This window comes from Talpa occidentalis, unplaced genomic scaffold (assembly GCF_014898055.3).
Source record: "Talpa occidentalis isolate TD23 unplaced genomic scaffold, MPIMG_talOcc4v2.1, whole genome shotgun sequence".
In the NCBI taxonomy this organism is placed as follows: domain Eukaryota; kingdom Metazoa; phylum Chordata; class Mammalia; order Eulipotyphla; family Talpidae; genus Talpa; species Talpa occidentalis.
The window spans coordinates 84,916,693-85,060,871 of NW_026555331.1; the positions used below are offsets into that span (position 1 = coordinate 84,916,693).

Genomic DNA, 144,179 nt, shown 5'->3' on the forward strand with positions numbered 1-144,179 from the left:
AGTCAGTCTCCTTTAAGTGCAGTAATTAAAAATGGTCATTATATATATTTAATATATATGTTCTTTCTATTTAGGTGCTGAATGCTCAGTCTGGGAAGTATTGAGATTTCTCACATCCCAGTGCCTTTCAGGCAGCTGCTATTAGTAGGCAATTACTTGATGGTTTCTATTAATCAGTCTGGTCAGGTTTAACTTGAAGTCACTCGCTCTTATGCTTTGTCTCATAACAGTCAGCATTTGGTATCAATTGCTGAAATGTCTTTTTTCCTCTGGCTGCAATTGAAATTAATTTGGTTTTCTTCCTGCTGTGCTTACCCTTGTGGAACATTATTTCTTCTTAGTTCTTGACATATCGGTTGCTTGATGCATAACTTGTGCTCAAACTCTCCTTGAGCTGAGCAGCCAACTAACTCATCCTGCCAAGGCTAATATTCATGCACGTTGGGCCTGTATCCTGTATCCTGGGGTACCCAGACTATGGTCCTCCCCTATCATGCTGGACATAGAGTAGGTTAGTAGGTGCCTCATAATTTCTAACTTCAAAGGGAATTTTATTCCTGAAGCATTAGCCCAAAATGAATGGATGTCCCCTTAAATGGCCCTTGACTCAAATAACTAGCCAAGTAAATGGACAGCCTTAATAGTAGGCCCTTCACTACCAATGACTTATGACTTATGACAAGAAGTGCTCACATGTGGAACCACAACTTGCTAAGGCTGGGGTGAATTTCAGAGGCTTTTGTGTGATGGGTTTGGTGTAATGCTAATAAACACAAAAACTTCTTTATAAACATATTCTATGTGGACCCCTGAGGCTATAATGCTGATGAGCTTATTTTATTTTTTTTTAATGAAAAATAAGATGAACTGGCTAGTACCCAATTAGAGAGATTCGGTCAGATCAGTAGAAGCTTTCAAGCCTGGACACAATAGAAGAGGTTTTAAGGGACTCAAGCAACAGAAGCTACAAAGAGAGAAACGCTGAACTTGCTTTTATTATCAGCAGCAGCTTTGTTTGTGCTTTCTCAAGGCTCAGAGCTGTGCGGCTATAAGACTGAACTCATTTCCCAACAAACTACTTTTGTTTCTCACTTGTAGTGTCTATGAATGAACTCTGTGAACTCCAGGCATCTTATTCCCTGTGAGTGCCAAGGGTATGACGGCATAATCAGCAGCTGTGGACAACCTCCAGCCCTCCCTCAGATGTCTCTTTCTATTGCAGAAATGATTCTGATCCAGGAGCCTCATCCTTCGGGTGTTAAGAAAGAGGATGAGCCTGGAGAAGAGTGGCCTTTTAAGTGTTGTTCTTGTCTATGCACTGCAGCTGGGAGATCGCCCTCTGTGCATCTTTTAAGATCAGTTTCTGTGTGATGGACTTGAAGGCAGATAATGAAGCAAAGAATCAGAATAAAAGTTCTGAGAATAATGAAACTCCATCTGCAGAGCCACCTTGAGTACAGATATATAAAGCTTCAGAAAGAAAGCTGTTCCATCTTAATGCAGTGAAGATTAGGAGTGTAATTAGTATTAGGATTGCATCTCTAATCTAGCTATATTGAGACCTAGCAGCAGAGTTCTAATAACATGTATCCTTTTCTTATCCTCCCTTGACTTTGCTTTTCCTGCTGACATCTCTGTCATTGATACATCCCATTTTGTGCACATTTACATGTTTTTCTCTGGGCTTTTATTAAAAATTAGAGAGACATGTGGTCTCAAAGCAGAAGCATCTATTGCATCAACTCAGTAACCTACAGATACATTTACTGAGCACTAAGGCAAACCCTACATCTTGCACTAGGATTCAATAGTGAACCAAGCAGACACAGACTTAGCCCAAAATAAGAAGATGAATAAAGAATCTCAAACTGCGATCAGCCCCCCCAGAAAAAGTACAAAATGTAAGATGGTCTTGTAGCTGGGTAGCTGATGAAGGCTAATAAGTTGGAGAAGTATGCTTTAGAGTGAGAACTGAAGGATGAATAAGTTAAAGCAAGAGGCGGATACAGGAACAGCAAAGTCTAACCAAGTTAGTTGGGCCTATTAGTGCAACTGAAAGCAGAAGAGTGTGGCCAGAGAATAGAGAGTTTGGGGGGAATGGGAGAGATGGGGGCACTGGCCAGGAGGAGGAGGAAGTGGGGGACACTGACCACATCAAGTAGGACCACAGATGTGCCTTTATCTTCAAATCAATGAGCTACCACTGAAAGGTTTATAAGAACAGAGATGTAACCAGATTAGTTTGAAAAAGATTGTGACTGCAGTGTACAGAATCTATTAAAGCGGGAAGTATGGTGTGGTTTTAAAGTAAGACTACAAATTCTTTGGTAATCCTTGCTTCAGGAGATGCGGCTTAATCCTTTTCCCCTTGAGAGTGGGATGGGCTTAGTGACTTACTCCTAATGAATAGGACATGATGGAAGTGACAGCGTATAACTCCTAAAACTACGTCAAAAAAGCAAATGTGACCTCCAACACACTTTCTCTAATCATTTGCTCTGGAGGAATCCAGCTAAAGTGTTGTGAAGAACTAAGTCCTAGCAAGAAACTGAGACCTCCTGCATCCAGTTTCATTCAAGCCTTCAGTTGATTATAGCCCCTGCCAACATGCTGATAATTCAAAGCCAGAAGAAGCCAGCTTAATGGTTCCCAACCCCCCTGGCTCTCCAACTGTACCAAATATGCCATTTTAAGCAGCTAAAACGTGGGATGATTTGTTATGCAATAACAGATAGCTAATATAGGAGACAATAGTGCTATAAATAGAAGGAATTTCCTATAGTTATCCAGGCAGACGGTGGCAGGTAGTTACTGCTCAAGGTCAACTTCACTTCCTCTTCATAGGAATGTGCATAGGAATGGGTAGTAAAGCATGACCATTGGAAATGCTGTAGCTTTTTTTTTTTTTAAGATTATTTATTTATACAAGAACTGGGGTACAGGTCAGAGGTACAGGAGGGTGAGAGAATTCACCAGAGAGAGTGGGGAGAAGAACTGGAAGACTGCCCGAAATACACTGCTGAGGGGAGCAGCCGGCAGACAGGAGAGGTCTGCCGGGCCATGTGGGTATCTCCCTGTCTGGCCAGGATCGAACCCATGCTGCAGAGGCTGTGGACAGCTTCACAGTTCTGCGCTCAACCCCCTGTGCCATCAGGGAGGCCCTGTAGCTTTGGTTTTGGTCCAGACTTTGCTCCTCAGTCATAGGCGATCTTGCAAAGCCTTTCTATGTCCATTTTTTTATTCATGTGATAGACTGAGTATATAATTTGCTCTTAACTTACATGGAGATAATACATATATAGTTCATAAAAACATTCTAATTGCTCAAGAATATTACTTGCCAGTTTTTATTATTTCATAGGTAGTAATCTCTCTCCCCCTATATTGTTCTTTGCTATGAAACTAACCCTATTAAACGCTGTTGTATTACTCTCATCCAGTTGCATTTGTAGATTTCCATTACTTTCAAAATAAACTTTTAGTGCTTTGACTCTGTATTGATTTGACTTATAACTTGAAGGGCCATCTTGTTATTTATGTGAATCTTTCCTCTGTGTAAAATCTTTGTCCCTTCACTAGTTTCATTTTTTGTGGTTTGTGATACTTGATTGAGTTCTTTCATTTCTCTTATCCTCAGTTTTCCCATCTGTGTAGTGTGCAAAATACATACCTGCCCCTCTTCACTTTTGAGGGGAGCATAATGGCAGTTGTTGCATTGTGACCTCATTTGTGAGCTCATTCTACTCACAAGGAGCCCTAGAAAGCTCCTGCACGCACAGACATAAAATAAGCTCCTGCATGCACATACACTTCCTGCATGCTCATACATAAAATAAAACAGCTACCAAAGGGCATCTTTCTGGGGCTTCCCTGGTGGCGCAAGGGGTTAGGACGCAACCTATGGACCTATCCGCAGCCTCTGCAGCACGAATTTGATCCCAGCTGGCCATGGAGGTACCCACATGGCTCAGCAGACCTCTCCTGCCTCTCCCTCTGCTTCCCTCAGCAGTGTATTTCAATCAATCTGCCTGTTCTGCTCCCCATTCTGTCTCTGGTGACACCTCTCACTACCTACACCTCTGGCCTATACCCTGGTTCTTGTATATATAAATAAATAAATCTTAAAAAAAAAAAAAAACGCAAAAAAAACAAAGGGCATGTTTCTGGACATTTCACCAATCATGAGGAGACTAACTTTAGTCTCAAGTCTCTGCAAGCATTAACTCACTTTTTGGATCAAGTACCATCAGTCTCACCTCTTGTTTCTTAATACAAGTTTGAGATGTGATTAATCACTGCTTATGCATGCTCAGTCATGTTTTATTGCCTAATTAACCTCAGACAATCTCTTGCCATTCACAGAACAATCTAAAACAGCTGCAACTCTACATTTACACACAGAGAGGAACAGGAAGATTCTTTCACAGGCTGAGGCAATAGCACCTCTGCTGATGGTTGCGGAGATGACCTCAAGTTTCCAGTCTGGACATCACTGGCCAAAGGAGCTTGAGAAATGGGTATGTTTAAATACATCCTAGATTTGACATTTTAAATAGTTCATCCTTGTGCTAACTTCTGATTTGTATAGTCCTTCTAGATTGGCTCAAAAATTATGTGGGCATGATTTTCCATTGTCTGTATTTCCTACTTATAATAACTGGAATAATGTACTTGGGAGAATTCCCTTCAAGGACCAGAAACAGTGCCTAAAAACATTACTTATGGATCTTTTCTTACCCTCTAAAAGTGTATCTTATAGGAAAGAGAGGTTGACAACTGAAAGCCAGGACTAGAGAGGCTCTTTCATTTGCCAGGGACCCAACCCAAAGTATTTTAAACTTTTGATTTTTTCTTGTTTATCACCAAATCATTTTAGTTAAGCTAAAGTATGGGCAGTCACTTTGCAATATGGTGTATGAGGAAGATTTCTGTGGCAATCTTTGCAGCTTTTTTTTTTTAATTCAAGTTCCCAGTAGAGGAACTCTAAGTTTCTCAGCATAATTTTACATATGAAACATAATTACCAATAGCAAGTGAGTAGTTTCATTGCTCTGCATTATCTGTAGCCTTCACACATCTATCCAAATATGAGTGTCACAAGTTCTTTATATAAAAATTCTGTGTTGCCGTTGATATTTCAAAGCCCCTTGAACAGAAATCTTATTATTGACCAATATAATTGAGATACAACCTGAATTCCAACGTTCAGGTTGAAATAGATAAACAAAAAAGTAAATAAATCTTAAGTATATATATCTCATTGAATTTTAATAAAATGAACACACCAATTTCTCACTTTTATTTTTAATTGACTATTTCTTTGTCAGTCATAATTTTATTTTTCCCTTAAAAGGGCAGGTAAACAATTTGAAAATTACTAGTTGTGTTACTGTATATTGATTTTCTTCTTAGTCAGATTTTAAATTAAACTGTTTATACATTGAGATCCCTTACTATTAACATAATACTATTAACACATTATAAACTGATCATGATTAATTACACTGATGTTAATTTATATTTTGTGTATATGGATATGTGTGTGTGTGTGCATGTGCAAATGGGGCTGATTTAGATATGCATGCTTAAAAATGGCCACTAGGTCATTGCTCTTAGTACTTGGCATAATATCTAAAAAATGAAATCTACTCAAAATATATGTATGTGTAAATATATGCACATATAATATATATGATTAAATTTTAAATGTGAAAAGTTACAGCTGGAAGGGACCTCAGAGACTTCTTTTGCACATGAAGAAACCAAGCCCCTATATTTTGCTGAGTGGCCCAGGGTCACACAGATTAGGGTCACACATTGATTCACCTACCTAGTTATATTACCTTCCAACACATTCAACCCAAATGCCCTATTATGATTGTTCTCTCTGCACCAAACAGTGAGAACTAGAACTCTTGCTGGCTAACACAGAGAAATCTCTTCCATTCATGGACTATGTCTCAGGAATTTCTCCTCTTCTAACAACTCAACACTCACCTTACTTACAGGTTCTGGTAGAGGTTGCCTTTAGATATGAGCTTTGGGGGAAGTTTCAGGAAAAATGCTGTCAAAACAAGCTAAAGGACTGTTGTTTTGAATGTATGCTTTAAATAGCCTTGTAAATGTATGCTTTAAATAGCCTTGAAGTTATTTTTTTGTGACACTCACAACAATAATTTGGGATTCAGATTGACAGGAAATTTATTCTCTGTTGCATCAGGGCCGCATTGAATAAATGACAGGAGGCTGTGAAAGACAGGACACTGCTGCTCAAGAGGCAGTGACCTGGTCTTTTTATTGGCGCAATAATCATACATGATTAATCATGCAGTACAGGAGAAAAAGGGTTATGGGAGGTATACAATTTCAAGAATGTATGGGGGCTACAGGGGGAGTGGGGGAGGAGTCTGTTGACCAGACATGATAATACATAATCTTCTTAAGCTATTTTCCAGATCCCTTTGGAATGTCTCAATGTTATCTCAAAGCATTTCCCAGACCATCCCCGTAGACCAACCTATCATATTAATGGCTACCTGGGCATCCCCAGGCCTGCCTCATGATGGTGGCCATTGCCCTTATGGCAGTCAGGTAGAAATGCCTTGCACAACTAGACAGGATTAAATACAGATTAATCAGAACACTCCAGGTCAAAGTATAAACTGGTTGGAATATTCCAACTTAATGGCTATGCCTTCGTTGAGGCACAAAGACCCAGGCACAGTACCCACAGTTCTCTATCTTGCTTATCAGTGAAACATAGAATTTGGATCACAGGTAGTTATTAAGCATGGGACAATCTAATGTAACAGGTGATGATAGAGTATTTGTATCTCCAGTGTAGGTTCTCCAAGGCTAGTATTCCACACGCTATTATACTGAAATAGCTATGATCTTCTCTATTCCATATGACCTTCTGCCTATCAGATACAATGTTTACATAGATACAGGCATGCAAAAGAAACTTCCTGAGAGGTACAGAAAAGTAAGAGATTCTTTCAGATCATGACCCCACTCTCCACCCCCACACACATGCAATTGGGATGATTAAAAGTTAAAGAATATACAGTGGTTGAAGCTTTATGTCTCTTGAAACATCTTTAGTTCAAGGTAACATCACTCTGGTGGACATGCTGCCTGTTAGCATATTTCTGAGCAATTTCTTCATCTATATTCTTCCTTATATGCTAGTACAACTTGCTAAAATGATGTTTACACTTCATAAAAGATATGTTCTACCAGTGATGTTTTTTAAAAAGTGGTTATTCTTTAACTCAAATCTGAATGATTCTCTTGCATTTGTGCCTTTGTTTCAAAATGCCTCAGATTGTTTTTAAAAAATAGAAAAGAGAGAGAAGAGAGAGGTATTCCTTTATAAAATAACGGAGATTAATTCCTCTGTTATTCGGTAGACAGGAAGGTGCATGAATTAGGCAGTGGTAGTATTCAATCCTGGAAATTTTATCTAGTCAGGGATGGGGGAGGCAGTGATTAGAAATGGCTTATATGAATTCTTTATTTTCATTTTCCCCAATGGATATGATTGTCATAAAGAAATTATGGTAAATCTAAGTTAACTTTTGGTAAAATAAACTTACCAATGTCAACTGTGTTGATATAGGGCAACAGACTCTGAATTTTCATAATCTCCATTACATGGATGCTTCTGGAGTAGACCAAGACACATATTAACCTTTATGTAATCATTCCACTGTGATGATAGAAGCCGGTTGTCTGTTCTCAAATAAGATTTTAATTAAATTGATAAATCCTCAGAAAAATCTATGAAATGTTTATAAAGTTACCCTGAGGATTTGCTGTCAGACTTCTAGCAATAAATGGTAATTTAAAAATAACTCAAGTTTTTACCTGTGTTGCTCCAACATCAGTGGTGATGAGTCATTGTCATTGGGCTTACTCTCCCACTTTAAAAAAATATAAAACCTGGAGTAAACAACAACAACAACAACAAAATAACTGTTTTGGTGATAGAACTGGATCCAGAGCAGAGGCACAGTAATCCTTAATGGGGGTGCCCTCAAAGTGAGTCCTATATTCATTGAACTTTTCTCCTGGAGACAATTTTCAGGCCTTGGTGCAGGGAGAGAGAGCCTTCTCAGTGAATGTGCTATAAAAAGTCAAGCACTTTTAAAACATGTTGTATGAATATATATGCCCTTTAACTCATGCAACTCTATAGCAAAATAGCAAAACAACCACAACAACAACAGCAACAAAAAAACAATTTGATTAAAAATGGGCAGAGGAGCTGAATAGATATGTTTCCAAAGAAGACACACTGATAGCCATCAGGTACATGAAAAGGTGGTCAGGGCCTCCCTGGTGGCCTAGGGGTTAAGTCTAGTGTTATCACCCCTATGGCCTGAGTTCAATCCCCAGCCAGGGAAGCTAACCCACATATGGCACAGCAGACCTCTCCTGTTTTTACCCTTCCTCCCCTTAGCAGTGTGTTTCAATAAATTCACCTGTTCTGCTCCCAACTCTGTCTCTGGTGAAGCCTCTCACCCCTCACACTTCTGGCCTATACCCCAGTTCTTATATGCATAAATAAATAAAAAGAAATCTTAAAAAAAGAAAAGGGAGCTTCCTGGTGGTGCAGGGGATTAACGTATGAAGCTATCCGCAGCCACGGCAGCACAAGTTTAATCCCTGGCCAGGGAGCTACCCACATGGCACAGCAGACCTCCCTAACTGCCCGCTGCTCCCCTCAGCAGTATATTTCAATCAATCTGTCCATTCTGTTTCCCAATCTGTCTCTGGTGAATCCTCTAACCAACCCCCCCATACCTCTGGCTGTACCCCAGTTCTTGTATGTATAAATAAATAATTCAAGAAAAGAAAAGGTGTTCAGGATCATCAGGGAAATGCAGATCAAAAGCACAATAAGACCACCTCACACCTGTGAGATGGCTCTTGTCAAGAAAGAACAAGCCCTGACAAGAATCTGGAGAAAAGAGAATCCTTGTGCACTGCTGGTGGGTATGTAAACTAATGTAACCCTTATGAAAAACATTGTGAAGTTCTTCCAAAAGTGAAAAATAGAATTGCCATAAGATACAGCAATCCGCCTTCTGGGTATTTGAAGGGAATGAAAACACTAACTCAGAGATACCTGCACCCCCATATTTATCTCAGGAAAACATACCAAAAATGTTCTTTATTTAAAAGTAATGATTTACTTAGAAATTGAGACCTAGAAAACTGAAACATTTGCTTTCCCTGTTGTGGTATGATACCTTGCCACACATTTAGTAAATTAAATCCTTTCCTCTTCCACTTTCTACCTTTTACTTGAGGAAATTGAGTGTTGATGGGTGAGTAGATGTGTGAGAATAACTGTCATTATCTAATAAAATCCACCTTTCCCTTAATTCCAGTCTCAAGAATTTATTGCATTGAATTTGAATCCGTGAATAACTGGAAGGACAGTATCTGAGTGGAAGAGCAGACAGGCACAACCACAGATAACTGGATAGACTGACCTGCTGAGCTGGATGCTGAGCATGTCTACCAAAGTGAGAATGTTTTGATCATGTATTGACATGGAGTTATTCTTCCAGACGATCTTTAGATTGGGATAGTATGGGTAAGTCCATACTGGTGAAAGGCTTCACCCTTTGGGGACATATACCCCTAATCTCTAGATGTATTCAACCAAAACATGATTTTTTTCCCTGAGTGTCATCTTAAAGTTTTGAGAAAATGATACATTTTACCTTTCATTTTACACAGATATATTGTGACAATGCAAACTACACATGAACTTAAAACACAAGACTTAAGAAAGAGCTTCCTTGGCCCATATGCCTGACATTCCACAGACATCTAAATTTTTTCTTCACTTCCACGGTGGAGGAAATGTTTGAGAATGGAGCAAGTGTATGTGTTGTCATGTCAGTCTGGGTTTCAAGTTCATGTCAGTCTCTAACTGTGTCATTGAAGAAGTTGTCTAAACTCTCTGAGATTTAGTTTCTCATATTTACACAAAGAACACCAATATTTACCTAAAGTATTACCACAAATTAAAGGAGTAGTAAAAATGTCCTTGTCCATTCCTGGTTGGATGTTACCCCTCCCTTCTCTATTCCTATCCCCTAAAATTACATGAAGTCATTTCAATATAAGTCACAAGGAGGAAGAAAGGAGACTATAGATTTTGTCATAGACTTGCATTCAGGTTTGCTTAACAGGAATCAATTCTTCACTATTTCTGTCCTTTGGATGTTATCATAAGGGTTGGGAATGAGTTTATACTGAGAACTTACTTTCTCCCATGGGTGGTTCCTGTCTAGGGAACCAATGCTTCAAAGTTTAACATTGTTTCTGTTTTCTCAGTTCACTGAAGCTATGTAAAAGCAATGGTAAACAGGAAGGCTATCCTGAAAGCTAGCTCAAGTAACTCTGCAAGGAGTGGGGTAAAGGGAAGAAGGCAAGAGGACAAGTATAGTGAGGCCAGAGAATCCCTGGAATGTATGGAGAGAATTTGGTCAAGGATCTGTTGTTATTCTCTGGTCTTAGAGAGTAGAGAAGCCCACAGTAGCTTCAGTGTAGAAGTAAAGTGGACCTGAATGATGGAACAGGGAAGCCATGTCTCTGAAGTGGTAATGGGACAGGTAGTTTATATGTTTGAATTTGTAATTTGAGGACTATTTATGGAGTTTGTTCAGTGATATCCCTGTTTATACTATTTGTGCAAATATTAATCCATCTGTTAATGATCATTTACCTAGTACAAAGTAAACCAAGGACAGAAAAATGAAGGGACAATATTACTGTTTACCCATACGTCATCCACCCAGCAATATGTATAGGTAGCACTCACAATGTCTGAGACATACAGAATACAAAATAAAAAGCCTAGTGCTTGCCCTCAGGAATGTACATTTTACCTAAGACTGTATATATCATTGTTATTCACTTTAAAGAAGAGTACACGAAATTCAATTTTAAGTTTTCATTTTTATTAATATAGAAACATGTCAACTCTATTTTCATCTGATTTTACAAAGGCTCAGGGATACCTCTGGCACTATTTAAAAATTTTTTGAAAAATATATGTGTGTGTGTGTGTGTGTGCGTGTATGTGTAATCATCTTTGGCTTGATTCTCAACATATTCGATTAGAATTTCTTCTGAGGTCCAGGAAGATACTTTTTAGCAGACTACCAGTGTGATCTTATATAATTAAAAATTGAGAACTATAGCAACTCTCTTCCTCAACATTCTCCCTTATCGTAAGATAGATGACACCAAGGACTTTAAAAGCAAAAGCAGAAGAGAACACATCTGCCATGAAATTTCCAAATACATTCTTTTTAAGTGTGTGTTGGTGCATAAACTGATTTGTTTTGACTGATTTTATCAGTGGGGCCAATCCACAAAACAGTCATGTCAATCAAAAAGTCATTTCCTTTTGTTTGTATTTTAACATCCCCAGCCTGGGGCTTGTCACAGACAAAGGTTACCTGATTACATTACTGTAGCAGACAGTTTGGTGACTTCTGTAGGAGCCATGTTGGAGACATCCATCAAAGAACTTTTCAGAGGGCAGGTCAGTGCTTAATGAAAGTGTCAATGGCTTTTACAGCAAAGTTTATCTTGATTCCAGCTAACACTCTTGATAGTAAACATCACCCATTCTCAGAATAAATGGCCTTTATAAATTTCTAACTAGGGAAAGGTAATCAAGACCAAGGGCACTTTTTGGGAGGGATCCCAAAGCTTCTTCTTTAATTTTTGAAAGAAAGGACAAGGCAGTTACAGCAAACTGGGGGTTAGATATAGTCCTTGGAATCAGAGAGACTCAGATCCAGCTCTCCCACTTACTGTGTCATCATAGGCAACTTGTTCAGTGTAGCTAGGCCATCGTTTTCTCATTGTAAAAGAGAAGAACTAACTAACATTTATTGTCCATTTATGTCAGGTCCACTGCTGAGCATTTAACATTTTAACTCTCGTTCAGTCTTCAGTGTATCACTGTTATGGAGACAATGATACTCTCCCTATCTTACAGATGATGTGACTGAGCAAAAGAAAACACCTTCTCGCTAAGATACGATTTTGAATATATAGCACAGAGCCTGATACTTATAAGGGCCAAGCAAAGATTACTGTTACTATGAATTTATTATGTTAGCCTTATTTTTTCTTTTAAAGCCTTCTCTACCAATCATATCAAAACTCATAGACTCTTGGTCTAGACCTTTTGACCAGTCCGTTATTTAAGGTGCATTGTATGAATGCATCCATGCTGCTCACCCTCCCACTATAGAAGCAGAGTACATTGAGCTCTGAGGCTGGCTCCACAGGATAATATTCTTCATTTCCTAGTGTGGGATTCTGACTGATTACACTGTGCAAGACCACAAAGCACACACTACCAAGGAGAGGTTTTATCCAAAATATTGTTAATCAGTCTTTTTGATTACTTCCAGAGGGACACATAGCAGATGCTTTGTCTGGTTTTGATGCACTTTGGATAGTTGATCCACATGTGAGTTCTGTTGGTGGCCCTCCGAAGGCTAAGGGGGGAGGCAGTGCGGCAAAGGGAATGAGCTGTTAGGTACTGGAGAGAGGAGGCAGAGATGGAACTGAATCTCGATCCCTTTCTTTTCTTTTTCCTTTTTTTTTTTTTTCACCTAATGATTTATTTATTTACTTATTGCATAGAAGAACTGGGGTGTAGGCCAGAGGTGCAGGGGGTGAGAGGATTTACTAGAGACAGAGTGGGGAGCAAAAGAGGCAGGTTTACTGAGCTACACTGCTAAGGGGAGCAGTGGGTGAGACAGGAGAGGCCTGCTGTGCCATGTGGGTTACCTCCCTGGCTGCTGGGGATCGAACTCAGGTCATCTTGGCCACCAGGGAAGCCCATGATCCCTTTCATTTCACCGAGGAGTTGTGTGATTTTGGGAAGCTAAGTACTACTACTACTTCAAGTACTTAAGTACTTAAGTACTACTACTACTTCAAGTACTTAAACTAGAAATACCTCATAGGTTTATTTTAAGACAATGAGAGAAATCTCCTACTATTCTGTCTGTCATACAACTAGATCTTGGTAAATAATACTGAAGTATGATAACTGAGTTTATGACTAAGAACACCTACCAATAATATTTTAGATATCCTTACAGGATAAATAGCCTAATAGTACAACTGGCAATCAGTACAAAGAGCGATTACAAAGATATGAACTCCAGTCAGGTTAGTGTATGACTGACTGGCACACAGAAATAATTGACTTCAGTGGCCATAATGATTTAATCTCTTTTTCATTGCGTCAATAAAGGGTAAAGCTTTTGGAAAGTAGAAAGCAGGGACTTTGTCTAAAGAAAATTTCAGTTTTCTTTGAAAGGCTGTAGTCACTGATGCAACCCTGGTACTCACCTTGGTTGAAAGTGCTTTGGAGGGTACCTGCATGGAAAGAAATTTCTTCATAATGGAATATGGTAGAAGTCACAATCCTAAAAGTCATGTTAACATGCTCTCAGCATACCGAAATCTCCTAGGCGGTTGACAGATAATCTCAAAGGCCATCTTGCCTGGCATTCCTGCAGGGGGTGGACTCTAGAACAAAGATTCCCAGTCTCAGGAATGGGGCTGGTCCCCAAGCCTGCCACACAATGGGGGAATTACCAGACCTACATGGACCCTGCTGGTGTATGCAGTGGATTTCTCAGTGGTCATCAGTGCAGACTGACAATCTAAAATGACTCCCTGATATCCTCAGGTTTTGTAGACTTGCCTCTCCACATGATCTAATCAAAGGCCCTTTAACGAATGTGGGAAGAGGCGGCCCAAAGATTGTCCACAACTGGATTCCCTGCCAACGTGGTGAGATGTGGAATGAACACAAGGTGTATACTATTCCTTGTACATCCAAGTGTAGAGCAAGATTCATATTTGTAACCTGTGTCAATCAGACAGACAGTTGAAATAGATCCCTTGTTGAAATCAGAGGGAGATATTGAAGATTAAGGGAAAGCTGGAAGGAAGCGTTCCCTTTTATCTCCATGAAAAGCTCCATTGGGTCTTATTTGACAAAAGGGACCCATGGACTTTTGAAGTCTGAAGCTTAGAAAGCAGAATCCAGTTTGTACAATCTAGGATGTTAGTTTTCAAACTGAAGCCTACATCAGAATCACGTGGAGAGCTTGTTAAAATATAGGTTGCTGGGCTTCACTCCCAGAACTTTCCATGTGATAAGTCTTATGGTGCCAGAGAATGTACTTATCTACCAAGTGCCCAGGTGACGATGAGCCCACTGGTTCAGGAAGTCCATTCTGAAAGCCAAACCTATAGAAAATTACCTAAAAGAAGCTGGGCTTGAGTTTTTATTCAACTTAATTTTTTAGGTGATGTTGCATGAATTTATATTCTTGCTTCATAACAAATGCCCCCTATATCCACCCTCAATATTTTCCATGAAACACAGTTATCAAAGGCGGTTTCCAAATATTTCTATTTTTAATGCCCACTTTTCACATCAAGGTTTGTGATGGCAGAAATTAAAATTATATCACTTTTCTTTCACTTTTTAATGTTTAAAACTTTGTGTTTTTTATATTTTACTGTTAAAGGGAATTCTGAACTTGTTTCTTTTTTACTAGCCATAAATGTTATACATTGAGCTGGAATGTTCTAGGATCTGACCAAGGTAGGAAAGCAGAGATTGGAGTGTGTGTGTGGGTATCTTGTGCAAAGCCATCATTTTATTTTCTTCAACTCCAACCTACCTATGTCTCTTATCTGAATTGTTTTTAAAAAGCTATTTTGTGTGACAAATTGTATCCAATTTTTTCCTTGTACCCTGTAGATATTCTTTCATGGACTGATGAGCAGAGCACAAAATCTGTTATAGAAATTAAATAGTGTGGTGGTTAAAGTGTGAGCTTTGTTGACAGATATGCCTTGGTTCAAATTTTAGCTCTGTCCTCTCATAAATAAGGGTTCACCTCAGGCAAGTCAATTTTTCCTTTCTGAGTTTTGTTTTTTTTCAACAAGGTAAGAGATAATGCCTTTTCTTTGGATGGTTGAGAGGGCTGATTTAGATGACATGAGTAATAACACGCATTCTATTTAGAAGCTATTACTGTTTCTTAAATATGATCCTTTCCTAACCTTTTATGTCCCTCTACAACCCCCTAATTTTAGAGTTTAAAAGATCTGTAGAGAATTAGAGAAAAATTTATTTGCTCCTACTGGATATCATGGGAAGATGCTATTATCAAACCATATGGTTTTTACTCATTTTGGTAAAATAGGGGTGTTTGCTTACTGTTTACTCTTATTTCAGTGTTGTTTGCTTAGATCAACATTGGTTAAAAGAATTCACGCAATTCAAATAAATATCTACAATCAAATTGGTCATGTTGGAATGCTAAGTTCTATCAATACAAGTGAAACCATCTGAATAACTTCTCCGCTGCTAACACAGAATATTCATGGTATGAAAGTATTTGCAGCTTAGATGAGACAAGCATAAACAATGCCTCTACATATATTTGAATACCGTAATATCATTCATACTAATTTTACCAGCTTTTATCATTAACATGTAGTTCATAACATTATACTTCTCAGACTTTAGTTCCATTCATGTGAACCTAAATTAATCTGTTCAGATGGGTTACGACAAACAAAAGAAAACAACGGCTTAATGTAAGACAAAACTAGATGTGTGTGCTGGGAGGGACAAAAGATGAAAGAGCTCAAGGATCCTGATCAACAGGCTGACTTCCCCTGAACAACTGCTTTTCCATTTGTGAATCATTCTGCTCAAGACATAAAGGTCCCCTACCTGATTTGGATCAGGTCAAGTAGTTTTCTATTGTTAGGAGAGGTTAGGGAACCCTGATAGACAGTTCCACCCATGCTGCTCTGCAGCATGACATTCCTGATGGTGGTGATATAGTAGGCACTGTCCCTCCCCCAAATAGCCTGCTTTAACCATATACATAAAAGGAATGAATGCAAAAAGAAGTGTAGCTGACTGGAACAAAAGGACATAAATACATTTGTTTACATTTTTTTTTTTTTTACCACAGATACTATATGTTTATTGTTACATCATTTAGTTTTTTTATGATTTTTTTAATATTCCCCATACAATTGCACCCCCCTTATTTTGACGCCAATCCCACCTCGCCGCCCCTCCCCCCCCCCATGGTGTGTCTCTGGTTTATAGTTGCTTGTTGATTTTGATTTTTTTCTTTCTTATACTATATGTTTATTGTTACATCATTTAGTTTTTTTATGATTTTTTTAATATTCCCCATACAATTGCACCCCCCTTATTTTGACGCCAATCCCACCTCGCCCCCCCCCCATGGTGTGTCTCTGGTTTATAGTTGCTTGTTGATTTTGATTTTTTTCTTTCTTATGTTTACATTTTTATATAGTATGTTCGTTTAACTTGAGAGAAAAGATGACAGTGACTTGAGAGAAAAGATGACATAATGACTTTGGTGTTTCAATAACACCAAAAATATCACTTTAATCTTCAACTTATCCAAATTCAGATACTACCATGCTATGGACATTGAATTATCTAAAAGTTAATATTTAATGTAAATATCCAAGATGGCAAGATAAAACTCATTAAATGGAATAATGTTCATTTGAAAGGTTAATTTATTCATACCCATGCAATGGCTATTTTGGTGTTCACTTTTAATAGCAGCAGCAATAAAAACTTTGGCAATACTGTTAATTTATTGAAGGTTATAGATAGTAAATATTTAATACAGCCCCAAACATTTTAATATTCTTTCCATTAATATTTTACCTGACAGTTTTTCTCTCATATAATCAATTTAATATTTTTAAAGCTTCATATTTTAATTGGTCTTCAATTTGGAGAGAGGGAATAGCAATTTAAGCTTAAGATATGAAATTGTATCTACAAGCTAAAGAAAAAGTTAAAAATATGTAAACCCCTTAGGAAATGGAAAATTACTCTATTCTAAAATGTATGCCATAAATTTTATATTAAATGAACACTGAATCATGAATGTTTCTTCTTTCAAATCTTTAATATTCAACAATTATGTCTCCCCTTAATATCCTTTGGCATTAAATTTAATTGACCCTGGTTGTGTAAATTAGAAACACTTGTATTATTTATGGATTTTATATGAATTAACTTTATCAGGTCTGTAGAGCTTCAGGCTACTTGCTTATTCATCATCTTCATCCAATCCCCATCTTAAAATTTTGAGATTTAAAAAATAGTTTCTATTATCATAAGACATCTATTCAAACTCTATTTTCTAATGTAGACAGCAAACATTTTATGTAAAGCACAAAGGAATAAATATTTAAGAATTTGTAGGTCATATACTATCTCTGTCACCTCCATTTCTTTTAAACAGCTCTTTAAACATGTAAAATCTATTTTGAGTTAAAGGATTGTACAAAAACAGGCTGCAGGCTGCATTTGGCCTATGACCTTGGTTTGATTATTCCTACAATGCATTCTATTTCTTTGATAAAACATTATACATACAAAAAGCTTTAAGATAATATTGTGTAAGTTTAAATAACAATTTTGAAGTGAACTACCATATAATTAAAGTAGAATGTTATAACCAGTGCCTCAAAATCTGTCTGTGTGCCATTTCCACGATTATATGATAAATTTATGCAGGGAAAGTATAGATAATGAAAGCAGATAAAGAAGAGATGATGATTCATGAGCAAGCTAAGGAGTACTGAAAGAACTGGAAGCTATTGTAAGAGAAAGAGTCAGAGGGAGATACATAAAACATGTCAAGAGTTATGGCAGGTTAAAAGCCAGGTGAGTGGTTGGGGGGGTATCTTGTAAGCCTCAACAAGAAAGAAAGAGTGTTAATCAAGAAGACTAGAAGGAAAGGGTCAACCAAGATATTTTTAAAAATTCTGAGATGTGGAGCAAATTGGACACACTGACTTTGGCAGGATATTCTTTATGATCTTGATAATAGATATTATGGAGTAGTGGTAAGGCTGAAAACCAAAATCTTGGTTGGAATGATATGAGGAGGATGTTATGTGCACCATTTAAAGAAGTTTGCAGTGAAAGGAGAAAAGAAACAAAATTATATCTTGAGGGATGTGACTTAAATGAAAGTTTCCCCCTAAAATCAGAATATTAGATGAGTTTATGCATATTTTAAAAACAAAAAGACTCAAAGAAATGCCTTAGTGATATCACCCTAACTTTTATCAGTTATCAAATGTGGAATAACAAATTCCTCCTGTACGTACAGATACGAAAGTAGCATTTATTATACTTAAAGTTTTTATAGGTTCAAAATTTGTATAGGGCACAGTAAGGAGAGAGTTTACATGTCCAATAGGGATGGGTGAACATTTTCTGTAAAGGGTAAAATGGCAAATATTCTAGACTTTGCAAACCCAGTGGTCAATATACAAATACTCCACTCAGCCATTATAGCATGAAAATCATAGACAATACATCAAAGAAAATGAATGTTCCCATAAAGCTGTATTTACAAAAATATGCAGTAGACTAGATTTGGCTGATAGGTCATAGGCCCTAATTACAGACTCCTGGCCTAAAATGTCTGAGGCTTCATCTAGAAGACTTGAAGACCTGGGGAGACTTGACAGCTATGACTGAAATGCTGTGACTCCTCAGGCATCTCTTGCTACTTCATTGTGATCCCTCCATATGATCACTCAAACAAGGCAGCTTCAGGTTAGTCACATTTTTAAAATGGTGGATCAGGGCTTCAAAAGTGAGTGTCCCAAGAAAAAGTGGCCAAATCTCTATGACATTTTGTCACCTAGACTTAGAAGTCATGCACTGTTAACTTCTATCTATTGACAGAGTCATCTTTCTACTGATAGTCTTCTATCTATTGATATAGTCATAAAGGTCCATCCAGGTTCAAGGAGAAGGAAAGGAAATAAAGTTTGCCTTTTCCTGGAAGGAGCGGTAAATAATTTATGGATATATTTTAAAACCACCATACTTAAACAGTATGGTGTTTAAATAAGCAAAAGATCAAGAGACTTTTTTCTTTCAGTAGGAAATGCTGAAGTTACAGAAGGACTTGAGTCACTGCAAAACTTTGGTCTAAAATGAAGATTGTAGTCATACTATCATTTAAAAATTTTCTTTGGAATGGTGCTGAAGAAAAAAATGGTTTGTTCCATAATTCAACTATGATAATGCTTACTTACATTCAGACTATTTCATATTATTGACCTCTTTTTGAATGTATAAATTTAAAATCATTTGATATTTTGTATTCTTAGTTTGCTAAGAATGAAATGAATAGCTGACTCTTAGAAATATAAATAAATTTATCTGGGCATGTATGGCAAGCTGAATGATGGCTCCAGAGAGATCCACATCCTGGAAATTGTGAATGATATTTCATATGGTCAAAGAAACTTTGCAAGGTGATTAAGGAACTTGAGATGGAGAAGTTATCCTGAATTATCCATTTGGGTGCTAAGTATAATCGTTATTATCCTTAAACCAGGGAGGGATAGAAAACTTTGACTACAGAAGAGGAAGTAAGAGATGTGATGATAGAAAACAAAGTTTGGATGAATACAAGGAAAAGGGAACACAAGGATTGCAGGTGCCCCCTAGAAGTTACAAAAGCCAAGGAACTGGATTTTTTCTTCAGGTCTTCCAAAAGGACACTGTTCTGCCTACAGCTTGACTTTAGTTCGGTGAAACTGACTTCAAACTTCCGGTCTCTGGAACTGAAAGAGAAGGTTTTGCTGTTTTAAGTCATCAAGTTAGGGTAATACATCACAGCAGACAGAGGAAATGAATTCCATAATAGTTTGTAGAACATTAGACTGGCACAGTTGCCTGCACATGACATCAATTGTAGCAATTTTGGAGTCTGCCAAATTCTGTGAGACTTAAAATGAAATCACAAGTGGAGAGTCTGCACATAGTACTTGTTCAATAAATATGTCTCTATTCATATGTAAGATACATTAAATAAATGATTTGATGGCAGAGGACAACAAAGTCAGAGTGATGCCAGAATGTAGAGCTGGTGAAAACCACAAGAAAGAAAAGAAACAATGAAGGAGGATTAAAATTGAGAAAGCCCAAGGGAAGTGAGAATGGAATCTTTCTAGTGAGACTGGGGGTCCACTGGAGACAGGATGGAGACGGTGTCTTTCACCTAGCACTTTCTTCTAGCACTTCAGTCAAGCTATCCATCATGGAATAAAAGGAGATGTGGCATTCATTCGTTCATTCATTCATTCCTGCAGTCCCACCATGTCCCAAGCATGGGCTACCTCCAGAGACATGAGTAGTCCCTAGAGGCCAGAGTGTGGCAGGTTGACCCCAATAAATATACATCGAGGGCAGTGTCCTCTTAGGTATCCTCATTAATTCATTTCAATTAATTGAAAGTTGCTTTAAATTCTTTTAAAAATAGGAACATGTTAAATTCCAAATTTCTACCTTCAATGCTATAAAGATAGTTTTACATAGTAGCTAATAAAAAATAAAGATTAAAGGGGAAAGCATTCAAGTTCAGATTACTGAGGTACCTTCCTGATTTTTTTTTTATATTATATTACATCTACTTTATCTCCTACAAACAGCAAAGCAGAATGCTCAAGAGCATGGATTTTGGAGCAGGGTTATCTGGGTTTGATTCCTGGATTTGCCATTAATTAGATTCTTGACTAGCTAAAAATTACCACCTGTGTGCCTCCTTTCCCTCATTGGCAAAATGGAGAAAATAAAAGTATTTAACTCATCAGTCCTCATAAGAATTGAAGGGTTTAATAATTGTAAAGCGCTAAGAGTATCCACCCATAGCAGGGGACCCATGTTTGTTGAATTAGGTGCTAAAAACTTCCTTGAGACCTTGTATTTTCTAGGAAAGCACATTGGCACTCTGTAAATTGCTTAACCTTTTCATAAGAAATATTTTCCTCCTTGATATTTTCCATGCTCACTTTCCAAAAGTCCCCATGACGAATTTCCACTTACCATTCTACAAATGCAGGCAGAGCTCCATCTGTGAAAGTCGAGTTAACCCATATGTTGCAAATAAGCGTCAGTAATGGCAACACTAAGGGTTTCACAATCTGTGAGTGAGCAGAAAACTTGTGAATACAATAGGAAATGAGGTAGTCCTTCTGTCACTTCTAAATCACTTCAAACCCTTCAGACTAAAATAGTGCTAGGGATGTGACTCACAGGTGGTTTTTTTTTTAATTTTATTCTGATGTTTATTATAATGTTTATTATTTGTCTTTTCTAAAAAAAATATTTTTCTACGTCACTGTTCATTTTTAAACAATATTTGCTTCCCCCCAACCCCTCAAGTGTAGTCCCCATAGAATTTCCTTCACCAATGCACCCGTGCACAATCACAGTTTTTGCTTCAGGGTGGAAAGATGAAAAACTTACTGGTTTTGCCAATTTGATAGAGAGGTGTTCAAATCCTGTTTCAATCCTTACTAGGCACATAACAGACAATTAAACTTCCTTAATCTAAAAGGAAAATGTTGTCACTGAGTCCTAAACATCTACCTATCTATCTACATATCTTTATATATTATAATAGTTTAGCAAATCATACTAAGCAGCAAACAGACTGAATATAGTTGGATATGCAAAAACTAGAGCACCCAGGGATCAGAGACACACATCTGTGTTTTTCAAAGGAGAAAGGAGTCTGTTGTGATCTTTCATTTTCCTTTACTAGTACTGCACTTACTACTTTTTCAAGTTTTTGCCTTGACTTTGTTTGCCTTTTTGAAATTGAGAACATTCTCGTATTTTCATTGGCAAATCTGGTACATATGGAAGAGAAAGAATAAAAATATTTTCCATTCTTTCCAGTGAAAAAGAATGTGTAACATGTAAAAGAACAGTGTCTCATCAGACAGCCCTTTCCAGTAACCGGTTCTCAGACACCCATCACAGATTTTATTTCATGATGTCCCCACCATTGACCCCAAAGTAGGAGCCAACTTACAACTAAGATGATAGTCATTCTCTTCATTTCCTGTGTGAACTTCCCTCTCCCCTCAAAAATAATACCACACCCACATCAGTCAGTGTCAGGGTCTTGCGTTTTTTTCTACTCTCAGGGAAAGTAATGCCTAAAAGAGAGATTTTTGTTTTTTATAATTTTGGCAGCCTCTTTCTAAATGAGACAGCTTTTTATTTTATTTTATTTTATTTTATTTTTTAAAAGACTTATTTATACAAGAACCGGGGTACAGGCCAGATGTGGGGGAGGGTGAGAGGATTCGCCAGAGACAGATTAGAGAGCAGAACAGGCAGACTGACTGAAATACACTGCGGAGGGGAGCTGTGGGCGAGATAGGAGCAGTCTGTTCCACCATGTGGGTTGCTCTGCGGCGGGTGGGGATCGAACCAGCACTGCAGAGGCTGTGGACACCTTCACAGTGCTGCACTCAACTGCCTGCGCCACCAGGGAGGCCCTGAGACAGCTTTTAGAAAGATTTTCACTGTATCAGATTAGTTACCTGAAGTCTGTGACGTTAGCCTGGATTTAATGAAGCAGAGAAGAGATCTAGATTAAGATGAATAAGTCAGAAAGAAAAAGAAAAATTACTGGATGGTCTCACTCATAGCAGGAATCTAGAAAACTTAAATAAGGGACCAGGAAAAAGAATAACTATAAGAAAGAAAATATCAAAATCAACAAACAACTATGAACCAGAGACACTCAATGGGGGGTGGGGAAAGGAGGGATTGGGGTCAAAATAAGGGGGTTGAAATTGTATGGGGAATATAAAAATAAAATTTAAATTAAAAAAATAAAAAATAAGATCTCTACAGATAAACACTTCTTAGATTCAAGGAATGAGAGAGTTAGAAGGAATTTTTAGGTTCTTTGTATTTGTCAACTTAAACTTTTTTAATATTCTATGAACTGCAAGCTTTGAAAAAAAGTCCAGCATTGCAACTTAAAAACAGTAAAAACTGTAAGTGAATGTCAACAATAAATAAACATACAGACACACACACACACACACACAAAAGATGATTTACTATGATACATTTTATTTTTTAATCTAGTTTCTACATTAATTGACTTGAGCTGTATGAAAACTTGTAGTCCAAATCAGGGTAGGAGAGGAATTTTTATCCACATTTTACAGGTAAGAAAAAGCACAGAGAGGTTAAATGATTTGCCTATGATCACAGAGGTTGTTATAGCAAAACCTAGAACAAGAACATAGGACTACAAGTCCTGAGCTATTTTTCTTTGTAACACATCCCTTGTAATCAACAAAATCAGAATATATATGGATGTAGGTGCATAGAACAAAATAAATTATTGTTATTTTTGGGGTGAATTCAATTTGACCAGAATATTAAATTTCCTCCAGTCCCATTGTCTCATTTAGTTATATCTACTCTTTGATTTATACTTTCAAAACCATGTTTATGAATTTTGGGCTGTTGATTTGTATTAAGGGAGCTAGATTTGATATCTACTAAAGAGGAAGTCATCCAGGTGAATCTGGGACACCTGTGGAATTCAGCAACAAGACCAAGTATGCACTTCAAATATGCAAAAAATAAGAACTCTAGGGAGATCAAGTGTTTAGTTTCCTCTTGCTTTAACCTGAAAAAAGAGGAATCCCTTCTTTTTTTAAATTCTTTTTTTTTTTTTAAGATTTATTTATTTATACATGCACTGGGTACAGTCAGAAGCGCGGGAGGGTGAGAGAATTCACCAGAGCCAGAGCGGGGAGCAGAGCAGGCAGAAGGACCGAAGTACACTGCTGAGGGGAGCAGCGGGCGGCAGGAGAGGTCTGCGCGCCATGTGGGACCCTCCTCTGGTGGCCAGGGAGCAGCCGGGTATTGAACTGGCGCTGCAGAGGCTGCGGGCAGCTTCAAAACCCAGCACTCAACCGCTGCGCCACCGGGGAGTACCGAGGAATCCCTTTTATTCTGGATCTAATCTGGATCTCTTTTATAAAGTCAGAAAGCCATCCTGCTGACTCTTTGTTAGCTTCTTTACTACAGCTCGCTATGCTCCTATAATTCACACTCTTCTTCTTTATTCCATTCTTTGTCTTGTTCTATTGAGTAAGTGACGTTTTCTTTAGTCTTATACTAGTATCTTGGGACCAAGCCACTTACTAGATAGAAACTGATGAGAGACCCTGTACTTAGAATATGACGTACATTCCTCAAAACTAACATATATGATAAATGGATGTGGTCATTAATCTCTCTTTCCAGGTAAGAAGCTAATGACACTCCAGAATAGTAGCTAAGTAGGAAAGCAAGTTATAAATGTTGGAGAATTCTGAATTTCTGAAGTCATGCCCCTGTATTTTTCCATCTTTTTCTGGGTCTGATACAGGAAAACCGTGTACTTATCAGCATTACAATAACACTTTCTATCCCCTGAAATAAATACTTGGCAGATGAACATTGCTACATTATTTGGAGAGATTTTTGACTAGTGATTGCTTTGTTTTGAAGTCTAGGGTAGTTGACGAGAGGGTTAATGAATGAATGATAATGTGAAATTATCCTGTGATTGTAACTATTTATGATAAACCTCTCAGGGGGTCTCAATTCCCCCATGGAACTTAATCCAGGATTTCCCAGATCTTTTGAGACACCCTGCAAAAATGGTGACTTGGATAAGAGAAGAGCTATATGCAAATCTGCATGTTCTTCTAGTTGTAGCTCTAATCATATTCTGCTAAAGCTGTTTTTTTATTCAAAAAGCTCAATCCCATGATAGGACCCTGCATTTTTTTTTCACTGTTTATATCTCATGTTTAGAAATAGAATTGTAATCTTTTAATAATAAGTCAGAACCTGACTGACAGGAGACACTTTTTAAAGTTCTCATTGGTAGAACCAGAAAGGGATGTTATTTCCTATGCAATGGACAATGAGAGACATTTAGAAAGTAATTGGAGAGTGAAGAGCAGAAGAGTGATGAAGACAATCTCAAAAGAGAGAAGATGGGGCCTCCCCGGTGGCGCAGCGGTTGAGCGCTGGGTTGCGAAGCTGCCCGCGGCCTCTGCGGCGCCGGTTCGATCCCCGGCTGCTCCCCGGCCACCAGAGGAGGGTCCCACATGGCGCGCAGACCTCTCCTGCCGCCCGCTGCTCCCCCCAGCAGTGTCCTTCGGTCCTTCTGCCTGCTCTGCTCCCCGCTCTGACTCTGGTGAATTCTCTCACCCTCCCACGCTTCTGACTGTACCCAGTGCATGTATAAACAAAACAAACAAACAAACCAGCAAACAAATAAATAAAGCATGCCTCTATTAAAAAAAAAAATTATAAAAAAAAAAAAAGAGAGAAGATGGAGCTGTAGGTATAAAGGAAGTTCTGGACAGTGATCAAAAACATCTAACACCAAAGAAAAGGGGTCGAGTGGCTGGGCAGGAAGTAATTTAGACTTAATCTTGTGCCTATAGACTAGTTAGAAAGGACCCCACTTTCCCAATACCAAATTTAATGGATACAAAATTCATTTAAGAAGGGAAGAAATTTAACTTACTAAAGAATGTCCAGCTAAATTGTGCCATTAAGTTATTTGTAACATATTTATTTGAGTATATTTATGTTTGTGTGTGTGTGAATCTACCTATCTATATATATATAGAGAGAGGATATAATAGATAACCATATCAGAGTGTAATAAAAATTGTACTATAAGCCGTGGTTGTAATTTGAATGACTTGCCTGAGAAGGATGTGGAAAAGGATCTCATATCTCTTGATAGCAGCCTCCAGATTAACCTAAAAAGAAATGCAACATATTAAATATCTTGGTCTTCTATAATGGAAGGGATTTAAAGTAAACACAGGTTCACTTATCTGAGTAGAGTATTGTTAACTTATTGTCAGTACCTTCTCCTAAAGATATAAATTGAGGGCCATCAGATATATTTTTTAACAAGTAAATATAAAAGGATAACCACTTACAAATCAAACTTAGTCCTGCCCTTGATAACATTGTGTTTATAGACTGATTTTCCTTGTCAGAGTGAAGCATAACTTACCATGTTTTCTTCCTCATAAGTTGGATTAATTTTTTAAAACAATAGCCAGAAGAATCAAGACAAGTAGCCCAAGAAAATACTCATTACTTTGCTTAATGTCTCATTACTTGGCAATTTTCTTTGCTGTCATTTTTTAGTGGAAAAATACCTGAAATTCATCTACTGAAATTCAACTGAACAGAGTAATTTAAAAAGAATCAATAGGCATGCTAATAATAAGGGAAAAAATTCAAATGCAATACAGCATTTGTTTCTAATTACCACTGCTTCAGTCCCAGTTACAAATTAAGTCTCTTTTATTTCAATTATCAAGTTAATGGTGCTTTAGAGAGAGAAAGAATGTTTTAAAAAGAAACCAAACCTCTGACAAAGCACACCCAATTTTCTCCCCAAAAGAAAACATGAAAGAGGACTAGAGCTATGAGAAAAAACCTGGCACAAATGAAATGTCTGTACATTCAGCCACATTGTCAGAAGATAGCTGGGTAGGTGATACAGATAATGAATTTTTGGTGTTTTTTTTTAAATGCTATCCTTCCTGAGACCTTCTCTTGCTTTCTATCAGACATGTGTCTTCTGATACCCTTTAATGGGGAATAAGTCAACCAGTCTGCCAGGCATATCCAACAAATATTTTTTGAGCACTTACTCTGAGCCAGTCACTTAGGTGATAGGGCTTATGGATTGAGTGATGAATCAGATCCAGTTCCTTTCTCTCATGCAGATTTTTGTTTATTGGTAGAGACAATATATACTATTAGCATAATATATCCAATAACAATGAAAATTATAATGAAAATTAATAAAATTATAATGACAATCATTTAATGTAAAACTTTACCAGAAGTTTTTGAATGGACAGAATATTCTCAAACATAAACACACACATACTACATATATGCGTATGTATATATATATCTCTCTATCTATCTATCTAATTATGGGTGAAATTCTAGGTATTTGTGACGAAGGTAGTGAGATGTCGAATACTCATAGAGATGAACACAACTGTCCGTGAAACTGAATCTGTTAAAATTTTTATTTCTTTAAAGATTTATTTATTTATTTATGCATAGAAGAACTGGGATGTAAGTCAGAGCTGGGGAGGGGTAGAGAGTGGGGGATGAGCGGCTTCACCAGAGAAAGAGTAGGGAGCAGAACAAGAGGATTTACTGAAATATACTGCTGAGGGGAGCAAGGGTTGAGACAGGAGAGGTCTGCTGCGCCATGTGGGTTAGCTCCCTGGCTGGCCATGGTGCACACCCTCATGGTGATAACACTGAAACTTAACCCCTAAGCCAACAAGGAGGTCTGTGTTAAAAAATTTCAACTCTAGATCGAACTATAGAATGCTAAATTTCAAACAGTTGCTTACTATATCTATCTAGCACTCTCATTTTACAACTGAGGAAACTGAGACCTATTGAAAATAAGTCACTTGCTCAGGAAGATATAAATGATCATTGGAGTTTTACTCTCCTAATCCTTAGTACATGTTGGAAAGATACTTTGCTTTTACTCACAATGTAGGAATTTATCTGGTCTTATCTGACTTGACCTCAACAGACTCAGGACCATAACATTTGTTCTCTCTCTTCTGTGCCATTCCTGAAACTTTCCATGTCAGCAGACACCTCTTCTAAGTGAAGTTAATAACCTGTATTTTTTAAATAAGAAAATTAAATGGATCAGAGACACTCAAGATAGAAAGCCATTATGAAAATTCTTAAATAATATCTTGCAGGATATTTGGAAGGGCATCATCAACCTGAAATAAATGCCTCTTGGGCAAGCATTGGAAATTTTTGTCTGATTCATGGATGGTGTATTAGTTTTCTGTGGTTACTATAACAAATTATCACTCTGTAGGTGGCATAAAATAATAAATAATTATTCATGAAGCATAGTGTTTAGTAAACGAGTCATGTAGGCTAAGACTTAGTACTATTGGTCAAGGTTATTAACTGTGAGCCTCTGTGAAATGAGAAAAACAACCACTTCTGACACTAGTTTCTTAAGCAGGATTATTTGGTTCCATCCTTACTGATGAGTCCTGGAACAGTTCACAGCAGAACTAACTATATGTAATAACTGGAGAAAGTAGCTAGTAGGAAGGACTAAGACCAATTTCCTTAATAGTCCCTATAGATGTGTTCCTTAATTTCCTGTAGAGTTTTTCTGCCTAAAAAGCTAGTTCCTTTCCTCCCTAAGAGAGAAACTATATAGTAAATTTACCTTCACTTATGGTTCTTCACCTTATACTATGAAAGTTAATTCCTTGTCAAATATGACTATAAGTTCATTAAATGTGGGAAGATAATAATCCAGGACTTTAGTTAACACTTCTTCAGAGGATGGAAGATAAACAAAGAAATTATTCTTGATATATCTATTGTGTACCTCACACATGATTCTTGGTAGCTTTTCTATACATTTCTTTCCTGTATAAATGATACTTAACCTTTTCTTGAAAGGTAAAAATGTAGTGATATTTCCTTTTCTTTAGCCCAAAGGTAACTATATTTCCCTCAGGTTCTGAGTAATTTAGATTTAATATTTTTCTAAGAGAATTTCAAGAATTACAAGTGTAAGCACTGCTATTTTTACTTTGGTATACAGCAAACCATCAAGCCACAAGAGAAGAAAGGTTGAATGGGATGTGTAATCTCTGCAAAGAAAACTTAGTATATGGCAAAAAGTGTCAAGGAATGAATAGAAATCTCCATTAACTGCATGACCACAAACCTGAGCTGAGTATGTTCCAGTACATTAATATAAAATAACATCTAACTTACTGCAATGTGAAGACAACATCTACTTGAAAACTGGAAAATCCGTTTTAAATATTATTATCCATGTGACTTAGTTATAATGGAGAAATGTTCTTCAGATACATGGTGAGCTTATAAAAGAGTGGACTAGATCAATATTTACATTCATGTTCTAACTTGTCCATATTTTTCTTGGCTCCTTTTCTGAATCAAATGTGACAGCAGTTCTGAATTAGTTTAACTGCTTAGACACCTGCACTTCTATCTGGTCACCCTGGTCTCTTCCAAGGCCAAGTGCTATAATCATTTATTCTCATCAGAACTGACTGCAGTTACTAAGCATTTACATGTTGGGCATCAGCCTCTCTCTCAAAGAACAGCTCCAGGATTGGCACCCTATCTTATACCTACCAAGCCATTAACACTTTCTACCTGAGAGACGAGAAGGAGAAAACTGGATGCTGAGGATGGGGATGATAGCTTTTGCTTCATCCCCCAGAGGGATAAGGAATGTTGTTACTGCTGCAGTGACCACTGCCCTACTGGTCCCAGGGCAGACTGGGTGCGGTTTTCATGGCCCTACTGGTTGTTGGAACACTGACATTCTTCCATATGGTTTGTAAATAACTGCTGCCCAGATCATTGAGTAATGCATGCTACTATCCAGGTGTCAACCCCAGATCCCCTAAATCCTTCCTTCATTTCCAGCTGTGAAAAGGTCAGCTTGGCACAGCAGGAGGTCTCCAGACCTTTCTGGTGCCCTTTCAGATTGTCAGTGGTGATTTGAATACCTCTCCTGGCTGTGTCTTCTTTGGCTTTCAGGCTAATGTAGTGGATATATTGCCTTCCATTTGAAAATGTTTCATTTCCATTAAAAAAATATTGATCAAGAACTTGACCTTGTCCTAGGCATTATTCTAGGTACACATAGTTTATCGTGTGTGCATTTTCTGAATATCAAAGAAGAATTCAGCTCAGCGTACCTTAAACCAAAGAAAACTTTCACAGATATTTATAGATCTACTTTTTTTCTCCTTATTATGATAACTCCCTGTCACCATGACAAACTGCATTCATTAACAGATGAGGTCAGAGGACCACTTTTGTTGTGCACTTAACTTCATGAAATCATACTTTATGTATTGTATATTTTGAAAAGTCCAGGTAGTTTAAAATTTACATATTGTATAGAATGTAACAAGAGAGGCACTATTAAGCCTTCTTCCCTGGGAAAATGTAGAATATAGCAGAGGTATTCCAGAGTTATTTGAAGGAATAAAAACCCAGCCATTGGGTACCCACTAGTCAACTCAGCATTAGTGCCTTCCTTCAGGAAACAAGTTTGATTTTTTGTTCAAACTCAGAAGGCTAGAAATATGGTGATAAACAGATTTAATTAGCTTACTGCCTGTACTCATATTTCCCTATAATTTTCTTAGAATGTTAGATTCCTACAAAATAAATAATCCTTAACACTCTTTCCCACATGGGAGGATACTTTGTGAATTCTCAGATGCCTCACAAATTCCAGTCTTACCATGATGTCTTTGAGGAATAAGATTTGTATATAGTTCACACCCAGTTAGTAAATAATTAAATGAATCTCCAGTAAAATACAAATTAAATGGGTTTTCTATCTACAAAAAACAGGGTTGCAAGTATGACTTAGTAAAATCAGCACATGGGGAAAAAGAGCTTCATCACAGTGAGTGTGTTTGCCAACATTACAGTGAATCATGGATTTTCTTTTTCTTCTAAGACTAGAAACATGCCAGCCCTCAGATAATTTGTGATGAAAGTCCTCAGATAAATTGTGATAAAAATATTTAGGTTGTTATAGAGAGGTGTGTGTGTGTTGCAGGCGGGGTGGAGTGGGGATAAAGGGAAATAGCAAAAGAAAGATCATGTACACGCAAGTCTCCTTCAGATGAACCAGGCTTCCTGAGTGTCTGTGGGAGCACTAATCATGGATGACAAAATATGTGCAATCCATTGCATTTCAGTCAAGAACTTAGCAAACAGCTCAGATTATTCTCATTTCTTTCTGTTTGACCACTCAAGAAGTTTCTTCATGACATCAATAGTTTTCAGTCTTGTTTCAAGTGTTTTTCTTTCTCTTTCAGAAAATACCATTATTTTGCTCTACAGGTTACATGTCCCATGCTGTATATAATTCTCACCTCACAGTAACTGGCAGGTCTGGTTGGGCTGGTGATAAAACCACCAGAAGACACAGGTGACTTTTGGACTCCAGACGTAATACAACAGCTGAGCTCATCCTGGAACTCAAGGTTAGAGCAGGACAAAGAGGGCAGCAAGCTTTTTGTGGTTTTTGCCAACCACATATTCCTTGGCTGAGTTACTGTCAGTGGAAGTCTTCTGATTCAGACATGAAACATCATTTTTCACAGCCTTTCAAAATGGACCATAGTGTAATGTTTTTGCTTTAGAACTAGAGCTTGCCCATTGTATTAGCATTAAGGGACAGATACATCTATTGTTTCAAAGTGTTATTATAGTGGAACCTGGAAAATGGTTGTGGTACAATTGAGTTATGACAGACACTTTCAAAAACCCTGTGCAGTCACCAATGTGACTGCTGTCTTCACAGAGGACTAAAATAATTAAAGAATAATTAAGAATTTTCAAACACAAGCTCATAGTTACATAAAACACATGATCTCTTCTGGTAGAAGAACAAGAGAAAATGTGTATTTTCTTGGATTTTTATGACTGCTGAAAGCCTGACCAGATCTTGATTGGCTCCTATTCACTAAATCACTAAGTATCACAACTGGCAGTATCTTGAGAGCATCTGGTTCAAATAACTTCTATTGCAGATGAGAAAATGGAGGTTCTCATATGTTAAATTTCTTGCCTAGAGTCAGGCAGCTTGTTTGTGACAGTGTCAGCACTAGAAGCCCAAGGTTTTTTCTGTCTTTTTTAATTTTTTAAAAAATTTATTTATTTATGCATACACGAACTGGGGTACAGGCCAGAGGTTCAGGGGTTAAGAGGATTCACCAGAGACAGAGTCGGGAGCAGAACAGGCAGATTGACTGAAATACACTACTGAGGGGAGCAGCGGGCGAGACAAGAGAAGTGTCCTATGCCATGTGGTTAGCCCCCTGGCCAGCGGGGATAGAACTTTTGCTTCAGAGGCTGCAGATAACTTCACAGTGCTGTGCTTACCCCCCTGTGCCACCAGGGAGGCCCTAGAAGCCCAAGTTTTATAATGCCATAACTAGTTTCTTTCCTAGAAGTCCAGATGGCCCTATCACCTGGAATTAGTATCCAGGAGAAGTATGATTAAAGTATCACCCCAAATCTTGATTGATTGATAAGGAACCCTAACTGACTGGTAGGAAATCCAGGATTATGTATTGAGAAGGGTATTGGAGTCATATTCAGGCTTATCAGAAATGGGGGCCTGAGGTCAAATACAATTTCTGTCATGGGAAAATTAAAAAGTGGAAAAGAGGGCAGATGCTAGATGTCCCTCATATAGAGGACACAATTTTCTTATAGCTGTTACAAGATATATTTAAACTATTCTAGGTAGTATCTTATAAGATCTGAATGAGAGGGGGCAGCAAAGAATAAGTGTGGTCTTACCGATGGTGATAAAATACCGTCAAGTCAGTAAACACCTACTATATGCTTCAATTTATGCTAGGAGATATGAGGGTTAAAAATAGAGAAGACTCGGTCTTCCTGGTGGCACAAGGGGGTAAGTCTCAGCACTATGAAGCTATGGGCAGCCACTGCAGCACAAGTTCTATCCTCGACCAGGGAGGTGACCCACATGGCACAGCAGACCTCTCCTGTCTTGCCTGCTGCTCCCCTCAGCAGTGAATTTAAGTAGATCTGCCTGTTCGGCTCCCCACTTTGTCTCTGGTGATTCACCCCCCCACACCTCTGGCCTGCACCCCAGCTCTTGTATGCATAAGTAAATAAATCTTAAAAAAAATAGAGAAGACCACCAATCCTTATTTTCCATTACACCACTGGGGGAAATTCATTTAGCTATCCTCATGTTATCATGGTCAGTTTTTAAAAAATTTTAGAGTTTTATAGAAATGTAACTGCTTTTCATTTTCAAAGTATTTTTGATGAATTTTCTTACTTTATATATATGGGCAAAGAAATGCATGATCACATCCAAAAGGGGCTGGGAGGAGGAGTAGGAACAAAGATGGAAGGAAGCACAAAGGACTATGGTGGTAGACTATGGGTGATTTGGTGATGGGTACCCTGCTGTGGTGATATCTGATGTGGCGAATCCTTATGTTACATGATGAAAAGAATAAATTATTTAAAAAAAAACATTGGAAAAGAAATATATGACAATGTGTGAAGTTTTGTGGAACCAACTATAGATGTTTTAAGGAAAAACCCTTTTCCCACTTTTTTATTTTTATATTTTTTAAATTTTATTTTATGTATTTTTTATACCATTTTTCATTTTTGTACAATGTATGCATTTCATCTTGGTTATAGTCCCCATACAATTCCCACCACCCTTGTTTTGATCCTACTCCCTTCTCCCCGCCCTCCCCCATAGTGTGTCTCTGGTTTATAGTTGCTTGTTGATTTTGATTTTTACTTTATTAAAACTAGTCTTTCTCCTGGTCCCTAATTTAGGTTTTCTAAATTCGTGCTATGAATGAGACCATCCGGTATTTTTCCTTTTCTTTCTGGCTTATTTCGCTAAGCACGATCCCTTCCAGCTCCATCCATGTTGCTGCAAATTGCATGAGTTTATCTTTTTTGATTGTTGAGTAATATTCCATTGTGTATATGTACCACATCTTCTTGATCCAGTCATCTATTTTTGGGCATTTGGGTTGTTTCCATAGCTTAGCTATTGTAAATAGTGCTGCTATAAACATAGGGGTGCAGGTGTTCTTTTGAATTAATGTTTCTGTGTTCTTTGGGTAAATACCTGGGAGTGGAATTGCTGGATCATATGGAACCTCCGTCTTTAGCAGACTGAGGAATCTCCACACAGTGGTTGGACCATTTTGTACTCCCACCAGCAGTGCAAGAGAGTTCCTTTTTCTCCACATCCTCACCAAGAATTATTGTTGCTAGTTTTTTTAATATGTGCCATTCTCACTGCTGTAAGATGGTATCTCATGGTAGTTTTGATTTTCGTTTTCCTGATTACAAGTGATGTTGAACATTTTTTCATATGCCTGTTGGCCATTGCATTTCTTCCCTGGAGAAGTTTCTTTTTAGCTCTTCTGCCCATTGGCTGGGTTATTTACTTTGTTTTTGTTGAGTCTCATCAGCTCTTTGTATATTTTTGTGATCAGTCCTTTATCATTAGTGTTGTGTGCAAAAATTTTCTCCCAATCGGTGGAGTGTCTCTTTGTTTTGGTTACTGTCTCTTGCTATACAGAAGCTCTTTAATTTGATGTAGTCTCAGTTGTGAAAAACTCCTTTGAAGGGGAGAAAAATAAAAGAGGAACTTTGTTTAATTAAAAATGTTCTAAAAATGATGGACATATATAGTACTTTAAAGAATCTATTAATGCTTGCTATTAATCCATCTATTAATGAATGCTACATTCAGATAGTCAAACAGGAGCTTTTTTATCAATAGCAAGTGACCAAATAGGATAGATAAATTTATTGTACACATTTCATTTCACAAAAATTGCTTGGAATTCTCTCCATATATCATGGTTAATTGCTGAACATTCCAAGTTATGAAGTGGCACATTGCCTTTGGAGTCATCAGCATACCTAGATGAGAAGCAGGGTTCAAATCAAGTCTCCTGAGCATTATTTGGGTCATTTCAACTATTTTCTACCAATTGTCTGTCTTTCATCAGTGAACAGAGAAAAATAAAACTCAATTGGTCCTACATTTTATTTATTTTTCATTGGTTGGAAACCTTCCTAACTGCCTAAAAAGCACCAATACTAAAATACATCAAAGAATGCATTTCACCAAGAGCTATTATTTCTGTGACTTCTTAGTGGCCAGAACTCCTCAAAAATGGAATTGCAGTTACTCTGTGTCTTCTTATGTGGTTCCACTGGGTTTGTGTTTCTCAGGTGTTGTCCTTAAACACCTCTGATAAAATCACTTGGAGTACTGTTCATGATAAAAATGCCAAAATTAAATTCACTCACTTAGAACCTATGATTCCTGGTACTTTAACAGATGCCTGGGTGATTCATATGTCCACTGAGATCTCAGAACCATTATCCTAATTTTTCCATGGATCCAAATGATATAGTTTGAGAGATCCCAAAGATACTAACCAGAACTCTTACATTCCCTGATAACATGGTTAATCAATTTGACCAATTTTCTGTGTCTTGTAAGCTTATGTGGCTGGGGGTGGGGGGGTGGCAATGGGGAACACAGATAAAGATACTAGCACTAGGTTTACATCAAATTTCTTTCTTTTTTTTGAAGATTTATTTATTTATTTATTTGTTTGTTTGTTTGTTTATTTATTTATACAAGCACTGGGTACAGTCAGAAGCGTGGGAGGGTGAGAGAATTCACCAGAGCCAGAGCGGGGACAGAACTGGCAGACCGACGAAAAACACTGCTGAGGGGAGCAGGGGGCTTGGCAGGAGAGGTCTGTCGCGCCATGTGGGACCCTGGCCAGTGGGCAGCTTCGCAGCCCAGCGCTCAACACTGCGCCACCAGGGGAGGCCTACATAAAATTTCTTTTAGGAAATCCTACAGATAAGGAGAGGATGGGATGACATATTCAAAATACTTGAAGATAAAAGTTGCCAACTAAGAATACTGTCTCTTGTAAGAATTCCCAGGCAAACAGAAACTGAAGGAGTTTGTCAACACTAGACCTCTCTATAAGAAATGTTGAGAAAAGCGCTCCTATTAATTCAAAGAGAAAAAAATCCACACAAAAAAAAAACTGAATAAGGAAAGAGATAGAACCAGAAAAATAAAGATAAGATAACAGCAGGAAATACTCAGATATCAATAATCACCCTAAATGTAAATGGACTTAACTCACCAATCAAAAGGAAAAGAGGTGTCAATTAGATCAGAAAACAAAATCCAACTTTCTGTTGTCTCCAGGAGACCCACATGCTGCCAGAGATGAACCTAGGTTCCAAGTAAATAGTTGGAAAACAATTTTACAAGCAAATGGAACCCCAAAATGGCAGGGACAACCACATGTATATCAAATAAAATAGACTTCTAGTTAAAAAAATGTGACAAGAGACAGAGATAGACACTTTATAATGATTAAAATTTTCTATGAGCATTTGGTTCTTAGCAGCACAGAGGATGAACTGTAGTGGATATTGTAATTTGAATGCCATAGTCTTCCTTCTAGAATGGACACTTCTTTTTTTTTTTTTAAAGATTTATTTATATGTTTATTTATTTATTTATACAAGCACTGGGTACAGTCAGAAGCACAAGTGGGTGAGAGAATTTACCAGAGCCAGAGCAGGGAGCAGAGCAGGCAGAAGGACCGAAGTACACTGCTGAGGGGAGCAGCGGGCGGCAGGAGAGGTCTGCATACCATGTGGGACCCTCCTCTGGTGGCCGGGGAGCAGCCGGGGATCGAACCGGCACTGCAGAGGCTGTGGGCAGCTTCGCAACCCAGCGCTCAACCGCTGCGCCACCGGGGAGGCCCTAGAATGGACACTTCTTTATCTATATGTCAGGTCTGATATCTAATGTCAGCCTATGTCTGAGCTGCTCACTAGAAATTTCCATTGGCCAATAGTCCTTTCGTTACTCAAGGATATATGCCCCCTCTTTACTCAAGAGCAGCCCTTATCCAGTGACTGGAAAGTTTGGAGGAAAGGCAGTCCAAAGACATGGCTTCCTTCCCTTAATTCAGGACTAGGAAAGGTCATCCTAGTTTCATAGCTGAGGTATTGTTATGCCTGTATCACAGTTCAGTTTTTCCCTTTACTTAATCTTGTCTACTTCACCCTTCAAAGATACTATTCCTGAGAGTTCTCAGTAAACTTGTTCACAGATATCTGTCCCAGGAATTGATTCCCAGGAATGTGACTGAAGAAAGTAACACATACCAATAACTTTCCAAAGTGACATTAAGTTATTTTCACATAAAGTCATTTAAAAACAGAAAGAAACAGGCCTTCCTGGTGGTGTAGCGGGTTGAGTGATGCGCTGTGAAGCTGTCCGCAGCCTCTGCAGTGCCGGTTTAATTCCCGGCTGGCCTGGGAGATTCCCACATGGCACTCAGACCCCTCCTGCCTTGCCCACTGCTCCCCTCAGCAGTGTATTTCAGTCCTTCTGCCTGTTCTGCTCCCTGCTCTGTCTCTGGTGAATTCTCTGAGCCTTCCACACCTCTGGCTTGTACCCCAGTGCTTGTATAAATAAAAATAAATCTTAAAAAAAAAACCTTAAAAAAAAAAAAAAAACAGAGACAAACAGATCCACCATTAGACATACCTTATTGGGATCAGTCTGTCTCATATAGTGGCTCCATAGACAGCATGAGCTGATATAAGGTATAAAGCAACTCTTATCTGTTATCACTGGGTTCTTGTTACAAATACCACTTACTGAGCAATAATCATCACAAAAATGGGTCCCACACGATCCATATAGTATATAGGGCTTTCTCTAGGCCATCCTGAACTGAGGTTCCTCTTAGGTATTTCCAAAAGGTGGATTTAGGAGTTGTTACTGTTTTCATTTTTTTTTTTAAAGATTTATTTATTTATTTATTTATGCATACGAGAACTGGGGTACAGGCCAGAGGTGCAGGGGGTGAGAGGATTCACCAGAGACATATTGGGGAACAGAACAGGCAGACTGACTGAAAGACACTTCTGAGGGGAGCAGCAGGCGAGTCAGGAGCAGTCTGCTGTGCCATGTGGGTAGCTCCCTGGCCGGAGATCGAACTTGTGCTGCAGTGGCTGCTGATAGCTTCATAGGTTGTGTCTTAACCCTTGCGCCACCAGGGAAGCCCACTGTTTTCAATTTTTATGTCCAAAGAAGAGTTAACTCTTGTGCTGGAAGCTCTTGGAAATATGGATATGATTTGCATCTTTCATTGGTCAGTTTATTGGCTCTTAATCAAAAGTATTAAGAATTATTTTGTAGTCTCAAAAAATGGGGTGGGTAAATCTCACTGTGTTCAAATGTTAACAGATACAGTAAACTGTTTTTCAACTTAACTGCAAACAAAGTCACAAATCCTTAAGGCTAATGTAAACTGAATATTGCTGACTCTTTTTTAAAAATACAATATATCCAAATGTTTCTACTTTAAAAATATATCCAAGACAGCTAGTGATATTTCAAGAGGAAAATAGAAAAGATTTTTTTTTTATACCTTTAAGCAAGAGTGAGTTGTTTCAAGCATCAAGTGGTTCAAAATCCTTTTGCATTCAAGAGGTTGAGTTTCCCAGGATTTCTAGTGGGTACTGTATTTGGCATAATAGACTTTCTCTCTTGCTTAATTTCTCCACCTAAAATAGCCACATGTCCTCCAACTAGCCCATGAGACACACCTCAGCGTTGAATGATGGATAATCGTCATTTTCACCAATTCGCTTTAAGGACTACTTTTGTTTCCAAATACTAAAGTGTCGTGAATAGCTCCCTTAGGAAAACAGTGAAAACACAAACAAAGCAGTTTAAATTCCAAAGGTCAAATTCATAATTCTATACTGTACCCAGTGTTCTCCCCATAGGCAACATGGTGTTGCGTACAGCATGAAACACCACATGCGGATTAGTCATAGCCTGTCAGAGCTGCTAGCAAGGGCCTTGGAGATGATCCATTTCTGTCTTTCTTTTACAGATAAGACAAAAGGTGTTAGGGAAGTGATAGCTGAATGGAGAGGAAAAGAGAACAAAGATCCACAAAATTCTTACGTTTGTTCTTAGACAGGTTGTGATCCTTCCACTTACTAAGAGTGTTCTCATAGGCAATGACTTCTCCCCTTTCCTTCTCTTGGGTGCCACATCTCAGCCCTAATCCCTACCCCATCCTGCCTGCCTTCAACCTTGTCGTTTCTCTCTACAAGTTATGTATCTGTGAAAGCTTAAGGAGTTAAGTTAGAACACCTCTCTACAGTGAAGATGATGTTAATTATGGTTCTGTTTGTTGGGTTTTGTTGTTGTTGTTGTCGTTGTTGTTTTTTTTTCATTAGCCTCTTAACTAAAATGGAAGAGAGAAAGGCCCTGCTGATGATGCCTGGGCCCATCATACGTATGGAAGAGGCTGATTGTCTCCTTCTCTTTAGTTCCCTTGTGTGCAGATCCTCACAAACACTACTCCCCTTCTCTTAGGCAGGACTAAAAAGGTCTCATCTTTTGTTTCTTATCCAAATCCAAGCACTGTGATGCTTTGGTTTACCTATGCTAACCTCACCTGTAATATTTTCTGTCCTTTGTAAAGTTTTAACCTATAGCTCCATTTCCTATCACTTCTGTTCTTTTACCTTTTCAACTCTTGTTTTTTTAATGACAGGGGTTATCTTTCTTTTCTTATTTCAGGGAATTTTTATGCAAAAGGCTCTTGTAATCCTGGGCAGAATCCTGGGGTCTGGGGGTGGAAGACTTGGACCTGTTTTAAAATGAGGGGTTTAGAGGTACCCAGAAGACAGATTTCCATGAAAAAGATCAAATCACAAATATTAAATGTTTTAAAACTATGATTTCACTAAAAAAGTAACTTTCTGTTAGGCATTTTGTATGAGTCAAATAGTGAGATGTAATAAATAACCAAATAAATAGATTATGTGCTATCTTTTGATGCCAATCATAATTTCAAATGACTCTGTTCCAAATGCCATAATCTTGAATATTGACATCTGAAAGATAGAAATCCCTGAAGTCTAAAAATCTCCAAAATCACAATCCCCAAAAATAAAAATCCTGAAAATGTAATTTTGGAAAAATAAGAAAATTGTTTAAAAGAAATATACATTTAAGAAAAAGAGAGAGAGATTTATTTGAGAAACATATTTTAAAAAATACTCCATAGATCATTTTTCCAGAAAAATTCGTATCAGGAGAAATTTTTTTTTTAACTTTTTTTTTTTTTTTAATAGAGGCATGTTTTGTTTATTTATTTATTTATTTGTTTGTTTGTTTTGTTTATACATGCACTGGGTACAGTCAGAAGCGCGGGAGGGTGAGAGAATTCACCGGAGCCAGAGCGGGGAGCAGAGCAGGCAGAGGGACCGAAGTACACTGCTGAGGGGAGCAGTGGGCGGCAGGAGAGGTCTGCGCGCCATGTGGGACCCTCCTCTGGTGGCCGGGGAGCAGCCGGGGATCGAACCTGTGCTTAAGAGGCTGCGGGCAGCTTCGCAACCCAGCGCTCAACCGCTGCGCCACCGGGGAGGCCCCATATCAGGAGAAATTTAATCTTTCTCAAGCACAGGTGTACAAAACAGACATCTCTTCATTTACTGAGGGAGTTTTAATATTTTTGCATACACATATTATGCTAGCAAGAGAAAACTAAGAAGAAAATTTAAATTATGAAAAAGTGTATTACAAAGAAATCTTTGAAAAGTTGGTGGATTTTGCAGAAGAAAATGGATTTCAATTAAATACTGAAACCATAATGACAGATTTAGGATTAGTTTGATCAAGGTTCCTAAAAGTGAATTTCAAGATGTTACCAATAAATTTGTTTTCCCTATTAGCCCATTTCATTTGGCAGAAAATCCAGATGAGTGAGTGGATTGGCCAAGTGATACTGCAACAATGAAAGCTTCACTTTAAAAATGCATCATTTGTCTGCATTAGTATTCCTTTCAGTTGATGAAATGCCAGGAGCTTTTAATGAATTAAAGCTGCACTTGCCTGAAGACAGCAGTGAAATTACTGGCTGGTTCAAAAATAATTGCGTGCACATAAGATATAAACACACACACGCAAGATGTTGCTGTTTGATCACCGATATTGTTTCCACCAGATTTGTGGTCTGTGTATGAGTACATGCAGAATGGAATTTTGGCAACCAAAACAAAATGGGAAGCTTAATAGGGAATGTTCATACTGATACATATTGAATCATAGAAGACTTTCCAAAGGAGCAGCTTATATAGAAAATGAAGGTGAACATATTCTCTGAGGAGAGTCTGCCCCAGACAAACAAAAATCCACAGCTATTCTTTGTGAAGCAAAATTTCAAAGTATATTTAAATTTGTGAATATTAGCCAGGTCTTATGGACAACCTTAATGCATTGCTTATTTGTGTGTGTGTGTGTGTGTATGAGTGTAAGTGAAAACATATGGAGTCATTGCATACGGTATGCCTGATCTATTATGACATAAATTGCTACCATTTACTGTTTATTTTTGTAATCAAAATCAATTTTTAGAGATTCAAGGTAGCATTCACAATTATACTACTTTGACAATCTAGAAAGTATACTGTAACAGACATTTAAGTACATACCATTTTTTCCATCAAAATCAGTGCCACATTAAAAATGTTAGTTGTTGATCCTTGATATCAGCCCCTTATCCATCGTATGGTGTGCAAATATTTTCTCCCATTCAGTGGGATATCTCTTTGTTTGATTATTGTCTCTTTTGCTGTACAGAATATTTTTGGTTTAATATAGTCCCAGCTGTTTATCTTTTCCTTCATTTTCTTTGTTTCTGAAGATGAGACCTCAACGAAGCTTCTGAGTTGTATGTCATTGAGTGTTTTACCTATTTTTTCTTCTATATATATTATGGTGTCAGGTCTTACATTCAAGTCGTTTTCTCCATTTTGAGTTGCTCTTTGTATGTGCAGTGAGATAGTGGTCTAGTTTCATTCTTTCGCATTTTGCAGTCCAGTTTTCCCAATACCATTTATTGAAGAGGCTTTCCTTGTTCCAGTGTATATTCTTTTCTCCTTTGTTGTAGATTAGTTGATTCTATATTTTTGGTTTTATTTCTGGGATGGTTCATGGATGATATGGTGGTAGAAAAACATTGGGAACTTATACAATGTAAGAAAATAATAATAAAAAGAGAAGAAAATTAGTTGTACTTTCTTTTAGTTCTACATCTTCTGCTGAAAGTCCTCCTAGGGGTAGACATTTTAGAAAAGAAGTCTGAACCTCCAGGAAATCCACAGACCAGATAATTAGGTGGCGAATCACTGAAAGTAAACTCAAGTAAGTGTGAAGTTTTAAAGTGACACCACAGATTGAGAGCATGTCTACCAATCAGATGACAATATCACAAATTAAGGCATTTAGTTTTGGTTAAGAAAAGGCAAACAGATGTTCTCATTTATTTTATAGATAAGAAACTTGAGGCTCAATGAAACTGAGATTTTTCCCAAATAAAGAGGTTTGCTCATGATAAGATAACATATCAAGAATTCAGATTTTTGGGGGTAAACTTTTGAGTAAGACTTATCTCTAGAGAAGTGTACAAACTTTGTATGAATAACACAGCAGATTTTCATAAACTATGTATTATGTACCTGTACCAAAATTAAGAAATAGATTATTACTAGCACCCTCAATATCTCTTATTCTACTCACAGTTACTATCAATCAAGGTAACCAATATCCTTACTTCTGTCACCTTTGATTACTTTTAAACATTTAAGTAAGTTGATGTTAATGTTCTCTTTTATTTCTGGTTTCTTTTGCTCATCACTATGTTTTTGAGATCCCTCCATTTTGCTTCATGCACCAATAGTTTCTTCATATTTACAGATATATAATATTCCATTATGCAAATACAATGCAATTTAATACATATTTATATGGAAAATATTTGTGTTCTTTTTGGTTTGGGGCTGCTATGAACATCATCTTGTGTATATGTACACAATTTCTATTGAGTATATAACTAGGGATACAAGTGCTAGTTAATAGGATATGTATGAAAAAGGTCAGATCTTCATTCCTACCAATAGTGTATGAAATCTCCTTTTCTCCACACCTGATCATTTCTGGTCTTTTTGATATGGACCGTTCTCACAAGTGTGAACTGGTATCTCATTGTGGTTTTGATTTGCTGTTTCCTGATGATAAGTGATGACAAGCATTTTTTCATGTGCCTGTTGACCAGCTGTATGTCTTCTTTGGAAAAATATCTATTTAGCTCTACTGCCCAATTTTTGATGGGATTTTTTGTTGTTGTAGTTGTTCGGTTGTGTTTTTTGCAGATTTTGGAATTAGCCCTTTTCAGATATATGCAAATATTTTCTCTCATTTGTTTTAATGATAATCTCTTTCACTGTACAGAGGCTTTTTAGTTTGATGGAGTCTCATTTGTTCATTTTTGCTCTTATTTCTCTTGCCATTTTAGTTTGAATCCCCAAAGACATCCCTAGTGGTGGTGTTCAACCTCTATTTTTTCTATGTATTTTTTGGTTTCAGATCTTTCAGACACTAGCATGGAGGTTTCTCAAAACATTAAATATAGATCCTCCTCCTAAGTATCAATCTAAAGAATACAAAAATACTAATTCCAAGGGATTTTTTTTTTTGGTAAGCTTTTGAGTAAGACTTGTCTCTAGAGAAGTGTACAAACTTTGTATAAATAAGGCAGTAGATTTTCATAAAATATGTATTAATGTACCTCTACCAAAATCAAGAAATAGAATATCACTAGCACCCTCAAATCTCTTATGCTATTTACAGTTACTATTAATCAAGGTAACCAATATTCTTACTCTGTCACCTAAATTAATTTAGTACCATTTATAGTTGCAAAGCTACGGAAAAAACCTAAGTGATCAAGGACAGATTAGTGGATTAGATGTGGTACATAGATGCAATGAAACAGTACTCAGTTATATTAAAAAAAAAAGAAGAGAGATGGTACCTTGTCAGTTGTGACAACATAGATAGAACTGGAGGGGATTCTGGTAAGCAAAATATGTCAGATGGAGAAGACAAATATGAGATGATTTCATTCATGTATGGAATGTAAAGAAACAAGGCAAACAAACAAAAACAAACTTAAACAAACCCTTAAAATCTGACTGCAGAACTGAGACTACTAGAAGGGGAGCGGGGCATGAATAAGTGTAGAGGGACCCCAATAGACTGTGGTATAGTGTTATTGGGGTTTGGTGGTAGATTTGTTCATAAAAAGGTTTGTAGATAACATACATTTGCATACTCCTAAAACATACACAGTAATGTAAAGTAATACTACTTCAATAAATACTTTAAAAAATACAACCAGGTCTTTTAACTCTGGCATGAAATTCTATCCTATAAACATCTTCACATAGTTGTACTTTCTATTGATATACACAGCAATGGGATGACAAAACAGGGGGCTGAGGAGGCTAAGATGTACTGAATGTTTTTTGAATGCTGTTGGTATTGAGCAGTGTTGAACTGGAAGTGCCATGGAAAACATCCTTAACAATAACTCTGGAAATCAGTTTCAAATACTTGATTGTTGCTTATTAGGTGTGTCATCTTCAACAAATCTCAGAGCCTGTGTGATGTTCCCTCTGTTCAAATTGCTTGTCTGCATCCTTTTGTCCTGTGTAACTCCAACCCATTTGTCAAGACTCAGCTCAATTCTACCTCCTTAGCCCAGCCTTTTCTGATGACCCCAGTCCAGATTCACCTTTTCTATTACTTATTTGCACTTTTCATTTTGTCAAAAATTAATTTCTTTCAGTCATAGGTGTGATCATTTTGGTAAGTGCTGGTGTATCATCTCCATCATTAGTTGTAAGATCTGTGAACGCTAAAACATGACTTCATACTCACCATATGTTTTTGGGGTTTCCAAGAGAACCTGCAGTTTCTGCAGCTTGCTAGGAGGACTCTATATTTGTACTCACACTTATGATTTGCTAGAGTAATAGGATCCCAAGCACCATCAACAGAGGGGAAAAGGTGTAACAGCAACGCTCAAGGGAAGCAGGCACAAGCCTCCTCGCCCAGTGAATCACATTGATGCACCTCATCTCCGCAGCAGTGAGCTGTCACAACGTGCATGGCATTACCAACCACAGAAACCCATTAGAGACTCGGAGTCCAGGGTTCTTATTGGGTACTGGTAATATAGGCACCCTCTGCTTAGTATATATCTAAACCCCAGATTCCAGAAGGAATGCAAACATTCAGCAGAAACCATATTGTTTTTATCAATTATTAGGCACAGTGATCTATTCTTACAAGTTTAGGGAATTCATAAAACAATTTGTAAGACAAAATTCATATGCCCACATGCCAGAACTCTGATTTCATAGGCAGTTCTCAAAATAAGGCTTTAGTTCAAGAAAATATCAGAAGATATTGGTTAACAAATTGAAATGCTATAAATACTTTTTTTTTTACTTTACTTGCAGGAATTTCAGAACTTTTAGTTGTATAAATTTCTAAGATGGTATAGAGAGCATAAAATGTTTCACAAAATTTTTGAGCACAGGATACTTTTTTTTCCTCACTCATTTTTTTTGCAGAAATAATATTCTGTGAGGAACACAGTGGCATGTGTTATTCTAATTCCAATCCCATCTTTCGGGCCAGGCTGCCAATGTGTGTGTACTCACACCACTGTTTCCAACTAAAATGCATTTTCCTTTCAGTTTCAATACTAAAGTCCTATCCTTTCTTCAAAACCCAGGTAATAAAATGCCTAATCTGACCACAAGAACAGGATTTAGTTCAGGAAAATATCAGAAGATATTGGTTAGCAAGTTGAAACACTATAAATACTTTTTTTGACTTTACTTGCAGGAATTTCAGAAACTTTAGTTGTATAAATTTCTAAGATGGTATACAGAGTATAAAATGTTTCACAAAATTTTTGAGCATGGGATACTTCCCATCTCATCATTCTGCTACAAGGATTAGGACAGAGCAGTCTGAAAAACATTTTTTAGGTTTCATAGAACATATAGAGTTATAGTTGTTTAGCTTATTAATTCTCTTCCTTTAAGCCACTTGTAGTAGTGACCTTAACCCCATAACACACATCAGTGATTCTGAATCACAGATAATGGAAAAATGAAGGGGTTAAGCATATATGTTCACTGATAACAAGACAATACTTGTTCAACCTCCCACCTTATATGACCCAATTTTTGTTTCTTGGCAGAATTTTGCAAAGGTAACTTAGTTTTGCAAAGGTAACTTAATTGAAAGTCATTATCATGTTACTGACCATACAGCTCAAATAGTGTAGAACAGAAGTAATTAACCACTGTTCCAGTTGAAAACCTACATTCAGTTCCTTCTTTATTTTCTTCACAGCTTCTGGGGTTGAGACTACTGAGATGAGGCTATGTCAAAGAGGCCATAAATAAAACCACCACTTTGGATAATTAATATGTAGTGTTATGATTTTTTTTCAGGCAAAGACTATTAGTTTTTGATAAAATGGTATGTATATTCACACAGGAACTCATTTAGAAAAATGGCTTTTATATAAACATTAGAGGAACACCTTATTTTTCTTCCCAGGTTTAATTGAACAATTTTAATACAAAACAAATTAAGTAAAATAGGACTCAGGCTTCTTTGCAAAGCAATAGTTCACTAATTTTAACTAGATATATCCTTAATGAAAAACCATGATTTTTTTCCATAGGTAGAAGAACTGAGACAATGGTTGTTTGTCAAACAATTAGACCATATATTTAGATTCCTCAGCCACTTCCAGAGGTACTGGTAAACTAACTGGTATCAAGTCTCAAACTTTTGCAATGAATGTGAATAATTAATGCCCCACAAACTGACAAATTTTCTTCCAGTTTTAAAGGCTACTACCAAGGCTTACTATTTTTATAATAGGAAATGAAATGATGTTTGGCTGGAGGTTTTTTTTTTTTTTTTTTTGTGAGGGCACTAATTCTAGTGTTGGGGGCTTCACCCTTAAGGCCTCAAGACCTTCCAAAGTCCTCACTTCTTAATAACATCATAATAGGGATTAGGTTTCAACATATGAATTTGTGGTGACACAGATGTTTTATAATAGAAATGATCCCAGTATTTGGTGCATCAGAATTAACTGGTAGCATTTTTCTAAAAATGAAGATTATGAAGCTTCATCCCAGATCAGAATCATTGGGATTAAAGCCTGAATGACTTTTTTAGATTATCACAGATAGGCACGAGCCTATCCTGTTCTTGTAGCTAGAGTAGGCATTTTATTAGCTGGGTTTTGAAGAATGGATAGGACTTTAGTATTGAAACTGGAAGGAAAGTGCATTTTAGTTGGAAACAGTGGTGTGAGTACACACACAGTGGCAGAAAAGCATTGAATTTGTAGAATGGTGAGAAAACCAGTATTGTTAGAGACAAGGTAGGTATAATGTAGCAAGGAGAAAAAAGGCAAGCATATAGGAATGGCCTGTGATTGGTTAACTGTCTGGAAAGCTTCTCCATTCCAGGACTAGGGAGATACGGTAGCTCCCCCAGGTATAGGTGACCTCAGCAAAAACAAAAAACTTTATAAGTTCAAAGATGGGGAAGACTGTATTTGGGGGTAGGGGAGAGAGGAGAGAAGAGAGTTTTCTGTAGATTATGAACTGCTTTGTTTTGAAATATCTATTTACTTATTAATATTCAGCTTTGATCCAATAATTTAGGAACAAACTCTAATGATCTAATTTTGTTCACAGAATTAATAAGTGAGCTTTGTTGATGTGTCTGTATTCTAACATCCTCTGATAAAGCAGTGCTAATCGGCTGCTGTGGTGGGTGAAGATAAGCGTACAAAGACGGTGATGTAGTTTCCCTCCCTTTTTATAATTAACTTTTGAATATGTTGTGCCTTGTAGGACCTGAAATAAAATGGTAGGAGATGAAAGTTTGATCACCAATCTCATTTAATAGTACCAATGGATAGGAGGTCTGGCTATCCTGTTTAGTGTTGTATTTGTTTCTATATAGCTTTAAAATTCTGATCCTATCAGACTCTAACTTTTCATGTTTTTCTTCTCACTTTCAAACTGTTTTAGCTCTTAATGCAGGTATGTGTGCAGATTACTATTATTGAGTGCATGGGTTAAACTCTCAAACACCTGTCCTCTTCAGGAGGTCTGTGCACTGTGAGAACAATCTAGAACTGGGCCACAGGTCCCCACAGCCACCATGTTGGAAGGACCCTGTATTTATTTTCTGAAAAATCTTTCCTTCTCAGCTATTTCTCACCACAGCTCTATGCTGCCGCTGCAGTGCTGCCCACTGCCACCACTGTCATAGCACACAACCCTAAACCAGTCTGCAACTGCTTGTTGTTCAAAAGCCAGCTGGCACACAGCCCCCAAGCCATAGGTAGAAGAATGACCCCGGGTCACATGGCACAACATGGCAACTTACCTTAGGGATCACCTGTCAGTTTCTCTTGCTCTCTGTCAGAAGGGACTTTTATTTCTCCTAGGTCACACCCATGGCCTTTCTACAGGAAATTAGATATTCAGCACAGGAACCTTTAGACACAGACAACCCAGTATATATAAAAAGAGGCAATTCATCCATCCTTAAATAATGAGGGCTTGATCTTGGAAGCTTGACCATGAGTGACTGAACTCTAATCCATTGTAGAGAAATGGATCCAAGATGATGTGAACCATAAATAGTTATATAGGAAATGATTTCAAGTTCAAGTTGTATGGTATCAAATTCAAATTTATCAACAAAATGTGATAGGATGATAAATCTGTGTGAAGTTCAACCAGTAGACCATAGAAAGCACAAATTGAGTATCCAGGCCTGAATGCATAAGTGATTCCATAGCTGCAGTGCATTATCCCACAAATAAAAAAGTGGGATTAAGCAAGTAACTGTGTAGCTGGAGTAACCACATCCTTTTAATCACTTCCAGGGATTCTTAGCCAGGCTTATTGCAATACTGGGGCTTGGGGACCCACTGCTGCTGGGAGTGGGGATGGAGGCACAGGCAGAGGACAGACCGGTGTCCATGGCAGAGGACAGACCAGTGTCCACGGCATTCCTGTCCTGGGCATGTAGTCTCCATGGCTCTACACAGCCCAGACAGCACTGTGTAGAGTGCTGTGGCTGCTTGCTGTCCCAGCTCCTTACTTCAGTCTCACTGCAGATTTCAGAGACTTTGCTGCTGCCAATGTTGTTGTGACTGACACAATTGATGAATGATTTGAAGCCATTTTCAAGAAGCACGAAGCAGCTTGTCATTTTGGTTTAACACCTAAACTGATATTTGTAAAAACTACTTGAACTTTCTAGTTCTCTCCATATTTTCTCTGCCCAGAAGCCAACAATGAACACCAGTAGCCTCTCTATGTCTTCCTATGTATTTCTGTCATGTCTCCCACTAGGCACAGAACAGCTCAGTTTCTGTTCTCCCGACTGAGAGAATGGTGAATCTTAAACAGAGCAGGCAGAGGCCACACCAGAGTGGTATCTTCCTTGGTTCTTTCTTGTTCAGGAATGTGCCTGCCAGGAGGTCATTTCTGCCCCTTTTTCCTTCTACTGGAGGAAAGTACAGTCTACTGGACTTCAGTACAGTCTACTGAAGTGACTGTATCCAAAATCATGGTAGTGAAAGTCTGGTAGATGGATATTTGTGTGCGCCTAAGGGCATGTTATTAAATTCGACAGCATTTCAATTCTCCGTAAGACTGGGGCTGGGTGTAGAAGTATGCACCACTGCTGCTGGGTGTGGGACTGGAGGCACAGGCAGAAGACAGACAGGTGTCCACAGCATTCCTGTCCTGGGCACGTGGCCTCCATGGAACTGTTTAGTGGAGCTGGCAGTGGCTGACATGAAGTAGATATTCCAGCAGTGGCTGTCAATTCTCTTTCTATTCTTACATTAACATGTTAGCACAAGAGACATTTTAGAGTCCCTGGGAGGCACAAAACCCCTGTTTGGTATAAGAGGATAGATCCGAAAGATCTGTTAAACAAACTGAACTAGTGGTATGGTAGAGGAAGCCATTGAATTTGTTCTGGCCTGGAAACTCCCCCAAGGATCAGGGTTTAATTGAGAGAGTTACTTGCCAGCTGGTTCCTTCATCCTGGAATTTAACTGGCTATGGCTAGGTAGGTTAGAATCCTCCGGAAAACTGAAAACCTTATGGCACATGAGGTATATATTCTATTCTCCTTCCAGTGACATCAGTAATAGGTGTTGAATATATCAAATATATTTAGCAGGACTAATATTCCAAGTCTTGGTCATCCCTCTCTCAAATTGCTTCCAAGTGCCTTAGAAGCTAAAAAAGTCATTGAACTGTGAGGTTGGGTATCTGGGCACCTGCTTCTAATAATGTTATGCTGGCAAATCTGCTTTCTGGGAAAAATAATCAGTTGTAGTGGTTTGCCAGCCACTGTGGTCGATTTCAGGCTTTCAACCTGACTTTGCTAAACACCAGATTAGAAGGAATGAGCACAACTGGGTCTTGTGAGCTGGCACAGACTCTGTACAGCTGAAGTTCTAGACCAGCCGCACCGTCCCAGGCTGTGCTTTGTGAACAGAACTTGTTCTCTGGGATTCTGCTTTCTCATTCTTGTTTCTCTTTTCTAAAAAGTCAAACCACACTAAAGTTTCCAAATCTGGGTATTAATAAACAAAAATATATGTTCTTGGCACAAAGAGACTTGGGAGCTTTGAAGTCAACAAACTAAGTCAATAAATATCTTTTTATTAGGGCTCTATAGAGATTTTTAATATGACTTTAATGTGATGACTCAGTCAAAGAATGCTATGGTATCTAGTTTTCTCTAACATCTTTTTCAGTGGCAGAGTTATTAACAATACCCAGAATTGTGTACTAGGTAATATTCTTGAAGTTCTCAAATTCAATTTCAAAAAGAAAGAACAAAAGAAACTGAGAACCCTCGTCCACACTTCTATCTCCCAAGTCCATTCCTTATTTATTTTTTTTAAGATTTATTTATTTATTTATACAGGCACTGGGTACAGTCAGAAGCACGGGAGGGTGAGAGAATTCACCAGAGCCAGAGCAGGGAGCAAAACAGGCAGACCTAGAAGGTACACTGCTGAGGGGAGCAGCGGGCGGCAGGGGAGGTCTGCGCGCCATGTGGGGCCCTCACCCGGCGCATGGGGATCGAACCGGCACTGTAGAAGCTGTAGGCAGCTTCACAACCCAGTGCTCAACCACCGCGCCACTGGGGAGGTCCTCCATTCCTTATTTTTAAACTAACTTTTGTTTAGCCATTTCCAAGTGCTGCTTGAGAAATGCAGCTGCACCTGGGTTTTCTAATTTAACACTAACCCTATCCTGAAAAATCGGAGTGGTCTTCTATCCAATTTCCGGGTTAGAAATCAGAGCCTACTCAATGTCACAGTTCTTTTAAAGTGAAAGAGGCAACTGATATTGCCAGCCTAAAAGTAGCTTTCCAAAGGCCCTGTAAAAACAAATGAAAACTAAGTTCCATATACATAATCACCATCGATTCTGTAGGTGGAGCGCTATTTTAGCAACAGTGACACCTGGTGGCTACATCTGCCCTGGCTTGGTAGCCAGAGAGACTAAAACAGGGATTCTTTTACAGGTAAGTTCCCCCCACCCCCCCCACCCCCGCCCCCAGAGTAATGGCAAGGCTGAGACTTGAAGAGAAGGCTGAGCCTCGATGGGATGATCATTTTGTCATTTCAGAAATAACCTGAGATGAAAAGAGTCAGAGCTGTCTGTTCTCCCCTTTTCTCTTCTCTCCAATTCTTTGATTCCTCTGATAAACTAGGAAGCAAGTAAGTTTGCTTTTACGTCCTACCCCACCCATACTTGAAACAAAACAGTACATTTTTAAATGCATGGGTGAATCTTTGATGTTACAAAACACTAATGGGCCTTAATTTCCATGGAACTTTCGGATTCTGGGAGGCCTTCTATACCCCTTTCATGTGTTTTCAGAGAGATTTCAAATGCTTCTTAATGAGATGGAAAAAGAGACACATTTTTTTCTAAAGCAGTCAAAATTATATTGGGTTCTTAGAAGATAACAGGACTGTTGTCAAATCATTTGAAGAAATGTCTGGAAGGAAATCTTACAAAGATATGAGAGAAAATCAGAAAGCCAAAATTGGACAAATAGGGTAGAGAAGGTGGATGAAAACAAAAATTTTTTCTAACCTTTTATTATAAAGCCAAGGCCATGCACTAGATCTTCAGACAACAGTGTGACAAGTTTCATTTGGGGGAGTTGGAGAATGGAGAGTTGAGGATGCACAGGAACTTGTTGCAGATTTTTAGGGGGTGAGGGGACTGTGCTCCAAAGGCAAAAGGAAGAAGTAGAATATGAACATGTGTGGCTCCCAATTATGTTGTTCTGCAGCCATATCAACTCTCAGGATTTCTCTTATGCCACTCACAGAAAAAAGGTGAATACTTGAGGGAGTCAGGAGAGTCCTACCAAAGACGGACAAAGAATTTTTGTTGTGTGGGAAAGCTCAGATGAGCTTGGGGACCTCATAGCCTTTGTCTGCAGGGTTTAAGGATGGCATATGGGGAGTTCAGAGCAAAGGAAAAGGGCAACAGGTCGCAAATGAGAAGTGGAAAGGTTACAGGTGAAAGTGAGAGTAAGGCAAGGAAGTAAACAGATGCGGGCTGGGGAGCAGTGTCAGAGCTAGGAGATCAACTAAACTATTTTCACCAGGTCAGTCTTGTTTTTGACTACCTATATGGAACTTTGTCCTCCCAATTTCTAGATGAAGTGGGGGTCAGTGAGGGCAGAAGTTGGGCAGATTATGATTTCTGAATGTGTTTCACATAACCTCTTTTTCTACTAGAATGTTCTTCCAACCCTCATTCCTGCCTCTCTAGTAGCACTTCAAATGATTAGTAGGTCCTTTCAGATTCACATCATTGGATATCCCTTGTCATAAGTAAGGGCTTAGCAAATGCCACTCAGATGGGCAGGAGGCATTGAGATGCAGAGAACATGAAGTTACACCTCACCTTGTTAGGAGCTTGGGGGTGGGGGGAAGTGGGAGTAGGGCAGCAGAAGGTCTCTCTTCCTTCCTCCATTGCGACAGGTCTCTTGCTGTGCTTGCTATTGTTATTGAAAACAATAACTTTGTCCCCAGAATAGAGCCCAAACTATCCTAGGCCAGAGACAACATTTTAATCTTTGCCTTTCTCTGCACTTTCCCAGGGTCACTGAATACAATAGGTGCCTACTACATGCTCATTTATTTGACTTGAATTTTCAGATGTCTGAGCCAGTGGGCTCTGCAGTGGATGCTTCCATTCCCAAAGCACAACACTCCATTGCAACAGAGGTGGTAGTTTTGTGACTGGGAAAGCCATGGTTCAGCAGCAAAGAGATTTATTTAGTAAAAAGCCAGTTTGGGAGTGTCAAGGGGAAATGGAAGTCAATGAATGGGTAATATCAAGTCTGATTAGGAGGCAAAAAAGAAAGACAAGTGAACCTGACCAAGAGCCACAGCAGGGATTCTGTGCGCCTTTCAGCTTGATCTGATCATTCCTTTGCTCTTCTCTCTCTGAGCCCATTCCCCATGCCCAGCCCGTCCCCACTGCTCTCTTGGTGAAGTTACTCCAAATGCTACTCTGAGTACAGAAAACTGTCTTCTAAAGAGTAATTTACTCATATCAAATGTGTGGGACTAGAAACAAGGCAATACATGATAACTTAATTAACACATTCTCAGATAAGACAGTCCTATTTTAAAACAAAAAGAGAGAGGGGAAAAAGTCTTCATAATTCATCCTTAGAAAATGAGGCTCCTCTAGCAAAATAACCACACTATCTGTCAGAAGCTGCCATGAGCTGCTCCTTAATCAGCAGCGGTGGGTAGAAATGCCTGTAGGGATAAGAGCACAAGCAGACCAACTTGTCAGCGGATCCCAGAGGTCACCTCACATCACCTTACCCATCGATGCTCTTCTGATCCCAATTTCAAATTCAGTCTCCAAAATTCTCTTTCTGCGGTAAATATACAAACTGATAAAGATAGTTCATTTTTAAAATGACATTTCAAAGATTGGGAGTGAGAAGCTGGGGAAAGAAAAAACCCTGAAGTCCTCCTGCCTTCTGTTGTGTCTGACAAAGCTGTGAAGGCCAACTTCATTTAGTCCCTTCAGGGTCTATTTCCAAAGGAAGGTGAACCCACTATGAAGAAGTCCAGAAGTTGTGTGTTCAGTTATTTCCAGCTTCCTGAAGGACTCAGAGTCAGCTGTGCCGTAGAGCAGACTTGTCCAGTTGTTTCCTATGAAACTTACTACAGATAGAGTTTTGCCCTTTACTCATTTCTAGACATTCAGAGGCATTGCCTGTCCTTAAAAGGACATCTTCCATCATTTTAATTGACATTTAATGACATTTTCAAGCTATAGTTTTAATAATAGGGGAACAATAGTTATATAGTGTCCACCTTCTTGTGAGGCATCTGAGAAGCTATTTCTGTGCCTCTTCTACATTATTTTGTTTATAAACTATTATTATAAATTATAAATGTCCACTCTAGAAAATTGTGAATCTTGAAGAATAATATATAGTGGGAAATAAAACTCCAAAATCTCTCTCTTTCTCTCTCTCCTCTCTCCTCTCTTCTCCCCCTATCCCAGAATGGGATTTCCAAAATGTACCTAGGTATGCATTTTATAAGACAGAGGAATACAGTGTTAGGAAATGTTTTAAGATTCTTTTACTCATGAGGTCCCATTTTGAAGTGGGTTTATGGAGAAACCACTTCTTAAAACAAGTTTCATTTAGGAATTGCTTCCTCTGTTTACTCAACTTCTCACTGGCCCCTTGATACCACTTAACAAGTATCAGGTAACAAAACTGCTATGACTGAACTAAGTGACAGGTGCATAAAGTACCAGAATATCTCAATGATCATCAAAAATACTGCCTTGCATATGGAAAGTACAATCCATTTTCCTTTCCAGTGAATGTATGGTGAAGAATTCCCTTCTCAAATATTCATTTTAAGATAAGGAGTAGTGAGGCAGAGATCTATAAACATGTAGTTTTGGATATTTTCTTTGAAGGTAACTTTGGTGAGATAGCTATTTTAAAGTTATGACAGCCTTTATCACAGAACAACAAATGTAAATGACATTAGTCTTCGGCAAAGAAAAATTTGCAGTCACGGGAAAAGGAAAGAATGTGCAGAGATACAGTGGAACGACGAACTAGGTAATATTGGAGATTCTTTTCTCCCAGTTATCCCTATAAGGGAGTGAAGGACACTTGAGACCTGCATTGTTCAGCCATTTTTATTAGTTTTTCCATGTTGTCAAGGAAGGAAAGTAATAGATAAGTCCCCCTCCGACACATTTCTATCCTTTGGTTTATTAGCTTATGTTCTTGCTAATAGCAGCATAAAGATTGTAGGAGGGAATATGTAAGGGTGATGTGAAGGAAACAGGTTTTTGTCATGTCAGCCTACAGTTGAAGCCTGGTTTCCCTTTATCCTTGTCAAGGTGACCTTATCCAGTTGACAGGCAGGGTCTCATATGTAATGGAGGTAAAAGTGGTTCTTCTTTTATATTGATAGGATTGCTATGAAGATAAATTCAAGATGATGTAAGTAAATACCAACTTGCACTTAATTTGTATATAATAAATGCTAGTTCTGCTCTAAAAGTTCTGCCAATAGCTAAAGGCAGAAAACTCAGTTGATTCCAGTTCTCCCTACCCTGTTCAGTCTAAGGTATGCACCATTGTTTTGTAGGCCAAGTTCTACATATATGTATATACCAATTTTGGTCCCCAAACTTGAGTGTGTGGGAACTAGTTTCCTTCTGTCATTCTTCAGAGCATTAAGGAATGTATCTGAGTTATTACAGGCCCTTTTCCTCCTTTCTCACTCTTGATTGTGCCTGACTTTCTGAGGTTATATGGTAGATGGAAATGGGACAAAATGGTCAGGGCCATTATATCCTGGGGGCTACTGACTTCTCGGGGGTTTTGCCTGCTGTGTTTCCTTCAAGTGCCCTGACTTACTGAATGCCTACTACTGTAGGTAGGAAAATCTTAGCTAATGCTGGAAACCCCCTGCTAAGACCCTTTCTTGATTGGCTCAGAGTGACAGCTCTATGCCACATCCCTTTGGCCTGTTAAAAGGCCCCTCTTCCCTTACTCTCTGCAGCACTGGTAAGATATCAACTGATTAAGACTTTTCTAAATACAGACAGCTTTGGGCTTCTTCTGCCTTTCAACCCACTCAAATTCCAACTTTTAGAAATGTAAGGAACTCGACGCCTGGTAACTTGCTTCAAAAATGGGAAGCGGAAAAAGTTTAAGGAGAGAAGGACAATGGAATGGTGCAATTAATTATCCTGCCACATGCACAGGCCACCATCATTTTTCTTTAACTCCAGGGCAGGCAAATGGGAATTTTCTTCCTGCTGCATCCAGATTTCAAAAAAAAAAAAAAAAGATCTAAGAAATGTGGTATGAGAACTCCTTCTGAGTGTAATTACTTGGCTACCTCTTTTCCCCTTATACTGAGTTCTCCTACCTGGAACTCTCAGCACACAGGAACAGTTCTCCCCTTTCTGCTGACACTGCTCTTAGCGGCAAGTGCCTTCATCACCCAAGACGGCTGTTTCTTAGTCCTCAAGGCGTGGATCAAGGGACATCTCCTTCGTGGATCCTTTTGTAATCTTGACACTCTTCTCTTTAGTTATAATGCATCTCTTCTTTTTCCCAGGACACTGTAATTATAACACCATTGAGCACTTAATCCTTCTTCATCTCAGGCTCTCTGGCATTTTCTGATTTCGCTTCCATAGATGATAAGCACCTTGAAAACAAGTTGTGACAAATTAATTTTTCCTGAAAAGAATCCAAATGGATTTTTTTAGAGATTTATTTATTTTTGCATAGAAGAGCTGGGTTACAGGCCAGAGGTGTGGGGGTGGTGGGGGTGGTGAGAGGATTCACCAGAGACAGAGTGGGGAACAGAACAGGAAGAATGACTGAAATATACTGCTGAGGGGAGCAGCGAGCAGGTCAGGAGAGGTCTGCTACTCCATGTTGGTCACCTCCCTGGCTGGGAATTGAACTCATGTGCAGTGTCCACAGATAGCTTCATAGTGTTGTGTCTTAACCCCTTGTACCACCAGGGAGGCCTCCAAATCAAATATTGATATAAAAGAATCAGTTGCTCTGAAAGTGTGGTGACCTTCTTTATATTGAATAGAACACATTGGAGGGAATATTTGTTTTTGTTTTGGGATAGGGCAATGATTCTTCATCTTGGTTACCTATTACAATGATCTACATCATTTCTGAAGAAAGCAGTGTATAGATCCCACCTTCAGTATTCTGATGTAATGGGTCTCAGATGGTGTTTCAGATATGGTTGTATTTTTAAAGCTTCCTGGTTGATTTGAAGGTCCAGGGAAACTTGAGAAGCACTGGTACAGAGGTGAAAGAGCTAATGGTGGAATTCCTGACCCACATTTTCTGCCATTTATTTAGATTTCATTTTTAATAGTTCTAATTTTCCTTTCTCCTTAATTTCCTAACTTGTTTATCATCTTTTGGTTTTGTGTGCATTTTTGTGAATCGGGTCAAATTCTTTTGGGAGTAGGCAGGAGAGTTTAATCAGGTTACTAGAAGGATATTCCAGGCTTCCCAATATACTAGTTCCATTGGATTTTAAGAAAAGTTTTTTAAATTCTCAAAATAAATTTTATATTATGATAACACTTACTGTATTTTTTTATTTTATTTTTTTTATTATTCATTTATTTACACAAGCACTGGGTACAGTCAGAAGCGCGGGAGGGTGAGAGAATTCACCAGAGCCAGAGCCGGGAGCAGAACAGGCAGAAGGACCGAAGTACACTGCTGGGGGGAGCAGCGGGCGGCAGGAGAGGTCTGCGCGCCATGTGGGACCCTCCTCCAGTGGCCGGGGAGCAGCCGGGGATCGAACCAGCGCTGCAGAGGCTGCGGGCAGCTTCGCAACCCAGCACTCAACCGCTGTGCCACCGGGGAGGCCCAACACTTACTTTAAAAGAACATTCATTGCATCCAATTGCACTCATGCCTTAAATGCTTCTTTTAGCTAAGGGAAACAACAAAGGAAATAATAAGCATATATCAAAACTTCAAAAACTTTGGTTATCTTTAAACTTGCTTAATTTTCCCAACTCTCTATTAGTCTGAAATTCTTAGTGCATATTTTATTCATTTATTAACTGAGGGGAAACCCATATCAGGATTGGGTTATTGAAAAAGCATTGCAACAATTCTTTGAGAATCTGAAATTTTGAGATTGAGTTGGTTGAAATTGAAACACATAGTTCAACTTGCATATTTGGTCAGGACTCCCTATCTAATGTAGGGAGCCAAGTCTCTTGTTCATAATTAAATATCACAAAAATATTGTATAATTGTATCTTAATGAAATATAAGCCATCATTTAAGCAACTAGGACACTATGAAATCTTTCTAATATAGGTAGAATAAATTTTCCATAGCTGATTTGATTTAATCCTGCAATACCAGTACTTACTACCACAATTGAATTAGGACATAGATGAGGTGACTGCTTTAGATGAAGTAATAGCAAAAAAAAAAAAAAAAAAAAAATAAGTCACAATCTCAAGATAGCAAAAGCAAAATCTTCTATAATTGATACTTCAGAGTATAGAAATATTCCACTTATTTCAGTTCATATATTTAAATTCAATATCTTCCCTCTTTAGGTTGCACAATACCAATACCTAATGTTTAGGTTTCTTTCCTGGTGGTGCGTAGGTATTATTCTAAAAAAGCTACCAGAAATTAAATATTTTGAAAGCCTAATTTTGTTCTCAGAACAAAACAAAACCAAAAAAAAAATGGAAAAAAATGGGAACAATTTCACAGATGTTCACAGGATAAATCACAGGAAGGAAAGAGCCTGGTGGGATCATATTTCAGGCATGCTTGCACTTAGGAAGTTGCTGGAGATATCATGATACTTTTGTGCAATGGTCTCTCCATTCGTAAAATAGAAATGCAAACATCTCTTACTTCCTTCTAGCTGATATGGAAGTTATACAATATTGAACCTTATTCTTTCTGGAGAAGAGAGAGGGAAGAGTTGTCTGTAGTTGTTAATCTATGCAGTAGGAAGTTCATAAATATCTAAAATATATATGTATGAACTAATAGAGGTTTTCATAGCTCATTAAAAGCTTCCTGAAGTATGTGTGGAAAAAAGTATATATATATATATATATGTATATATATATATACACACACACACGCCTAATATATGACATTTATTTAAATTATAGTAGCAAATTCAAAGATGAATTCGTTTTCCTTCAGGTGCTCTGTCTCATAACCTCTAGGCTACTGATCATTTCTATTTCCCCGAATTGCTTTTTTTTTCCTTCTTAATTGGCTTCTCTAGATAATTCTGCAGGATAAACAAGAAAATAGTCTCTGGGATTAGTAACACTGAACAGGTGCAAAATGTACCACTGAAAAGCTAGTTAAACCTCAAAGGTGAGAGCTCCAACTATAAATTAAATGAAAGACACATAGCCTCATCAGTACCCATATGTTGGTCAACTGGGGATGCTCTTATCAGAGCAATCTTTGTAACTGTAACAAGCCTGTTTCAATGCTACCCACAGCATGAAGCTGATTCCTATTTTGCATTGTAATAGATTATACAGCTTCAATTTTTAATGGACATGCCCTAACATATTGGGACTCTCAGGAGACACAGCAGTGGCATTGACAAGGAAGGGCAGAGGGCTAAGCAGTATCATGCAATATTTAAAATGTTTTTTCTTGACAACCATCAAACTGTCATTACCACCTATGATGATTCACGCACTTCCTGCTGTCAAAAATAATAGCATCTCCTATTGCAAAGGGCTGTTACAGAATGACCATCTAAATGTCCAGTTTCTGAAAGACATGGGTATTCACATATTGATTATAAGATAAAAATGCTTAATTTGTTAATATATGAAAAAAAATGTTGCTACATAGCTTTGCTTTTTAAAGTGAGAAATAAGACAAGGGAGAATATAGCATCAAGAAAAGAACCCCACGGCTGCATCACAGGAAATCATGATAATACCTGTCATGAGATTATGTCACCTTTGCCAGAATGGTCTCCAAATAGCCATTGAACTAAGCTGGAAACTTGTTTGCCCAAGACTGACTGGTTTCCTGGGATTTGGGACTTTCACTGCTAAGATCAAGAGAGTCCTAGGCAAGCAGGGATGAGTTGATTAACCTGCTGGAATCTTTTCACTTACCATCAGTGTACACCTTGATCTAAAATAGTATGAAACCATATATTAACTACCCAACAACTGAAAACTCTGTGGGAACTCTTTGTCACACTTTCAGAATAAAGGAAGACAAAGTAATAATAGATTTTTCATGATTACCTAACTATTATACTTAGGCAAAAATATAAAGAACTTCACCTTTTTCTAAATTTTATACTGTAGTTTGAGCAGTACGATCACTGATATGATTGTAAAGGTTTGCTACTATGATCTCATATACAGAAGGGAAACTGAAAAAGTATTGAGTTGGGTTTAACTAATCTGAACCTAGATTAAATTGTTGAGGTTATAATCTTAGAATAATTTAAGACCAGATGTCACATGTTGTGGAAACTCTATTGCATCAGATTAGGGTTCCCATTCCAATAGAATTTTCTTTCTGGAGGTCATGAGACAAGGTCACCCTTTATGCATTGAATACTCTAGGGGGAGTGGGAATTCCCATGGTCAATCACCCAGGGAAGTGACAGCTCCTGGATAGAGGAAGAAATTGGAGAGGGGAAATGTGAAACCTAAATATGAACACGTCCAGATGTCTCCTGGAGAGAAGATTGCCTTAGTGATGAGAACTAGGCAGAGTGGCTCATTGTGAGTTGCCCTATGGAAGATGTGTTCCAAGTGGGACCAGATCTAGCCCTGCCCCAGTTTGTTCATCTTCTTAACCCTTCGAATCTTTAGTAAAGTCTTATGAAGATGTGCAGGTTGGCCCCAGCTGGACTATAGAAAGTTAAGGGAAAGGACTCTTCCTGTACTTGGGATGAAAGGTTACAGCAGTGTTTCTCAATCTCTTTTTTTCCCTTTTCATTTTCAAGCCCCAAAAGAGCCTTGTTAGACATTTTCCCCCAGTTGCCTCCTCCACGAAATTTTAATATCCCCCCAGTTGCCTCCTCCATGAAATTTTAAATTTTAATATCACAAAATGTACCTGTTTATGTATTATATACATTTCTGCACTTTTTACATTAAATGAATTAGATATTTTCACCCCCACAACAACCAATTTTCACCCCTGTGGACACAATATCACCCCCATTGAGAAAGCTTGGGATAGAGAGAAGGGATAATAAATAACTTGAGAGACACTGCCTCTTCAGTATCACAAGTGATCTGCAGCAAAGCTAGTGTCAGCTCACCAGGTAGAGTAGTGAGCAGAAGTCTGAAGAGACCCCAGAAGGCAGACTAGGTGCGCAGAGTACACAAACATTCCCACATTGGAGACTAAATTCTCTGTAGCTGAATAGGGCACCGTTTCTAAGTCATCATACTAGTTATTCAAGGAACTGTAATTTCATTTTATGGCTTGGCCAGAGATAGTTATAGGCTGGTAAGACTATGGAAGATTTGCTTTACAAATAAAAATATTTTTTTCCCAAAAATTGTTTCAGTGGGGCTTACAGTTCTCAGTGAAAATGGAATATATACACTTCACTGCAATAAGGAGGCATGAATGATGAAATACAAAGAGAGCATAATAACTAAGATGATTAATTTCTCTAAAAACAAGGATTAAAGTGGAAATCATTGACCAGTAGCACACTTCAGAAACTTTTGGCTGATACTGGACTGATGTTTTGATGAAGGCTAACCAGAAATTTGATCTAAGATTGTGATCTCAAATTGCCACAACACTGATGTATCCACCTTTAGTCTTTTGCACTGGAAACTCTGTTGCCTGCTCTGAGAAAAAATAGCATGTTGCATATGTTGCATAGTGAGAACTCTCTTTTGGTCAGATCTGAGCTCCACTTCCAACTATGCTGCCCTAAACTCCAGATTCTTGGCTTTTGGCCATTAGTTCTCTAATCTATATAGTTAAGGGGCTATTATAGATAGTCATTAATATTATTTGAAGACATAGAATTACATGATTTGCTTTCCTATGCCCCCAAGGAAGTAAATATTTGATAAGAAATCCAGTAACCAGCTATTGAGAATTTACTAAGTCTCTCCTACTTTCAACATTGTGCCGAGTACTGAGATGACTGAATTAACACAATCCATTCAATCAGTTCTCTTCTTTGTAAATATCTAAAGTTTATTGTGGGGGCCTCCCCTGGTGGCGCAGCGGTTGAGTGCTGGACGGTGAAGCTGCCCGCAGCCTCTGCAGCACAAGTTTGATCCCCGGCCACCGGGCGAGGGTCCCACATGGCGCGCAGACCTCTCCTGCCGCCCGCTGCTCCCCTCAGCAGTGTACTTCAGTCCTTCTGCCTGTTCTGTTCCCTGCTCTGGCTCTGGTGAATCCTCCTCACCCTCCCACGCTTCTGACTCTACCCAGTGCTTGTATAAATAAATAAATAAATCTTAAAAAAATAAAGTTTATTGTAGTCACAATTTAAGCTAAGTCCTTAAAAGCAAGTATTGCAGAGAATTAATCCTGTGACTTAAATTTATGCCAAAATGTAACTATCAGTTCCTTGCCTAACAGTAGAGTTTAGTAATGAGAAAGGCAGGAAACCTTGAGCTGGAGGCAGGACATGTGAATAAAAGGATAACTAACCAAGAAACTAGAGCCATTGCTGCTGCTGCTGCTGCTACCTTGGACTTTTGCACATGGGTATTCCTTGGAACTTCAATGGGCAAGGGTGACAGTGCTTTTGGCTTGGGCTTTATTATATCAAATATATATATATATATATATATATACTTGATACATATATTTATATATATGGTAGCTTAAAGATGGACTCAAATCCTTAGCTACCATTCTAGTATGGGGAGAAATGGTTGAAACATGAAACATTGAGCCTATGATTGGCACGATCTCCAATAAATGGAATATATCCAAATTGATAGTTTATCTTAAAGTATTCTTCCATATGTTTTATCACTTTAAGTTTTTTTGGTTCTTGCTTCACAACAGTGAAAGTCATGCTGTTAGACTAGGAGAAAGGACTTTGCATTTGAAACCAAACATGCTAAATACCTACAGAACTTATTTTTTGATTTGGAACACTTTTAAGGGTAACTGTTACCCCTGGCTAGTTTTTTTTTTTATAAAGCCTGGTTTATTTTGCTATGATAAAAAGCAGCAAAATATGTATTAACAGCTTTTGTATAACTCCAGAATAGTTGAGGAAATCCTTTGACTTCATTTTTTTCCTGTGGAATGAAAAGTGTGCAGACTATCATTATCGTCCATCTTCTGTAACATCTTTCCACTGTGCACTGTGACCTCCAGTCACTCTCCAGAAGGTTTACTGGTCCCTCACTCCTATCCCACAGCTCAGTATGTTAATACTTCTACTGCCATTAGTCACGTACTATCTGTATCCTCCATGGACTGTGTACTCCCCAAGGGCAGGAATCATGATTATTCATCTTAGTCTTTCCTGGCACCTGGCACAACATCTGCATAATATATACACTCAATTAGTGTTAATTGAATGAAAGTAAACTACTTTTATTTTCAGTGGCCTTCTAATTATGTAAAGCAGTATAGCTGTAATGAAAAACAGAATCCTAAATGTAACATAAGAGTATATCTCTGTTAGAATTAAAATCTTTTAGAAATAGAAAAAGAATTTTATCAAAATACATATTTTCTAATTTATACAAATACAGGATATCCTTAAATTACTGATTCTTATGCATTTTTATGTGAATATATACAAAAATAATCTCCCATTAATTTTATTTGTCCTGTTTGGTTTTAATTAGCATTATTAATATAAGATAAAACATGCAAACTTAGGAAACAGATGATAATATTTTTCACTTTTTTATCCCCATATTTGAAGGCCTGTAGATATAATCACTTAGTGTCTAAATATTTATTTACAAAATGTCAACAGACAGGAAGAAGTGTAAATAGAAATGCTAGTGGTTTTAATGAGAACCAGCTCTGAAATCTAAGACTAACAGGGTCTCAAATACTACAAATAAATACTTACTCTTCTGGACCACTACTTATCTGAACCCAAATCAAACAAACTTCTTATTATAGTTTCCTGAACAATGGATACACAAATACTATGAAGAATAAATGTTAACTTTATATTTACATTCATCTCCCCTTTACTTGCCCCATCTTATATAATTTGTTATCTGCTGTAGCATCCATGGATATATTTTATATGCTATCATGCATGAAAGAACTATGATTTATTTTTGAATAATTGTTGTTAATGCTAGCTAAATTGTTAGACAAGTAAACAAGCAGCTCAGGGTGACAGGTCATTTCATAGATCTCAAAAGGTCATAGTGAAGTTGAGAATCTATTAAATTATGTTGGACTCTGTTGATGATTATATTACAAAATATGTTTTGAATGGTAGTGTAGTAATGGATTTTAACAAAGAATTTTCTGTCTGAATATGTCAATAGTACCAAGGTTGAGAAACCATGATGTGAGAAAAGGAACATCAAAAAGAAACCAGATATAATTTATGTCATTAAACATGAAGCTATCTTTCAGTTTCTTGCTTCTCAAGTCACAATCAATAGAATATTCCTAATGGTAATTTTGCAAAGAATGTTGAAATGTTCTCCACATACCTTTTTGTGGTTGATGTTTTATAATTGAATTTGTATCCACAAAAGTAAAAACTCAAATTTAGTTTGTTATGAAAATAGTAGGGAACCAAACTAAGGTATTTTGAGGGTAGATCTTAGTAAACATATCGTGATAGTTCATAAATTTTATAGTCCACAAGATTCATCTAAGCACTTGTTTAAGGTATAGTTCTTATACTTCCTGTTAATAGATTATGATTTAATGGTCATCAGCTCAATAGACCATATTTTGAAAAATAATAATTTAGTGGAATGAGTCATGAATGTAAGACTTGTATCATCTTTTCCCAAACATAGACAATCAGCATTATCTGGGGAGTATTTAAAAAATAAAATATATTCTAATGGTCTTATTCTCAGAAACTCTGATTCAGTAAATCTTGAAATGGGACTCATACAACCATGTATATTTTTATTTTTTTTTATTTTTTTTTTTTTTATAGAGGCATGCTTTATTTATTTGTTTGCTGGTTGGTTTGTTTGTTTTGTTTATACATGCACTGGGCACAGCCAGAAGCGTGGGAGGGCGAGAGAATTCACCAGAGCCAGAGCGGAGAGCAGAGCAGGCAGAAGGACCGAAGTACACTGCTGAGGGGAGCAGGGGGCGGCAGGAGAGGTCTGCACGCCATGTGGGACCCTCCTCCGGTGGCCGGGGAGCAGCCGGGGATCGAACCGGCGCCGCAGAGGCCGCGCGCAGTTTCGCAACCCAGCGCTCAACCGCTGCGCCACCAGGGAGGCCCAACCATGTATATTTTAAAGCCCCCAAGTTGATTCTATTGATCAACCTGGGATTAGATTTGCCACCACAGTCTATTATTATAATATATCATTTAGTTTAAATTCATTTTTGACAGAAGCTAGATGAAAGTCCATTCAAAACTGAATTTTCTAGACAGCTCTAGGGCTAGACATAGGGCAGGCTTTTGATTTAGATTGAATGCCTAGAGAGTAAACCTGCATAAGTAGGTCAAGTAGATAGCTTCAAAAATGACCCCTGCCTCCTGGTATTTTTTTTTTTAAGATTTATTTATTTATGCATACAAGAACTGGGGTACAGGCCAGAGGTGTGCGGGCAGTGGGGGCGTGGGGGTTAGAGGATTCACCAGAGACAGATTGGGGAACAGAACAGGCAGATTGACTGAAATACACTGCTGAGGGAAGCAGCGGGCTAGACAGGAGAGATCTGCTGCACCATGTGGGTAGCTCCCTGGCCGGCCGGGATCGTCGAACTCATGCTGCGGAGGCTGTGGATAGCCTCCACAGGCTGTGGATAGCTTCGCAGTGCTGTGCTTAACCCCCTCCACCACAAGGGAGGACCCCCTCGTGGTAATCATAGCCTTTTATTATCCCCTCTTCTTGAGTGTAAGGTGGACTTTTTGGACTGACTTCCAATGAGTAAAATATAGCAGAAGTGATGGGATGTCACTTCTGAGATTAAGTTAGAAAAAGATTGTAACTTCTACCTCAAGTGCCCTATCTTGATCTGTCACATACTTTCTCCAATTGGGTGACAGTTGCTTTGTTGTGAACTGCCCTATGGAGAGAACTGCCAATTGTCACATGAGTGAGCATGTAAGTGGATCATCTCAGTACAGTCTTGAGAAAAGAGATGCCCAGGATGACTCTGATTGTAATCTTACAAGTGACCCTGAGCCAGAGGCACCCAATTAAACTGCACCTGAATTCCTGAAATGAATATTTGTTGTTTTTATACAATAAATACTAGGGAAATTTGATACACAGCAATGCTTAACAAATACAAGTGACATCAAGGTCCTTAAAAATTCAAGGATGAGTTTAACTGTTTAAAAAAGGAAGGTCACCATGAGACAGAATTTGTTTCAAAATATTCTTGAATGAAAGTAAAGAACCATCATGGTAATTGATGTCATTTAGCATGAAATTTATTATTGACAAGTGTGAAACAAAAGGGCTATATCATAATCACCGGGTCCAGGCCCAGCTGCAGTTGGAGCAAATAGTGAAGTTTCTGCAGTAGTGCTCATTAAGTGGCCTCAACACAATAGTTGCTTCCCAAAGTGGCATATAATTGGTAAAGATTACAGTAATTATTTGGAAGTCAATAGCCAAGTTGTTTGAAATCAACATGGATGTATTTAGATGTTAGTTTAGTGTCAGTAGAAACCCTAAAGTAATGACAGAGAAATTGGCAATATGAATAGACAACTATCTGATGGTTAACATGAAATCTTTGACTAAGAATTCTTGCCAATATCCTAGTATTGGTTTCAGTGAGAGCACAAAGGAATGTTTCACTTTCCAGGTCAGTTAGCACACTCTTTGAAGTTAGGCTCTCTCTGGTGGAAAATCACAAATTCTGCAGTGTCATTTGAATCGTATGGGCTGCCGTTCCTGAAAATAGTTTGCATTTATTTAACAGAATTTTAATTGAGATATCTTTGAAAATGCCATCTTACTTTTATACAAATAGTCAACTGAGAGGATGACGAAGATTGACCAAAAAGATCTGGCTGATTTCCTCCTTCATTTTCTTTCTTTCTTTTTTTTAAAAAGATTTATTTATTTTTATACAAGAACTAGGGTACAGGCTAGAGGTGCAGGAGGGTGAGAGGATTCACCAGAGACAGAGAGGGGAGCAGAACAGGCAGACTGACTGAAATACACTGTTGAGGGGAGCAGCGGGAGAGCCAGGAGAGGTCTGCTCCGCCATTTGGGTTTCTCCCTGGCCAGCTGGGAATCGAACCTGTGCTGCAGAGGCTGCAGGCAGCTTCACAGCACTGTGCTCAACCCGCTGCTCCACCAGGGAGGCCCTCCTCTTTCATTTTCATTGTCGGTTCTTTAGTAACATTTCATTTTATTTAAGGTCTTAAAAGACAGTTTTACTCAATTTTAGCCTAAGGTATAGTCTTATTTGGAATGTATGACATTAAATTATAGGTGTTCTCTTCCATTAATTAACAGTAGAGATTTTGAAGTCAAACTAGTCAACAAGCTTTCTGTTTCACCAGTCTAATTATTAATCTCTACATGAATTTTGACATTACCTCACTTCTCTAAATATTTGCTTTTTCATTGTAAAATGGGATCACTATAGAACCTACCTCATATAATAATAAGTAATAACACCCAAGTGATATTATATTTTTATTATAATGCCTCCAACACTGTAATTGCTCTGTATATTCATATTATTATTAAAAAGTAATAATTATTCTCTATCATCTTAGATCAAGTGTTTATGTATATTTGTGTCCTTTCCTTTCTGACCAGCTACGAGTTGTTTTGGAATTGCTTCTCAAATATCATTTGGAACGTAGAATTCATGCAGCAAAAGAATCTTTCAGATGAGAGGGTGATGAAAATCACAAAAAATATTAGTCATTCAAAGGCACTCAGAGTAAAATTGGAAGTTCCTTTTTGAGTGATATAGTATATAATGTACTCCAGTAAAATATGAATAGATCCAGAAGCAGATGTAATAAACAATGGTATGCAAAGCTAGTAAAACTTATTTTTAAAATAAGTATAAATAAATAAAAAAATGAATGATTAAATTTATGTCCTTGAAACAGGGAAAAATCATGTGACAAAAAGTCATCAAAAATTGGTGAGTTTAGGGCCTCACCTGGTGGCGCAGGTGGTTGAGCACCATGCTGTGAAGCTGTCTGCAGCCTCTGCAGCGCCGCTTTGATCCCAGCTGGCCCACGAGGTTCCCACACGGCACTGCAAACCTCTCCTGTCTCGCCCACTGCACCCCTCAGGGTGTATTTTGTCAGTCTGCCTGTTTCGTTCCCTGCTCTGTCTCTGGTGAATCTTCTCACCCTCCCGCACATCTGGTCTGTACCCCGGTTGTTGTATAAATAAATAAATAAATCTTTTAAAAAATGTTGGTGAGTTTGCCTAGGTATTTAACCAAAGGACACAGAATCATTAATTCAAAGGGGCACCTGCACCCCATGTTTATAGCAGCACTATTTACAATAGCTAAGCTATGGAAACAACCCAAATGCCCCAAAATAGACAAGTGGATCAAGAAGATATGGTGCATATACACAATGGAATATTACTCGGCAATCAAAAAAGATAAACTCATGCAATTTGCAGCAACATGGATGGAGCTGGAAGGGATCTTGCCAGAAAGAAAAAGAAAAATACCGGAATGTCTCACTCATAGCAGGAATTTAGAAAACCTAAATAAGGGACCAGAAGAAACACTAATTATAAAATAAAGTAAAAATCAAAATCAACAAGCAACTATAAACCAGAGACACGCAATGGGGTGGGGTGGGTAGGAGGGATTAGGGTCAAAATAAGGGGGGTGGGAATTGTATGGGAATATAACCAATATAAAAATGCATACATTGTGCAAAAATGAAAAATGATGTAAAAAAATATATAAAATAAAAAAAAATTGGTGAGTTTGACTGTACCAAATGTTAGGACTTTTCATTGATGAATTAAAATAAAAAGACTAATAGAATAAAAAGATAAGCTTAAAATCACAAATAGACTAAAAAGGTAATAACATTCTGGGAAAAAAATTTTCAATATATTAGTAAGGGCTTTTCATCAAGAATATATAAAGGATTTCTACAAATCCATAAGAAAAGGATAAGCAGTTCAATAAAAATTTGCAAAACAAAGAAATAAAATCAATTAATACAATAGAAAATATAAATTGCCAGTGCAGGTATAAAAATTTATTCAACCTCACTAATATTCAAGGAAACAAAAATTCAAACAACATAGTCCTCTATCTTATTCTCAATTATTAAAAGTTTTGATAATTTTATGTGTTTATGAGGGTTGATGAATGTGATCCCATACAGTTTAAAAATTTGAATGCTTAAATCAAACTAGACTACTACCTCACACCACACGCAATAACAAACCCAAAATGTATAAAATAATTGAAGATAAAATATTTAAAATCATAAAATACACAGAAAAAAAATAGGCAAAAACTCCATGAAACACACCTCAGAAACATCTTTGAGGACTCATCTCCAGAAACAAAGAAAATGAAGGAAAAGTTAAACAAAGGGGACTACATCAAACTAAAAAGCTATATACAGGAAAAGAGATAATAACCAAAACAAAGAGACCCTATTGATTGGGAGAAAGTATTTACACTCCATACAAATGATAAGGGACTGATCTCAAAGATCTGCAAAGAGGTCACACAACTCAACAAAAAACAAAGCAAACAATCCAGTCAAAAAATGGACAGAATATCTAAAAGGACACTTCTTCAAAGAGGAAATGCAAATCAGGCATATGGCCAACAGGCATATGAAAAATGCTCACCATCACTTATAATCAGGGAAATGCAAATCAAAATCACAATGAGATACCACCTCACACCAGTGAGGCCCATGTTAAAAAAAAACAAAAAAACTGGAAACAGCAAATATGGTGAGGATGTGGAGAAAAAGGAACACTCTTATACAGTTGGTGGGAATGTAAACTAGTCCAATCACTATGGAAAGCTGTGTGGAAGACCCTCAAACTACTAAAAATTGAGCTACCATATGACCCAGAAATTCTACTCTTAGGAATGGACCCAAAGGACACAAAAAACATTAGTTTGAAAGGAAACATGCACTCCTATGTTTATTGCAGCATTATTTGCAATAGCTAAGATATGGAAACCATCTAAATACCCCAAAACAGATGACTGGATCATGAAGATGTGGTGTATATACACAATGGAATACTACTCAGCAATCAAAAATGACGGTGATGGTTCACAGCTGATTTGGTGATGGGAATTTTATGGGTATTACACCTTAGGGGAGAAAGCAAACATTGTACAAAAGTGAATGATGATGTAAAAATAAATATATAAATACATTAAAATTTTTTAAATGCTTAACTCATTTCCCAGGAATAATTGGGCATCTACCCTAAAAAGATACCACTCCTGGAAATAAAGTGGCATGTGTAAGATTATTAAAAAAGATAGAAACAGCCTGAGTACCTTTCAGAATTGTCACTATAAGTATTAAGAAGCAGTTAAAAGAGAGGATTTGATAGTCTGTGTTTATAGCTATCATCTATAATTTTCTTAGAGAATACTTCATTTTATTTTATTTATCTCATTTATTTTTTATTTATTTTTTTAATTCTTCAGACTTGGTTTATTTTATTTTTTTAATATATTTCTTACATCATTTTTCATTTTTGCACAATGTATGCATTTTCATCTTGGTTATATTCCCCATACAATGAAAAGATCTAGTATGACTACTTCATTTTATATTTCTAGAAAATCAATTAAGAAGATAAAGTTTAAGAAATAAAAAAAAAAGTAAATGTTATGGGGCAATTTGAAAATTGCTCTGCTTCTAATTAGAACGTTATGGTCTCTTAAAATTGCTCTTGATTAAAATGCTTTTCATGCATAATTATTGTGAGAACTTCTGTTTGTAATCATAGTTTTCCAGAAGAAAAAATAATATAAAGTGAATTTCTAGAACTGGACAGTGATTTCTGCTTTTAAAAACAGGTTTTCAAGTTTTATAAAAACATTTCCCTTATTGGAGCAATTATTTTTCTTGCATAAATAAATAAAAATGATAAAAAAATAAATAAAAGAGAGAATTTGGACCAAGACGGTTAAATTTCTAAAAGTATTTTATTGAATTATGGAAGCATGTTGTAGAGTGGTATGTGTAAATCAGTACCATTATAAATTTCAAAACCATGAAGTACTATTTTATTTTTCATGAGTATAGATATACATGTGTGTATTTTAATATTTTAAATGGTCTGAAACAAAGTATCACCAAACTATGACTTATATGCTTCAAGTTAAGCACGGTTTTTATAATTTTAAATAGTTGGAAAAAAATTAAAGGATGAAGATAGTTTTAAACACATGAAAATTTTATGAAGTTAGAATTTAATTGTGCATAAAATTCCATGCAAATACAATCATAATTTTTTTTAAGATTTATTTATTTATAAAAGAGCTGGGGTACAGGCCAGAGGTGCATGAGGGTGAGAGGATTCAGCAGAGACAGAGCAGAGAGCAGAACAGGCAGAACGGACCAAACGCACTGCTGAGAGGAGCAGCGGGCGAGACAGGAGAGGTCTGCCACACAATATGGGTTTCTCCCTGGCCGACTGGGAATCGAACGGGCACTGCAGAGGCTGCGGACAGCTTCACAGCACTGTGCTCAACATGCTTTGCCACTGGGGAGGCCCTACAGTAACAATTATTTAACTACATTTTGTTAAGTGTAGCTTTTAGACTAAGATGGCAGAGTTCAGTAGATAGAACAGAGGTGGTAAAAAATAAGTCTTTTTTTTCATTCATTAATTTTATTAGTAAATAAAATTTACTAATTTTATTATATTAGTAAAAATTAGTAAGTTTACTAATTTTATCATATTAAAATAGAAACCTAAAATATTTTCCATTTGGTCCTTTTGCAGAATAGGTTTGCCAACTAGAAGGAATAAGCACAAACTAATTAATTAAAGATATCTAAGAGATTTTTTTACTCTTAGCAGTATCATGATTTAAAATAAAGTGTTTTCTCCTGGTATTAGATTTCTGAAACAAATTATAGCCTGTTGAAAAGAGAAGTTTTTAGCTTAAGTAAACTTAAAATGTTAAGGTTTAGGGTGCCATCATCTGGGATGTGGCTCAGTTTACATTGTCAAGATACATCTCTTTGCTCGACATCTCTTGCAGTGTTTCCACTCCCATGCCCACATTTTTCACAAGAGGATTATCAGCAGTTTTTAGGGTGTTGGTTTCCCTATTTAAATCCAGAGAAAGAAACCAGTAATTTCATTCTAGTATCCTACCTACCATGTTCCAAGTTAGGGCTGAAGGTTGGCAACAAGAGAAAACAGATTTGTGGGGAGGGTGTTTTCTCATTGACATTGTTTAGACTTGCCAATACAAGTTGATAATAAAAAGCAACTGAGCTGTACTTAGTGTGCTTGATTTTAAATTCTCCACAATGTACCCCTTTATTCCTGCATATGGGGGAATATTCATTCCATCGTGGATGGCCTGTTTTTGGTGAGCTACTGGTCCTTGGAAGAGCTTGTGAATCACTTTAATTAGATTACCGATAAGTCAGGTGCCCACATAAACCAGAAAAGACCAATTATTGAGACCAAGGGGAAGAAATACACTGACTGGCATAGACCCTGACACCTATGTGGACAACAGTGTCATGAAAATGAAAAGTATGCTAGATTGCAGCCCCAAAAAATACTGTCACTAGTAATGTTTGTTGTAACAAGTCCTTTTTTTTTTTTTCACTTGACAGACATTTATTAGAGAGGAGTGCCAATGAGTGAACAGTCTAATGGAAATGTATGCTATATCCTCTTTCATTCAACAAATATTATTTGGGTTCCTGTTATGCACCAGTCACAGTTCCACAGTGTTAAGAATACAATAATAATCCCTTCCACTTCCATCCTGTTGTTGCAAATGGAAAGATTTCATCTTATTGTGCCCCCCGCCCCATATCCGAGTAGTATGAGAAGAGGAATATGCCAGAAGAAGACAGACAAATCCTGGATGATTTCACTCATGTGGAACATAGAGAAGGAAAACAAAGGAACACACAGAACTAAACTAAAATATTAACTCTCAATCTGACTGTAGAATTGAGCCTAGCAGAGGGGCAGGGGATGGGTAAGGAGTAAAGTATGGAGGGGTCCAGTGGACTATGAGGGACGACTGTAGGTACCTTGGTGGTCGGTGTGCTGTTGTAACATACATTTGAGAGGTGGGAAACTATACCCATAATGTTTAATCTAGGTAAGCTTACACATTTACGAAATACCCTAAAGAAAAAGGGGTCTCAGTCAAGCACTCCATTATAGAGTACAAGGAATATTTTTTCCCTCTCTTGCAGATTTTGGGAGTAAGGTGAGACCTGCTTGTTACCCCACTCCAGATCCTGCAGACAGCATCTTGGGAAATCTGGTAGAAGTCAGCAAAGGGTAAGAATTCTTATGAATGTCAGCTCTCCCACATCTCTGTGTGAGATGCCTGGTTGAGAGAAGTTCACGGGGTCTAAGATAATCATTGGTAACTTAAAGCTACTTTACATTTGTTGGTTTAATTAAATGGGCATGTATTTAGAGATAACAGCATTAAATAGAACACTTTTATTTTACTTCGGTTTATTAAATATCAGACTCTTATTTTCCTTGTTACAAAATGTGTCTTCACAAATGTAGATTTTGATGATATTTCTTTCTGATAATCAGTAAGAAAGATCTCTTCAGATGATGGTTAGCTGCTTAATGTCTCATGAAATTTGCAAGAATGATTCAAACATAATTGTTCAGAACTAGTGAAAAGTTTATAAATAATTTTTCAACAGTAATTATGTTTTATAGTATGTTTACTTAAAAAGAGCTTTCAAAATCTTTGGTAACTAGAAACCTTAAAGTTATACTGAAATATATTAAGTGGTGGATATTTATTGAATATCTAGATCATTTCTTCTTCTTTTTTAAAGATTTATTTTATTTATACAAGCACCAGGGTATAGGCCAGATGTGCAGGAGGGTGAGAGGATTCACCAGAGACAGAGCAGGGAACAGAACAGGCAGACTGACTAAAATACACTGCCGAGGGGAGCAGCGGGCGAGGCAGGAGAGGTCTGCCATGCCATGTGGGATTCTCACTGGCTGGCCAGGATTGAACCCACGCTGCAGAGGCTGCAGAGACCTTCACAGTGCGGCGCTCAACCACCTGCGCCAACAGGCAGGCCCTGACTATCTAGATCATTTCTAAATAAGATAAAATACAGAGACATTAATATTGAACATAGGTTTATCCTTGTTTTTCTCAGAATTCTTTAGTTAAAAACAAATATCTTGAGTGTGGAGAAATTTTTGCAAGTGGATTAAATGGTATGCTGTAAATTTTGCTAAAACTATGGTCATCACTTTGGAACAACTTTAGTTGCTCTTTTTGAGATTAAAACAAAAAGGTTTGTGCCTTTTTCTTGTATATTTCCTAATTACTGTTGTTGTCTAAGTAAAATAGAAATATATAAATAGCCTGACAAAATATGCATGGCTTTTTTAAAGTGTCAACTTTTAAAAAGAAAAAAAAAAGTAAATAATGCTTTTACTTACTCTCTTTACTTCTGAAATTGTTTTGTTTTCCACCTGGGATGTTCTCCACCATTTCAGTTGGAATTGGTTTTAGTTCTATTCCCTTAACAGTTAACTCTTAGTCCAGTATGTGACTGAGCATCTTCTACTTTAATTGATCTAATTTGCACACATAATTCTGACAGAATTATTCATTGTAAAGTGCACCTTTGGGCCTTCCAGAATTCTGCCTTTTTTCTGTGAATCCATTGCATTAATTTACCTGCAAATTCCTCCTTTCTCAAGAGATTTCTCTTGGTTATGTAAATACTTTGTACAGATTTCCTATTACAAATTGTTTTGAAACACTGTTCACTCATTTCTTTCCTGCTTATATTTGAACCTAGGCCTAGGAAGCGTTACAATTGTAGATTTTGATGATATTTGTTTCTAATAAATCAGAGATAATTGTCATTTCATTCATTGATAGCAAAATTGTAATAAACACAAAAATGTGACATAGCATTCCATTCCTCTCAAATCCTAATTTCACTTCCAACACAACTTAAACTTTACTTTTATTTTATTTTTTAAAGAATTTGTTCATTTATTTTTGGGTAGAAGAACTGGGGTATAGGCCAGAGGTGCGGGGGATAAGAGGATTCACCAGAGACAGAGTGGGAAGCAGAACAGGCAGAGCTGTAATAGAGCTGAGAATTAACCCCTGGGCCAGTAGGGATGCTCTGGGCTTTAGTTTTAGAAGTGCCTTAATAAATAAAAAACATGTTTTCAAGATAATCTAACACCGATTTATTTTAATATATACTTGTTACTGTAGCGATTGAAGATTGTGATTATAGGAAAGAATTGAGGTGGCAACACAATTTTATTGCTCTGTGTGATCAGTATCTGGTAGCTGTTTCTAAGATGTTTGAATTATGACCTCATAATAGCCAATATAGTCAGTCACTTTACTATTACAACATCCTTTAATTACTTGTTTCTATATTTCTGTCCCTGAGGACTGCATTTGCAGAGGTCAGGGATTTGCCTGAAATACGATAAATATTTGAGTAGCATTTGAGGAAAAGGAAGGAAAGAAGAGAGGGTGGGAAGCAGGGAAGGAGAGAGGAGAGAGGATTTCAGCACGTGTGCACATATATAAGTGAATATAAGACTTAGAAAACAAGAATTAATCACATTGTAGATATTGCTGCCGGACTTAAGTTCATAAACTATATCTGTAGAACAGTGAGGACCAATCTTCGGTATTGCACATCACAGCTGCCACTCTCGTGTCCTGTGCTGAGTCTTGTCAGCAGAGCCTACTTTTGCAGGCAAACTTCAGAGAGTGGGGCGGGAGCAGTGGCAAAATAACTTGTTTTTATTAGCTGGTACCAGCTGTGTAATATCAGTTCTACCCACACCTCAGGCCCTTTCTGACCCCTGATGTTTACTTTCACTCCACTTCTCCTGGAAGATGGGGAAAGAAAGGAGAAAAGAGCTCAATTCCTTCCTGCCTTCCTGCCTTTTCCCCACCCTCTTTCCCGTGTTCTTTCCTTCTCTCCATCCTGTATGTGTTACAAGATAAGTCTTGGAAAAAGACTCAGGATATATGCTGCCTTATATATGGGTATATGTTTACCTATTATGTTAAAATATAATAACTACATGTTCAGAAAACTGGAAATTTGGTTCATATTACAGAATGATTTTATATATCTAGCAAGTCAGACTTGAAAACTTATGATTGATTGATTAAGCCATTTCTGATTCAAGAAGAAAACATCACGAGGCATCAGTTATGCTTAGTAGAATGGACCTGTGCTGAATAAATAGGAAACGGTGTAAACTAGTGGGTTGTTCTCATAGTGCCTTCTGATCTATATTGGATTATATCTTGAAATATTAATATTCTGACTGACAGTGCAGTATGACTCATATAGGCTGAATTGAATATGGATGAGTCTTATTAAGGAGCTGAATGATTTGCAGCAAATAAACAGCATCATAAATGCTGGTGCTTATTCCTGGGACAGATGTAATCATCAGGAAGAGATAAAGCCAATGTGTGTATTAGGAAGTAGATAATTTGAGGTTTTGCTGGGTTTGTGGCTGTATTTAATTTACTTGATGATGTGACGCCGTACTCTGAAATCAGGACAGATATTTAAAAGAAAATTCCTGAGACCCTAACCTTCATTGGTTTATATATAATCTGCATGTCATAATGTGCTATCTTACTACCTGTCATAGCAAAACCTCGGGCTAATTCTTCCCATACGGTGCTGTGCCTTTAATTCTCTTTCACAGAGCTACCTGAGTATGTATAAAGTCAATGGTGGAAATGGAAGGTATTTACTTTGATGGTATTACTCTTGAATCATTTATCACTGCCAGTACTCTATAAAAAACTGCTGGGGCCAGATCCTGTTGATAAGTTATTACTTTCTGGACTTGCTACCTTATTTCTAGCAGGCAATAAAAATGAACTCAGGATCTGTAACTTACATTTTAGTTTTCTTCTCTGCCAGTAAATGTTTCTCTTTAATTTTTACTATGTGGAATGATGTATGTAACAAGCCAGGCCACTCAACTTCTGCTCCAGCCTTCTCATCAGCCATAAGCCCTTGCTATCTTTCTGCCCTACACTTCCACTTAGGGACCTCAAAATGTTAGAAGAGTGCCTTTTCTTTCTCAGTTATTAATTTACCTTTAATTTTACCCCACATCTCTGATTGCCTCATGACCCCCTCAAGTAATATAACCAGAGTGTAGGTCTAGGAAGACCTTTTGTATCTATAAGACAACTTCTATAACATAGAACTGATGGGGATGAAAAGGTCAGGGGTCATATCCTAACAGTTTCACACTGACGTGAATGATTTAGATAGTGTTGCATCAGATTACAAACCTAACCCTAACTAAACATGTCATGAAAACTGTTTTACTGTCTGCTCTGTGATAATTTCTTGCTTCCATTTTGGAACTATAAAACTTAGAAAATTTTCCATAGGAAATCAGCAGGTAATTTTTCTTCCCTTTAGCATCAAATTGTTTCTCCAAGTTGACCTTCATAATTCTGTTTGTTCTTAATTATTCATGCAAGTCTATCAAATATAAAAGAGTAGGTAATTGAGAAAATCTCAAGTTTTTTAAATTTAAGTAATGAAAAAAAAAGAATTCTTTTTATTGTGGTAACATTAGGATTTTTTTCTCTCTATTAGGTATCAGTACCATAGGGTACCCACTACCAAATCACCCACTGCACACCATAATAGTCTATTGTGGTTCCTTCCCTGCCCTCACCCATCCCCCTTTGGGTGCTTCAGTTCTGTCGTCTACATTTAAGTCGAAAAAATATGCATAAGGGGGAGCAGCGGACCCGACAGGAGGGGTCTGTCGCGCCATGTGGGACACTTGCTGGCCTGCTGGGATCGAACCCTCACTGTCGAGGCTGCTGACAGTTTCACAGCACGGCACTCAACCCGCTGTGCACTATTTACAATAGCTAAGCTTTTGAAACAGCCCAAATGCCCAAAAATAGGTGACTGGATCAAGAAGATGTGGTACATATACACCATGGAATATTACTCAGCAATCAAAAAAGATAAACACATGCAATTTGCAGCAACATGGATGGCGCTGGAAGGGATCATGCTCAGCGAAATAAGCCAGAAAGAAAAAGAAAAATACTGGATGGTCTCACTCATAGCAGGAATCTAGAAAACTTAAATAAGGGACCAGGAAAATGAATAACTATAACAAAGTGAAAACTCAAAATTTTGAGATTTTGAATCTCAAAATCAACAAAAAACTATGAACCAGAGACACTTTTTGGGGGCTGGAGGGCGGGAGGGAAGGGATTGGGGTCAGAATGGGGGTGTTGCAATTGTATGGGGAATATAAAAATAAAATTTATTATTTAAAAACAATATGCATAAGGAGGGCCTCCCCGGTGGCGCAGCCGTTGAGCGCTGGGCTGCTCCCCAGCCACCGGAGGAGGGTCCCACATGGCGCGCAGACCTCTCCTGCCACCTGCTGCTCCCCTCAGCAGTGTACTTCAGCCCTTCTGCCTGCTCTGCTCCCTGCTCTGGCTCTGGTGAATTCTCTCATCCTCCCGTGCTTCTGACTGTACCCAGTGCTTGTATAAATAAACAAATAAATAAATAAATAAATCTTTAAAAAATAAAATGCAAAAGGATTGTATTTCTGATAACTAGGAACTGGTTGGGTAATCACTGTTGCCTATAATTTGGTAACATGAGATGTCTGTTTAAGTCATCAATTCTGACACATTATCCTCAATTTTGAATGTTAAAAATTCTGCCTAGTGGCATGCCAAGGTCTGTGAGCTGTAATTGGATAAAAACTATAGTATTTTTCCTTAGGAGATGACCAAATTTTAAAGATAGAATTTTTCTGCGTCTGTTCCACATTACAGACACAAAGTGATTGAACCTGGTGGTTACTAAGTGTCACAGAAATATTTACTATTTCTACCTGTATGTGGGACTGCTGGGAGCAGTGAGTTGAGGGTAGACCTAAGTCTGAGAGACAGAGAATTAATTACCTGCTTGCCTCAAAAGTATGTAGAATAAATGTGTGTGAAGTTATTATATTATCGCTAAGTAGTTTTATTTTCTGATTGATGGGTTGCTGATGAAAAAGGTATTAAAATCCAAGGGGGAACAGAAGGAAAGTATGTAGAAAATGCTATTTCCCCAGGCACAGTACATTGTGTTGCAAGGGAAGATGGGTTTGACAGCCAGCAACATTCTTAAAAATGTAATAATCTAGCAAGTGGGCCTGTGGAAGTGGTCTTCTCTCTTAAACTTGAGACTGTTAGGTGATAATGGATGACTTAGATAAGGATGATTATGATGATTTCAAATCAACTTATTGAATGCTTGCTTATTCCATGCCATGTACAACTAACTCATTCTATCTTGAAAATAACCATATTTAGTTTAGTACTCACCATTGTATATGTTTTTAATCATCTCTACTTAACCAATACTGAATATAGAATATATTGAAATATATAGAATTGAGCCAGGTCATTTGGAGCTGGTATTGAACCAGCTCTTCTGACTTCCAGCCTCCTATTTTTCAATACTTTGTATATTGCTTCTATGGAAAGAAATTAAGAATAAAGAGAAAACAAAAAAAAATGCTACCTATATGAAAAACCAGTCACACTGTTTTCCTAATTGGAAATGATATTCTTGAACTTGAACAAACATTTCATTTTGAAGAGATTTCAGATGTTTCCAATGTCTAGATCTAATTTATTATCATTAAGTATGTTTTGGAAGAAGTACTGTAATTGCTGAAGGAAATTCCAAAGGAACAACTCCAAAGGTGCTTTAAGCATGAGTGAGACAAGATGACAACTTTGGAGACAAATGTGCTGGATTGATTATTTACATTTAAAATTTTGGCTGTAAAAATCAGCTATATTGCATGATCACAACATTTAGAGAAATTATATTTATAAATACCAGTTATACCATATTTAAAAGTAAACTTTAAACTCATTAAAAACATAGGTGTGAAAAATAAAAGTTAAAAGAAGAAACTATATGTAAAGGCTAATATAATAAAATCTTTTTTTCTAGGTTTAGATAATCATTATTTTTAAGAGATTATTTTTTTTTAAATACATACACATATGGAGGCTAGGAGGAATTCATAAGTAACATTATATTAAATTAAGTGCTCTATGGACACCATAAAGTTAAGATAGGTTACAGATTAGCAGAAGATATTTTAAATGTCTAAAATTTCTAAGGATTTTATATCTAGAATATGTGAGGAAATTCTGTAAATCTGCTAGTAAGAGGCAATCAACCCAGTAGAAAAAAAATTAAAAAGACATAAATAGGAACAGGAAAGCGGGGAAGATCCAGATGGTTACCACATCTATGAAGAGATTTCCAAACTAAACAAAAATTCAAATGATCTACCATTCCATGACCATTACATTAACAAAAACTTAGAGAATTTGGTAATATGAACAATGCTTTAAAGAAGTGTATAAAGAAGCAAGGGCCCTTACTGAGCTGGAAAAAAGGATCCTTATTCTGCTGGAACGATAACCTGGCACAGCCATTCTGGAAAGCAAACCAGATGTACTTTTACTCAGTCTTATGTGGCACTGTCTTCTGAAACAGCTCTGCCAATTTCCGCTGAGATTTCCATGAATTTGTGGCTGTGTCAAGTTATTAAGGCTGAACAGGGCTGGGGGTGGGGGGGTCTGCTGGAAGACATAGATTATTTTCTTTATTTGGGCTCCTCACTATAAGTTGAGCTGAGGTCTTTCCCAAATGTCTCTCCACTTCTTGGACCCGCAGACAAGCTGGGGGCATGTTCTTATCCTGGCAATGGCAGAGATATAATAGGACAAGTGGAAATATGGAGTCTTCATGATGAGGCTTGGAAATAGTACACTCACTTCTGCCTACACCCTATTTATTGCTCAAGCAATTCACGTGGTGAAAAGTACACTCCACTTTAATTGGGAGGAACTGTCTAGTTACAAGAAACAAGGTGTGGTTATGGGAAGGAGTGAAGAATTGAAAGAATACTTCCATTTTTCCATAATGCCTTATGACCTAGACACCCAATTTTTTAATTTATTTTTCAGAATAGCCACCACATCTACAAGGAAATATGTATAGAAATATATTGCAGTAATGCTTACGATTATAAATATGGCTAGCTTAGGAAACCCTTATAAGAGTTAATAGCTGAAATATCATATATCATTAACGGAATGTGATGTAGTAATCAGAAGTAATTAGTTAGATTTATATAAAGTAACTGGAACAGATCTCAATAACTTAATGTTAAAAATATAAATAGTATGATACTTATTGTACAATGTCAGTTTGTGAACCCCACCCACATAATAACTGTTATTTTTTTAAGTACACATATATCTGTCAAACAAGATTTGCTTAATAAGCTAGAGTGGCTGCAAAATAGGAAACAAGAAACAGGAGAATTAAGAAGAATTAATAGGAGAAGAAAAACTAAAATAAAAATGGGGTCTTTGCAATAGATTGAGTTTTTAAACAATTTTGTGCTCTTGTGACTTTTAAACACAGTAACTAATAACAAAAGACCTTAAAGATTGGACTAAAATGGACATAGCACATTTGGAAGGCTTTGTGAAGAGCAAAGTTTTAAGCAGAATTTTGGAGTTAGAGAGGTTCTGGTTTGAGAAAGGATGTTCCAGGGATGAACATGTCATGGTCAAAAAGGAACAGGAGAAGGATGTGTGAAAATTGTATGGGGTTTCTTCTGGCAGAAATTTAATGAAAGTTTGACAGGGTGTGACAATAGATGAAAGCATAAGGCAGAGTTCTTTGTAATCTGTCACTGGGGCTTTTATTTTGATCTTTTCATAGTTTTTAGAGGCCTTTGTCAACACCTAGAGACAATTAAACAGAGTCTGATAGGATGAACCCTCTGGAAGAGGAGAACTTGAATACCTGTGAGCCATTCTACTCTACTTCACAAGTCACCACAGCAGAGGCTCTGTGACACTTTATTGGCCTGAGAAACTGATAATAAGTGAAGTCTTCCGAAAGTATTAGTATTCTCCCCCAGGAATACAAGACAAACACAGCAAAATATAATATTTTGTTGGTGTTGTAGGGAAAAATATTAGCTATTCAATCCACTCCAGGAGAAATTATTGAGAGGGCAGGATTTAGAAGTAGAACCTTCTTGGTACTCTATCTTATCATCTCAGAGTCACCTAGTAAAGTTCTGAAATTAAAATATTTTATTCCAATTAAAACCACCCTCAACTGGAAAAATATTCTGGTTTAAAAGAAATGTACCTTCATTCATTGTTGAAGAAAAAACTGTAGATTGTCTGGGAAAACTATGAAGGGTTATATGACAATGCCGAGTGCTTTAAAATGTCATTTTTTTTACCCTCAGGAATTTTTCTAGTCTTAGTTGCTAAAGAAATAATCAATTATACACAAAAATATAGGTGTGCAAAATATGTTCATCAAAATATGATTGTTACAGTAATAAAAGAAAAAATATATAAGTAGGAACAAAGAATTTGTCAAAATCCAAACTCTGCATACTGAGTAAGACAAAACAGGAAAATAAGTTTATTTCAAGGGTTTTTTACTTTCAAGCCAGGAAACTCAATACTTCAGAAGCACTGGGTCCCAAGTTACTCACAGACTGAAGGATTTTTATATGGTAAATGAAGTTATTTGGTTTTTTTCTCAGCTGATTACTTACCAAATGGTCTTCTTTCTTATGGATGAGGGTAGCTGGGTCCAGAGAACACAGAGTTCCAGGTATGGTGTGAACCAACTTCACTTTTGGCAATTGGCAGGCCACCCTCTCTGTGAAGAGCTGTAAATTCCTGGTGGGTGAGGCTAAATTTCTTTCTCCTTTTTTATGCCTGCATTGACCGACTCCGTTTTGTCTCTGACATAAATGAGTCCGTTTTAGTTTGTTTCTACAATTAAATATTCAGTGTTTGTCTCAGAGTGAGACATATGCAAAGCAATTTCTTGTCTCTTTTCCAAATTCTCTTAGATAATCATTTACTGCTATTAAAATCCAAAATAAGTATTTTTAAAGCTGTAAAACTGTATTGACTAAATAAAATATTGTTGAAATCGGCAATTTAAATAATCCATAATCATTCGTTTTATTTCTTAAAATGCACGCAGAATTTAAAATTGGGAAATTCAGAGACAGTCTAAATTTTACAAATTATCTGGGACTATTCCAGGTATGTGTACTACCTGGTATAGAGGATTTGATTAAAAGGAAATAGCCAAATTAAAAGTGAATTTTACACCCTTGAAGAATTAAGGAAAATTGAAAAGGCAACAGAAGCCGTGTTTTTGCAAAGTACAGTCAAGTATGTATTCAAAAGGTATTTATTCTACTTCTTACACCAAGCCTCAGGATAGATTCACATTGTAATTCGTGCTCACCGTATCCAGGGCACTTCAGGCACTAGGCATGTGATGTGGTGTTTTTAATAATAGATAGCCAAATGAAGGAGGAGCTCACTCTGGAAATTAAAAGGGGAATTTAGAGAAATATATAAAAGCTATAAAGTGATGACCATAACCTATTAACTGCTGGTCACCTCCTGTTTTCTTTTATTTCTCCCCAAGGGTTTTTAACATTGTATTCCCAATAACAGGTAATATACTCAGCAGTGCGACTGCCTACAGAATTTCTGATTAGCAGGGAATCACAGTATATTTTAATCTGCAGGAGCCAATCCTTTAATCCTTACAATAGAAAAATGAGGTAGAAAGCATGACAAACCCAAAACAGAGTGTTGACTTACTTAAACAACAAATGGTAGCAATCATCAGGTGTGATTTCAAGAGATAGTATTGTATATTGTAAGACTCAAAATTGCAGTCAGATGGGAAAAGAGCGCAGAAGGGAATGAACTCCAGTTCTGCATACACATTCTCTTGTATTCAGAGTGTCCATGGCCAAATGTGTGGAATATCCTGGGTTCTTCCGAGAATATGCAAGTAAAAGAGAACTTACTCTGGTGACTGATTCTGTCCGCATCATAGGTCTGCCACTCTCAAGACCGAGACTGTGCATGGTGCGCCTTCTTAAGAAGTTTGCTCTGGCAAGTGGTCTCCCAACCAGGTAGCAGATCAGATCGGACTGATACTCCCTGTCCTCAAACAAAGGGGAAAATGTTTCCCCTCCTCTTACTTGGGCATTACCAGTCTAAAGCCATGTGAGAATGGATGGATTGTTTTGTGATCTATTGGAAGGAACTAAAAATAATATTCTGAATGATGGGAACATTTGAAATTCATTTCACAAAACTTTCCCAAATTGCCACAGAGGAAGTAGCTACTAATTAATAAGGATTCAGGGTGTGGAATGCACACTGACTCATGCAAACTGGAAGGAGACAAATAAGTACCAAATCAGATCAGGAGGCATAAAGAAAGTCTTCCATCATAAAAAATCACATGGAAACTTTATACGAGAAGGGTCAGAGCTAACTCAGAGGTTTAAAAGCCAAAGGAGAGTACATTTTGGCTTCCTATAATTTTTCTTTTTTAGTAAATGGGATGGACTCACTATGCTTGTCTAAGTGCAGTATATGCCTGTGAAATGCCATCCTCATTCCCCCCTCCCCACATTGCCTTGGCAAACTTCTAACTTTTACTTCTATAGTTAAGTTTGAAGAACATCCAGCATAGAAAAACTGAAATGGATTAAATTCTGACAAACAGGAAGCTGGAGGAGGAAGAGAAGGAATTCTCTGAATGAGAAAAATAATCGAAGACCCAAAAGATGGAACAAGGGTCTGTTGTCTGTCTTCAGTGGAAACAGATAAAGAGTTTAACTGGCAAACAGAAGGTATAATTTAGACATCTTGAAGATTTTACAGGTTTGCCAGCTACTAATAATTGCCGCCTTTTAATAACAACTAAATGCTTTAGAAGCATCACAAGTATGAATTCCATCATCACAAATTCAAGTGTGCGGAAAATGTGATTTGCTTTATTGCCAGAATTGTCAGATCTCTGATCCGAGCTCCCAAACTGTCGTATGTAGGCGACTTAATAGTGACTTTTCTGATTTTTTCTCTTTTCAGCACAGTGATTTTTTTTTTTTGTGCCCATTCTTGCCTATAAGGTCAGAAAACCTACAGTTCAAACTTCCAGGTTTTCACTCACTCCTTTCTCTTAAAAGTCGACAGTGACAAGACCAGGTGAAGGCTGGTGTGCTCTGCACCCTTCTTTTGGTCCAGACTAGTCCTTGTCCCCCATTCCAGTCCAGAGGCTGACTTGGCCTTCAGCCTCCTAGGATTTCTTACAGTCCTTGACTGAGCAGTGGGTCCCATGATCTGTCTGCAGTGTCTCCTGACTCAGAACAGCTGCAACATTCAGTTGGCTATTGAACATTCCCTGAACTTTTCCAAATCCACGCCTTTCTTATTTCAAGTAGTTTCCTACATCTAAGTTGTATTCAAATGCCATTCATTCTTCAAAGCCCCAAATATTTGTCCCTGCTCCCCTCAAATAAAGTGTAATTTTCTGAAATCACAGTCCCTCTCTCTGGTGGTCAGGAGAACACCAGCACACTCCCGGGGGGCACGTATGAGGGACGAGTCGTGGAGCAGGTTTGTGAGGCAAGACACTGCTGTCCAGTGAACAGTCCTCTTGCTATTTATTTAATAATAGTGAACAGGAGAGAGAGGTCTGTCTTGCCATGTGGGACCCTCGCTGGCGGCCAGGGATCGAACCTGCGCTGCAGATGCTGCAGGCAGCTTCTCAACCCAGCGCTCAACCGCTGCACCACCGGGGAGGCCCTCAAAAATATTTATTAAGTGAATCCTCAGGTAAAGGCCACATCATTTTAATGGCTATAAGAATGAAAAAAGCAGGATATATCATTGGTCATTGATATCTAAACACAACTCACTTGCCAGCATTTTTCTCTTTTGTCTACTCCATAATGTCTACTAAAAGTATCATAATTTTTAATTTGAAAAAAGAAACAGTGGAGATACTCTGGTTTTAATTTGTGGAGAGAAAAAAATTATTCAAACTTTGCACTTCTACCACTGACAGTTAATAATATCACTGTCATCCTACAGAGCTTCTTTAAAAGTCACTTGAGAAATTCATCTTTTCCTTGATTTAATATTACATCTTAATTCTATTTCCCTCTCAGGAGGATTAAAATTCAGCAGCCACCTTGTCAGTTTGTGCCCCTTCACTACCCTGATATAAAAATAGAAATAGTAAATATGGCCTAATAATGCTTATAATTAACAGACCAGATCCTGAGAATTTTGTAAAATCCTGGATTGTTGCATAGCCTCATTGCAAAAAGAGTTGGTTTTTTTGTTGTTGTTGTTGCAGTCAATTAAGTGAAAACAAAATAAAATGAGAGTCACTCCTGCCCCATTATAGACATTGAAAAGCAAATTTTTTATCAATGTAAATGACTTAGTTTATGTAAACAGAGAATAGCAAAAAGCTGTTACATACCAGCTTTCTGGGACATGGATTTGATTTCTTGTCTTCACAAAGTTATAAATGAATAATTGAGGTACCTATGAAACAACTTGCAAAGTGCCCAAACTATGTATGTTAAATCCACAAATGCCAGAGACCAACTGTTCAGGCAAACACCAACTTAACACTATTTTATTTCTCCATATTAAATGGTCATTGCTGTTGCTACCACCCCATCCTGCATGACCTCACAAACTCTTGAAGGAGCCTCCAACCCCCACTCACCCTTAGTCTTCTAGAGTATGGTGTTTAAAGGAGCTCAGAACTTGAAGTTTTGGAAGCTTTTACAAGGTTCAGAGAGCTCGATGTCTGGAAGAGGCTGCACTTTGAATTCAAGTTTATGGTCATGCTTCTCAGATTGTGGGTCACTGACAAATGCAGTCCTATTCCTAACACCCAGTTGCCTATAATCCCAGAAAAATAAGCTCCCAACATTAGTAGCTTTACTGACAGTTTTAGTTCCTGAGTAAAAGCTCCTAACATTTTAAACCCGCAGATAAACCAAAATTAAATTTCTAATAATTGCAATACAATTGACCAACATTTTTTAACAATAGTAAATAATCCATTGTTCCCAAAAATTCCAGTACAGGAATTTGCCACTCAGCTATTGTTAAGCTGCATCCCGAGTGACTAATGCATTCATGATGGGGCTTGAAAAGGAGTTAGTTATCCTGAACTCATAACTAGTCAGGCAACTTCTACGCGAAAAGCACATCTGTAGTAAATATTCCCACTTTACTTATTGGCAGCAACCTTGAATGATAATGCAAACACACTCCCACTCAAAACCAAATAGAAGAGGCTACTGTTTTTCACTTAGAGCTAAAAGATTCTGTTTTAGAGAGGAATTAAAATGCTTTGTTGTTCACATAGCACATTATAAACATCACTTACAACATTTATTTATTCAGTTTTGTGCAACTAATAATTTCTTCAAGTTAGTTAGGTGATTGCTAGCAATTAATTAGTAAGGTTAACATTGTTTTTATTGATCAGGCTGGCAGCACTGATTGACAACATTAATATAATTGCTTTATTTCTCAGAAAACCTTGGTGTTAGAGCCTAATATTACTGGGAAACAGTTGAGAGATTTAAAAAAGATAGATTATATGTTTTAGATGGGGCCAATTACCTTAACTTGCTACCAGGGCTTTGATAACTGAATTAAGGTCTAAGGTTTCCATCCCTTAAGTAGCCAAGAGCCGTTTTTTTTTTCTGCCTAAACCCACTTGACAATGAATCTCCACAGAAGACAGAGGAGAGGTGGGTTGGTGACCTGAACTAGGACCCCTACATTACTGTTTCAATTACATTCATGATGAGCACATAAGGAAATGGTTTATAAACAAAATTTGAAAATTCAAAGTTCAATAGCTCCATTTAACATCTTTCCTGATACATCAGAGACAACAGATACATCCTCTCTAAAGTTCTAATAAATTTGCCTATATTTTCTCCCAGTTGTCATTTGGATGTGTAGTTAATATTTGTCACGTCCCAGTATGTCTGGACTCAGTTACGATATTATTCCCTTATATCCCTCATAAATCAGCCTCATTCAAGGGTTCCCAGAAAGAGACGAGAAAACCTGAGGATTAGGTTCATCTTGAGACTGAGAAAAAATTGAAATAGTTTCTCTGGAATTCAATAAAACCTCTAGTAGCTGTGCTGGACTTAGCCTCTTCTTGCAAAATGATTAGTTTGCCATTGTACCCAAACTATTTCTTCAAAAAGACTAAGTTAAATCAAAGTTGTTGACATTTCTTAAAATAGTTTTTCTTCCAGTTAGGATGATTGGGGGAAAACCATACATGATTATTTGAATATTTGCTCAGGAAATTACAACTGTTCTAAAGCTTGTTCCAATACATGTTTCAGGCTACTTAGGACAAATAAAAAATTGCAGGTCCCTTTCTATTAAGTATAATAATTACCACTTACTGAGAGCATACTGGGTTCCAGGCACCTTTCAAGGTAAATTGAATATATTACCTTTAATTCTTACTTAATCTGGCAATTTGTGGCCCAGTTTGACAAATTAGGAAGTGAATAGAATACACGACAAGTAAAAGGTCAGACAGGTTATAAGGGGCAAATCCCACTTTTCTCTCACCCACAAAGCCTGGGGCCTTTCCTTTCTGTTATGTCAGGTTTTCTCTTGGTGGTAACCCTTAGTTTCCATTTAATCTTCCTGTACTCAAAAGTATAATTGTTCCCTTCATTACTTTAACTGTTAGACATTTGAGGTGGCTGCTGTTCGTGGGTCTGTCAAAAAGAAAAGTAATATTGTGCTTAAGAATTTTGGTCCTATGCCAGCCTCACTGGGTCTGAATCTTGGCACTGACTCTTCCTGGCTCTGTGTTCTTATGTATATTCCAAAACTTCTCAGTGCCTCTATTTCCTCCTCTTTCTTTTAAAAATTAATTTATTTATGTATATTTTACATCATTGTTAATTTTTGTACAATGTTTGATTTCTCCTCTCAGGAGTGATTCCAATAAAATTCCCACCACCAATTTGCCTGTGCACCATCACCATAGTCCCTTGTATGCTTCCCACCCCTGTTTTGATTCCTCTCTGCGCCCCCTCCCCTGCAGAATGTCTCTGATTTATAGTTGCCTGTTAATTTTGTTTATTTTTTTTTCCTGATCCCTTATTTGGTTACCCTATATTCCTCCTATATAGCTGAAAAGGATTATGCTCAGTGAAATAAGCCAGAAAGAAAGAGAAAAATATCAGATATTTCCTCCTCTTTAAAGTAGAGGTATAATTGCCACATTACCGCACAGGTCTGTTGCAAGAATTAAATGAAGTGTTTCAATGATTCTCAAACTTTCATAATTCTTTACCAGAATCACCCAAGAATCAGTGAAATCTGTAGGTCCTGGTTTTATTTTATTTTTTAAAGATATGTTTATTTATGCATACAAGAACTGGGGTACAGCCCAGAGGTGTGGGGAACAAAACAGGCAGATCTACTGAAATACACTGCTAAGGGGAGCAGCAGTTGAGTCAGGAGAGGTCTGCTGCGCCATGTGTATAGCTCCCTGGCCGGGAATCAAACTCGCGCTGCAGTGGCTGCGGGTTGCAGCATAGGTTGCATATTAACCCCTTGCAACACCAAGGAGGCCCCGGGTCCTGGTTTTAATTATCGGGTGGAAAGATTGTGTATGCAGGACACCTAGGACAGTGCCTGACAGAATAAGTTTTCAATAAATGTCAGTTATGATCACTTAAGTAGATTAGGGAGGGTTGCTTGGAGAAAACACTATGTTCAATTGAACTTTTGAGGGAAATATAATTTAAGAGGTCCTAAAAGGTAGGCCAGCCTAATATACCAGGATTTCTGTAAGATTCCAGCATTGCAAAACCACAGGGTCAGGAACAAGCCATCTTTTTACTGAAAATGTTATAATTTTGAAAATACAGTTAGGAGGAATGTGGCTGTTATGTAGCCTCCTGAAGAACAATTCATTTATTGAACAGATATTTACTAAGCATCACTCACATATTAGGCTTTGAAATAGGCAGTGGGAATTTTTGCTCATGGCATTATTTTACGTTTTCTCTCCATAGAAAATATAGCCTATATCCCCTAACACTGCTTGCAAGGTAAGTGGTTTTGGTTTTTTTTTTTTTTTTTTTTTTTAGTTTTTTTTTGTTTTTTAATATTCTTTTTTTTTTTTTAAGATTTATTTTTATTTATTTATACAAGCACTGGGTACAGTCAGAAGCACGGGAGGGTGAGAGAATTCACCAGAGCCAGAGTGGGGAGCAGAACAGGCAGACTGACGAAGTACACTGCTGAGGGGAGCAGCGGGCAACAGGAGAGGTCTGCGCGCCATGTGGGACCCTCTGCCGGTGGCCGGGGAGCAGCTGGGGATTGAACCAGCGCTGCAGAAGTTGCGGGCAGCTTCGCAACCCAGCACTCAACCGCTGCGCCACCGGGGAGGCCCAAGTGGTTTTGTTTTGTAAGGAATATCTGTCCTTCCCCTGCCTCAGTGATCCTTTTCACCTCACACCTATAACTTCCAATTCCCACTAGTTCCTTCCTTTCAACCTGTTTATTGTATATCCATCACTTCTCTGGACAATTTTTGAGCATTTCCACTTTTCTCATCTACCCCAGACACATTCTTATTAAATACCTAATTCGTATATAATGTACAGCTTTTAGCTGTGTTGGGAAAAATCATCAGCATATAATTAATCATAATTTACATGGTCTATAGAGTTTTTTAAATTATTCCATTTGGCTGCCACAAAAGAAAATCTTTCCTGTTTGTGAGTCTAGCATATCTGCAAGCAAATAGAAGAACTTCTAGCCACAGTAACCTAAAGTCTACATTAAAATAAGCACTGATACTTTACTTCCATATTTAACTCTATATTATAAAGGTGTTAGAAACTTAATTGAAAGCAAACATCCCAGGCCTCTGATAAGATAGATGCAGATGCCTTTTTCACGAACATGTCTATATTAATTTATTTTGCCCACTTTTACTTGTCTAGTCTTTATTAATTTAATCTTTATGGATATCATTCCTGTACTTTTCTTTAGGAGGCAGAAATAATGGCTCTACATGTTAGAAGTGGCAAATTGCTAGCATCATCCCCAACTCTTTCCCCTTTGCTATGGGCCCTTTAGTGATTCTAACAGGTTTGGGGCACATCTTATGCTAAAGGCTCAAAGGAATGAAATAACTTAATTGATATATAATTGAAAAAAATATATAATTAAGGTGTACAACACAATTTTGGATACACACACACATTGTGAAAGTATTACCAGGATAAAGATGATTAAATATCTATCACCCCACATAATTATGATCTTTTTGTGTGTGGTGAAAGCACTTAAGATGAACCCTTAGCAAATTTCAAGTACACAAAACAGTATTATTTGCTATAGTCACCATGCTCTGCACTGGATTTTCAGAATTATTTATCCCACATAATAGCCTTATATCCTTTGGCCAACATTTCTTTATTACCCCCCAGCCCCTTATAATCACCATTCTACTCTTTTTTTTTTTTTTGAGTTAAAAAAAAATACAGAAAATTTTTAGATTTCACTTGTGAGATCATGAAGTATTTTTCTCCCTGTATCTGGCTTAATTTTTTAGCATAATATCCTCAAGATTCATCCATGTTGTCATCTGTGGCAGGATTTCCCTCTGTTTTAAAGACTAAATAATAGTCATGTGTGTGTATGTGTGTGTGTGTGTGTGTGTGTTGTAAAATGGCATATAACATTCGTACCTCAAAGACTGTTTTGTGTATACAAATAACTAATAAATGGTATTTTGGAAATAGCATGCAGCATATAAATTACCAGAAAAGTACCAAATATTTTCAATAAACCATCAAAATTTTGGGGAAACTTTTCAACTTTTATTATTTACTCATTTCACTATTACTATTCTTCTGATTAAGACTACCCATAATATAGTGGCAGGATTTACAAGCTTGGATGTCTAAATTTCTTTTTATGGAAGCATAGGTACTAGATCAAACTTTTCTTCTATATATATGGAGAAGTCATTGGAGGAAGATCCTGTGATTCTGATCTCAAGAGTTTGCTTTATCACTGAAGTCCTAAAATGACCTCCTAGTAGATCAATCCAATTTAGAAAGAGTGAAGGTAATTTTGAATATATAGCTTATTGTAGTTAATAAAGACTTTTACCATAGAGAAGTTCCTCTTGTTCCTAAGAGTTTCAAAGTTCAAATGCTAGTTTATCGTTCTTTCTTAGAGAAAGAAACACAGCAGAGGTATACTTTTGCTTCAAATTGCTTTTACGCTAATGGGCAAATAAGTTTTACATTGTTCTACATTCATGGTTTTTTATTGGATTTTAGTGGATGTAGAAAACTCTAATCGTGTTACCTTAATTTAATAAGATATTTTTAAAAGGTAATGACTGTCACTGAGCCTGTTTCTGTGATTCAGAGTCTTCTCTGATAATTCATCAAGTTTGGATTCTCTATAATTATAAGGCATTTATATTCTTTTCTCAATGTACTTATATTACTTTATGTCAATTGCCAGAATACTTCAGGGCAGAATAAGTTGGGCCTTTATTTCTCCCTGCTGCTTCCTGGGTAATTGTTTGAAGGATACTATGAAGACTCTTTTTAATTCCTTTCACTTTGAGGTAAGCCTTTATAAAGCAGGTCATGATGCAGAAAGCAGAGACTTGTGCTGAGAATGACATTGTTTCATAAAAATGTCAATGATTATTAATTCATAGAAGATTTGTGAGGCAAGTGGAAAGACCTGATAAGCCTCATTTCCTTGACCATATTCATTTTTTATCCTGGAATATAAATTTTGCTAATCACTATTTAAAATTGCATTTGCCTTTTATCCAGCCACAGCCATGTTCATTTTAATTAGTTCAAGTTTGTGGGATGTGAAAGTGTTTTCCAATTCATCAAGATGTTACTATACTAATTCTTTCCAGAGTCCTTAGCATTCCTGAAAAAATAGAGTACTTCATAACAGATTAAAGGGAACTTTTAAAGGCACTTGCCTTACACATGTACTAAAGGAGTCTGAAAATGTATAATCCTAAGGAAAATACCTTACTTCCAAACCTCTTGCCACGGAAAATCCAGCAATTTTAAGAAATAATCATGACCCTACATTGGGCTCTAAATATGCTGAATTAGAATAAATCATTAAGAGCACATAGTGCTGTTTCAAAACAGCCTCCCATTGACCCAAAGACTGTTAACCTGCAAGTAATGTTCTTTCCAATGTCAAATTCTCACAACTTGCTTTCCGATGCTGGGTATATACTCTGAAGCTCTTCTTGAATTCAAAGGTCAGGGAACTGACATTTTAATATCAGCAACATAACTTGGGGAACTAGCAGAAAGATAAACACAGTAAGTCACTTGTCCAATCTTGACAAGTAATATGGCTGCTGCAATGTTAGGTATCCCAAGTGAAAACAACAGATGTTAGTATCTGCTGTGTGTAAGAGATCCTGGCAGGTTATAGCCAGAATCAGAATGAGCATCTTGAATGCCCTTAAAAAAAGCTATTAGACTAAAAGTATCATCACCCACAGCAGTAATATCCTTCCTCAGAATTCAAATCACAAAGTCTAAGAATGGGCAGAATTAAATGCCAGTCTTTGGAGACATTTTCCTGAACCACCAATATTTTTGTGTCAATCAGTGCTGCAATTGAGTTTTAAGTGGATTTAAGCCAAGAGTGGAGAGGAAGAATTTTTAATGAAGGTTTTAAGTGGGTTTTCATTTAACTTAATAATGAAACTTTCTCCCAAACCTCACTGAAGTGGTCATTTAAAACATATAGATCTATTCAAATACATTTTTCTAAAGCAAGACTTCCTAAACTGGTTATGATGAATTCTAAACTTTTCTAGAGCAAGGAGTTTGATTCATTCTTTCCTGTTTTTCACAGGATCAGGCAAAATGGTATGCCCAAAGTAGGTGCTCAGTTCCTATTTGTTGAATAAAGAATGCTATTAACATATTATGAACTTGCTGAAAAAACCCTATGAGACCCTGACCCAATGCCTATGCTATTAAAGGGAAACTCACCTTCAGTCTTGTTTTTTTACCACTCTCTTCCACTTTTCGAGGACTTACTTCCTTATGGAATTCCTGCATTGGGGACAACTTCCTCTTTCCTTTGTCATCTCAGTCCTAGTCACAGTCCAATCCCAATTCAAGCCCTATATTGTTTATAAAATCTTCTTCTACTGTTCAGCCCAAAAAGCTATCTGAGTGATTGTTAAAACTCAGTGATTTTTCACTTCTCTAGTTGTCAAATAATGTCACGCTTTGCTGTACAAAGACTTGATGGTGAGGATCATGTCTTTTTCACTCCTTTTTCTCTCAGGTTCCAGCTTACAGTGAAGAATGAGTATGAATAGTCATATGAATACATATGAATAAAGATATGATGGTATCCTGAAACCTAGACAGCCCAGTTTACTTGGGGGTTCAATTCACTTCCATTAATGGCTCAGGCTCAGATCTAGGCTCTAATTATGAGGGCTACTCCAGACCTTCTCTAAATAGAACAGATGTGTGATTTTCTTGAAGAATTTTTGCTAACTGCCTGTAATATATAACCACAGACTCACAGAATTCAGTCTTTGATATTTGTAAAAGTTCTACATTGATACAAATGTCTCTCTTCTTAAAAATCAGATATGCCAATTTTCATTTTGCAAGAGTGAATTGAGACTGATGTGTAAAAATGTCTTTTGCATTTATTTGAGAATATGTGCAATTCCTTTTTGCATTTTTTGGATGTCCATATTCCGTTGCAAGCTGTCCTCTGGTATACCTGTGACCTAAAGGTCACAGCAAGTAGAAAGAAGAAATGCATTATACCCAGTTTTCTTTTCCATTGACTGACTGAAGTGAAATTTCCACAAAGCAGGAAAGTAAGCCATTTTCCCTTAGGCCTTGAGTTTGTGATGTTAACAATCGTTAAATGAAGTCAACTTGACAAAATGGACCACCTCCTCTATAGGAGAATAAAGGCTGTTAATTTATACATTCTAGATTAGTAAGAAATGCAAAAGAGAACCAGAAAGAAAGGGAGAAAATGAAAAAGGATAAAAACACAAGAATAACAGGATGTGAGCTATGTAACTCCATGGAGGTTTTTCATCTCTTCAGTTGATATGGAAGAAGATCCAGTCTTCACTACAACCCTACAGTAAAGTTCAGTTTTTTCCAAATTATCCCAAACACTCAATCATACAACTTTTTTGTGTGCCTGACACTCTATTTAGTGCAAACTTTATATAAGTAAACAAACAAAAGCCTTTATCCTTATATATATTCCAGTGAGTGACCAGGACAGTATAATAGTGTGCATTAATTGAGCAAGTACTAAGTGCCAGGTGCTTCATTAGTCATTTAATCCTCAAAACAACCTCAAGAGGTAGAAGTATTTCCCCTCACTGTTAAGAGGGACATACCAAATAGGATTTAAGTACCAGAGTGCTAACTTACGTGGTCCAGAATCTATCCCACTTCATAGATGTTATTGAAAAGTCCAAACTAAGAAAGATTTGGCTCTTGGTAAATTAGTTTTGACTGTTATTAATTTTATACCATGAGTATTATTTTATGCAGAACTGCTAGGTAATAATTGGCAGGGTGCATGTTCTCTTGTTAAACACTTTACCTGTTACACTAATGCAGCTTTTGCCACCTGCAGTGCCCCCAACCTTCTGTCAGTATAAGGTTTTACTTGTCTGGAAAATATAATTTTTTTTACATATTTATTTATATTCAAAAGGACAGGTTTATTATAAAAAAGAGAAGGAAATTCAAAGATGCTTACCAGGACACAAGCGAGCAGATAGAGCTGCCCCTGAAAGGGACAGTTTTGTTAAGAGGGGCCTGCATAGTCTCAGAGGGCAGTCTTGGGGAGAGAGCTGCCTCTGCTGCTTTGCAAAGGAAGAAGGTTGGTGAAGAGAAACTCCTGCATAGGCACAGGTGGGCAGAAGACCTGCTGCCTGGAAAATATAATTTTAAACCATTTCTAAATATCTTCAAACAAAATGTGTTCCAGTGACCGACAAAGATTGCTCAGTGCTTTCTTCCCTCTGAGCTCTGTCTGAGCTAAGTTCCTTTTCGTTGGTTCTCACCTATCCATTTTCAAAGGCGTCTAAACCTTGATCCAGAAAGCCCCTAGGCTGTTGTCAGTGGGGTTCTTGGCAGGGCTAAGGCTCATCACCAAGCAGGTGGTTATCAGCTATGGACACAATTGTTTTCAGAAGTTTCCAGAAATGCGGTGCTGTTCTTCAATTGCTGGGATTCCTTTACTTGGACAGCTGCTTGAGAAGCATTAGAATTTCACATGGAGTGGGAAAGGCCAAAGCTCAGTGTCTCTTTAGCTCTCAACTCCCAGCACTGACTTATAGTTCCAGGAAGCCCTGTGGGGAAATGAAAGAGAGAAATCTAGACAATAAGACCTCCGCGGACCTGCAGAGTATACACACTGCACTATAGCATAAAGAAAACAATATGCATTTTCTGTGCCTCTGAGGATTTTATATTCTAAAGGAGAAAGGGGAAATATTTCGAAATATCCAGCTCAGTCAATAAGCCATACACATAATTAGAGCTATGTAACCACTGGAGAAATGTATAACTATAGCAGCCTTCTTTTATGAAAAGCAATTTCTTTCTAGAAGCCATATAACATTGCGTTTGAAAGTGTACTCTCTGGAAACATACTGTGTGGATTAGAATCTTAACTCTTCAATTTGGGAAACCATGTTGTCCCTGTGTGTAAGATGGGAATAATAATGGTATTTCCCTTGTGGTAGCATTGTTGTCAATTAAAAGTACTTGCATTGAGTGAGTTAATATATAGGATATTTTTGGTATCAGTAATTGACTAATAAGAGTTATGGCAAGTGCTGCTTTTAGCTAGTGTCCCATTCTGCTTGTCTTTAAGACAGATCTGAAGTATGTGTGACTCATTTCTCCATTACATTTGTAGCAATAATAATAATAATAATAATAAATAATTCCTCATGTGATAAATGCTTAATGTGGAAAGGAGATAGATCCTTAACAAATTTTTGAAGTTGATATAATTTTAAACTTCATTTTAATATGAAGAAAATGAAGGCTGAGAGGTTTTGTATTTTTCAGAGACTGAAATCCAAATTTGTCTGACTTTTTGGGAACTTGTTTTCTATGAAGACCATTTGTTTCTTCCCTTCAACCATGAAAGACTATGGGGGAGAATGTTCAGCATTTGAGATGGGATGTGATAATGGACAAAATTTTCTGGTAAGTGGATAGAGGAAGGAACTGAATAGCTCTCTAAATATTATAATAGAAAGCAATTGACATGCAGGTATTAGGAGCAGAGTTTTTTATTGTTGTTGTTGCCTCTGAACTTTAAGAACCTGAACCATACAACAGAAGTTGACTCAGGTTGTGTTTCCCATTTCTAAATTTCCTTTCATTAATATTTATGAGAAGGAAGATGAATTTAAAAGGCAGAGTGTCTGAGACCAGAGTTTTGAAATTTTGTCAGGTTTTGGTCAGAAAAATATAAAAACTGATGGAGCTATCAGGCAAGAAGGAGAGAAAGGATCTATGTATCCTGGGACAGACATTCTGACTTGTACTAGGCAGAGAAGCATCATCTTTACAACTGAAGGCTGAACCCCGCATGGTCAGCCCAATCTACTTTTAAGAGATCTAGATTGAGAAAAGAGTTTGATGCTACAAGAGGCATCAAGATAAAAGATCAAGGCTAAAGTTGTATTAAGTTAAGTCCTTTGGGCCAGACTGAAAAAATAATAAGTTTATTCAAATGGCTTATGTACTATCTTATGAAATCTTCAAGGATGTATAGATGGGTTCCAATTAGGACAAGTTTGTTGCTGTTTATGGACAGTCTTTGAATTTAATATACAATAATGAATAAACTACTGGTGGGCTCCTCCTAAATCACAAGGTCATCAGAGAAGAATGCCTGAGTATTTGCCTGAATATGTATCTAGACCATATCTTCATAATCTATTCATCTGTTTTGGGACACTGAGGCTGTTTCCATATCCTGGCTATTGTCAATAGTGCTTTAATGAGCATGGGAGCACAGGTTTCCATTCAAATTAATGTTTAATTTAATGTCCTCTCTGTTTCTGTATCAGTTTTGCTCAGATAGAAATGAATAATAAATCTGAGAGATTAATATACTTTCTAAATTCCTCTAACAAAGGAATGTAGAATGATCCATAAAAGGATAAGGATAAATAATATTAAGGAAAATAAGAATGGAAGGTTTGGCTTGATCTTCATAATTTGGTGATGAGGGCCTCCCTGGTGGTGCAAGGGGTTAAGATGCAAGCTATGAAGCAATCCGCAGCTACTGCAGTACAAGTATGATCCCTGGGCAGAGAGCTACCCACATGGTGCAGCAGACCCCTCCTAACTTGCCCGCTGTTCCACTCAGCAGTGTATTTCAGTCAATCTATTCCCCACTCTGTCTCTGGCGAATCCTCTCACCACCCCCCCACCTCTGGCCTATATCCCAGTTCTTGTATGCATAAATAGATAAATTTTTAAAAAAATAATTTGTTGATGAAATTTTAAGTCACAAAATAGTTCTTCAGGATACAATTACATCTCGATAAATACTTAGTTTTATGTGATTCAGATAGTTGTTGCCTGTCCTACATTTTATTCATTGTAATGGCTACTGATTTTCCTGAAATTTCACTCCAAAGGCCGGTCATTAAAGGTAACTGTAATGTGTTTAACTTGGTGATCAGGTCCTTCATTATATTCTGCATTAGTAGAATGCAGAATATAACCAAATTTTAATACTTTATCATTGTTAGCTAAGGAACCATTTTTTTTTTTTAATGATTGTCCACAATATACTTTTACAAAATATGCATAGGTAGTGGTTTTTCAGGCATGAAGACTTCAGAAGAGAACATCCTATAAACATAAGGAATTTTATGTTTGGGTTGGACATGTATCACACCACTTTTTTCCCCCATTATTTATTCTTTGTAATAAAATGCATCAAATTCCAATATTAGATTTATGCAACAGCAGGTAAGAGTTTTGTATCATTCGCCCCTTCTCTACACATAAAGCAATAGTGCGGTGTTGTCACTGGAAAGCTGTTGTACTCTATGGAGTGGTGAGGAAGTTTTCTTTTGATGAGACTGAGGACAGGCTTCTTGCTTCCTTCTTCTACAGAGACAAGTGAAGTAGCAATCAAAATGGGTAATTCCGAAAAGAAAGAATAAAAAGGAAGTAGCCCGTGTTGGCCTCTTAATTATCACATTAGACTGCAGCCATTTAATACGGTTTGGCGCTTGATTGCATTCCTTGTCTCCTGAGGTGTAGGAGCGTCTCCCATCATGGCAGAGTTGTTGATGCAAAGATGCTCTGAAAGACTTGTTCTTGTCTCATTCTTTCTCTGCCTCATTAACTTGTTCATTTTAATGATTACATCTTCATAAAGTCTAACATTTCAGTATCAAATGTTCTGTTCTTAAATTAAGCATTAAAAAAATAGGGGAGGGAGGTTGATCGTCAGACAATCTGTCCTCTTCTATTTCAACACTTACATTGCTTTCAATTCATTATTTTGGAGTATGCAGGAACCTGTGTACCCCTGTGTCCTTACCATCTATTAATGTAATTGGGATTTCATTTGTTCCTGTATTCAACACATATTTATAGTGCTCTTTTCAATATTCAAGGCCCTGGAGAGAGGTTTTAAAGAAAAGAAAGAGAAGCTTTGATCCCTCAAAAGACACATGTCTCCTTCCCTAAAATGAACCATATTTTAGACAATCCTGTTAACAGGGTTACCTTACTCTAGGAGAAAGAAAGAAGCCTTGAATAAAGGCTTGGAAGACCAGAAGTAGACACAGGAAAGGAAAAGGAAATTAGGGAAATTCACCCATGCTTATCTTCAATAACTGAATCTCTGTATTTATATTTTGTGTATTTTTTTTCTAGATTTGTTGTATTTGCATAAAAATATCAACAAAATGAAAATATACTGGTGTGGTTAAAAATGAGAGACATGGGAGATAGTTACCAAAAAATGATTGGGTATTCTTAGGAAGCTTAGGACAGTTAATTTTTTTAAGTCAATTAAACTGGTATTTCATTTCAGTATAAATTAGATCCATGGTGATCTAATTTAAAAGATTCTAGTATGATTTTTCTTTCTAGAGAATAAAAATACAATCTGTGTATAGATGTCATCATTAATTTTCTCTTACACCCTGCTTTAAATGAAGTCTATCAACAGTAACTTTGTTATGTCATCAAAATTAACAGATATTGAATATTTGATCAATTAGAATATGATAATTTGCTTTATATTGGAATAAATACTTTCCCATATTATATAATGGCTACTTTTCATCTACATCCATGTCTTTACAATATCCATTATAATTCTGATCTATCAAGAGAATTTTTAAAAATTTGATTTTGTGTTAATTTTTCACTCTTCAATACTATTTTGTTGCCATTTATTGAATAATTCAACAAATATTTATTGAGAGATTAATGTATATCAGATAATATTTTAGGTGCAAAGAACTTGGCAATAAAAAGTGACAAAATTTTCTTCCTTCATAGAACTTAAAATTATAGGAAAGAGGACAGAGAAGTGATAGTATATCAAGTTATGATATGAATTATGGAGACACAGAAACAGATAGCGTAGGGTATGTAGAACCCTCTACGTTACAGGAGCAGCATTGAACTTGGGAAGAAATTGCAGTGAAATCGGTGGCTACAGCACAGGGAGAAGAGGTAGGAAATAAATATAATACTACAAAAGAAACCATGCCTTGGCACTTTGGGGCACTGAAAGGCTTCAGCTTTTTCTCTACAGAAAGTGAGAAGTCAATGGACAATTTAAGTCAAGTTGTAATATAAACTAACTTACACTTTAATAAATTTTAATTTTTTTCAAGATCTATTTATGCATGCATACAAGAGCTGGGGTACAGGCCAGAGGTGTGGGGAGTGAGAGGATTCACCAGAGACAGAGTGGGTAACAGAACAGGCAGATGTACTGAAATACACTGCTGACGGGAGCAGCGGGCGAGACAGGAGAGGTCTGCTGTGCCATGTGGGTTGCTCCTTGGCCAGCCGGGGATCGAACTCATGCTGCAGAGGCTGTGGACATCTTCATAGGTACCATCTTAACCCCTTGCACCACCAGGGAGACCCCAATTTTAATATTTTAAAGAAAGTTGCTGTTTTGAAAATACATTGAAGAGGTCCAAGAATAGAAGTAACAATAACTGTTGACTATTGCAGCCGTCCAAGCAAAAATTGATACTGGTTTTTGACCACATGATGGCAGTGAAAGTGGTCAGATTCTGAATATATTTTGATTAGATCATGTAACTTTTTGATTGGATATGAGATGTGAAAGAGAGAGAATTCTGAGTCAACCTCTTTATTTAGGATGTGAGCAGCCAGAAAAATGGGATTTTTATCTCCTGAGATGGGGCAGGCTGCAAATGTAGACTTGAGGGTGGGAATCAGGGGTTGGGTAGTGGTTGTGTTATCTTTGAGATATCTACCGGACAAGCAAGTGGAGATATTAAGTAGACAGTTGAATAATTGAATTTGTAATTTAGGGGAGAAGTTCTGGCTGGAAATATAAATCTAAGAGTCATCAGCATGCAGATGACTTTTAAAACAAAGAGACTGGATGGAAGTATGTGGGGAACAAGTGTAGAGAGAAAAGAGGTGATATCCTAGGACAAAGCTCTGGAGAACAAAAACCTTGACAGATGCAAGAGTTGAGGAAGAGTCAAATGAGATTAAATAAGGGCAGCCAATATAGCTGGAAGAATTGAGCTATGCCATGAAATTCAATTCACCTTCCCAAATGTTTATTGTCTTTTTTGATTTCCTCTTTTGTGAATTTCCTGATCATATCTTTGCCCATTTGGTGATTTTGTTAATATTTTGCAAATGGAAAATTTCACATTAGATTCTGATTTTTGCTTTTCTTGAAAAAGAACATGTGGCAGTTGCCAACATTTTCACAAGGTAACAGTTGAGGGAACTTAGAGTAAATGCTTTTCATTTCTGCAACCTTGAATACTCTTTATGGAATTATTACTAGCCCGTTTTACTTACTTATTTTACTTTATTTTATCTGACCTCGAGAAGTATATCTGAACTGGGGGTCCTCCTTTGAGAACCACCTGACCCAGTTTAGAAATCCAGGATACATCTGAGTTTCTCTTGGAAATACTGTTCAATAAGATTAAGCTTTGTTTAAATAACACACACAGCAATTCTATTAGATAAAAAGGTAAATAAAATGCAAAATAGCCTTCAGTTTATTTTACAGACAAATCTTTCTTTTTGGTAATTCCAAAGCATGAAAATCAAGAGTTTTAGAAGCAGACAGTGGTTGATTTTTAACCCAATTCCAAATACTTCTATAGTTGGGTCTCAGAAATTCACCAATACTATGTGATTGATTTTACACAGCAGCCTTCCCTAATACACTTAAAACATATTATTATTTTTTGGCCAATATATGCTTAATAACCTAACATTGCAGTCCAATTTCTAAAAACATCTACCATATAAAGGAAATTATACATACATTTTGATTTTGACAACATTTGCAGTTGATAAAAAAAAATACATTCATTAACACCTGCCTTCCTTAAAGGTTAAAGTGGTGACAACACTGACAAAAATAATAGAAAACCTAGAAATACGAGGGAGAGGTAAGGTATGAGGGATTTTTAAGGAAGATCAGTAAATGAGATATTCTGGCGCATTTCTTCACTGATGAGAATCTGGAATGCAGGACTGATGCTAAGGAAGTGACTTATTTCCCCCGGGCACTATGTCTGCTCTTCTGGTATCAACTACCACATAAATATTCATGTCTGCTTCGATAGCATAGCCTCCAAGACTGCTCACTTTAGGCACGGGTAAAGCAGAGAAACAAAGATATAAATACATATTAACTTACTGGTGTTCTTTGTACAAAATGAACTTCAAAAATGAGTCTACCTAAGCTGATTCATTTCTATTTTGATGTTATATCATCACATTATTCTTATATATTTTTATATTATTTGAAGAAGGCATGAAAATAAATCAACCTCCTAAATTCAAACTGAATACTCTTATCACTTATTTTTTATTCTTTTGACAAATATTTATTGAGCACCTACTATGGGACAAGAACTAGAAATAAAGCCATCAAAAACTTCTGCTTTGTACTGACTACACTGTTCACACGCAATCTATGTTTTATTTAGCTCTACCCATCATGTGTATATGGATATATCCTCAGTTTACTGTTTTCCCAGCACATCTCTCCTCCTCAAGGAAGTTTAAAGTTCTGTCTTCTGTGCTATTTCTTTTTTTTTTAAAGATTTATTTATTTTATTTATACAAGAACCGGGGTACAGGCCTGATGCGTGGGAGGGTGAGAGGATTCACTAGAGACAGAGCGAGGAGTAGAACAGGCAGACTGACAAAATACACTGCTGAGAGGAGCAGCTGGCGAAACAGGAGAGGTCTGCTGCGCCATGTGGGACCCTCACCGGCTGGCCAGGATCGAACTGGCGCTGCAGAGGCTGCAGACAGCTTCACAGTGCGGCGCTCAATCGCCTGTGCCAACAGGGGAGGCCCTGTGCTATTCCTTTTTTTGCCATCACTAGGCTAATCCCAAGCAGTGGCAGAATTAGGGACCTGAGGGCAGGATGGCAGGAGAATTCTCTAAAAGATATAGAAATAAAAGCAACATTGGCGTATTTCCTATCAGAAGTCCAGATATTTGTCCTTCATCTTCCCCCATGTAGACTTTGGAAAGGCACATATTATGTTTACATTTTTTATATGTTTCTCTTACTGTGATCCAAGGCTGTATTAAGACAATACCTTGATCTTCCTTTGATGAGTGCTACAATTACACTCAAAGTCAATAGAAGATACAGGAAAGGAAAATCAAAGGAAAGAAACAGAAGTATTCAGAGGTAATTGAACAAAGTAAATAATCTAAGCAGTTATAAAGACTAAGGAGACTAGGTGGGATATTGAATTGAGATTTTGGCAGAAGAAAGATTTCTATGGTCCTATAACTGATGAGAAGTTTATTCATCCCTTAATGGAGAAGAGTTGAAAGATATTAAGGGTTTAAAGGAGTAGATAAGCATGTTAAGGAAGAGTTTAAAAGCTTTTGAGTTTTCTGAACTCTACAACACATTTGATTTAACTAAATAGTTATACATTTGAACTGACAATACAGTCTCTGTATAAAATATCTTGATAAACTGTAACATTATCATCTCAAAAGCATGGCTGGGGATTGGGAAAGTTGTGGAAATCACCACAGACCTGAACTATAAGGAAACATGAATCCAGAGAGATAAAGATAAAGTGTTAAAGCAAGTGATTACTAGGGGATGAATGAAAATCACTTGTGATTTAGAAGCTAGAATTTGAAGACTTATGTGCATGCAGGGTAGAGGAATCAAATGCAGAGACTATATTAAAGACAAAACTATTAAAAAGTGGCACATACAATGGATATCAGTTGGGAAACTTATTTACCTCAATTTTGGCTCCAGGGAAAGCAATTAGCTAGATAGTTTGATGATGAATGAATGGATAGATGGATGGATCGATGGATGGATGGATAGACAGAAAAATAAAAATCTCACCATGAACAATAGCCTAACCATATAACCGTAGACATTCCTACATACATGTCCTGAGTTGGAGTTCATAGTAATTATATGACCAAAAAGGCTGAGATAAATAAGAATTTTAAAAGGTCTGCATTTACCTACTAGAATTACAACTAAAACTAACATTCATATTGATAGAAACTGGAGCAAAGTTTTTAAAAGTCTTTAAATTCTTGAGGGAAAAAAGTCACTGTCGTCTTAGAATGATTACCCAGAAAAAAAATGATCATAATTTTGGACCAAATGAAGACAAAATAAAGATGCTTTCAAACATTAGTAACAACAACAAATGAAAACACTAAGTTTACTGATAATAAATATTTACTGAAAGAATTTATAAAATTATGCCAAAGGGAGAGGGGAAAGCATCCTTAAAGCAAAGTATGAAATTTAAGAAAGAATGGTGAGCAAATACTGGTAAAGTTGAGTGTAGAAGGACATTTTAGGAATAGCCAAGACTTTCTGGATATGAGTAACTTGCCCACATGGAAGCCAATGCAACATCTTACACTCCACCATGCAGGTAACTTCGGAGCGAGGTTTGCACAATTTGTCTTGGGACAGTTCATTAGTGAATTTGAGGGAAGTCTGTTGTAAAAAGTAAACAGTGGTTTTCTTTCCATAAATTATTGCAAAGGATGAGATAGAAATTATAATACATCAGAGAGCAATGTGCTTACGGTACATAAAATGAGGGCTGAAATTCAGCACCGAGTAAACCAATTACATTGATTAGAGCTGAAACCAAATAAAAAATTACCAAGTTGAAAAAAAAAAGTTGAGGGTAAAAGAAATAACACTGACTGCTTAAAATAACAATAAACATGATATCTAAATGTGGAGTTGAAAATATGGAGGCAAAACTGCCTCTAAGTATCTATGGATACTTGTGCTGTGAGACACTCTATTTATAAAGACCTAATAATTTAGTGCCATATTGGCACATGAATACACATGCTAAGCAAGAAAGAGAGCCCAGAAACTTACCGATCTGTCTGTAGAACTATTTGCCTTGACAGATTGGTGGGGGGAAATGGACTGTTTAGTAAATTGGTTTTACAGTTGGAAAACAATGAATGAGGCCCATGACTCAGACCATGAAAAAAATTCAGTTCCAGAGGCAGCTCCATGTGGCATGCAAAACTCAAACCACTTTGCTCTACTGGCTCTAAGTATTTTAATCAATGTGCGGATCTCCTGGAGAGGAAGGCTTACTGTTTTCACAACCCAGTCTTTATTTGGGTCCTGCAAGAATACTCCCAACAATGGTATCACCTTTCTTGGTCTAGTGAAATAAAGAACTATATTTTGATTGAATTGGGTAAGAGATTTGTCAATACCTTCACGTTTATTTCCATGGTGGTATTTGATTGTTTATTAATTCCTATAATTAAAATTTTTTACTTTGATATGTATATTGTTTTATAATTATGATATGATAGTGATAGCCATATCGAGTAGAATTAATCACTCTTAATGGCAGATGGTTCCAGAGAACATCGAAAGGGCAGACGCTACCGAAAAAGAAAAATCCCCAAACCTCTTGTCATCCCTTAAAAATGTATTAAACACAAATTAGAAGCCTTCATTTGAATGTAGATGACTCATTGCATCTGTGCCTTGATAATCCCCTTCACCCTTAAGATTTTCTGTAGTGTGACAGCAACATCACTTTGCCCTGCAATGAATTAGTCTTCTTATTTTTCCAATTAATATAGAAACATATTATCTCCTGAATTGATCCCCCAGGACAGCATTTTCCAGACTTTTTAGCTTAAAACCCCATTTTTGTCTGATATACAGACTCATGGGATTTCCTAAATTATCCCATGCCACATAAACATATAAAGAAAATAGAGAGGAGTTCTGAGAATTTAAGGTTGAGTTTTTGTGTAGCTGAAGAAGATGGTTGGAAATCACTAACAAGGTGTATAGCAAAGTGCAAGAATAGAGTGCAGACATGGCCCAATTAGGATGTCCCAATTTTGGTGTAAAATCTTCCAAAAGGAGTATCAATGTGCCCAACATTTTCTCCAGTTCAGAATTACGGAGCCTGTAGCCCTACACTGATATCTTCTCCTCCAGGGAGGCTAGTCATTCTTTTATTCATTATGTTATTCATCAATACCACAGTCTTAATCTGATCCATATTTCAGTAATGAAAAGGAAACTTAGCGACAGTTCGCAAAACAAAAAACAAAAACAAAAACAAAAAAACCCTCTGCCTTTAGCTTTGTTTTCTGTGTTCTTGATAAAATTTGGGATTTTTCATAAGAAATAGGAATATCAGCAGTAGCATTCTCGTTAAGGAGATGCATATGTTTACTCTAACCTTTTCCAATAAATATAGGAAGCACATTAAAAGTACAAAATATGGCCTTAGTATTGCCTTTCATAGGAACTGCTAGATGTTGTCATTATAAAGCACAAAAGTTGATAACCTTTTGTGTGTTTCCAATTTCTAATCACTTCCTTTCTCAGACTCAGAAAATTAGGTTGACAAAGTGAAATTTAAAAGTTTCAGCAGCTAGTTTCTCAGTCCTTCATCATTAATTTAATCAGCATCAAAAAAACTATGGTAAAGGGAAAGAATTTCGTGAACATGAATTATAAAAATAGCCATATATGTAAGTCCAAGTTTCCCCCTCAAATAATCTTTTTTTTTTTTTAAACATTTTTTTATGCTTTTTTTTTTATAGAGGCATGTTTTATTTATTTATTTATTTTATTTGCTAGTTTGTTTTGTTTATACATGCACTGGGTACAGTCAGAAGCATGGGAGGGTGAGAGAATTCACCAGAGCCAGAGCGGGGAGCAGAGTAGGCAGAAGGACCGAAGTACACTGCTGAGGGGAGCAGCGGGCGGCAGGAGAGGTCTGCGCGCCATGTGGGACCCTCCTCTGGTGGCCAGGTAGCAGCCGGGGATCGAACCAGCGCCGCAGAGACCACAGGCAGCTTCGCAACCCAGTGCTCAACCACTGTGCCACCGGGGAGGCCCTCAAATAATCTTTATCAAGGTTCAAACGATTTTTCAGTTCCTTTTTCACTTAGCTTCATGAATTGACTTGTGTTAAATGGTTTGAATTGCTTTCATTTTCTTTATCAATTGTAAAAATAAATCATGGTCTTTTGAACATTTGAAAAATACAAGAAAATAAATGAAAATATTAATAACCTCTGATTACCACACCTTCCAGGGACAATGAAAAGCTTCTGTGTGGCATAAAAAAAATTAACAAAATGAAAAAGCAACCTATGGAATGGGAGAAAATATCTGTAAATCATATAGCTCATTTGGTTAATATCTAAAATACATAAAGAATCCTTTCAACTCAATAGCAAAAACACCCAAATAACCTGATTTTAAAATTGGCAAAGTTTTCGAATAGATGTTTCTCCAACAATGACCTACAGGTATATGAAGAGATGCCCAATATCACTAATTATAGGGAAATGAAAATCCAGACCACAATTAGGTGTTACCCCATATCTGTTAACATAGCTACCATTAAAAAGAGAAAGATAAATATTCAGCAAAGATGTGAGGGAAAGTGGAACTCTTGTTCAGTGTTGGTGGGAATAAAAATTAGTGCTATATTCAAAATGGAAAACAGAATGGAAAGTCCTCAAAAAATGATCCAGCATCATTATTTCATTCTCAGTTCTTCTTTGCCTAAAAGTAACTACAAGGAAAATATTCTGGTCATTTCTCTAGGTGTCATATCTATGGGGCTTCCATATATATGAAGTCAATTTTTTTTCTCCTTTTATTCTATTTTACATCAACATTACCAGTCAAGAAACATAGAAGGGGGGGAGGAGAAAAGATTTTGTCCCCTACGTTCTCTTTCTTCATTGTTAAAAATAAAATCATATGTATAGTTATACACACACACAAAAAAAAAAGATCCAGCAACCCTTCTTCTGTGTATGTTTTCAGAATTGAAATCAAGATCTCAAAGAGATATCTGCACTCCCATGTTCATTGCAGCATTATTCACAATGGCCAAGATATGGAAGCAACTGTTGATGGAGAAATGAGTGAGCAAATGTGTTGTCTACATCCCGTGGAATATTACTAAGCCTTATTAAAGAAGGAAATATTGCTATTTGCTACAGCTTGCATGAACCTGGAGGGCACTATGCTAAGTGAAATAGGCCAGTCCTAGGACACTTACAGGAAATACTGAATTAATCAAATACACAGAAGCAGAGAGCAGAGTGGTAGATGCCACAGGTTGGGGGATGGGAGGAGTACTGTAGTTCAATAGGTACAAAACTCCAGTTATGCAAGATGATTATGTTCTGGAGATATGCTATACAACCTTATGCTGATAGTGGTTAACAGTACTGTATGATACACTTAAAACTTTGTTAAGAGGGTAAATCTCATATCAGATGTTCCTATAACAATAAAAAAGAGAGACCAGCAAAGAGATTCTGTCCATCCGTCTTACCCCCCTCCTTCCTTTCTTCTCTCTCTCCTTCATTTGGCTTGATTTTACTTTGTTTTCAAAACAAAATTTGAGCTCTTTAATACTGTATTACTTTGAAATGTAAGGTTGATTTTTTTTGTGAGCTGCACATTGTTCTTCCTCTTCAATTTTAAAATTCAACTTTGCTGAGGGGAATTTCATTTTCTCTCATCTGAAATTACAAACAGATCTCTTCTGTGCCTGAGTTAAGCATGAAATTAAGGTAATTAAAGATGAGTAAAGCTAAAAGTTCCCTGAGCAAAATAAAAAAAAAAAAAATTAAAGACTGTCGTGACTGAGTAACATTACTCATAAATCATCTGGGGGTTGTGCTTTTGTTTTTGTTTATCTTTTTTTACTCTGTTTTCTTTTTTAGTGTGATATCAAATAAAAGTTTGAGACCAGGAGACTGGTCAAAAAGGATTGCAAGCAGGTGGATTATTGCAGTGGCCTTTTCTTCATTCCTGTAAATGCTTGCTAGTTTGTCTAACAAATGATCATTCTGTGCCCGCAGTGTGCCATTCTCTAGTGCTAAAGCGTCAGTGCATCACGTTTAGGCAGCAGTTGCAAATTTTTAAATTCCTAACCCATGTCAATGCCCTCAGCCAAAGGCCACCAGAAACACTTGCAGCTGAACGAGTCAGGCTTATTACTCACTGCAGTGTGAGTAATAACACACGGTGCAGCAAACCGCGCTGTCTTTCAGTGAGAGCAATTTACAAAGAATCTTTTATGGGACTTGGACTTGGATTGGGTGATTTGGGAGATGGTCTAATAAGACATTTGCTATAGACTAGAAGAAGAGGACCTTTCTATGTTTGGGTATTTTATGGCTAGGACAATACCCAGGCCTTAATGTCCATACTTAGACAACATTATGAAGTGACTTACTTGTTTCATTAATTTTGTCATTGTGTCAGGGTGACCTCTTCTGGGGTTAGAGATTGTTTATATCCAACGGGATAATCAAGTGTCCTGACTGTGAAAGTCAGACCCACATGAGGTTCACCTGTGAAAATCAGATCAGTTCCAGGTGTTTTTTCTTCCTGGCTGACCTGGCTAGGGACTATCCCTACTAGGCAGGCACCCCCAGAGCACTTTTTTCCTTTTCCCTGCTTTGCAAAGGGTGACTCCCTTCTATCCGCCTCACCTCTGCCTCTGCTGTGGCTGTCTGCTCAGGAGCTCCTTTCCTGCAGCGTGGCCTGGGCTTGAACAGGAACAGCATCAAGCCAGTTTCATGTTGCCTAGTCCAGGTAAGGAGACAGAGACACTGCAGGCATATCTTAGTGGGACCAGAGGGGCCTGTGCATCTCCAGTTCTTTCTCCTTCATTCTCCGTAGTTCATTGATCTGCGACCCTCATTCATTCTAAGGGCTTGCTTCCATACATTTCTATACCTCTCCATTGCCAGTACCGTAGGCAATACCCTCAGGCTGCTGTGCACTTTAGGGCAGTATTAGCTACCTGGTCGCCTGGCTGTCACCTTTACCTTATACCCCTCATCTCCCCCTGCTTCCCGAATAATCTTTCAAAAATGCAAATAAGAAACTATTACTGCCCACCTTCATCTCTCCGTGGCATTTAAGAAAAAGACCAGTCTCATTACAGAACTTGCCATGATGTGACCTTTGCATATTCAACGAGTGCCTTTCTTTCACTTTCTCAGCATTCCAACCACGCAGCAATTCTTTTTTGCAACTCAAATGGGCTCTATATTATGCTTGTTTCCTTTCTATCTTGACCTTTCTGCACAATCTCCCCTCTGCTTGGAACCCACTTTTCCCACTTCTGCCTTCCAGTTTGCATCTCTTCCCCGGTAAGCCTCGGCTTCACCCAGCCTTGTATAAGAAGACCCAGGACAAGAAAGCTCCCTTGTTGAGTGTTACCACAGAACATGGCAAAACCCCTTCATAACACTCACGTCCCTTTATTATGATCGCTCAGTGTCTGCTTTGTCCAAAATACGGTCCTCCATGAGGAGAGGGAGCTCATCAGAGTTGTTTATAACTTAACTTTAGTGCCAGGCATAGCCTGGATTGTTGAATATATGAACATGTTAATCAGTTACATTTGACATACAAATATAGGTGCTATAATAAATGTTACTAGATATCACGGTCAGTGTAAAGGTTTATTTTATACTTAGTAAATAGCATTATGGAGGCTCTACAGAGAAATTGGTTAATATGTCAAATACTGTCCTGTGGGAAGATGACCCCTGACTTTGCAATAAAAATCTCAAAATAACTTTCTGTAATACATCCCAGTTATAATAGGGGGGTTGTCCATGATTTTTTATGTATTTTTATATTAAATGCTGTACTTTGTTGTGTCATTTAATCTATTTTGCTTTCTAGCTCTTTGGGTAGATCATAGGGGTCTTTAAGATAGGAAATGTATCTCAATTATTTTTGTTTTTCACTAATCCAAGTAGTTTCTGTCACATCCCAGACTGGGGAAGATGTTGGTCTGTTAGATTTGATTTCTGCCCTTACCAATTTGGGCATGTTTAAAGAGCTAATTGATTTCTTGAAAAGGAAAATAGGTCATCGATCCCTTCTTTGGTTTTATAAATTATTGTTCACATATTATTCATTTAATCACTCAATGTTTATAGGGCCTTTGCACACTTGGTTCTAATTTAAGTATTTGTTTTATAAAGTTATTGAAAAACAGCTATCATTAAGAAACTTTAACTCTGGCTGGGGACACAGTACATGGTGTCTTAAAGGGTGGGAAGAGAGAGTCCTTGAATTACTATTTTCAACAGTATGAAGGCATGCAGGAATAGGCACATTGATTGGCACCCACAATATAGGTAGGGTAAAAGTAGAGAATAAATCTGGAAGATAGGTTGGATCTGACCTGGAATTGTGAGTTATATTAATGAGTTATGATTTCATTCTTTTGGGTGTTCTATTATGTGCAGCCCAGATCTCCCTTCAAATATTAATGACAGCTCACTCAGCTTTGGAGTGCTGCCAGCAGAAAGCCCTCAGCCTTCCATTGTTGGTCCCCTCTGGGGGAAGGTCACCTCATCCAAGGTCAAACCTCCTTCCCACAGTGACCCACATTGAATGATTAATTGGCTTATATAGATGGATAAGGCTTGATTCCTGACTCCAACCAGGACAACTCAGAAGGGTTTTTCCAAACTTGGGACACTTCAGCTCAGGCCCCATAGAGACCTTGAATTCACTTCACTCTCTGCTTAATTCTGCTATTTTTTTCTTCCCTAAAAAACATTCCCTAATATGGTACTCCTGCACAGTACCATAGTTTCCAAGAAGGCTTACTAAGGAAACCAACTTGCAACAGGTGGTGGTAAAAAGTCATCAGGGTTCTTAAGCAAGAAGTGACATAATCAAATGTATATTTCTTCAACATGAGCTTTCCTACACATATTAAAACTAATTAGGCTTTAAATAAAAATGCACATCAATTAATTTATTTCATCAGGGATTATTCCTGTAGGGCTATAAAGCTGGTATGGCATCTGTAAAAACATGTCGTGTTGATATTTTTCAATAATGGATCATTTGTCTTCATTATTGACATCCTATTCATCTTTAGACTATTTTAATATTTTTTAAACATCAGAATTCATTAAACTTTGTCTCAGAGCAAAGGCATTACAAAGGAAAATCTGGATATTCAGGACTTGTTAATCAGGATATTATGTTAAGAACATCCTCGGAATAAAACAGGAAAATAGAAAAATTTCCACAATATTTACATTAGTTTTCATTTTTTTTTTACTTTATTGTCACAGCATTAGTTTTTAAATTCTACAAATTTAAAATGGGTTCATTTTATTCTATCATCAGTTGATTGAAAAATGCATCATTTTAATTCTGTCTTTCAGATGTTTAAATCCTAAAGACAGCTTAAGTAAACCAGTGGAGAATCATGCTAAGATGCAGATGACATTCTTTTTTATTAAAAGATTTATTTATTCATGTATACAAGAGCTGGGGTACAGACCAGAGGTGCAGGGGGTGAGAGGATTCACCAGAGCAGAGTGGGGAACAGAACAGGCAGCTTGACTGAAATACACTGCTGAGGGGAGCAGCGGGCAAGACAGGAGAGGTCTGCTGCTCCATATGGGTTGCTCCCTGGATCAAACTCGTGCTGTGGTAGCTGCAGATTGCTTCATAGTGCTGCACTTAACTCCTTGTGCCACCAGGGAGGCCCCACAGATGACATTTTGTATTCCCAGTTTTTTCTTCATTTCTGTTGAATATTATCAGTTTACCTTTATGTCATCATTGTTCTATAACCCAAAACCTACTGTAAGGATGATGCCAAGAGTAGTCATAAATAAAACCCATCCAACCTGCTAATGAAAGACATAATTCCTGGTATTTCCTCCTCGTGTAATTTTGGGAGTGTCTCACATGAGTCCCATGAATCCCAAAATTCTCCAAACTCCACTATGGGTCAGCTGCCATCTTGGGGCACCTCTTTTCTCTTCTGTTTTGGCTCCCTAATACAGAACACTACCACTTCTACTTTTGTGGTTTTTTTCCACACTCTGAGGACATAACAGTCTTTGCCAGGCACTACAGGTATTCCTTAGCACTCTACAAAGCATATAGAAACATTCTCTCATGCCAGCCTCTATAGAGTCTCTGTTCCTCCAAATTGAGGCACTGGACCTTTGCAGTGCCAAAACTGCAGTGCCTTTAGTTCAAAAAGGGGAAAGGTTCTTCCCTGTTTTGTCACTTGCTATTTTAGGGGTTTCTATTTTTAACTCCCTGAGAGTTAAAAATTACAGGATCTGAGCTGGGGCATGGACACCATACTGAATACAGACTTGCCCTTCCCCTCAGCAGCTAGAGACTTGTCCATCTTTTCATATCTGATGCCTTCTCATGTAATGATTTTCCTTCTAGGAGTTCTTTTGATCTCTGGTACAAATGGACGTAGATGAGTCTATACACTGTTCACTTAATATTTCTGAATCCTTTGATATAATATTCACAGGAATATTACAAAACAATAAATGATTGTGCAATGTTTGCCTTAAGAGATTCTAAAATTTCTCTTTTTTTTGTATTTTACACTTTTATTTATTTTTGGGGGGAGACTTTATTTTATTTTTTAATTATTATTTTTTATTTTTTACATCGTTGTTCATTTTTAAGCAATATTTGCTTCCCTCCACCCCCTCAGGTGTAGTCCCCATAGAGTTTCCTTCACCAATGCACCCGTGCATCATCACCTCAGTCCCCTGTGCTCCTCCCTTCCTCCCTCTGATCCCTTTCCCTCTTCCTCCCCTGCAGTATGTCTCTGATTTATAATTGTCCGTTTTTGCTTTGTTGTGCTTTGTACTGTTATTATTTTTTTACACTGATGTCGTATTGGGTTCCCCAATATTCCTGCTATAAGTGAAACCATCTGATATTTTTCTTTTTCCTTCTGGCTTATTTCACTGAGCATAATTCCTTCTAGCTCCATCCACATTGCTGTGAATGGCCTGAGTTTATCTTTTTTGATTGCTGAATAATATTCCATTGTGTATATATACCACATCTTCCTGATCCAGTCATCTATTTTTGGGCATTTGGGTTGTTTCCAGGTTTTACCTATTGTAAATAGTGCTGCAATAAACATAGGGGGTACAGGTGTTCTTTTGAATCAATGTTTTTGTGTCCTTCGGGTAAATCCCTAGGAGTGGAACTCCCTGGGTCATATGGTAGCTCCATTTTTAGTAGGCCTAGGAACCTCCAGACAGCTTTCCATAGTGGTTGGACCAGTTTGCACTCCCACAAGGAATGCAGGACAGTTCTTCTTTCACCACATCTTTGCCAACATTTGTTGTTGCTTGTTTTTTATATGTGCTATTCTTGCTGGTGTAAGGTAGTATTTAAATGTGGTTTTGATTTGCTATAATTACTAACACCAGATGAGTTGAATCCATCAAATATTTACATTAATAAACAGCAAAGAGAACAAATTGCTATTTATAAGTAGTCTATTCTTTTTTCTCAGAGGATAATACATTCTAGATTTTCAAAACTACAATGAGATACCATCTCACACCAGTGAGAATGGCACATGTTAAAAAAAACGAGCAACAAGAAATGTTGGTGAGGATGTGGAGAAAATGGAACTCTCCTGCACTGCTAGTGGGAGTGCAAACTGGTCCAACCACTATGGAAATCTGTGTGGAGATTTCTCAACCTGCTAAAGATGGAGCTTCCATATGACCCAGCAATTCCACTCCTAGGTATTTACCCAGAGGACACAGAATCATTAATTAAAAAGGGCACCCGCACCCCTATGTTTATAGCAGCACTATTTACAATAGCTAAGCTATGGAAACAACCCAAATGCCCAAAAATAGATGACTGGATCAAGAAGATGTGGTACATATACACAATGGAATATTACTCAGCAATCAAAAAAGATAAACTCATGCAATTTGCAGCAACATGGATGGAGCTGGAAGGGAGCATGCTCAGCGAAATAAGCCAGAAAGTAAAAGAAAAATACCGAATGGTTTCACTCATAGCAAGAATTTAGAAAACCTAAATAAGGGACCAGGAGAAAGACTAATTATAATAAAGTAAAAATCAAAATCAACAAGCAACTATAAGCCCAGACACACTGCAGGGACGGGTAGGAGGAATTATGGTCAAAATAAGAGGGGTGGGAACCAATATGAAAAAGCATACATTGTGCAAAAATGAAAAATGATGTAAAAATATATAAAATAAAATATATAAAAATAAATTCTAGATTTTTATTAGTATATTTTTTAAAGAATAACTGACTCAATGCTGTTCTAAATTTTGAAAGCTGTCTTTTGAGAAGGTAATATTTATGTGGATGAGGGAGACATTGAAGAGGTTATGGAGAAGTCTTTAGAGTCTTTCTGGATAACAAATGACAGTAAAATTTTAAAAGGACTATCACCTTAAAAATGGAAAAAGAATTTGTAACACTTGGAGCCAAGTATAAACTTTTCTTTAATTGAAGTACCATTGGTTTACATCCTTGTGGGAAAAATAATAATTTCTCAACAGGAAACAATTGCTCCCTATTCATCATTCAATATATCATCATTTAATATGAAGGACAACAGAATGTACTTATTAAATGTTGAATAAATTTACATTTTAGAGTAATTTAATTTTCATTAATGTAATTTGGATGACTCAAGTGAAACATAAAGGAGTTAAACAGATTATTTCAAGTATGAACTTTATGATACAATTTTCATTCCTAAGGTAAATTTTGAGTACTTTGTAATGAAAGTCATCTTAAAGAAATCATAAAGTTTTGTTATATTTGAATGATTTTACTTCAGTAAGGTTTTCTTTCCTTTGTTTGTAATTATGAGTTTAACTTCTTACTCCATCATTGTTCATAAAACCTTTTTTTTTTAATTCAGATTTGTTTTTTTTCATATACTGATGATTTCTCATAGATAGTACACAAGTTTTAGCATTTGTTAGAAGAAAAAAACCTAAATTCTATTTGAATTGATAGTAACTCTAGCATTGGTTATCTGGATTTCTAATTCTAGATTATAAGGACTACTTGATTTTTGAAGACATTTAAAAGGAAAAAAATCTCCTTTTCACCACTTCCAGCAACTAATAACCCATATTGCAGGATGCTTGACACAAATGCCCTTTGAGCTATATGACTAATAGTATGTTTTTCTTTCAAAAAATCATTTTATGTCTCATCTTGTCTTTTCTTAAGGAACTAGGAGAACAAACAAAAACATTTCTGGGAAAAAGAAAATAGCTTAGGAGAGAGGCCATATAAAAGGTTATAATATCCAACAGAAATAAAGATATTTATAGAGACATTTTATTTAACTTGAATTAGAAAGCGCTCTCAAAAGAATCTAGAGTGCCTCAGATAGAATGATGCTTTTTAAAAAGAAAACTTGGAACTCTACAAACCTATCTGGAACAATTGAACTAATATTGCTATGACTCAACTGACTTCTTAGAACAAGTGAAGTTGCCAACTCTGCTATTTACAGATTCCATACAAGTCTGTGTTACCACATGCCACTTGAATATATGGTCAGAGACATCTTGCTCTTACTTTTTGTATTTATAGAAATAGTTATAAATTCTAGAACAAAGTGACCAAAATATTAAATTTTATAAGCAAGGTTTGTATCTTCCAGAAACTATTTAAACCCTAAAATGTGTATGACTGTTAAGGTTGTTTTTTTTTTTTTTCCTGTGGAGGGGGTCATGAGGGTAAGAGCACAGGTAGGGTATTTAGAACATAAATCATATTCATGCTATTGCAACATTCCTTTTAATCTCATGTTTTTAGAATCTTAGCAACATAAGCTGTAATTTTTTGCTTTTGGTCTACCTGATTTCAATATCAGACCTTGTGTAAAAATTTGAGAACATTTATAGGGGTCCGTGCTATTTTAATTCAGCAATAATATCTGAATTTATGGATAGTTAGGGGTAAATGGAGGTCTCATTGTTCTCTTTTAATGTCTTAAACACTCTTTCAAAGCCAATAATTTAAAGTTAATATTTGTTAGCACAATTAAAATATATTGCAGGGCTCCCTGGTAGCCTAGGGGTTGAGTCAGCTCTATCACTGCTATAGCCTGAATTCAATCCCCAGCTAAGGAGCTAACCCATGTGGCACAGCAGACCTCTCCTATCTCACCCACTGCTCCCCTTTAGCAGTGTATTTGAGTAGACCCACCTGTTAAGAATTTAAACTCATTCCTTAATGTTAAGGTTTTATAAAAGAGAAATAAATGGCAGAATTGTTAAAAAATAAAATATATTGAAAAAATTATTGAAAAATACTTCTATTTCATTAGCTACATATTCAATAAATACTAGAAATTTAAAGTTAGCTGGATAGTTGCTAACATAGTTGAGATAAGCAATACTTTAAAATGCATCAATTGTATCAAATTTTTTTAACTGTTTAAGGACCTTCCCATAGAATTAGCCAAAAGTTGTCAAAATGCAATACAATTGATTATAATCATTCTTTTTGATTTATAAAATATAGAACATACAAGAAACCAGAAAATGAGCTGTAAATAAGCCAGTAATTATAAGCAATTATTATCTAGCAGTAATACCCCAATGTATTTCTTACTTCTAAGGTCAGAAATATTGTATGTATTTATTGTATGTATACTGTAATATCATTTGATACATTAACCTTTGTCTTCATAACCAGTTCTCTTTGTCGTCTCAGTCATGTTTAATATGTAGCATTAAGAAATTTTTTCAAAGTTAATATTTCTTTTATTTTCTCTAAAAATAATTTTTTTTACTGTGTATTTATTTTTAACTGAGGTAATATTTGGATACCCCCATCATATATTACCACCATCTTTCTTACCACCAAATCACCCATAGTTCTCCACCGTAGCCCATTTTGCTTCCTTCCCTATTTGTTTTTATCCCTCCCCCAACCTATCTTCCTTCTGGATGCTTCCGTTCTGTAGTATGCTTTCAAGGGCTAGTTTTAAAACTTATCTTAACCTAATCCTTAATTCAGTTACTCTATATTCAACAAATTAGCAATACCATCTGGTATTTATTTTTCTCCCTTTTAGCTCCATCCATGTTGCTGCAAATGGCATGAATTTATCTTTTTGACTGTTGAGTAATAAAAGTTTATATTTTAAAATATAGCATTAATGACAGTTGACAGTGAATGATGAAAAGAAAATCTTTTCAAGTTTGTCTATGGGTCCATCAATAAAACATAATGAGCATTATCTAAGATGCCTGTACTTTTACAATAGAAAGTAATTTTATGGGAAAATAATCTTTCCATAATAATCACTTATTTTTAAGTGATTTATAAGTTAACATTTTCTATCAATTTATATGTTATAATGCTTATTATTTATGTTTACTAGCTTATTAGTAATCAATTTTATTCTCTTGTAGCAGTCTAATGACCATCAGTTTTGTGATCCCTCTGTTGATATATAATTTACATAGTTTTTAATTTTATAAGGATTCTTTGTAAGAAGCATGTGCTCATTTTAACATAGTTTGTGTTGATTTCCAGAAACCCAGGAGGTTTATACAGATTTAAACACTTACTTTATAAGAATTAGCAATAATACTTATGATATGGCCAACCACATGTTAATCATGATAAGAATCTATTATGTTATTTGAATATTTTATGTTTGGCATATCCATTGGAGACTTTGTTTTAAGCCTGATAAATCATTATTTCAATCATTTCTCTGGTTATTATGCCTTAAATTCAGTAAGGAACTCTCATTTTTTGTGACCAATTCATTAGTATGATGCACCACACAATTTGTGCATCTCTAAAATAAATATGATGAATTTGAAATTATTTGAGGAAATGCATACTAATATTTATTAGTGAATTGATTAGTAATTACTGATATTGTACCATTAATGAGCTGCTACGTATCATATAAAAAAACACAATTTACACATTATTAAATATTTCTGACTTCTGCAGAACTTATTCTTTCGGGTCCAGCAAACTTTTAACACACCTTGCCAAATGATTGTTCATTTGGCCTATCAAAGTACCAGCCTTGTCACTGGATGTCCTTGAGTGTGTTTTCTAACTTCTTGGTATCTCATGATCCTTACCTATAAAAAAAAAAACATAATAATGTATCAGTTGCAAGCCGCTACAAATATTTGTGTTCATTTTCTATTGCTGCTGTGACAAATTATCACAAATTTATCTTTTTAAAACAACATGTATTTTTATTATATTTAGTTCTCTCAGTCAGACATCCACATAGAACATGGTTTAGTTCAATCCTTTGCTTAGAAGATGCTACAATCAAGGTGTTGGCAAGTTTGTGTTCCTTTCTGGGAGTTCTGGGAATGAACCTGCATCTGAGCTCATTTAACTAGTTGGTTAAGTTCATACCTTCGCAGTCTTCAATTCCTGTCACTGTTAGCCAGGCATCCATCTGTGATTTCACAGGATGTCCTCATTTCTTTTGATCCTTTTCATGTAGCTCTATCCAGTTCTACTACATCTCTATGATCTTCAGTTAGAGAAAGTTCAATGCTTCTAAAGGCCCATGTGAAGAAGTTGAACCAATCCAGATAATCCAATCTATTTTATTTAAGGCCCATATCTTAATTACATCTACAAAGTCCCTTTTGCCATATAACAATTCAACTTGTTCAAAGTATTAGGAGATGGACATCTTTGAAGGGCTATTTTCCCTACCATAAGATTAAATAAATTCATGTAAAATGCTTAAAACAATGCAGTTTGATGAAACTGGTTCTTATTTTTACATTGTAATAACTATGAAACTTCATATATATAATGTGCCATGACATCAATTGCATCTAACATTTTCTACAAACCCATCATTAGTGTTTATTAATTAGTACCATTGTCATGACTATATTATTAGCCCACACATTTTTAAAGATTTGCTCTGCCACAACAATTTTTGTGGTGTCAGTGATGTTTTCAAATATCATTAAAATTTAAAGTAAAATGAATTGAAGAAACACAACAAAAATAATTCTTAAACTCTGAGAACAACATGGTAGTTACCAGAGGGGAAAGGGAAGGAAGTTAAAAGGAATGGGTAAAGGGGAATCAATTTAATAGTGGTGAATATTACTGGAACTTTGGTGGTGGGTTCAGCATGGTATATACATATATATATGAAACTTACATAGTATTTTAAAACTATGGTAAATCAATCAATCAATAAAAATTAAATATATTTAAGATACAACTTTCAATTGGGAATTATCACTTTAGAAGAGGAACATTGAATTTATAACTGGGAAGATAATTCAATATGAGTATTCAACAGATATGGGCTAGTGCTATCACTGTGACATTTGGAAATTAATAGCAGCCAGACAGCTTATCAATGTGTTAAAAAAAGAAGCTGTCACTTTAGGTACCAGCTTGATCAAAACCTCAAATCATATATATTTGTAAGTCTGCAACATTTCTTGATTTGAGGGGGGTTATTGTGATGTCCTAAAATCAGAGTCAATATTTTCAAATAATTTTATTATTAGTTGTAATAAATTTTAAAACATCTCATGGGGAATTAGCAGATTCCTGATAATAAATGGAGAACAGTTGGAAAAATACTTATTCCTAAACAAAGATTGTTGGTTTTTTTAATTAATTTTGTTTTTATAGCAATATAATGCATTAGTAATATAATGTGTTATAATTACTTATGTGAAACATTTTCGTTGGCTTAAGCTCTTTGAAGAAAGAAACTGTATTTCTTTTTATACTTTGGGATTCCTTAATTTTATATAGATACTTACTGTATAAGGTTGATTAAGTAAAATGTAACATGTTGCTTAATAAATGCAGCAATGTAAAAGAAAAATTAGCTAGACTTCCATACCCATAAATATGTTAGAATTTTCATTTTGGCTTAGATGTGAAGTATTAGTTCTTCAGTTTCACAGAGGAAATATCAAAAGGAAATAAACAGGGAAAATTTCTCAGGTACTTTTTCCCTTCTAGTCTTATCAAAATTTTAAAATCTCTGTATCTGGAGGGTTACATATTTTCCAGATGCCTTTCAAGCATTTAATTTTTTGTTTGTTACTGTAAGAGTCTGTCATTACTTTGATGTGGCAGATGAAGAGACCAAAAAGCTATTCAGCATGCTAAAAGTGAATGGCAGAATAAGAAGACAAAACAAAACAAAACATACACGCACAAAAAGCTCCCATGATCAATATGTTTCTCACAGACTTTTAGATTGACATTTCCAAAATCTTTTAAGTAACAAGATGGTTGATAAATAAATACGTACCTTGTTAAATACAATGGAAAATTGATTTGTTCTGAGAATAATCTCTAGGGCTGAGAGGAACTAAGACTCCCCTGGTTCTAACTCTGAAATCTATACTAAATGGAAAAGTTCAAATGGAAATAATTTCAACAGTGGGTGGGGGAGGGGGTTGCTGAGAATAAATACAAAAAGAAACAAACAAAAAAACATTTAAAATAACATTCAGATCATGCCTCTGGAACCATGTAAAATTACTGGGTATAACTCAGTATTTAAATAACTTGTCTCTTAATTGTCTGGGCTGCAGCTTATCACCTGGTCACATGTTTGAAGTAGAGCACAGACAAAACCAGAACAAAATAGTGATCAATGGGAATTAGTACTATGATGTACTATTGATTGCATATAAAACAAGGAGGATTTAAGGTTTATGGCATTGTTGAAAAGTGTTTGTTTTCTTCCACAGATGTGACCATTAGCAACATAACATATGGCTAGTGGGTAATTAGGAAGCTGGTGCCTAGCAGAATATGAATGAATAAATTGGAGGGTGCAATCATGGTATATCCCTCTGCCCCTGCTTGTCTTTGTAAACAAGCTTTGGCCCATGGATGATGGTTCTATTTAATGATATGGGGAAGTCTGAGGAAAGAGTAAACTTAAGCAAGACAGGAGAGGAAAACCAGGGAACAGTTTGCACTTGCTAAGTTTAAGGTAATATTAGACATTCACCACTAGGAATCAAATAAATATTCAAATCAAACTCAAGAAAAAAATTAGGGCTGGAGATATGAATTTTGGGGTTAATCATGTAAATATCTACAGCCATTAGGAAAGAGGAAGATCACCCTTGGCCTAGTATAGAAAAAAAAAAAAGATAACTGAGGAGAGGCCACCAGCGAGGACTGAGAATTGGCTGCAATGTTGGCAACATGGAAATCATCGTTGACTTAAAAAGAGAAGTTTTAATGGAATGGGTGGGAACTTTTCAGTGGAGAGAGCATTAGATAAGCAATAAAGATAGAGAGAGGATATCGCTTTTTAAAAATCACTCCCTTTGTGTAAGAGTGTGTTGAAATCCCTTACTATTAATTTGTTGCTGTCAGTGTGTTTCATTAGGTCTGTTAGTAGTTGTTTTTATATATTTGAGTGCACCTGTGTCTTGGGTGTGTAAATATTGGTGACAGTTATATGTTCCTGATGAATTGTTCCCTTGGTTATTATATAGTGCCTTGATTTTTGAAACATCTCTGGAATAGAGGAATATTTTTCTGTTTGACCAAAGGCCCTGTTTTGGTGGGAAGTACATGGAATGATGGACAAATGGCACACCCCAACAGATAGAATCTAGTGAATAATGAGTGACAGATGCTGTAACTAACTCCCTCACTCTCCTTAGAAAGATCCAATTTGGGAAGAAAAGCAGAAGTTACAAAGAGCCTAGGAGTTAGCTCAGTCTTATAACGATCTCTGGCTCATTTGGGACTGGATGACAGGAACAGGGGCTAATAAATAAATGAACTTGATTCATTATTGATGTGTCTCATAAGGCAAGAGATTAGAGATGTCATGAAGGAGAAGATAAACATATTAACAACTGATCTGATGTTAGAAATAACATCAGATTTATGGATTTTGAAATGTGTAATGGATATTGGGATAATTTGGATACAAACCTCCATAATGAGATAAGACAGCATATAAAATTGAAATCACAGCTTAAAAAAATCAGAATTAACTGATCTTTTTTCTTTTTTGAGGCAGTAATCTCAGGTACTTGTCATTCATGGATGCACCAGAATCTAGGTATTTATTTCAAATATGAATCTCAGTTTATAAGACAGTTTGCTTAAGGAGGAAAAAAATGTACCTGTTGGAAATGCATCCTTTTTCTTTTCCTTTCAACTGGAAAGGTTCAGCTTTTGAGAAAGAGAAGATTCAGAAGTCTACACTGCCTCTATAATTCACATCATGACATTTAACTGTCAGCTATTATTTCTAAACTATTAACTTTTATGAAAGCTATTTAAACTATGATGTCGACAGTTAATAATATTGGCTTCAAAAATATCACTGGATAAAGGACACAATCCTCATGGCAGTTTCTTAACTTCTAAATCTTTCCTATTATTTTATTTTAGAAAAATATTGGGGAATTAATTTGGCATCATCACATTTTTTTTCAAGTAGGAGCATTCTGTGCTTTTTCTTTTTTAAATATTGAACACTTCAAGAATTGATGCTGCCTTGAGAGCATTTTAAGAGGATTTTCAAACTTCATGTTGGAATGGTCCCTGCGAGTAGTTTCACCCCCATGTACTTGGTGACTTACGTGGTGCCTGGTGAGTAACAGGGGCTGAAGAACCAACTACTGAAAGCGTTGTGGTGACTGAAGCAGGTGCCAACTGAGAGCTGACAGTTAGCAATGTGGGTATTAGGAAGGAAAGCCAGAGGTGGAGTAAAAACAAAATATTCCTGTTTTGCATTAATTTTTTGGCTTTATAAATCCTGTCACAGTTTCTGCTTGTAATACTGTGAACAGTTCCAAAATTCCTGAGCTAAGCCAGTTATTAATTCCTTGAGAAAATTCAATTTTATTTTCTAAAAAAAAGCAAAAATATTTTAAATCTTGTTAGTAGAGTTATCTAAGTTTCACCTAATAGTATCAACTCAGGGATTTTAAAGGTGTTATTAGCTAGGGATACTTTTAAGCATACCTGAAAATTCTATGAACCATAGAAAGGAGTTGTGATACTTTAAAATTGTTAATGCATTTTTTGATTATTAACCCATTAAGATATTTAATTTCTCTGACCTAATTTTTCCCCGAGGCAAAAAAAAAAAGATATATTGTTTATGTAAAGGATCAATAGAAAAGTAATTCTCAGAAGGAAAACTCATTCATTTCTCCTCCTTGGAGATAGAGCTCTACTCAATAATGTTTAAGTTAAATATTCACATTTTTAGTAGTAACAGCCTCTTAAAACACATCATGGAGGCTGGTTTGCCTGCAACTTCATGTGGAAACCTCAGCACAGTCACTCAAGAGAGCTTCTTCCTTTGATCGTGATGATAAAACAAACCCAGTCTTTCGGGAGGATCCAAGTCAGGGTCACTACAGAGACAATAAAATATCTCTAATCTTTCTGAGTATAGCACAGAGGTATTTTCAAGGCATTGTCAAGCAGCATTCAGTAGCCAGCTGAAAGCAACTAATCCTCATTGTAAAAATAAACTCTGCTACAGACTGAGTGGTTGTCCTCAACTGAGACATCATTTCCCATTCTTTTATCAATCTTTAATAGTACTTCAGAAATTTGAAGAAATACCACCTAGAATTCATCCAGTAAATTTAATTTATTTTAATATTTGTATTGATACAAACATATCTCTAAGAGATATTTTGTAAACGGAACCATCGATGCACAGAACAGAGAAGTGGCTGTTCTAAAATCAGTTGGAAATTGAGTGCCCTAAGCCACTCAGATTTCATGATTCTGAGCATCATGTCTGTGTAGAGTTCGGTGCTGCCCTTTTGCAAGGAAAGTATTTAGATGTCCCGTCTCTGGCCTTATGACAGAGGCATTTGGAAAACACAGGCTCACTAATTATCTACATCCTAAAGCAAAATTTGAGGTAATTGTCACCATTTATTTTCATGGAAGAATTTAGTCAAGTAATTATGAAAAGTTATTTCAGAGAACAAAATCTGTTGGCAATGATGGACTCTAATGAGCAAATATTAAGCTGCTACATTAGTTCTCCAAAATTAGTGCCCTTTCTATTTCTCCCTTAAATGTAACAATTTCTGCAAGAAGAACCAGATATTATTAGTCCTAATTATACAAAGTCAAAGGACTATCTTAGCTTTGTTGCGTGGCAGGCCATGACCAGGCTTGTTCATGAGAAGTCACTATGTAGACATAAGTGGAAAATGTCTTGTCCCTATAGACAAAGAGGAAGAAATATGTATTGTGGTTGAAGATAGTTAGCTGTCCACCCATTCCATTTTTTTCCCTTCTGTGCTATTCACTGAGGCTACAGGTAGTTACATAACTTAAGTCTAGCCAATAGAATCTAGAAATTGAAGTGATGGGTGTCAATATGTTGGCCCATAAAACCCTTCCAAACCCTCCCCTGACTTGCCAACTTTGATGAAACAAGATATCAAATGCTGAAGAAGACAAAGTCACAAAATGGAACAAGCCCAGGACCCTGACTCACCAGAATTATTCAGTTAGGACACCATTTGGGATAAGAGTTGTTCAATTAGATGCACCAATTTTGGAAGATATCTAAGAACTAAACTTCAATCATGTTTGAGCTATTAAATATGTTCAAATGTGTGCCAACAAATAGCATTACGTTAACTATGTTGTAACCCCTAACATATGGTAGAGATGAGAACTCTGTATTAGAGTGTTTCAGCAAGATTTCAAGACTTGGAATGTGGACAGCTTGGGTGCCATGATTTCGTTGAATTACAGAATTATTATGTTACATGGAATCATAAGTATATTGGCATTAGTGTGGCCTTTTCAGTGGGAGTTAAACTTAAGGTCTGGTGTATCCATCTATTCTGGTCCCATTCAATTAGAAATATTTCTCTCCCTTAGTAAGGCATGGGTCATTGCCACCACCCTGGGCCCATGCTCAGAAGGAATGAAAGGAGGATCCAGCAAAACAATGATCATTCAAACATAGCCATTGTCAATGCTCTTCTCATGTCTTTTTGTTAGTTGAAAAAAGCTTGTGAATAGAACTACTTGGTGTAAGTGACTTCTGACATCAGTAAGCTGAGTCCCAGTGTTCTCTTATAATTTATATGTACAACCATTATGTAGAGAAATTAGAAATTATTGGATAGTAATCAAAAAGTAACTTTTTCTTCTTGTGCTTTTAAAAGTATATTGTGGGAGCTCTTTTGTCCTCACTCCCTGGATGAAATTTAGGGCTTGCCCCAACATCTTTCTGAATATCTTCATGTACAACATATGCTCAATTCAGTAATTACTATGTTGAACCCACTATTATAATTTAGATGTTAAAATTCTTTTAAGATTGAACTTTGGTCTGCCTAGTTCTATTTTAGGATAGTCATCTGTGGTGGGAGAGTAGAGTCTATTTTCTTTCCTTTCCCTTCATATTTAAATTAAGTTACAAGTATTTAGCTTAGAGGACTAACAGGTCTGTTGGTATTACTATGTGGAAATATAATGGCTGATACTTAATCATCCAAAGGTGTAAAATTAATATAACTTAAAGTGAAAATGTGTACATCCAGAGAAAAATTACATTTAATGGTTTTAACCATATCTTAACTATTATCCCTTAGATAATATTAAACATCAGCCAAATAATATTTTTAAATTCTAGGCCCTAAAAAAAAAATCCTAATTCCATCAACAATATTAATGATTGTTTTTAGGAAAATATATTTTTTCTTATTGAATTACAATTCAGAGTGAGAATGTGTTACCTCAGGCAACCATATGAGATACTATTAAAAATGCAATTTATTCCAGCACATAAAAAATAACTAAAAATGCTCCAAATCACAGAAGTGATGTAAGCAATGAACTGAAACATATTTCAAATCCATTAAATTCCAAAGTATGTTCATTCTACCTCAACACACAAACTAGCACTCAAGAAAGTCAATGTGTTTATTAAAATCTAAATTTCATTATAAGAAGAAAACATTATGAAAAATGTTGATAATCATTGAAGCTGGTGAAGAGTGCATAGGGATTTATTATATATTCCCTTAATTTTTATGTGTGTTTGAAAACTTACATAATAAATTTTTGTTGTGATAATGTGAGAATTCTATTATTAGAATAAAAAGATACTTGATCCAATTTATTTAACTATTGCTAGCAAATCAGAGTGCCTCTTTTTCTGAAATTAAATTTCCAAATGAAAATAATATGAGTAAAGAGATTAAAAAAATATAGACTGGGCACAGACAATATTTTCTGTATTGCCCCCTGCTCTGTGGCAGAGTATTTCAAATAACCTGTATTTTCTATTCTCAAAAAAAAAAAAAAAAAAAAAGGCAACAGAAATAATCAAAAGGGCAGATCATTTCTGGGAGGAACAGCAGATTGGGCAATGCTACACCACCAGATTCAGAGATAGTACAAGAACCAGAAAAAAATCTGAAGTTAACACATTAAATATAGGCAACTTCCATCAAGGTAAATTACTCCTCAGGGTGTAACTACCTCCATAACCATGTGGAACAAGAATTCAGACTTTTGTGGCTTGGTGATGTTATCACATATCGCTGCATCCCTAAATGATATATTATTTAATTTTATCTACTTCAGAACTTTATGTAATGGGATAACACTATATGTAGACTTTGCTGTCTTGTTTCTTTCATTTAAAAAGACATTTGAGAAATTCATTAATGTTAATGTACTTAATTTCAGTTCATTTATTTTTGTTGCTATTCTTTGGTATGAATATACCACCAATTTTTATTGTCACTCTTCATCAAAGTCTAATTTTGATGAATGTTTGAGCTGTGGTCATTTTGTAGTTACTACAAATAATGCCATCTATGAATTTTTTGGGTGTGAGTTGATCTAAAATAAATCTAAGAATGAGTACATGTTTAACTTTCTTGGTTTATGTCAAACTGCTTTTCAAAGTTTTTATACCAATTACAACAGGAGTGTAGAAAAACCCCATTGCTATATATTCTTACAAATACTTGCTATTTTTTGCCAATAATGCAGGTATATTTTCACTTTAAAATGAAGCAGTGCTTATAATGGTAAGCACTGAAAAAAAAAAAAAAACAAGAAAAATGTTGCAGTCATCTGAGCTCAAATTTATTACTAGCCTCATGAGTTTCAGACTCTTGCCAATAACAAGAGTACTTTTCAGACTCTTGCCAATAACAACTTTAAAAAATGAAAACAAGGGAGTTGCAAGGCAATTACTTCTACTGTAAGTCAGAAATAACTGCTTGTGAAAGTTAAAATTAAGAGAGGGAGAACTTTAAAGTGGATAACATGCTGATATGGGTTTCATGAGGACCTTCATAGAAAGATGCCTTCTGGCCTTAAAGGATGAGTACAATTTTCATGCTCAGGGCAACTTGAGTTGTACTAAAAAGCCACAGATTATTCCCATGGGCCTCACTTCCTTGGACCAACCAAGTGACCAATCTATAAGATATCTCACAAGTGGACAGGCCTGAGGAGAGTTTGACAATGTTCTACCTTCCCCCTTGTACTCAGAAAAACACTGGGTTGGCGCTATTAATTTTCTACTTCCTGTTGCAACATATTACCCAGATATAGTGATTTAAGACAATCCAATTTGGTTGTTTTTATTGCTCCTTATATTAGAAGTTAAGCCTGAGTTTCAGTGAGCTAAAACTAGGGTTTGGTAGAGAGAGGTCCCTTCTACTGGCCCTGGGCAAAGTGCTGTTCCATGGTTTTTCCATCTTCTGGTTCCTAGCTTTAGAGCCAGCAGGAAGGCATCTTTCAAACTAACTCTGACTCTTACTCTTCTGCTTCCTTCCTCCATTTTTAAGAACTTTTGTGATTACATTGGATCTTCCTGGATAATCCAGGATAATCTACCTGTTTTAAGTCCAGCTGATTAACAACCTTAATTCTATCTGCAACCTGAATTCCCTTTTGCCTTGTAAACTAATATGTTTACACTTTTCTAGGAATTGAGGCATAACTTATTTGGAAGCCATTATTCTGCCTACCACATTCTTTTATAGAAATCATGTATGATAAATAAAGCCCATTATTCCAGAAAGGTCAAAAATAAAAATAGGCAGTACATATGGGAGCATTCTAGGAGGAGAAACTTGAAACCAGAGCATCTTTTTTTCTTTTTTCCTTTCCTCCTCTCCTCCCCTACTCTTCTCTTCCTTTCTCTCCTCATCTCTCCCATATATATAAGATTACAAGAGAGCTGAGAGTATCCTTCAGCAGGTAGAGACCGAGAGAAAAGAAAGGTCCTTCACTAGGAGTTGTTCTAAGTTGTGAATTGACTATTTGAAACCAGGGTAGATAGTTGCGGCAAGGGGTTGGGGTGGGGGCACCGTTTTCAACTGTAAACTAGAGTTGCTGTTTCCTCGTAAATTTACATGGGGATCCATTGAGAAATGCAATACCGTTTAACACACTACACTATCACATCCTGGACCGCCTCATGAGGCAGGGATATTTCCTGTTTCAGATAAATCCAAGGATTAAAAAAAAAAAATATATAGAAATTTAGTTCTGAAAAAAAGCAAAATTTCAATCACTGATTTATTGGCAATGAATTACAAAAATTGTTTTATTTACAATGTTGTAAACCAATGTTTCCTCAATAAAAAATTTAAAAATTCAAAAAAATTGTTTCTTGGTTACATTGACCCAGGGGTTGTTGATAAGGACATCCTTATCGATACTGAAGGGGGATAGAAAAATTAAGTTTTTCTATACACTTAAAGAAAGTTCCCTAGCAAAAGAAATCTGCATAAATCTGTTTTCTTTAGGAAAGCTTGCATATTGTAAAAATATGTATTTATCATAATTCTTACTGTCAAGCATCTAAAATTCAATCATGCAGTTAGTAATGATGTTAAAATCTATAATATGGGCGTCCCCTGGTGGCACAGCAGTTAAGCGCTGGGTTGCAAAGCTGCCTGCAGCCTCTGCAGCACCAGTTCGATCCCTGGCCGCTGGCGAGGGTCCCACATGGAGCAACAGACCTCTCCTGCCGCTCCCGCTGCTCCCCTCGGCAGTGTATTTCGTCAATCTGCCTGCTCTGTTCCCTGCTCTGGCTCTGGTGAATTCTCTCACCCTCCCACGCTTCTGACTGTACCCAGTGCTTGTATAAATAAATAAATCTTTTTTTTAAAAAAACTATAATATTCTTTAATTGTTATAGCAATATTTAGCTTTAGAACGTGTGCTGCAAGTTTCAAATCATTTCAATTTACATTAGTTCACCTCTAATGCATACACAGTTCTTGCCCTAACCACATTTCCAGTTGGCCCTTAAATTGATTTATTTATGCTACTTATTCTCTGGTATTAACCATCTGTTTTGAATTTATCTAAATAAAGAGGACTTTTTGATACAATTAATCCAGATATGAAGTAGTGTGGAATTTAACATGAAAAAATGCATATTTTCTTAAGAAAGTTTAACAGTTTTAGCTTCCTCTCTTTTCCCATTTAGCACATTACAATATAGGTATAATACCAAACTATGCCACAATTTTTTTTTTTAAGATTTATTTATTTATGCATACAAGAACTGGAGTGAGAGGATGCACCAGAGACAGAGTGGGGAACAGAACAGGTGAGTTGACTGAAATACACTGCTGAGGGGAGCAGCGGGCAAGACAGGAGAGGTCTGCCGCACCATGTGTGTCAGCTCCATGGCTGCAGATAGGTTCATGGTGCTGACACTTAACCCCTTGCACCACCAGGGAGGCCCTGCTACAGCTTACTCAGATAAACGCTCTACATAATATCTGTGCTTATAAATTTAAGATTTTTTAACAGAGCATAATAATTTGCTATGGTATTGCTAAATGCACTTGCTAGAATAGATTCCTTAGCAGTCTTCACACACAGCTACAAGGGCTAGGCAGTGCTGCTGCACCAGCTTCCTGCTGACTGCTTGCCTCTTACAATGCACAGCTAATGCATTCCTCTCTCTGATGTACTCTTCTCTCTGAGTCACAGCTCGTCTGAGCTGGACCTGGGTCCTTATGACCAAACTAGAACTCAGATTTTGTTTTCTAATCCAGGAATGGTCAATTTGGTGATGTAACTCTCTTATTTTCTGTTCAGAACATTCCTTGTGTAGATATGTGAGACCTGTGGTGCATACATTTCTCCGATAGGATCCGTAGCCTAGGCTAAGGATGAGAGGGGATTTGGAGTGAAGATGTGGAGTCAATCTGTCTGCCTCTTGTTGTAGCAGAATTCTTTGAGCTGTACCAGTGAGAAATGTATATTGATTTCATGTTGTTTAGAATTATTCACTTTAGGATCAAAACTGAAAATGAACTGATTTCCCCCACTGCTTGGAAAATGGGTGCAGTGCTGTCACACATTTCCACACAGACAATATTTCAGAATGCTACTACTAACTTCAAAGCGAGACTTAAAAGGTTGAAGAATAGAAAATGGTGTGCATCACAACATAAAGCATTTAAGTTATCCCTTAAAATAACTTCTGGCAAATGATCAGCATGGTTAAGTCTACTAGCAAATTATACTTGTTTTTTAAAAAATTATCTTAATTCCTAAAATTTTGAATAGTATGGCATCCCAAAGACATTTTCACTACTTGATAATATTGATAACATCATCAGTATTTGAATTCTTACAAATACTGTGTGTCTAAGTTATGATACAGTTTCTTACAGCATTTCCCTCAGTCATAAGTTTGTCAAATGGTGAAAAATATCCAGTTTTCATGAAAGTAGGATGTGTAGGTAATTATTTTGAAATTTTATATCAGTTTTTAGTATAATTTTTTCAAACAATCTGAAAGATTTCACCTAAAATACATTTACTTTTAATAAAACTTTTGCCTCCAGACAGTACAAATTCAGTCATTAACAATTTTCCCTATTCTCTTACATGAAAGTGGAAAGTCATATTACTTGAAAGAGGAAAACTAATTGCAAGTGGAAAGTCATATTGTTACCGTGGGATTAAATATTTTTAACAATAACACATGAAAGTGAGGATCCGGTTGTGGAGAGCTTAAGAAAAGCCTCTCAGGTCAATGGGCTGATACATCTCTTTCCCAGGACCTCACTTGAAAACTTGTAACAAACAAGGAAAATAGGCCTGAGAGACACAGATGAGTCACTCACACCACCCAGGAGACACTGACCAGACCAGGAACACTCCTCTGGCCTCTGTTGTCCTCTCCTGTCCCCACTCAGTCCCCCTGTTTTCTGTCGAAATATATAGGAAGCTACCTGTCCAAACCACATATGGTCTACCTTCCAGATCCCTATATTGACAGTGAAAAATGAAAGGAGAGTAAGTTAACGTCACTGAAAGTTAACCGGAACTTTAGAAATTCTTCTGTGCTGACTAATCATCTTCCTGCCTTTATTTAATTTGAGAAATCTTGTTTGCGTCAACTGTGAGATTCCAGACAGTGACGTCCTTTGTAACAAAACAAACAAAAAATTAGGTGGGCTACAAGTCTCTCGTGAAAGTTTACTCTTTATTTGCTTAAATTTGGAATGGTGGTATTGGATAAATTCCCGATCATACAAAGAGCAATTTGCACTGGGTACAGTCAGAAGCGCCGGAGGGTGAGAGAATTCACCAGAGCCAGAGCGGGGAGCAGAGCAGGCGGAAGGACCGAAGTACACTGCTGAGGGGAGCAGCGGGCGGCAGGAGAGGTCTGCGCGCCATGCGGGACCCTCCTCCGGTGGCCGGGGAGCAGCCGGGGATCGAACCGGCGCTGCAGAGGCTGCGGACAGCTGCGCAACCCAGCGCTCAACCGCTGCGCTACCGGGGAGGTCCTACACACAGTCTTTTTACAATAATCTTTAAAGAACTTTCCATGCTAAATTTGTTAAATAAACTTTTGATTGAAGCTAATGGAATTTTAGCTGGACCTTGATCATCATTTTGTTACCTGGAGACTTTCTGGTAACAGCTTTATTGAGACAGGACACATATACCATGCAATTCACCCATTTGAAGTGTATAGGTTTTAGTGTAAAGGTTTTTGTGTATTCAGAGTTGTTCAGTCATGACTACAATCAATTTTAGGACATTTTCATCACCCAGAAAGAACACCCTGTACCCTTCAGCTATGACTCCACCTATTGCCCCAGGACACTCCCTACCAGCTCTCAGCCTGACCAACCACTATTCATCTACTTTTTATCTCCATAAATTTGCCTCTTTGGGACATTTAATAAGATTTTCAATACATTTAGTGCTCAGCTCTCCTACAGTATTCCAGGACTACTGGAAGCATATGTAATCAGTTGTAGGTAACAAAACATACTTTAGCTATTTCGGCATAAAAGAATTTAATACAAGGAATTTAACTCAGAAAATTAGAATGTATTTTAATACAGGTTAAAAAGGGTATTTACAAAATTGTTACAGGAGCTATAGGAGCAAACTCTAGGCTTGACCTCCAGAAGGAGTGACTTTAGGAACACAGAGTGGAGCTGGGCTGCCAAAGGAATTGGGGCTTCTTGGAGGGAATTCAAGAGCCAATTTCTGACCCCTGGATCAGTCTCGCATAGCTGACATCTGGGACCTCGGACCCACTATTGTTCCCCAAATCATGTAAATCCTGCTAAATCTGCCCCCACCCCCCAATCTCACACACCAGACGGAGCTCCGTTAACTCATTTCTGAATACAGGTGTGAGCATCCAATTAATTGGCAGGAAATAAATCACATGTGGAATCCCCACTTAAAACACATCTGGGAATTATTTATTTTTTGTCTCTGCTTACTAGAAGTAGGTTTAAGTAGATGTTTTTAAAAGCAAAACCAGCATATTCACTATAACCAGGAAAGATTTCCTAGGCAATCTCCAGAGCCCGCATCAGTATTTCATTTCACTGTTTTAGAAATCCTTGTAGTTTTCTCCACTACTCTTGAAAGATCCCCCAGCATTTCAAAATGCATTTCTGTTTAAGTATGTGCTTTCATTCCAACTCTAATTTTATTTTGTTTTCTTACATATTTAACTTTGAAGTTACAGCATTTGGGGGAGAGAGTAAGCTTTTTCTAGTACTTTCTATTTTACATTATAATAGTTATTTGTATTTGAATCTAGCAAGATGCGTGAATTTTTATGATGTTCCAAGTTTGGGAAAAACAATATGGACAAGTACTGTTGCTTAAGAAAGTTCCATTTCTGTGCAGAAGGACATTCTTACAGTGCTGGCTTTCTCTCCTATTTATCCCCAGGACCCTTGTTACAATGCCCCTTGCTTATTGGGGTTACAAATTCCATCTTTAGTGCACTCTCTTAGAGCTCAAGGAAATCATTCACTACTTACCCCATATTATTGTCCTTGTACACTTTCACTTTCTTAGACTAAACCACAAACACACGACTCTGATTAGCAGAAAAGAATGGGCTAGCACAAAGAAAGTAGATACACCACCCAGAGAAGCCAGTCTTTGTGGGGTTACTGAACTGATATCTCAGTAGTACATGCAAAGGAAAATGAGGGCCCCCCAAATAAAATTAGATTCTGATGAACTACTGTATTTGGCCTTAAACATTTTTAGTGGAGGCATCTTCAACACTATAAAAGGCAAAATACCATCCATAGAAAATGTTAATGATAGAAACAGCCCTTAAAATTTGGGAAGAATATCACATCATTAAAAGGCAGAAAATCTCAAAATGGTGATAGACAATGTACTTCTCAGCAATGTCCTCTTCTATTTTTAAGCGAGTTTCCCCCTGATTCTTCACAACTTGTGTCAATATCCTATCATGCCTCTCACACCCAATCTCTGCTGTTATTTGGGAAAGTAATGAGGCAGCAAATGTGCTATTTACCATATCCTGGTTTTATTCTGCAGGTTTACAGAGCAATTTGAGGTCCTTGTGCTTGGAGCCAAAGTCACTGTATGATTCTGATCTTTTCCAAATGTCAACTGCCAAAAAGGAAAAGGACTCATGCACCATTTTCATCAGCTTTAAGCAACACTTTATCACTACTAAGTGCAGCTAAGAAAACTGGGTGCCCATGAAGCAGACCAAGTGCACATGCTAACCAAATATTCATGTGACTGCACATATCATTAGCCTCCTTAAACCTGGTTCTCTCCCCATTGTGAATGGAATTAAGCTACATAAACAAAATTAGACATATAAGTATTTGTGTATCTGCATATGGATGTGTGTGTGTGTGTGCTTACTTTACCAGTCTCATCCAGTAAGAAAATAAGTATCTGGAGTCCCAAGTGACAGCAAGGAAACTAATTGATAGCAATGATGGGGTCCAGTCCAGGTCTCATGTAACCTGGCATTTGTGACAACGGGAAAGTTCCTTATGACACTTTTTTCCTATGTAAGAAAGGAGTTAAATTAAATGCTAAGACTTCACAAGTCTTATCTGTGAAAATGGCAGCTCACCTTTAACTCAAAATAGAGGATTGAAGCGTTTCTTAGAGGAATCTGCCTGAGACACAAGTCCATCTATAATGTGGTCCCTAACTGCTTGATTTGATGTTGTGTACTTTTTGTCTTCTGTAAATGTCTTTCAATATAATAGGCTACAAAGACAACGCAAAATTTTTACAGTTTGAAATCCACAAAAGAAAATGTAATTTTGGGAAGAGTGAGAAAATGTAAAATTATTACTAAGTCCCATCACTTTGTTGCACTTCATGAAATATCTAAAATAGTCAATAATCACAAGGATTCTTTCCTCCTTGTACTCATTGGGTCTTTCAGAAACAAAGTCCCACATTGGGTTATCTCAATATAAGTTCCCCTACATCAGAGTTCAGTTGCCTAACTGTTAGTTTTCAGAGTCTTCCTTAAATTGCATTTCTTGAAAAACTTAGAAAATATGTTCTGTTATTAACTTAAAACCTCTTCCAAGTTATACCATCTTTATAAATTCAAGTAGAGTGTTTCTGATATTAGTTTAATCATATCAGTTATTTCCTATTTATAATTCTTTTAGAATTGAATTCTTTTTTTAAGGTGATTCAATGACTTTTTCTTTCACATAATCATCATTTTAGCAACAAACACCATACATTGTATACTAAACAGCATCATTTATTTTTAAGAAACATTTACATAATGGTCTCCAGATGGATATTGAAAACAAGATGGGTAATGTAAGCCTATTATGTTGCTTAAAATATATTACGAGCATAACTAAAGAAAATATTGAGGCAATTTGTCACAGTTGTTTATTCTAAAGCAAAGGGGGGAAAGCCTTTGTTATAATAAACAGATACCACTTCAGCACTGGAATTTAAATTACTTTGCTACTCTGTTTTTAGATAACTTAGTTTATTTGTTACAACTTTATTAATTAGGTGTTTTTCCAAAGAGGAACTTTAATTTATAAATTCACCAATTGACTGTTAAGATGTGACTATCCACTGTTGTGGATGTGACTATAATATAATGATTTCCTATAGAATATTTCCACAAGGGTCACATCTTTATATGTATGACCCACTTAAATTCTAACACATTTTGGACATGTATTTATTCAACACATATTTGCTGAGCATCTATTATGTGCCACACATTTTTAAGTGCTACAAAATAAGTAAATAAAAGACTGAAAATCTTACTTTCATGGATGTATAAATCTAATAGGGAACACAAATAATCCATAAGACAAATAAGTAAAATATACTGCATTTTAAGGGAGATGTTTAGGGAAAAGTAGGGATGGGAAATAGTAGGTAATTATTACAGTAAGAATGTTAATGTCCCCTAAAATTCATATGTTGAAATCCTAACCACCAGTGTGGTAGTATTTGGAGGTAGGACTTTTGGGATATAATTAAGTTTAGATGAATTCTTGAGGGCAGTACCTTTATGATGGAATTAGTGGCCTCATAAAGAGAGGAAGAGACAGAGATTTCTCTGTCCACATCACACACCAAAGAAATGCCTTGTGAAATGCTCAGGAAAAAAAAAGAGGTGGTTGTCTACAAGTCAGGAAAAGGAATCTCACCAAACACCAACCCTGTTGGCACCTTGATCTTGGATATTTAGTTTCCAGAACTGTGAGCACCAAGGCTGTGGTAGTCTATTATGGTAGCCAGAGCTAAGACTATAGCCAATTTAAGTTTTGTTGAAGTCAGGGGTGTAAAGATGTGAAGGAAATAAAGAAACGAGACATGAAGGTAGTGGAGGAAGAGCATCCCAGGCAGAGGGAAGACTAAATGAATGAGAAAACAATAGTAGATATTTTGAGTTTTATTTTGAGTGGGATGGGAATCTACTGGAGAAGACCAATCAGAGAACACATAAGTTATATTCTAACTTTATACATCTTGCTACTATGTTGAGAAAGATTGCTGTAAACTAAGGTCAGATAGGGAGACCTGATTGGATATTATTACTATCACCTAGGTATGAAATAATAGTGGATTAAGCTAGGCTAATGGTATTTGAGAAAGTAAAAAGTTAAGGGCTAAGTTTTGAAGGCAGAGATAACAGGATTCACTGTCAGAATGACTATGGATTATATATACCTTAATCCATAAGAATGACACAATTCAAATGTTCAGTTGTGGGTGTTTTTTTGGGGGGGGGGTGTTTATTCTTGGTGTGGGAGTGGGGGTGGCAGGTGTTTGAATATCCTAGCCTCTGCTTCAAATAGTAACTCTTGTATAAGGAGACACAAGTGATCCAACCTGTCTGTCAGGTTCTCTCAGCTGTCTCAGGTCTAACTGTTCTGCAGTGAGAGTCTCAGACTCATGCCAATAATTCTTGCTCTGCATCCCAAGGCCCGCCGCTCTCTATCACTGCACCCTCTGTTCTGGGTGTTGTCTGTGCTCCCCTTATCCAGTGCAGTGCTGGGTCTCAAAAGTCCCCAATGTTGTTGTTTGCCTAAGCTAACAACTGTAGAGTGCCCTGAACAGCACACCCTTCCCTCTTGTGTATTTACTGCCCCATTATCACTATAAATAGAGGTCTTTTAACATTTTTCCTACCCCTTATCATCAAACCATTGACCCCACTATGTGCTGTGGTCTTGCATTTTCCCTCAGGTGTTTTTTGGCTTTGTTCTACTACAACCTTGTTGTAAGTATATGGAAGAGGTGAGCCCAGTGTCTTCAGTCTGCCACTGTCTTGCCAGACTCCTCATTTTTAGTTTTTATAGGTTGTAATAGGGATAAATTTTCAGAGTGTTGTTTTTGCAAATGCTCAAGGAGCTGGAGCACTGGTCAAGGGGTAATCGGCAGAAAGAAAATGAGACAGTAGGTAGCCAAAGGGTTCCCTCTAACAACTATCAGGGATCAGCGCTTCCTACTGTGTTATGGGCCCCAGAGTTGTGTGGTTGGCATCCATGTGATTCCTCCACTAGGCCAACTTCTCAAACCAAATACCTTGTATATCCTATACCAGCCATTATTTCTAGGCAATGTTTGAGCACTGACTGCAGTGCTCAGTAAGGATTGTAGCTGAGACACAGTCACAAAATGAATATTGTTCTGTTCGCTTTTCCAGTGCAGAGCCTTATCCTTTGGTACTCACTCCTGCTAAGATCCAGGTACTTAAGTTCTCACTAGTGGAAATGTTCAGTTGCTGTCTTTACTTTGGCTCTGGGTAGGGGGATGGAAGATTTGTTGAATATCATAGCCTCAGGCTACAAATAATAGCTGCCTCTTCTATAAGGAGACACAGGTGATACAACATAGCAAGAACTCCCACCCCATGCACCCCACCTCCCACTGCTGCCAGCTGTTCATGTCCAGCAGTTCTATACTGGAGCATCAGGGTCAAGCCAATAATTTTCACTCTGGACTCCTGCTCCTATAGTTCTCCAGTAGTGCACCCTCTACCCTGTATACTAACTCTGTGCACCTCCTTATCCAGCACAGTGCTGTTCTTCAGAGTCCCCAATATGGGTATATGCCTGTGAGTCAACAACTATAGCAGGGTGCTCTATATGGCAGCCACACCTTTCTTTTCTATGTTGTGCTGTCCTGGAATTGAGGCAAACACAGTTATTTTTTCCTATACTTTTCTGCTGGAGCCACTGTTCCTTGTATATATCACAGTCAACTGTTTATCTTTCCGGGGTTATTTACTTCATTCCACTGCAACGTAGTTGTGAACGTCTAGGTGAGGTAAGTCCAATATCATCACTCTACCACCATCTTGTCAGACCCCACTATTTTCATTTTAATGATAAGAATACTGAGGTTTAAAAAGTACACAAAGTTATGTTGCTATTAAGCTGCAGAGTCATACTTTTACATAAATTGAGCCACAGCAAACTGTTTTGTAACTGCTCACACATTCAAAAGAGGACAAAACGATTTTAAACATTTTTGCACCAAATAAGAGGGTTTCAAATCTATGAAGCAGAAACTGACAGATTTGCAAGAAACAGAAAAGTATCTAATTATACTTGGTGAATTTAATCTCACCCTCAAAAATCAATGGAAAAGGCAAACAAAACCAGTAAGGATACAGATTTACATAGCATTATCAGCTTGCCCCAAGTAACATTTAAAGATTATGCTACCTCAGCCTCCCTGGTGGTGCAGCGGTTGAGCGCTGGGTTGTGAAGCTGCCCGCAGCCTCTGCAGTACCGGTTCGATCTCCCGCTGCTCCCCGGCCACCGGAGGAGGGTCACACATGGCGCGCAGACCTCTCCTGCCGCCCGCTGCTCCCCTCAGCAGTGTACTTCGGTCCTTCTGCCTGCTTATGCTACCCACCAGAAGCAGAATATACATTATGTTCAAGAGCACACAAGACAGTTTAAAAATATATCTAATATATCTAATACAATTTAGAAATATACCTAAAAAATATAGTCCATAATCTGGGTCATTAAACAAGTCTCAATAAATTTCTGATTTTTCATATCATATAAATTATGTTATCTGCCTATAATGGAATTAAGTTAGATATCTATAAAAGAAGTATTACTGGGAAATCCCAAATAATGAGAAACTAAACAACACGCTTATAAATTAAACATAGGCCAATGAAGAAATAAAAGGAGAAAACAGAAAGTATTTTGGACAAAATGAAAATACAACCTATCAGAAATCATGGGATATTATTAAATCAGTTCATAGAGCCAGAAATTTATAGCCCCAGGTGTTTTTGTTAGAAAAAAAGAAATGATATCAGCTTTCTCATTGAGAAACTATAAAGTAAAGGCAAATTAAAACCAAAATAAGAGAACAAAGGAAATAATAAATATCAGAACAGAAATCAGTAAAATGGAAAACATTAGATAAATTCAGTGAAACTAACAGCTGGTCCTTTGAAAATATCCATAAAATAGATAAATTTCAAGCCAAACTGATTAGAGGAAGAAAAGAGAATACATAAATTATCAATATCAGGAATGAGAGAAGTGGCATTAACAGATTCTGCAAACATAAAAAGTATAAGGGAAAATACAATCAAATTATGCTAATACATTTGATAATTTAGATGAAATGGAGAAATTCTTTGAAAGACAGCAGCAATTATCAAAGTTCACTCAAGAAGAAAGAAATAGCTTGAGTGATCATATGTCTATTAAACAACTCAAATATTAAAGTTTTAGTTTAAAATCTTTCTGCAGTTTTGACACTATGTGATGAAAATATTTCTAAGAGTGTAAGTATATTTTGGTATTATTTTAATGGCTCCCTAATATATTAATACATCATAATTTATTTAATCCAAAATTGAAGATATGAAATATTTCATAGGTTTTTGGCTTTTCAATTTTAACTATCTATAAAAGTGGAAATATAAAAAATAATACAACTGCGAAGTCATGCATCGAAGTATGACACCTATGGAGTGGAATTTGACAGTATCTACCAAAATTACAAGTGCATTCAGTCTTTATCTCAAGATGCTCACTTTTAGAAATATATCTAAAAACATCCTGGAAAATATACAAAATGACGTATATATAAGACTACTTATTAGGGCATTATTTTTTAAAATAACAAGGAATCAGTTACATAAAATGTGGGACATACATGCAAAAATGTACTATGCACCTCTACAAAGAAATAAGAAACTTTCAATGTACTTGTATGAAATGATCTCTGGGATATAATGTTAAGTGAAAGAATGGTCCAAAATAGTAAACATAATATGCTGATATATGTATCAAAAAATGGGTGGGGGGTCTCCTCTGGTGGTGCAGGCGGTTGAGCACCACGCTGTGAAGCTGTCTGCAGCCTGCAACGCCGGTTCGATCCTGGCCAGCTGGCGAGTGTCCCACATGGTACGGCAGACCTCTTCTGTCATGCCCGCTGCTCCCCTCAGCAGTGTATTTCGTCGTCTGCCTGTTCTGTTCCCTGCTCTGTCTCTGGTGAATCCTCTCACCCTCCCACGCATCTGGCCTGTACCCGGTTCTTGTATAAAATAAATAAATAAATAAATCTTTAAAAAAAATAGGTGGGTACATTTGCACTCTTGGTATTTATATTTTCAAAAGAGTGCAATGGAAAGAACCAAAACAAAACAAAAATACTTACTATAGATGAATGGACAAAACAGTGTGGAGAAAGACAATAGAAGCTAGAATTTTTTTAAATATACCTAGTTATAGGTTTAGCTTTCAAACCATGTAAACATTTAATTTAAAATTTTTTAAATTAATAAATTTAACACTATGCTAAGTTGTTTGCATAACTATACAGAGAATTATTTCAATTGACTCCAGAACATAGTATTTTGACTGTAAGTCTTTAGTCAGATAGATGTGGACTCTAGATAAAATGAATTGCAAAGTAATCTTATATTCAGTATGTTGTAATAACAATTTTGTTATTATGAAACTATTACATGTGTATTACCAGACTGAGCAAATAAGTTATTATGTCAATGTCAGTATGAACCATGATTTTTAGTGAAAAAGATATAGAAATGAAAGAAATTAAGTAAAATCCTATAACCTTAACTCAAATAGGAAATACTGATTTTTTTTAATCCTTCCTTAAAATACATAGTTACTAACTGTGACCAAACAAGAATGATAATTCAGAAGAATTATGCATCCTCGGGATTAGTTTCTATCTTGAAATACTATTTCCCACAAAGAAAACAGTAAGTTCTTTGGAAAAATGGGTGAATTTGGGTCAATCTTCAGAGCTTTAGATCTTTAGATGTGCCAGAAAGCAAAAAATGTCTCTAAAAATAACTGGAGTTGTTGTGTCAAAAAATGAGTAGAGTCCACTTAAAATGGGCTTTCCACTCAACCAAAATAGATTATTTGTGCATCAAAAGACTAATGGCTTCGAGTGATTAAAGTACATTAAGAATATGAAAATCCACAAATTCATAATGATATAAGTACCAAACACACACCATGATCATCACTAGAGACTTGTTGGAAACCAACTCATTATTCTAAAATACAACAAATAAAGAGACAGAATCAAACCAGGGTTTGCTGTATATTCAGTGTAATCAATTAGCTGATAATGGAAAGTTCTTTAAAGAATTCCAGCTAATAAATGCAAATGTAATCATAGAATTAGAAAAATTACAGTTTTGCAATCCCTAATGAAATAATGCTTTTATGCAACTATCAACATGGATATAAAACAATTAGTGAGAAGTTGTTGGCGGACTTTATAATATATTCCACATACTGATGTCATCTGGCCCATTTGGATCTTAATACAATTAAAATAGAACAATCAGGCATTTTGCAACAGAAATATGTAGCATCCCGTATGCAATATCTCTACCATTTTATATAAGAAAATGAAGAACAAGTTAATAACATCCTGGAAAGCAATCACCAAATTCAGTTTGTGGGAAATCACATAGTATAAATTGCAAAGTTCTGCAATAAATAAATTGCATTTAAAAAAGAGAGGAGGAACTGTCATAGATTTTTTTTTTGTTTTTGTTTTTTAAAGATTTATTTATCCATAAAAGAACTGGGGTGTAGGCCAGAAGTGTGGGGGTAAGAGGATTCACCAGAGAGAGTGGGGAGTAGAACAGGTGAATCTACTGAAATACACTGTTGAGGGGAGCAGCGGGTGAGGCGAGAGAAGTCTGCCGCACCATATGTGGGTTAGCTCCCTGGCCAGGGATTGAACTTATGTTGCAGTGGCTGGCAATAGCTTGATATTGCTGTATCTGTAACCCCTGCACCACCAGGGAGGCCCAACTGTCATAGATTTAAAGTAAGAGGAAGAGGGAGAGTTATTGCTGAGGAGAAAGAGGAAGTAAAAGACATACATAATGAACCAAATTAAATATGTGTAACTTAATACTGTAATTCAAACAGGCCAATTCTATACAATTTTTTTTTAGAAAAGAGAAGAAATTTAAATAAGAACTGAATATAAGATATTAATAGTTTATTCTATTAATAGTTTTATTACAAAGTATTTCTTAAGTAGA

The 144,179-nt window shown here is 36.9% G+C and overlaps 1 long non-coding RNA gene across 1 annotated transcript; it reads left to right on the plus strand.

The window, feature by feature from the left end:
- Positions 1 to 3,809: 3,809 nt before the first annotated feature.
- On the plus strand, positions 3,810 to 109,018 carry LOC129145312 (uncharacterized). The gene is made up of 6 exons (XR_008550702.1): positions 3,810 to 3,954; positions 4,363 to 4,517; positions 73,345 to 73,432; positions 92,661 to 92,766; positions 97,274 to 97,414; positions 108,796 to 109,018. It is a non-coding gene; the product is annotated as an uncharacterized LOC129145312 (long non-coding RNA).
- The last annotated feature ends 35,161 nt before the right edge of the window (positions 109,019 to 144,179 follow it).